This window comes from Leptosomus discolor, chromosome 3 (genome assembly GCF_034619465.1).
Source record: "Leptosomus discolor isolate bLepDis1 chromosome 3, bLepDis1.hap2, whole genome shotgun sequence".
Classification (NCBI taxonomy): Eukaryota; Metazoa; Chordata; class Aves; order Leptosomiformes; family Leptosomidae; genus Leptosomus; species Leptosomus discolor.
In genome coordinates this window covers 33,440,764-33,584,942 of record NC_141393.1, presented here as the reverse complement: position 1 = coordinate 33,584,942, position 144,179 = coordinate 33,440,764, and the positions used below count along the sequence as shown (strand labels likewise).

The following is a 144,179-nucleotide window of genomic DNA, read 5'->3' as shown; positions in this document are numbered from 1 at the left end:
AAAGAGAAAATATTTGTTTGTAGTAAAATTTACCATATAGATGCTGTTCTTCCTGCTGTCTTAAAAATCCTTTTTAAAAATTCCTTTCAAATGAATGGATGATGAAATCATGATAAAATAAGGAATTGTACAGTACTGTACAACGTCTAAGGTATAGTATAAATGAAGACTTCACAGGACAAACTCATACATTCTCTTGCAAAACTGTCAGGGTACACATACAGTTATTAAACTTAGAAATTTCTACTGAAAAATTGTCTACATGTGAACACCAAAGTTCAAAATAATGAAGTAATTGTCACATGACAGTGAAAACATTTTAAAATAAATTATTTAGCTAAATGAATATAGTTATATATTTAGCTGAGAGCAAAGATTTATACAATTTGCATAAAATAAGCCCTACTCAGAGAATCCAAACAGCTGCTTATTAACTGAATTCAACTCTTGTATATATAATCAGCAACAACAATGAAAAAAACTCTCTGTCTATGCTTTCTGTAATGCTGTGTTATCAGGAAAGACATTTTACGTGTGCTCTCCCCATACTCTGAATGGAAAATCATGTTCCAGCTTAGCCTAAAGACAGTTGCAGTAGCACATCATGCCTAAAGTAATATGCCACTTACACAGCAGATGGAGCCCAGTAACACAGACTAGTTTTGGAAAATGACCACAAAAGAAGTATATTAACATGAAAGGAGAACAACATAGCATAACAGCAGGCACTTTTATTCTTCACTGTATATTCTCAGCAAGCTCACTCCTTGTTGAAGAAAAAAGCCCATTGCGTGAATTGTTTCTTTTAGGTCCAGTTCAGTAGAGCAGACACGCCACTTAAAGATATTCAGTAGTATCACTGCAACAACCCTTAGAAAGGGAACATTGGTGATTAATGTTTTAGGAATAGCTTTTTCCATTCTAAGGCAAATAATTCATCTGCTCATTCATCTGCAGAGTGCTGTTCTTTTTACCTTCCTTGCAGGTTTCCCTGAAACAAAATGGAGATTTTTAAAAGCATTTTGTTGGTGGCCTACCTTCTTTTTTGCTGCAGTCAAGGGTAAAAGTCCCCTTGATTTTCAGTAGGAAGTGAAAATTTTAGTTATAATTTCTTCTTACCACAGGCTTCTATCTTTCTGGCATCCCCATAAAAATTTTAGTGTTTCTAAAAGTACTACTTTTTTACCCGTCGTTCAACAAATACTCAAACAAAATAGTCTGCATATCAGTTTTATTGCTGTTTCCAAGTACAGAAGTTATAACCTCAAACATAACAGAACAAATTATTAATTATAATTAGTTTAAAAATATCAGCAGCATTAACTAAGGTAACCACTTCTTTTTGAGTTTCAGTGAAACTGGATTTATAGAGCTGTAAAGAAAATGTCTATGCCATTTTGTAGGACACTTCAGAATGGTAACATCCATGCTGCACAGAAAATGGCTGATTTCCACTATAAACAAAAAAGGCATTAGCATTGCATAATAGCTCCAGGGCTGGTTTCAGCTGCATTATGTCACATAGGGATGAATGTGAGAATTGCAAGGTGATCTGGGGTGAAAAGCACAGTATGTTTTCTAAACTAGAAAGAGACAAAACCTATTGATGCATCCTGATAACACTTACTTTCAAAAGCATTTGGAAAATCAACATATCTCCTTAAAAGCCTTCATAAATCTTTTAACACCTTAGCACAAGAATACCTATGTCCTTAGTACAGAAGATTTTGTCTGGATTCAAATTACTACTCAAGGTACGTATTTTTCAGTCTAAATCTGCAGCATCCTTGGTGCTTGCCCCAGTGTGTAGACGAAAGTCGTCCTTTGACACTCAGTGCTCGCAATGTTTGTCAGTTCTGTGGCTTTGGCTTGAGGCTCTCCTATAGTCATGAGACAATCTGAGGGAGTAGCCAGAGGTTTGAAGTTAACAAAAAGTGACTGAGTTTATATCTAGGACTATGTTAAACAAGGTTAGGTCAGCTGGATTAAGTAAGCATGCTATTTATAGAGTATGCTGTTTTTAAAGTAAGTATTTTTCATAGGAAAACTTAGGTTAATGCCTCATTGTGTCACTCAATTTGTCCCTTAAAGAGAAGTGTTTGTGGAGGTCATTCAGAGTTACCATTTGACATAATTTTTTAACCTATTAATCTTGTCTTAGAAAAAGTATTTTGTAGATGGAGGAGGAAACTAAACGTGTACACTGATACTGAAAACTATACAGTGTTATTTAACCACCAGGAGAAAAAATATAGAAACACAAAATATTTGGCAAATTATTTGAACAATTACTTTTGAGAAACTATAGTTATGTACAGATGCTTACAGACAAAGGGTTAAAATTAATTAAATAATTTTCTGAGAAAATTTTATCAGTGAACAGTATATTGGGAAAAAGGCAGGGCCTGCATTTCTGGAATATTGTATTACTTTTAAGTGGCCTAGTAATAGAGTTTGCAAGAAAATGACATATTCCTTTATTGTCAAGCTACTATCAAAGATCTGTCTTCTTACAGGCAGATAATATCAACTGTGTGACAGATTGGGAGATTATCTGTGAAAGAGAACTTTAAATGATAGCTGCTCGATACTGAATGGAAGTCTCGAAAAGAAAGAACAAGAGGCATTATCTCAAGATCAGTGTAGCTGGATACCAGAAACAAGTACCAAAATACCAGTTCTGGGTGTTTTATACTTGGGTTTGTTTTGATGAATACCTAGAAAGTATTCATTGTGAATGTTTTGTATGCAGCATCGCCCACCATGCTCCTCAATTAACTGTCAGCGGTAAGTAGCCATTTCTGGAGCATGTAATTCTGAAAAGAATCACCAGATCTTCATGCTCCTGCAACAAAGACAATCACACAAACAGGAGAAAACCTAGGTGCAAGCTTTCAGACAAGTGTTATAGGCTGCTATACTGTGCGTTCAGTCATGCAACGAATGGGAGACTCAACTACAACCCTTTTCACTGTGCCACTTATAGTTTTATGAATGCATAGGATGGATGTTCATCTTGTGCTAGTTTATCAGCGGGACTTCTTAATTTTACCACACAGTTAATACAGCAAATGCGCCTATATAGGATATTTTCAATATTTTTTATTTAGTCTCTCTTTTTTTACATTTTTTCCCCGTTTATGTTCGAAATTTTTTCTACCTTGATCATTTGCATATTCATTACATGAATAAGTCAGTGTAGGAAGGAGGAATTTTTCTACGTTGTCTAAATTTTCTGAAATTACTCTATTTTTATCTTTTGTATTCTGAAACACTTCGCACTTTTTCAGTACTAAAGTACATACCAGCACATAAAGTTTCCCCTGCTTCATTTTCTTCTACTTCTTGGTTTTTTTTTCCTCAAATGGTGCAGTGTAAATCATATACAGATAATTTCTGGTATAATCAGAATCCTAAATGAATATCATCTACTTAACATTTTGCTAACACAATATATGACTAAATGTGTAAGTATCTAACACCAAAAAAACATGGCGTACATATAGCTATAAGTTAATGTGAAGAAAAATGAGTGGAGAAAAAAAATTGAGCCTTCCAATTTAATGTTAAACATATTTATTAGTTCTTTAGCATTTGGCATTACTGAGCTAAGAGAATTAGAGAAATAAAACTGACATTGGATGAAACTGTCTTTGAGATGTCTTCCCATGAACTTCCTATTAAAGTGGTAAATATCATACGCTACAATTTATTCTCTTGTATATGATTGCCATTGGTTAATCGACAATGTGTATTGCACATTAGCAAAAGCTAAGCTGTTCTGGTCTCACTATTACATTCACCTTCTAGCTCCTTGTAGTTGTATTGGTCACTAATTTTTTCCCAGCACGGCACCATTGCTTCATGCCAACTCTCTGATGTCCAATATGGAAGGCAGAGAACAAGATACACAGCCCAAGAGAAGGTAAGTTTACCCATGTGGTCTAACTTGTTTCGGTGTTTTCTCTAGCACAAAGACCAGAGCTACCCTTGTTGAAATATGTGTAAAGGAGAGTAAAGTACTGAATTAACTGTAAAATTTGCCATATTTTACATGACAGATTAGGAATAAAAGTCTAATTCTACAACAGAGTCTAAGCGTGTCTCAGATGTGGGCAGTATGTATAACTAAGATTTTTTTGTTCCTGAATAATCTGAGTTTGTTCTTAATTTTCAGTAACGTGATGAATATGTGCACCTATTAGTTCTTACAGCTTACTTGTAAACTACTGCTTTGAATGAGGACTATTCATATCTTATTCTTTACGCCAGCTACTTTCTACTTGTCTCACCTCCAGATGGGTCCCCAAATTCATCAGTGCTTCCTAGCATTGTTCTGTGAAGATTTACAGTAAAGATATTTTCAGGGAAGCATGTTTGTGTAAGCATATGCAACCCTCTCTAATTCTGTCAGCACTGTTGTGACCAGAAATGAATTTTTGTATATTTGTCTGCTTGACACAGACATGACTGGTAAAAAACACTTGCCAAGCCTTGAATGTGGTACGTACAATTCACTAATCTTATCTTTTATTTTTACGCATTAGTTATTCAACAGTAACAGCTGGTGGCACTAAAAAGAATTAACATTCCATAATACTAGGTACTGTGGCTGTTAGCAGCTGTCCAAATATCTTATCTTCAAAATAGGTGACGGATTAGTGCAACACATTCAACATAAGCTATATTCAGGACAATACTCTGAAGATGCATGTACATGGGCATTTTCTAGCATAAAATGAGAATGAATGAAAATCCTTGTGGAAAACCTAAATGCTTCTGCTGAAAGAAAGTACATGCACTGACAAGTGAAACAGCACACAGGTCTATGAGTAGATATTTCTTTACGTACCATTCTTCACCAATGAAGATTGTCAAATTTGATGACATAACTGGTAAAGTAAAAAGGGTGGGAAGTAATAAAAGACACAGCATCTTATTCATGAAGGAAAATCATGTACAATGAGTCGTAGTTTATTACAGAGCCTAATTACTTGTTTATTGCTTTTGAAATGTTGCTTGTTCTACACACATTGATTAAACAGTATAAAGAACAACCCCAACAAAATCCATGAACTCACTTACACTGAAGGTAAACCATTTTATGGTAATTAATTTGCAATTAAATATTCTGCATTGAGCCTGCAACAAGGGATGTGTAATGAAACTCTCATTTGTAATGATAAATCAATATTTGACCAAGTGTTTTTCAAAAATGTCATGCAAAATGCTACCATAAAATTTGCAATACTGCAACCAGATTGTGGAAAATGTTACAGGGAATCCAATGCAATGATCAAGCAGAACAACTAAACAAACCGACAGCGACTGTCAAAATGAAAAAAAAATTAAAATCGAGCTGTTTGGGCTACATTCGTAAAAAAAAGAGGCAACAAGGCCAACCTGACTCTAAAAATGGATTTATGGTATTTAAACCATACAGTTATGAGCAGTTAAGCATCTGACAGTTTGAAGCCCTATTAAAAATACACAGTATTTCAGAAATTGTATAGTACATTTACCTGAGAGGAAGGTTCAGAAGAAATATAAAATAGCAGCTAGAACCATAGAATGGTAAAACATCACCTTTTTCAATGACACAAAATATTATCAAAAAACAAGATTAGAAGGAATTTTTTTCAGAGGAGCTGACATCCAGATCAGACTGATAGGGTAGAGAAAGGAACATATGCATGGGAAAGCCAGGATTGAGATATTCAATACCAGGCAGAAGAGAAAAGAAACAAAGCAGATACTAAGCAGTAACATTCCTTACCATGGACCTATTTCTGCATCACCTGTGAAATTATTACCAGACAGCCTGTGGAAATAAGAAATTTGTCTTGGCCAAAGGATTATGGTGCCTGTGAGACTGTCAGGACACTGGGGCTTGAAACGTCAAGTATGGAATACCTTAGACCTAGCCATAGCTTCCTGAAAGTGATTAGTCTAAACCAATCAGCAGGACACCCATTGCGTCATAAGCATCTAAGGTAGGTAAAGGGTGGCGGCAATCTTCCACTGACTATAAAGCAAGCTAGACAATAGCCTACTGTACCTGGTTGAAGGCGGATGCAGTTAATTCACCCCAGATAGCTTATCCTTCCCATGGGAATGACAACATTTATGGGAATCAGTCATGAAAACAATTAAATCCTTATCCATGACTACCTTATGGCCAGTCTGAATGTACTAGAGGAGCTGAGACCACAATAAGAACACGCAATGGCAAATCACAATTCAAAGGAATTGCTCTTCATATGGTTAAAAGGATCCCAGAAGAGAAAGCAATACCAGCTGTGGCTAGGTACAACAAATTAGGTCCATCAATACCTTCTGTGCACTCCTAGAGCTTACTCAGCAAGGTCAGTATGAAGAATCCTGATGAAATGTATGCTATGTCTATGGCTTGGACAAAACAGCAAGCCAACTTTCGTTAAAAAAAATTATCCAGTTTGCCAATCTGAAGAGTGAATTACTTCTTTAATGAAACAATGGGAAGTAAAGCATTAAGAAATGTCCCAGAGAATGGGAATGATCCAGCAAAGCAGAACAGTTTTAAAATTTATATAATTTTCTTATTCTTGGAAGTAACCTTCCTTGGTGGGAAGAGAAGGCTTTTCATTCTGTAATCGTTTCCTACTGATGCATAACAAATGGTGTAAAAACAGAGTTCTGCAGAGGGTAGGTCCCACATAGAACCTTTTCAGTGTTCTCTACAGGTTGAGGGAAATTCTTAGGGGATGATGCTGGGAAGCTAGAGATATGTTTTGAGCTCACGTATGTTGTTAGTTTATCCAAATGTAGAAAAGGAATAAAGCCTTTGTTTCTTAAATTTGAGAGTTAGATAATATATTAACATTTCATTGAAACATGGAAAAAAACTGCTGGGAAGAACCCAGATCATCCAGTCTCTGCCTCTACCATGGGCCAAGGCAACCATAATTAATTTACCTTTCTGACGGTCAGACATTTTTAAAAGGCAATCTTCTCAATATAACAAGAGAAAAAGCTGTAAGTCTCCCAAGTCACCTGAAAATGCTAGTTTATATCTGCTGTAGTTGCCAAGCAACCATGACAATCTTCCAGTTACTAAAAATTGTCTGACTGGATTTGACCTTACTTTTATGCTACGGTTACCCCTACAGCCTTCCCCAAAATAACAAAATTCTGTCAATCTGCCAGAAACAAAATTCTGTCATTACACTGAAATTTTGCAGCCCATTAGTCCATAATATGAACTCCTGCCTTTAGGTGTCCCAAAGGGATGAATTGCTAAAGCAACTGATTTATTTCAGTTAGAAGCAAGGTTTTTGTTTTTCAGCGCATGTGCATTTCTTTCTTTCATTTTTTTAAAAACAAATATTCATATTTTTTCTAAGCATGTAGACCTGGGGACCTATTCTGCACTGCAGTGTTAGCCAAAATTTCAATTAAACTGGATAGGAATGCAGTGTATTTTTGAGAATGCAGTTTGTGGCCTTCGTGGCCTTACACAACAAAACGCGTGTCTGTAATTACTGTGTCAGTGCCAGTATACTGATCAATGCCAGTGCAGAACTGATAGTCAAGAAATTCCATGTCAATTAAATCGTATTAGGTTTTGATTTATCTAGAATTTATTGCTTATATTGCAAAAGAGGCATGAAAAAGAAACTGTTTTACAAAGGTAGGCAGGCATCATTCCTCCTTTGCAATCAGAAGAGAGAAAAAGGAGAGGTGTTAAAGATTCCTAAAGACAGCCTGAATTCCAGTGCCACTTCATGGTCCTAGCTCAATGACATATCAAATTCTTGAAGGAACCATCCAGAAAGAAACTGAATATTAACCAGCAAGCTACTAGGGTAATCTTTGTCTCACTTAACTTTACCTAGATGAAGTAGATGTGTCTGGTACAAGCTACATTCTCTACTGACAGTGGAGAGAGCTCCCAAGGAAGGTTCATCCCATTTGAATGGTGTATTTATATCTGTATTGACAACAGTTAGATGCAGTACAGATAAGTAACTTAAAGCAGATACCTAACTTTTAGACAGCTGAGGTTCAGCGAGATGAATTGCTCATCTATAGTTATGAATTATATGAATTATTTACAATATGTAATCAATGGAAAGTACTATGCAGATGGACTTTAAGGTCACATTGCAATTATGTGCAACAAAGGTAGAACTACTCTGGTCTCAGATTATCTAGTTTTGTGATTTATCCACTGAATACTACCTCTTCTGTAGGTAATTTGATATGTTACAGATATTTTTTCCTAGCACTTTAAAAAATATATTTATTAGATTAAGTGACTCACTGTTTCTTTCCATCTATGTTTCATTTATGTTCTGCAATCTCAACATCTTAGCCTGGAAAGCGATACAATTGTGTTATAACAATATGACTAGTACTTAACCCACTTAAAAAAAAAAAAATAGCTTGAGGGTTGCCAAGTAAAATTATAATATAACAGTACTAAGTATACGAAAGTTATGAGGACATCCCACAAAGAACACAGTGATTCAGGATCCCTCTCAGTAAAATTCCAATTTGCCTTCTATACCACTCAAAAAGAAACAACCCTTAAAGGAGATATGAGGATAATCTTCTTCTACATGAAAGCCTGCTTGGGCTTTATACAAGTAATATTTTCTATTGAATGTAATGTAACTCTTCATTGCTTTTTTCAAGCCAGCAAAGTAGATAACGTCAGTGACACATAATCTTAACTTTATTTGCTCACCCACCGTTAAAAAGGTAATGTGAAATAGTATCTTAAAAGTGATTTGTATATGTTTCCTAAAAAAAAAATCTTGCTGCATATGCCCTTTTTCTATAGCAAACAGAAGTACCTCCTGTTGAAGCTTCAGGGAATGAAGATTATTATAATAGTCTTACAGTCTGTACATATAAAATGCTGATTGATGTGACACCTTGTTAAGAAGATGTCTAATACATCAGCTATTACTCCTAAACCTTAAGCTGGGGCCACACCAGCCAATGATGTCTAAGGTAGTGCAAAACAAGGAGTTTCACAAATGCTTTGAGCCTGAACAGTTGCCCAAAAGAGGTGCTCACTGCTCTTCGTATTTGTTTTCATCCCTATGTTGTTTTAGTCCTTAATACCAGAATAACTGTTTGTGGAGCTGCATAGTGATTGTATGAAGCAACTGTAGGCTGCAATAACCATTCATTTTTCTACATCTTGTGCTGATTTAGTTTTAAACCAGGTCAGTTCCCTGATCCTAGTTTTTGAGTCATAGTCTTATAAATGTGGCAAAGCGCATACGGCTGGAGAAAGGAGATAAGATGGGATGGAGAGGCCCAAAAAGAGGAATGAAAAGTTGAGTCCACACCCCTTTTTGGCTATGCTGATTTACGCAGATTTAATGTTTGTGAAAAGATCATTTCAGGCACCTGAACAGTAGAACTCTAAAATGGTTAATATGGGCATGTTTAGTGCTGTTGGTTAATTTTCCTTCAAGCTAACTTATTTTTAAGTAGTTTTATAATAATCTGGTAAAATCAAGATGAATAGTCAGTGAGTAAACAATCTTATGCATATGTTTAAGATTAGCATGTTTAGAACAGACCTGCGGATGTTAACATAACAAATCACACAGATATTTTGTTGAAATGGCACCTGCTCTTTTTAATATCTGAGTGCTTCCAATGAAGATATCAGCAAAGCAAGCAATGATCTATCTAGTGAGACTGTGTGCTCAAAGATGAATGGTATCTGGAAGTAGGACAACAGTAGAATGTAAGCAGATATGCTAGAGGATATAATGTCAATGACTGGAAGCTATTCCGATAGCAAATGCTGCAGGTTTTATGAATGGTTGTCAGGAGCCAACCATATAAAATAAAACTTACATAAGCCCCATAGAAGCTTGGGAATAGACATGTAAAACATTTTATGCTCCCTCCTTTAGGATCATATGGCACATCTAGGTCTAGATCTGAATCTAGATGGGATTGATCTTGGTAGAGCAGTACAGAATCTCTCTGAATTAATTTCTAACCTTAGAAAAGCATATCTTTCAGAGATGAAAATTAATACATTCATGAATATAAATGCTGAAGAAGCCACCTTGACATGTCATTCCAGTAGCTAGTTATTCACATTTCTAAAAATGCAAACAAACATACTGTCTTCTATTTTCAGCCTCTGGATCCTTTCACACATTTTTGGGCTAGTCTGAGAACTCATTCTTACCATCTAGCTGTTTAGACATTACAGTCAAATCATCCCCTAAATTTCTTGGAGTTAGGGTGAAGAGATATTTCCTAGAACTTTTTCCTACTAGGAAAGTTTTCCTACTTTTTTTATCATAGTTATGGTAAAGGCCAGCTTTAGGCATTAGGAAAGTAGGTATGGCAGATACCTGATGCCACCAAAGTGCCTCCAGGATGGACACTTGTGGCTTTGGCTTACTTTGTGCACGAAGAAACAGGAGACAAACTACTTGAATAGTGAAACTTTCCAAACAACCCAAAGCTCCATTTTCCATCCAAAACCTCTATCCTAAACTCAATAGAAATCAGACTAAAAGCAAAAATTTCAATGGCCTTAGGTGCTAAAATATTTTCCTAAAAACATTATCACTAATAAAAGGCATTCCATCCAAGAATTATAAATAATTTTACTAGCAATCACACCCAATTTACAGCCATACAGGAGCTAAGTAGTCACTTCCCTAAAGTCAAAGTACTATTCAGAAACAGATCTGGAAATAGAAACAAACCTTCTCCTCAAATGTTCATCAGAGAATGCATCAAATGTATTCTATGATTTAGTATATCTATTTAAAACACAAGTGAAGTTTTTAAAAGTTGATCTGTCATTTAAATATTAAAATCATGATTTTGTATGCGTTCACACAAATGATGGCATCTAAAACCTAAGATGCCCCAGAGAAAAAGGCACAAAGATTTGAAATGAACAGTTTAACCATCATTTAAATGGCGAGGTGGTTTTTTTCCCTCTGCCATGTTTTTTTTTAATAAGTTTAAAACATACAAGAACTTTGAACTACTTTATTACTTGAACCTTATTTTATTTCTGTTTTCTTTATGTCTGAGGTTATTTGGTCAGGTGAGATTGCATTACCAGGCCCTTAGCATCAATAGACCAAAGAGATCTGACACTCGTGAATGCATAAATACGTACTTGCGGACATCCGCTGTCCTAATTTCATGCAGCTGAAATTGTGGGTTTGTTTAATAGCTGTTCACATGCACCATTAGTGCCCTCTACAGCATAACAACATAGTTGTGATATGCAGTATGGTAATAAAAGTACAGAAGAAAAGAGAAGGCACAACTCTGGACGTTAGGGAGCCAAAATGTGAGAAGAATATGTGGTATAGTAATACAGTAACCACAAGTGTTTATTTAATTTCCATCAATTTAAAATCAATAGTGTGGTGCAATAAGATTGCAATTTGATTTCAAATTAAGATCTTCACTCATGCATGCTGCTGCACTGACATCAGCTATAAAAATAACTATGGATTAGAAAGTTGACTCTGCATTATGACGGTTGTATGACATTCCTAGGAATGTGTGCTAAAGTGATTCAGCACCCAGTAATAGCCTTCCATTGGCCCAGTCACAGAATCACAGAATGTTAGGGGTTGGAAGGGACCTCAAACAATCATCTAGTCCAAGCCTCCTGCCAGAGCAGGACCACCTAGATCAGGTCACACAGCAATGCTTTGTCCAGGTGGGTTTTGAATGTCTCCAGAGAAGGAGACTCCACAACCTCTCTGGGCAGCCTGTTCCAGTGCTCTGTCACCCTCACAGTGAAAAAGTTTTTCCTTATGTTTATGTGGAATCTCCTATGCTCCAGCTTGCACTCGTTGCCCCACCCGCCTCCATCCTCCTGACACTTGCCCTTTACATATTTATAAACATTAATGAGGTCACTCCTCAGACTCCTCTTCTCCAAGCTAAAAAGACCCAGCTCGCTCAGCCTTTTATCATAAGGGAGATGTTCCACCTCCTCAACCACCTTTGTGGCTCTGCGCTGGACTCTTTCAAGCAGTTCCCTGTCCTTCCTGAATTGAGGGGCCCAGAACTGGACACAATATTCAAGAGGCAGTCTCACCAGGGCAGAGTAGAGCGGGAGGAGAACCTCTCTCCACTTACTGACCACACCCCTTCTAATACATCCCAGGATGTCATTGGCCTTCTTGACCATGAGGGCACATTGATGGGTCATGGTCATCCTGCTGTCCACCAGGAGCCCCAGGTCCCTTTCTCCTATGCTACTCTCTAGCAGCTCGGTCCTCAACCTATACTCATACATGGGGTTGTTCTTTCCTTGATGCAAGACTTGACACTTGCCCTTGTTGTATTTCATTAAATTTCTCTTTGTGACAGTGCTACTCTTACGCTTTGTTTTGTGCAGTCTGTCATCATCTCAGCTATTGATTTAATTTACTCTACTGGCTTTATCCTTCTTAACCACAGTAATCCCAAACCTGCTTACTCCCACATATCTTTCTCCATTCCTAATGAAGTTTTACTGAATGTGTGTGCTGAATATTTGTGCCACTTTATTTTTCATCAAAATCCTAAAACTGTTGCTCACACCTTTATAATATCAGCAGTAGAGAAGCACTCAATGAAAGACCCCTTAAATTCTAGACCTCTCTCCAAGACGCCAACGTTAAAAGGCAGCATATCTGCCTTTGTGCCAACTCACACTGCTTAGCTGCTGAGCTACTCATTGCTGGTGCCATATTTTTCTTCCTGGATCTTCCTGTGTCATGTCCTCTCCAGGAACTTGTCCCAGCCAAGGTTCAGAATAGGGGATTGCATAGATCTATGATGCCTGTCCCATGTAACTAGATTAGAGTTTGTAGGCTTTTATGTTTTAAAATTTTCTTCAAGTACCTGTGATGATAAATGTTTTGCATGTGCTTCTCACTGATAATAACTGAGGAGAAATCTCTGACACAGAACTGTTTTGTTTGGATAATAAAGTTGTAAGAGAAGTGAAATTTTCAGATTAGAGAAGGCTCTGCTGTATATAAGAGATTATACATGAATGATATTGGAAAGAAACAACTAGGACAGCGTTCCGCATTAGAAAGGGTAAATAAGGGGAATTCAAAATGAGGTAGTTTACTTATCAAAACTACTTGCATACTGCTGCATAATTTGTTATGAGGTCTTGGACATCAAAACAACCTTCTTAATATTATTACAATTTTAGCTACATCATAATATCAAAATGCAGAAATACTTTTGCACACTTTTTTCCCCGTTGTTTAAGTACGGAGTTAATAGGTGGTAATTTGGGAAGTAGTAATTTTAAAGTGGTTTCAGTTTCTGAGGTCATTTAGAAATAAACAGAGATGATTTTTGGTCTAGCTGATTGTACGATAAAGATCAGGAATAAAATTCACATACAGTCAGACACTTGACAAATTACCCAGAATAACCTAGGAGTTGAATAGCTTTATATATATATATATCGTAAAAAAAAATGTGTGTTTTTGTTGTCAGCTGATGGAAAACACCTAAGATCGGATGTAGAACAGTCAGCTCAGAGAGAGGAAGTAACAAGTGTGAAGATGGCAGCCTGAGATGTTGTTCCCTGACTTTAAATTTTCTAACGAAATTCAGGAAGATGCCATAAAGCAAGGGCTTTGAAGAGGCCAAAGGCTGCTCAGGCATCTTTAACACTTGAGATAAACAAGACTACTTTACGCCTCAAGAGAAAGCAACATTTCTAGAATAGTATTAGGATAATCAAAATAACATATTTGTCCTAAAAAGAGCTGGCACATTATTGCCGGGGGGGTGAAAATTTGTGAAACATGCTTGGATTCCCTGCAAAAAAAAAAAAAAAAAAAGAGGAAAAAAAAATCACAGAAATGACTGGCAGTAAATGTAGGAGAGTGAGTTGGATGTTCTGTTTGGGTAAGAGGTTTTGTTTATGCAGACCTTTTTCAGTATGTCACACATCGCTGAATCTTGACGGCCCTATCCAGGCTTAAAATTTTAACCCTCACTCAGAGGTCACCTCCCATGGGACAGTATCCTGCAGCTACCAGCCAGTTTGTAATGAGAATATCTTGTAGCAAATCCAACTGTTTGGAACATTTCAGTAGACTGGGAGTTTAAAGTGGACCTTCACTTTCTGCATTCATAGTTTTTGAATTTAATAGCTATTTTCATCATTGTTATAACCTGTGGTCAAGTGAAAATCTGTTAATCTTAATTTTCTGTCTCTCTTTAGAGCTGACTTTCTAAAAAGGCAGTGATTTGCAAAAAAAAAAAAAAAAACAAAACACTTTGAGACCACAAATAGAAGGCTCTGAGAAAATGGGGATCTTTATGCTTTCTAGCCAAGAGAGCTGCCTAGACCTCGGCCTCTTGGACTTTGGCCTAACACTAATCTATATATATTAAGCTAAGTATATTCTAAGGCTAGTGAGAAAATCAACCTTCTGTTCCCATATGCAATAAAACCAGGAAATCTCCAGACCACCTTAAAATCACTTGAAAAACGTTTGATTCCTAAAAATGTTTTTGTTTGCCAAAATTAAAATACGCCTGCTCCAGGGGCTCTCTCCTGCACACTACTTATCAGCCTTGATTTACAGCTCCTGTTTTGTGCATGGAGTCTAAATAGTCACTGGCATGCAAACGGGTAGCCAATACCTGTTTTGATGAGTAGCCGAATCAGAAGCTGCAGTGAGGAAAGATCTGGCCAAAACACAAGCATTTTCCTGGAAACGTTTCTGCTTATCTGAGGTTATACCTCTCACCAAACCGAGAGGATCTCAATGGATTATTTTGCTGATTTTTGTTGAACGTGAGTCAGCAGTGCACTCTTGTGGCGATGGGGCTGTGTACCAGGCACAGAGACGGACCACAGCCAACAGGCCCAGGGAAGTGGCTGCTCCCTGTTGCTTGCCTGGTACCCAGGACTTAGAAAGTAGCATTGCTAATGACTCAACAGCCGTTGGGCACGTAATGGTGAAGGGCTTTTCTAATTGACTGAGATTTGCCCATTTCTGATCAGATATGACATAATGGGACAGATGGTTAAAGAGAATATTCAAAATGTTTGGACAAAAGTATTTGCAAAAGTAGTCACCTCAAGGTTTGGGGAGTATGACCAGTACCATACTGCCATCAGTGACAGAGCAGGAATTAAGGAAGAGGAATAACTCTCTGATGACTTAAATATAAATAAACTAATTTTATGACTGGTCATATTTTTTTAATGCTCTGGTTCTCTAGTTCTGTATGTAAGACCATTTCAGTTTTGTCTTCTGTTACTAACAGTCTCTGAATTATTGTGGATACAATTCTTCACAGCTTTCAGCTGTCAAGTTTTTCTTTGCTTCAGCAAATACGTCTGCTTTGTCTATACTTTTGAGCCCCAACTTACTGTCATCTATATTTAATGAAAATGCCCAATCACATATTTATAAAGCAGAGAATGGGAACTCTGGGCTCCTGGTGTTACTTATATGCCTACAGCACTATAATTCACTGGCAAAGGTGCAGGTTCCCTATCTTTTATCTAGATGAGGGCTATGAGTACACTTATGTCCTGCAAATATCCTCCCACTTCATTTTTTTGCTATACTGTCTCATCCCTAAGGCACAATATCTAAATTTGCACCTAGCTATATCTGCTAGGAAAACATCATCTGACGGTGTGGCCCATTTTGCACAGTAAAATTCTGCTGTTCCTGATGGAAGGAAGAGTTGACTGTCTTATCTTAAATTAGACAGTAAGACCTTCCAACCAAGGATACTTTGTATATTACTAAGTGAAATAAGAATCTATTCCATGACTTCAATATGCCTAACTGAATTCGTATACAAATTATACCTACATGCTTAAGTTGGGGCTTGCTGAGATACCGGGAGGAAATGTATCTAGCTTTAATCCTCAATCAAAATAATCCAACAAAAAGCACTTCTTATAGCAACACCATGTAAGCATGCATTGGAGTGGGGCTAGAAATAATGGTACTAGATGAATCACTTCCTTCATCAAACTTTCCTATAGCACAGAGAAGGCCTTCCATTAAATGTCAGCCTTCACCGAGTCTGATGGAGAGCAGCAAGTGAACAGCCTGATTTCATGAAGTCTTTTAGAACATAGTAAATTTATGCTACCTTATTATCTTCTCTACCATATTTATCATGAAAAAATAATCAAGTTCTGTTTGATTTTTGACTCAAATAAATCTTGATCAAAAGCTGAACCAGCACTTTTAATGTCTCACACACTCCATGAATTATAGTGCTATGCTTTATTACTTTGGCCTTTTCTATATACAGCAATTTACCTGACTAATTACTTTTGCTTTCCTCTGTTTATAGCTTCACTGATTTCTCTGGTCATTATCCAAAGTAAGCATATAAAACCAGAATTTGCATAGGGAAAAATAAACAAAACTTTCAAAATGAAATGTAGCTCAGAAATTAAAATGTACAACTTCTACGGTAGTCTCAAGGCAATGCTTGAAGCCATGTGTCAGAAGGTCTCATGGACACTAACAATAAGCAATGAATTTTCATCTTGAAAAGTGAACTAAACCACTAGAAATTTATCTTCACTGCAGAATTAATTGTAAATATACTTTGAGTATTGCCACCATGTGCAAAACTGATTTCTATCTTAGGTGATGAGAATGAGCTTTGGGTCATCTTAAGTGCATAAGTGTAACCCTTTCTTTAAATGTAATCATGATCTGAGTTCAAACTGATGGATCTGAAACTATATGACAACTGAATACAACTCACTACCTCATAGTATGTTTGCTGCATAATATGAGTACGTTTTGTCATTCAAATGCCATAGCTCTTCTGTACTTTCCCACAATTGTGTATGAGGGCAGGAAAAAATCCATCAGGGTTATTTCCTGACTACACAAGTCATAGAATAGTTCAGCTTACACCGGTGCAACACCCCAGAGAATAAGACGCCCAGGAGACTTGCTGTCTTACACAGCTGAGTGCTGTGCAGGAGCCAATGATGGCTGACCTGATCAGGAAAACTTGATTGTAGATAAGCCATATTAACTATGCAGTAACGATATACATCAAGCAAATGTACAAACTTGTTCCTTTCTCAAAATATCTGAAGATATTAGAAAGATTAGCTGTGAGAAATTTACAATGAGATATAGAAAGCTATTGATCTCATATGCAAAACTGAACTGGCATTCATTGTGATGATCCCTTTGAAGAGCATATCCTTACCTAATGCACAGAAGAAAGAACGGTAAAATTAGAGGTTGTGGAGAGAAATGGCAGGATAGAGAAGATGGAAAATAATATCTAAAAAATTCCTTCCTATTTCATGAAGCACTGTGATGACCTTCTTTGATTGTTCTGTTTGTTCATTTGATTTTTCCCAAAACTTTTGTTTTCTGAGGCATATAAAAATACATGTAGCACCATCTAGTGGCCTCACAAAACTTTACTCAAATTTTGAGACCATCTTTAGCTACATATAATCACAGTGTTTTTAGGGACGTCTAATGATTACTTGGGTATAGAATTCCTGATTAGTCTTATCTCTCTTGCCAGATAGGAAGTGCAGATTTATTCAATAACTCTGTGTTTTACTATCTTCATATGCATACATTTAGCACAAGGTAGATTACTGGTTTTCCTACAAAACACTATTCTTGTTTAGGACTGATAGGATTGTCTTTCTGTATTCTGCAGAACAAGATGCACAAAAGCAAGAATGTATTTGTACTGTAGGTGAGGTTACAAGAAAATCTTCAAGCTATACGGTTAAGCTCTGCAATAGATCATTGTCACTGCAAAATTCCACTTTTTAACTGTCTTCATGAATGAAAATTGCTTCCTACTGTAGGTTTCATTAAGTCTGTGAGCCTTCTCAAAATGTTTAGAAAGCAAATGTGCTATTCATCACTATTTTATCACTTTTCTTGTCTATTTGTGGGATTTAAAAAAGGTCCTTAAAATAATGAAGTTATCTCTAATCCTAAACAGTTAGCAAGTCCCCAAAAGCCTTCAAATCAATGAAAAGTCTATAAGCAGAATTTTTTTAAAACTGTATGGTGATTATATAACATCTGGAAACTCTACTAAAGTAATAAAAAGCAACCTGTATAAAAAAGAAGCTTATGAATTCCTGTCTTTGGAAAAGCAGTTCATGCTGATAGACACAGTGTCAGTTTAAGATTAAAATTCCCTTCAATAACAAAAGGGTTGATTACTTATACCTGTGAGGAGTTAAGAAATGTTGCCTCGATGTTTCTGCTGCATGTATACATGGCTTTGTGCAGTGTCTGTCCCAGTCTCACTCTGCCTGTACTTTGGAGCAAGTTACCTTCAGGTTAGAAACGGTTAAACGCTCAGAAAAATCAATCAGTTCATGTGGTGTGCCACATTCACACTGCTGTACTGCTTCTGTCTGGCTTGGACATTGCTAATTTGGAGGTATCTTTACTTTGTCCTGTGCTATGGAGCTCATATATCCCAAATCTTCTTAACTGAGTGAAGTACAGTGTATGGATTCAGCAGTCACACTTGAAATAGCAAGTTTTTACAACCTTTGCTTTCCAAGAAAAAAAAAGCAATTTCTCTCTGCCTTTTCTCAGGTTTACAGTCTGTCCTAATTTGCAATTATGTCCAAATGTAATTACTGTACAATTATTTTTCTCTAGAATTCCTATGTACGAAGATACTATGAAACAGCACAGCTAGATCTTTTCTTAATGATTTATAAATCTTTCTAATTTTGATCTCTACTAAGAAAATTTTCTCATCACCAGATAGCAAAAAGAAAAATAATTGCATTCAAAAATCTTTTTAAAAAATTAGCCACCTGGTAGTGAGTCAATACCAGATGTTTATATCCTCCCCTTATTTAAAGCATCTCAAAGCAAAACCAGCTGCTGCTGGCTTTGTTGTTGCATCAGTTTCAACTTAGGAAAGGACATGGTAATGAGAGCTAATAAATGGCAATTCTCTGATTCAGAAACATCTAGAAATTCCCTGGATAGAAGATAAATTCCAGTGATCTGTGAACACCACAGATGGCCACGTAGCTGGCTTGAAAATAGGGTTCTTTATGCCAGCAACAAATATTCCTGACTTTACCAAACAGTCAGTTGCAAAGAAGGTTGAAACAAATCCAGAGGTGTCAAAATGTATAAAGTACAGGTCTCAGAAGTCTTTATGAAAGCTCCATTTTAGAAGGATATGAATATAAACTCTCCCCATGTGAAACAACAGAGGTGAAAATCAGACCACAGAATAATGACAATTAAGCATTTGAACTTTCCAAATGAAGTACTGGTATAATTCTTGCACTTATCCAGTCCTGTTAAAATTCTCCTGACTCCTCTGGAGAAAATTTCAAGGAATCCACTACTAGAGATTGTTTGCTAAGCTACTCGAGATGATGCTTTCAAATCCTGATAACAATTCATGATGGTTCCCTACATGAACTCTGCTCAAGCTTTTAGAAAACAGCTGTGAAAGCCTCATGTAGTTGGTGGTCAATGAATATACAGAAATACATCATTTTCTCAGTTGTTAGATTGTGAGTCTGGGGGGCTGGATGCATAAGGCTCAGATGAGTATTGGTATGCTGGCCACTGCAGTGCTTGGTTTCTTTTTGTCTGTCCTGCTGCTTAGTGCAATCCACAATGATCTTATGATGACTGAGAGAGAGATAACAGGGACTAGCCAGCATTAAAGGCCAACAATAGAAAAGCAGGCCATATTCTCCAAAGAGTTAGTTATTTCTCCAATTCCATATTCACAAGCATGAACCCTCTTTGTGCCTGTCATTGCCAAAATGACTTCTCTTTTCATCCTCAACAGAAATGGATGAAAAGGAAAGAAAAGAAAAGAAGGAAAACATTCTTCTGCCTTTTTCCCTCAAGTGTCAGTAGTTAAAATAGAATATAGTTAATCAGCATGAAAGTATCCCTCGAAACAGCCAGTACAATCTGAGCATTCAGAACAGGCAACTATTAGCACCTCATTTCAACTATCACTTATACTGACTCTACAGGCAAGGTGAGTAGGAGAAAGTCAACTTAGCAGACAGAGCAGGTCCTTAGTGAATGCAAACTGCTATTGAATACTGGACTTTGACAGCTAAGGGGCATGAAGACATCTAATACCACCACCTCTTAATGCTAAACAGCACAGACTTCTCCCACCAAGCAGAAACAGTGGAATTTACCAGCATGAGTTGGATCAAATCCAAGGAGAATGACTTTTCGATCAAAAACGTCAGTAAGACTAGAAAAAGTTACTTTGTCACCGTAGCTTTCATCTTCTAGTCGCTTTTCTTTACAAATACAATATTAATTGAATTCTCAGTGATATCAAGACTTTCTTTGGCAGGTAAATTTTTGCTTTTCCTATCACATTTCCTTTACAAAGCAACATTTCAGATGGTGCTGTTTGTGAAAAACGCATGTTGTCACCAATAAAAAGATTTACATTTATTAACTCGTAAAATATTACACTGTCCCATCTACTGAAAACAAGAAGTTACTGTAAACAGAAGAGTTAGCTGTCTTTATACAGGTATAAACTAATGTACAAATGAAAGCTCCTACATTTACTGGGCTATCTTGCATGTGCCAGTGTGATACTTCTTAGGCTAACACTAATATTCTAGCTTTGGACATTTAGCCTAGTGGAAGCGTTGATTCCAGTCCTAGCTCATCTTCCAGTCATTCAGTTGAGGTCTTGTAGTTAGATATTTCCACCTACCTAGAATTCAGGTTGCTTCTGTATGTCCTTGGACACAAAATAAAAGATGGCTGCTCTATGGTAAGTAGGAGCTTGGACATCTGGAGGGTGAGAACTTACTATAAGAGACAGCGTACTGTTAGCTTCCCTATGCATGAACAGTGTCAGCTTTATGAACCGTCAGTAAATGCAGTAGTGAGCTCTAGAAGAGAGCAGCAGAAAGCTAGACAGATGTAGGCCTCATATGGCTCATATAAACTGGGAAAGAGGAGATGCTGACTTCTCACAGCTGACACCGTGTTCAGCGAGGAGTTAACACCAGACAGCCCAACCTCCTTGGAGAGGCTGCACCTTGCCTATGTATGTATTTGCTCTTCACACTGCTTTACCAAGGGGTAGAAGCTTACTTTCTATATGAGACACCAGAGAAAAGGTGCCTGCGAGGCAGAGGCTCATGCTAGCGGAGAGAGAGATCTTTTCCCTTTGTTCTGATGTATGCCAAGCAGATGGCTTAAGCTGACCTCTTTGACTTTGAAAGGGAAGGGAACATTTGAACTTCATGCTTGTGTAGTTAGCATCAGTCTCACTCAGGAAGCTGTAATTACCTAAGGAGAGACAAAGCTGTCTCCTAGCTGTAAGCTGTGCTGCCGTTGTCCAGACATGAATTTTTCCAGGCCGAATTCTGAAAGGAAGACCCAAATACTGTACTGTAGACAGTGTAGTTTTTTTGCAAAGAAGAAAAAGAACAAGAAATGTCATTGATATTATGTTTTTACGGTATGTCTAATATAGGTTTGAGAATGGCCAAGCTATGTTAATTATTCAGAGGCAGTTCTAACAGTTTCTAGAATTAGGAAAAAAAAAAAAAGAAAAAAATTAAAAATCTGTATTTCACAGTTACTTCCTGGTTTTATCAGCAAGGGACGGTATTTGTAACAGTTACACAAAACATGTTTTCAGAAATCATCTTTTGTTTAATTGATATTCAGAACTATGTTCAATCATTTCAGTTTTAATGTATAGGCTACATAGGTAGCTGGATTATACTCACAAAAAGGTAACTTCCCTCTTGAAAACTTGAAATAAAGTTTCAAAATTGCTCACTAGAAAACTAGGACGTTGAAAGTCATACTTCCCTTTCCCACAAACACCAATTTTATAGGTATTATTATTATTAGCTATCACTAAGTATGTCACAATTCTTTTGTTTTTTGATGAGCTATACCAAATTCTTCATTAACTCAATACTTACCAGAAATACCAGGACAGCAGGTATAATGAAAATCCAACCCGTAAAAAGTAGCTAAACATGACTATCATAAATAGAGCAGGAAAGAGAAATTAGTTCTTAGCTCATGTTAAATGTTTGAATTAAAAAATGACAAAATATAATATGAATAAGCTAAATGATGCCTTGAGATAATGTTTCTGAGAAAGAATAGTCTTACAAAACATTTCTGATCTTCTCCAAGTGTATTTTCATCTAACGCAGAAATGTAAGAGCCTTTCACCAACTAATAGGAAAAAAGACTAGTTTCTTTGCAGCAGGCATATATTAATGTATCTTCACCTCCATTATCTAATAACGGGTCATTTAAATTATAAGGGCTGTGGCAGAGAATAAGATATAAACGGCACTACAAAAGCTGTTGCAACACTGCAAAAGAAAATCTTTCTAATTGCACTAATGATGAGAAATAAGCATTTTCTCAAGGCAAGGTTTTATTTCATTAGCATTTTTCTTTTTCTTGTTGAAATGAAATACGTAAGTCCCCATGTAAATTTTTTAAATAAAGTTATTTCTCATTAGCAAGTTCTCTCCGAGTCTATCATTCCCATACATACTTACAGTACAGGCTGAGTGTCGATCTTTAAGTTTGCAACTGCCCATTTGCCCATACTGAAAAGGAAGTTGAAGTTGCTACGAATAAGTGCCAGTTCAGTCCAGTTTTAACCAGTATAGCAAATGAAGTCTTGCTTTCTAAGTCAGCAAAGTTTAGTTGTTGTTATTCTTATCCAAAATAGCTCTCACTTGCTTCTCATCTGTTCATCTACATTGTACAAGTCACTTTTGAGTCAATATAAGGTTAACCAATTATTCTCTTACATTCCTGTCTATACAAACACTCCGTTTTCTCCTGTCTTAGTAATTAGATCTTAAATTCCTTCAAAGAGATTCACTTTTAACCTAGCTTTCAAAAAACAGCCAGGTGCTCTCTGTCATTTCCTTACAATTGTAATGCTTTACCCAATTCAATTGAATTTGATGTATCGTAGCATCACAGAACAATTTGTGTTGGAAGGGAATATTAAAGATTGCCTAGTCCAACCCCCCTGCCATGGGCAGGGACATCTTTTGCTGGATCAAGTTACTCAAAGAAACCCCAAGGGACACAAAAGTAAGTGATTTAAAAATGTAGCAATTGCTGGGTTTTTTAGTCAAGATTTTAATAGATTGCAAAGCTTTGCAATCTTCATGTCATTTCAGGAAAGTAATTTAAATTTTTTGAGAACTTTAACAGTCCTATGAAAATAGACTTAAACTATTTACTACCTTTCACCTCCTTCATGTGCATCCAGGTGAAATTTCTCTTCCATCTTCTCCAGCTCCTTCTGTCTGTACACTTTGCAACTTAAGAAGAGCCTTCACATCCTCTGGGAAAAAAACCCAGCCACCTCTTGCAGCAGAATGTGATAGACTGTATCTGTTATGTCCATTCTGCCCTAAGCGTAAAAGGCTCAACTAGGTAGCTAGATACCATCAAACACCAATGAAATATAAACATTAAATAAACAGATTATGAATTGATGGATTGTATTAGGAAACCCCATCGATGATGCCAAGAACATCTACTCTATTAACAGCTGGGAACTTGGTTCAATTTTTTTTTGGTGTGGCTGCAATTTAGGAACAAGTCTAGTTTTGGTGCTTAAGCATCAGCTGAACTTTCACACATATGTAGTGCTATTTCTGGGATTATCAACTTTACAATAATACTGAAAAATGGCTGTCTTAGATGGGGAATTATTGTGAGTGAAGTCCCTTTGCACATGCATGTAGCAGTGATACCTGAGACATACTGGAATAAAACCTACCAGGCTCATTTGAAGCCTTGTTTATACCAGTCAAAACGGGAAGGTACGAGGATCACTAACAACAACCAAATGACTGACCAGAATGACCAAATTCACTGCTGTTCAGGAGTTACTGTCCTAAATGTTGTATGGTTGTTGTGGTTTAACCCCAGTGACAGCTCAGCCCCATACTTTCAGCTCCCTCACTCTTTCCCAGTGGGATAAGGGAGAGAATTGGAAGGGTAAGAAAGACAAAACTTGTGCATTAAGATAAAGACAATTTAATATAGAAAGCAAAAGCTGGGTGTGCAAGTAAAGTAAAATAAGAATTAATTCACTACTTCCCATTGGCATGCAGGTATTTAGCCATTTCCAGGAAAGCAGGGCTTCATCACGTGTAGTGGTTACTTGGGAAGACAAACGCCAACACTCCGAATGTCCTCCACTTCCTCCTTCTTTCCCTCAGGTTTTATAGTTGAGCACGATGTTGTATGATATGGAATACCTTTTTGGTTAGTTGTAGTCAGCTATCCCAGCTGTGTCCCCTTCCCACTTCTTGTGTGCTTCCAGCCTACTTGCTGGTGGGGAAGCATAAGAAACAGAGAAGACCTTGATGTCCCGTGAGCAATAGCTAAAACATCCCTGCATTATCAACACTGGTTTTGTCCCAGACCAGAAGCACAGTTCCATACTATGAAGAAAATTAACTCTATCCTAGCCAAAACCAGTAGAATGGTACAGAAATCAATATAACGATTTTGTCACTGGCAGACTTAAGGTTTCACAGCAGTGATCAAAATTAATGAGGATAAAATAACAAACACCTTCTTGGACTTTCTGATCCAATGGAGCACAACTGCCTGAGAGAAGAGAGCGGAAGGGAAGAGTGGTCCTTCTCCAGCTCCATGCTGGGATGCTTACAGACCTCCTTTGTCTACCAGCAGGAGGATGAGGGAAAACCAAGGCCAGGGGGTGGGATAGGTTTTCTCATTATTGAGACTGAGGAGATAGTACAATCTCAGCACACCAGGTGGTGCCTGGGGGAGCTGCTCTGCTACCACTCTGATTTCTGTCTCTCTCTGTGGCTGCCTTAGGCAACTGCCTACTTGGTCTGGACCTACAGCTGCCCTCTGCCTTGGCAGATATGCTCCATACAAGTCATATGCCAGGTTTAGAAATTTAAGGCAACAGGTCATTAAGTCGGTTTTATGATCTGTCAATACCCACTGTAATTTGGCAGCTAGGATAGTTTTTAATAAAAATTCCTTTTGTTTTGGAACTTAGCATAACTGAAATGTGCACCTACCACAAGATGACTAATAGAATAAGTAGCTTAGAAAGTAGGCAGTAAATAAGCTCTGTAATTAGAAACACCATGTGTTCTGTAGGAAGAAAATGTGATTTTAATAATTAGTTCAGTCTTATTGAATAGATAAGATTTCACTCCACAGGCCAGATAATATCTTTGCAGAACAAGTGCAGTAGTAGATCAGTGACAGTAGAAGATGCTGCCAAATCATACCTAGAAAAGTTTCAGGACAGAGCAAAATTCTACTGTGTGCAATGGCTCCAATTCTCAAGAATAATCAGTGTGTTTATACACACAAGATAAGGTTAAACATCGACACATTTTTTTTCAGAGGTGGGCCAAATATGATGCATAAAACAAAGACAATACTTGCATAATAATATAATTTACTAAAAATAGCCACAGTAGCGTCAGCTTTGCTTTCACTATTTTAGGGTAGTATAACGGAGCTGCTGTTTCATTCAAGTAAATAGACAAGTTTTGATTTTTTTTTTTTTTAAGTGAAGATACTATAGCATCCTTTATTTTTTTTTTTCCAATATTTCATCCCCAGTGATTTCCAGCTCTACTGGATATATATAAACTTGCATGTCAGAATTTGACACTAACATCAGAGATTTGTTTTAGTACTCCTGGCCTCACAATCTTTATTTTGTTTCACATTGGTTCTCCCCCAAGCAGAGCTTGAAATGGATTAAAATTGAATAGTGTTACTTGTGACAAATCCCCTGCTAAACATGCAAAAGAGCAATACATTGGAGATGTCTGAGTATATTTCTAATAAAATTATGGCTAAAGTGGCTTCTGAAAATAACATTCACTGATTTAAAACTTTTGGACAGAATTCTATTAATGGACTTAATTTACCACCAATCCCTCTTGATGAATGCTAATAATACTACTTTGGAATAAACCTGAGGCTGGGGGATGTTGCATGAACTTTCAGAGTTCATTTTGCTAAGACACTGGGAAAGTTCAACTTGTCAAATTATAGGTGCCCAACAAAGATATTTAAATTATAAAGCTGTTGTGTCTAGGATTCTTTTAAAGACAGTAGAGAGCAAGACTTCTGTTCTAAATTATCTTTTGGAGGACTCTGAGGCTTTTTGCTACAGCTGCATTGTGGGACAGGCAGAGTACGGTCCCTTCGCTATCAAAACCATGGAGATATCTGGAGTGCAAGACTTCCAGCTTTTAAGTTCCCTCTCCATGGGTTCCAGACACGGCCCTGTCACACACTTTAACCTGAGCTAGACAATCCTCCTGTTGGTTTCACATAACCTCTCTTTCCTGTTCAGAGACAGTAACCTTATAAGCACCCTTAACAACCTGTTTTCCACCTTTTATTGTACATTTTTTTGCACTTGGCAGATTCATGAAATGGATGCAGGCCTTTGCAGCCAAAAAAGCTTCCCTGTCAGTTTCCCCATTGCTCTAGAGTGTGACGGCATTGGCTAGCCAAGATTGTGACTATTTGGACGACCGCTGTTGTCAGCGGCTGTCCCACATCACCACAGTATGCCCTGTTGCCTTAATGACCTTTTTTTCCAAAAGACCGAAAGGAAGTAATGATCTGTATGTTAATTTTGCAGGACTTGTACTGCTGTAGATGTAAGATATTAGACTACCAGTTAATTCATCCAGAGCCATTAAATCTCTTATAAGGCTGTAAAAACAGTCCCTAGTAAATTGTCATTGCTAAGTTTCTTGTGGCCATTTATAGTGTATTCTACACAGTATACAATGTGTAGGAGAAAGTTTTCCTCTATATATTTTGAACAATTATTATTTACATAGAAAATCTTTTCTATCCTATCCAAATCACCTTTTATTCTGTTGGCAAAGAAGGTTTTCTGTAGAGTAGAATTATTACTACATAAGAAATCTATACTCTCATGTTTCTGAAAGCTCTGATAAATTACCCAGCATTTTCATGGAGATATGGTACATGACTGATTTTTTCCTTTCTCATAAAGGTAAAAGGGCCAAACATGGCCATAAATAAGGGAAGCATGATTCATCTTTAAATTACCACACAGTTTTCTAATGTAAAACCAAAGAAAGTATAACATTTTTCAAAAGCATGAAAGCCCCAGTGTCCTTTTCAGAAGTTACTATTACAGTGGGGGCTATATCAACAAAAAGATACAGGTATCCAATGTGGCTGCTTAAATGCTTACTGCCAAACTTAACATACTAAATTGAGATGCAGAAATTTTCATGTCCTATTCCTGCCACAGGGCTTGCCTCAGTTAAACTAAACCTTGCCAAACATAAGTAACTGCAGCTATAACTCTCATCTAACATATCACAGCATTTACTGGTGAGATGTATAGTTCATCCGTGGTACTTGAAGCAGTTAGCATTTCTGAGAAACATCTCTCCAATAAGCATGAAAGAGAAGGGCCCTTTTACCCAGAGCTTAATGGTCAATGTATGTATTGGGATGTGGAAATTCCAGCTTCATTTTTTTTTTTTTTTTTCTCTTGCTTAGGGAGGCTTGATTCCACATTAACCTGAAAGCAGGAAAGTAACTTTTCTGCCAGGCTAGAAGAATCTAAAAGAACACAGTCTCCTTTGGTTGAAGACTGTCCATTTTGTACAAAACAGGTATCACTGACACCGGAACTGAAAGCCAGCTATGAAAGCACTACCACTCTACTGGAAGTCTGAAGTGACATGAGCTTCCTTGTAGCGCTTTCTCCACAGATAATGAAAAGGGACTTTAAATGCAAAATTTTCATGCTATCATAGAATATACATTAGAGTTTTTAACATTTTAAATAGAGAAAAATGCAAGATGACTAAGCTAAGAAAGAAAGAAATTTTAAAAAGATCCAGGCTTGATTCCAGACTACTCACCAGCTTGCCAAGTTGCAGCAAACTCTCTACAGTCCTTTCAGGTCTCTGAGGGCATTCCTCCTCTCTCAACTCTGCCCAGTCAGCTCCCTGCTCCTATCAGTAGCAGTAGGATCTCCTCTCGGCCTTCACTTCTCCAGATTGGACAAGCTCAGTTCCTGTTACCTCTCCATCATGTGCTCCAGCCCCCACCACCTTGGTACCATCTGCTGCACATGCTTTAGCACATCAGTATCTGTACTTGTTCTGAGGAGCCCCGAAATAGACACAGCACTTCTAGAATTGTCAAACAGAAGTGGAGGAACATTTCCCTAGACCTGCTGGCTATACTCAAACCTGATAGTAATACATCATTGACTAGTGTTCACCTTGTCACCCAAGACACCTAGGTTATTTTCTGCAAAGCTGCGTACTAGCTGGTTGGCCTTCAGCCTGTACTGTTGCATGGGCTTATTGTCTCCCCGCAGGATTTTCCCACTTGTAGCTGCTGAACTTCATGAGGTTTTCGACAGCTCATTTCTCCATTCCCTCAACAGCCCTCTGAACGGTCCTACCTGTCAGTATATCACAGCTGTCTATTGCTTTGGTGTTACCTGCAACGAAGAAATCATTTATTTATTTATCTAAGAAGAAGTCGTATCCATTCTGGATAAAAATAGAAAAAGTCAAAAGAGATCAAGAGACAGTCTGAGAACCTCTGTTAATTACACATTCCTTCTGTCTTCATGCTCTAGGGAATGGTTTGCAAGTTATATTCGCATCAATATCAGACCTTCATTTTGGGAGACGTTACATAGGTTTCTCACTCCTAGATTATAACAAAGCTACTGATGCACAAGAGGGCAGTATGTCACAGGAAAATCTAGCGTTGGAGTTACGAAGTACACTGCTGCTGTTTCTGGCATAAAAATGATTTGGAGCTGATATATCAGCTCAGTTATTTTAAATCCAGTCATTGAGCCAATTTAATGTGCCCAGGGAACTGAGTAAATTAAACATGTTTTCCTACATTTTTCCAGACTTTACATCTTTATTGACTATACAGGCTTTATATATACTATTTCATACTAATGCATACAGGGAATTCTGCCAAGAGTGACAATATTACAACATTGCTGCAAGCTGCAGCCAAAACGTGATAATGGCAACAATTGACTCGGCAGCAAGTGCTGGCTCTGATACTTCAAGGTCACCTTTCAGTAACAGCAGACAAACTTCCAAAAGCTGGTGTTTCACTACTCAAAGGAACCTGGAACTGAGTTTTAACTCCTGTGTAGTTTCAGGAGACGTAAGAAAGATCTGTGATGAATATTCTGATAGATTATTTTAATTTATCTGACCATGAAATAAATTTGCATTGTGCTTGGGATTCGATATGACAAATTAATTTAGGCCTTACCGCATTTTTAAGCCTCCTGACATCAAACCATGCAATTATCACCATGTAGTCTATGCAATGTCCTGTTTTACATACAGTGAACACCTCTGTGGTACGGTAATGACATTCTTAATACATCTACTTTTATATAGAGAGAGCTAGGACTCACAATGAATGTTTGTGCTGCAGATCTGGAGAGCAATATTTGAACACTGTCATAGTTCATTATTTTAAAGCCCCTTATAAATTCTTTTGCCACAGCATAAACCAGCAAGTTCCATACAACATTACGACCTGTCTGTAAGTCTCTTCTACTGAAGGCATTGACTGGGATATTACAGGTCAACATACAGGTGCATTAAAACAGCAGTGAGAGAAAGCCTGTGGCCTATCTTGCTAAAATGTCTGGCTCACACCAATATTGTTATTCAATGTACACTAAACTTACACCTGACTTAAAAACAAAAGAATACGTGGGCAAGGTAATCAAGTAGCCAATGCTTTATATTAGAAAATCTTTAAAGGAACCAACATTTCAGAAGTATAGAGCATTGACATTACAGAAGTGTAGAGCATTTGCTGGGCAAAATAAATCCTAAGAAATGTCACTAACTTACTTTTAAAGCACCTTCTTCCCCAAGCTTCTCCCTTCATTGCATGTGGAATTCTGAGAAAAATAATGCTTTTAGTGGAGTGCAAGCCATTCATTATTTTGTACTCTTCAGTTCAAATTTTCCCCCAGCAAGAGAATATTGACCCCAGACTTCCAGCAGAAAGGCAGGCAAGGAGGAGGCGGAAGGAAAAGCAAAGTCCAAACACGTTCTGCTGTATCTCAATCATTTGAGTCTATAACCCCCCTTTTAAAACCAGACTGGAGGCAACACAGCCACAAGACATCCTCAGTAACCTTGGTAAGCATACCTTGTGGAACGCTAATTTGAAAATATGTTTGAAAACATATTTGAAAATATGTTCTTCAGCAAGAACTCTCATTGACACTACAATCTTCCTTTCCATGCAATCCTTTCCAGAGGATAAATCCTCCACACTGGTAAAGTAATTTTGACAGATGCAGTCACTGAAATGAACGTTGTTCATTTGATATCATAGCATCTTGCAAAACAGAACGAATAAACCATCCAGCAGATAGACATGCTTAAAATGAGAATTAGCTTGCATTCTTGGGTACCATGAAGCTGAAAAGTTATTCTTTCAAATTTCCTACTTCGTTCTCAGGGGCTGGGAAATTTATAAACTGGGCTAAAAAAACCATTTAAGCTACATGAATGGAATCAGGCTCTAAATGCTTAGAAATGTAACTCAACCATCAGTTGAAACCCAAGCCAAGTAATGCTGAGGCATTTTAAATTAAATCTAATATTTTAATTTCTATGTGCTTCTAATTAATTAATTACATGCTGCTGATTTGCAAACATTTTCAAACTTGATTCTGTGAATTAATTTTTTTGGATACTCCTTTGCCCAAGAGGAAATTAGAACTCTTACTCTAGTCACAGTACCTACCATGTAATACATAGACTGTCAACTTCTTCATATCACACTTCCAGTGCAGAATCCTCTGGGTAGTCTGCACTTGAGGTACTCTGGGTAAATTGAATAACAGTTTTTCTGTGCTTCATTTCTTTGTCTTGAGAGAAACTGCTTTGAATTCTGTCTTTGGTTCATTTCTGGTGTGTGAGACCATAAATGTTTCTGACAAATCTGAAAACAAGATCACTTCTAAGTTTATAAGATCTGTTCTCAAGCTGAGAGAAAACCCAGTCAAAACCCACACCCAAGCTTTCCTTCCCTTTCATTAATTTGTGTTCAAATCATGATGCAAATTTAGCAGTATATATCTTAGCTCCACCTACCATAATTTGTCATAGAGGCAAAACTATGGCAGCCAGTCATGTGCTCATTGTGCAAAAATAATCAATACAATGTTTAGTCATCTAGATGTTAGTAGAAAATCCTTAATATAACTGTAATGTAAATGTCAGTCAGTTAGACGGCATGAAAATGTTATCCCACTCTGATTGAATAAAAGCTTGAGCACATACTTCTAAAGTATTGATTCTTATAATTGCCAGGGGAATTTTGTTCTTTTTGCATACATACGTTATAAAGCATCTATTGTTAGATAACTAAAACACCTCACTTTTAGTGAACTTTTAGATCTTTTCAAAAACACTTTGAAATATCTGTTCTGTTAATTGGGTAAGTAATATAGAAAATACATTTTTTCAATGTAAATTTTTATTGCAGTACTAAAAATCTTCTCACACTAAATATTTCAGAAACACTGACATACTCCTACTGCCCAGCTCCTAGGTTCTACTTACAGTCCTCCTCCTCACAATTATCTGTATTGATAGCCTCCAGGCATTAGGCCAACGGCAGTCTCAGAATCTTGAAAAGTGTGGGGGCAGTAGGATCTCTGAGGAATCTCGGCACCCAGATATTTGCTGAGCTCATCCCAGCAGGCAACCTGTGAGAAGTTTGACTTGGTGTCAGATGAAGTCAACACAGCTCTGTAGACCAGTTCTTGTTTTGGAGGTTCCTGATGGTGTTACACTGAAGCTACCTGTGCCTTTTGGATAAGGAACCAGTTTCCAAGCCAGTTACAGCTCAGACCCTGCACTCATACCTGTCGTAACAGGTTGTCTCCCTGTGTAGCCAAAGCAGCTCTTGAGTCTTGGATCTGACTTTACAGTCATGATTCCTCATTACCTGACCTGGTTCTTGGAAGAAAACTGTGAGACAGCCTCAAGCTTCATTTCTTTGGAGTTCATCAGACATGTCACTATGGCTGCTATGGTCTGAGTTTTCCGAGTCATCCTTTAATTTTGTGTTGGGCTCAGTCCAAAGATTTGATAGTGCACCTTGAAAGCATTTTAATGCATATACATTGCATGGACAGACACACAAAAATCTCATAATTTCATTTTCCAAAATCTCATCTTTTTACATATAACTTGATCTTTTCCTGCTTAAGAGTATTACTTTGAGGCAATTTTCTTTAGTTCATGACTTTACTAAATTTATCCTGTGTTCCAGGCATTTTCAACTTAATCAATTCCAAACACACCCCCCACACACCCCCCCCATCTTTTTTTCAAAAGCAGTCAATATTCTATTCATTGCAAGAAGTTAACCAGGAAAACAGTAAAATGAATCCAGACAGCACTGGTTAATATTGGTATGTCCAAAATTGGTATTTCGACGCATCTGCATGGATTGCCTTACCCTATGAACAGTGGAAAAACAATAGCTAGAGAGGTGTAGAGTACTTCCTGTTTCATTCCCCAAATGGAGTGGTTCCTGGTAAGCTTCACTAGACTTAGGGTGGGGGCAGGACTAGTAAGAAAGTTCTGTAAAGCTCACTTAGATACAGCCTTTGTTTGCAAAGCAATACAGTGTTTTTGGCTGTTTCCATTATATCATTGCTGGGGTCTGTGTATTCAGAATTGACAAACAAAAGAAGCTTCAACCACATGGTGCAGGCAGTTCACTAACACAGAGTTTCACAAAAAGCTGGCTTAGCCCGCACTGCTACCTCGACAAGCATTTCCTCAAGAGCCAGCAATCCATGAAAACCATGAGGTCCATGAATTTTTCGGTAAGGTGTCCACAGAGCAGTGGAAATCTCTTTGCTCTGGACATCATTCTTCAAAGCTATTTGGATATGGGAGACTAAAAGACTATTATTTTTCTTCCTCAACATGGGCAAACACATAGTGAAGTGTGGAAGTTGACTGGCTGAAAGATTAACTTCTGCTACCAATACAAGATAAGGCCATGCTAACTTCTGATTCTCCTTCTTAATGTTGGAAGGTTCTGCACTTTACTCCCTCATTCAGTCTGTACCTCATCTACAGGACTGGGCCTTTACTATGGAACTACCACATACTCTGAAATAGAAAACCAAAACATGTTAATGGAAAATCCAGTTAAAAAAAAAAGGCTTCAATCACTTTTTCCTGTGGAAAAGACTGAAAAGCAAGCAAAAAAAAAATTAAATTAAACTTACACTGATTGTTTATGCTTTACATTCATTTTTTTCAATGGAAAAAACCCCAAATATATATTATCAACCTTTTCCAGCCTTATATTTTTAAATAGGACAGTTGTTGTTATACAATCCAAAAAATATCTCTAAGATATATTAAAAAAAAACCCAAAACAATTCAATTAACAGTCAGATACAAGGTGTATCAGATTTTGTAACTGCTTCTGACACAGTATTGTTTCACTGATGCAAAATTTGCACTCTTAGAAGAGCAGCCTCCCCTTTGAAACTGATGGAGTTGGTAGGGATATCTCTTTGGATACTGTTTTTTTCCAGGTATTTCTATCTTTAAGGTGCTTGTGTGATTTTCTCGTGTTCCCCTGTCAATGATATTTCAAAACCCTGCCCCATTGCTCATTTTCTTTTTCTTTGATATGTTGTGGCTCTACTTATTTAATGCTGGGTTACAAAAAAATGGGCAATTCCTATAGTTTCTCCCACAACTTTGTCATCTTTTTTACTTATTCAGTTCATATCTTACTTTAAATCAAACTGAAAAATCTAGTGTGAGACTAAAGACAGTCAACTGTGAATGAAAAAAAATGAGGACACGTTATACTGAAGCTCATCCCGTTACTTTTTATCCTACCAACTCTGTAAACCATTCTAGCTTTTGTTCTCTGTGTTCATTGATACAAATACTTACTGTAGCCAATACAAAAAAGATTAGTGCAGTTTATTAGCATTAGTACTAATTTTCACAAATATACATTATTGTCTTTTACAAAGATCACCAAGTTACCAAGAAAGATTTTGCAATGAGTCAAAAATGAAAAATTCATATGTCAATATGCAACGAATTCCATTCAACCCCTAGAGTATATTCTGTTATCCACATTGCACTGCATAAGTGAGATGAATAATTGCTTTTCTGACTTTGTCTCCTAACAATGTGAGTAACATAGGACATACATGGGATAAAAAGCATTTTTTGGGTGTGTCCACAAAATATCCACGTAAAACTCAGCCTTATAGTTAGAAGGGTCCAGTAAATTATCTTGATGATCCTTGCTCTCCACACCTCCTTCTGAGTCCAGGAAAACGCCAGTGTAAAACCAGATTGGATTTGTTGCAAGAAATGCTCAGACACTGGAATGGGACTAAACAAAAACGCACATCTTTATTCATCATCCTATGTTCATAATCAGCTACAATTCCTGTGTCTAGTGTATAAGCACAGACAAATACTTTTGCCACCAAAACATATAATTGAGCAGAATAATTTTCTATTTAAAAAAAAACCAAAACCAAACAAAAAAACAAAACAACAAAAAAAGTCAGGTAACTGAAAGCTGATGAAATGAATGGAAATTGCAAATGTCCCATGATTTCAGGTGGAAATGTATGGAGTGAAGAAAGAATTGTGGCTAAGGAGGAAGACCATAACTCACATATGCTTGTTTTACCTTGTATTTATATACATATTTTATTTTTATTGTTGGCTTCATATTTTAGAAGATGTGGTAAAGTGCTTTCAGAAGAGGAAAAAGACAATTAAATCTTCTGAATATTCTATTGTAGAAAACAAAACAAAAAACTGGGCTGAGGATGGCTCATGAATTTCAAAAAGAGCTCATGAATTTGCAAATGTGCCTGCTTAGTGCAGATAGTAGCAACACCTCCTCAGACATCATGCTCTATAATGCACTTTGACATGGTTACTTGAGAGGCAGTAAATGAACTGCAGTCCTTGTCTGGAATGTTTGATCAAAAGGGAACAGTCACAATTGTGCCAGGCTTAATTCACAAAAAAAGGCATGGAGGAAATTAATGCAAGCGTATCCAGTCTTAAAAGGATTCCATGAACCCTTCTAGGGCAGCAGCCTTTGCATAGCAAATAATCCAGATGTGGAAACCAATTTAAGAAAATAGGAAGCATCTATCGTTCGCACCAGCTGGGCTGCGGTGTGCTGGCACAAGAAAATTTTCAATCTGAGCAGCTATTAGCAGGATGTCAAAGTAGATTTTATTTCAGAATCTTCAGGACCTATGACTGTATTTTATGATAAAAAGTACAGTTAGAAGTTGACTCTTTCTTCATACAGAAAATGATTAATAGCCCTATTCAGCTAGCCTTTGCTTTACTCATTGTATTTGGATTAAGCATTAAAATATAGAACAGTATCTCAGGAGTTTCTAAACTATTGTTCCAAAGAAGAACAGAAAAATCTCAGATGTGTCACCCAGCAGTTTCAGTGAGAGGCAAACTCTGCCTTTCCTATTGTGATATTGGACTTTTAAGGTCACCACTTCTTTTTTATTTCTGAGCTCTAGTTTCTTTTAAAAAACACATCTTTCTTTTTAAAACAGGTTATCCAGACTGTAAATCAAGCAATTAAATGTTTTCAGAATCTTGAGAGAAAACCAATGTACTTACATGTAAATGTAAATAAATTTAAAAAATTAGAATTTTTCTGAATATTCTTTTATTTAACTTTGGCCACTGTGAGAACTTCTGGAGTTACTTATAAAAGCAAAATGAACACAATGCATAACATTTTTAATACTTATTGTCACAGATCTATCTTAGTTGGTCTGCTAACTAATAACACAGTAACAATATAGACGTTAGCCTTTGTACAGGAATGCTTTGTAGGTCCTGCAGGCTGACCTACATGATACTCACATGAGTTGCAAATGCATATAGGTGTTTTACTGAATCCAGCTGTGCTGTCTGGGTCTGAAAACACCCATCTCCCTTACAATATACAATAGTAGTCTATTACTTTTGAAAAAAAAAAAATTAGTGCTGTTAATTCCTGTAATAACATTACTGGTTTCAAGATATTTGATACATCTCTTAAAATTCTGGTTGCTGGAGACCTGTGATTATGAAAGGCTTTCAGCTTTCCTTGAGAAACATGCTTTTCTTAATACCCGCAGTTAAAGAAATATGTGATCTGATTGTATGTTGACAGCTCAAAACCAGTCTGAAAAAAATAAGTCAAATATATTCTTTTTAACATCAATTTTAAGCTAAACTCTCAAATTATTGTCCTTAATTTAATTTCAAACACTTGGCATCATTAAGAAGCGTGGCAACCAGAATGCACTAATTTTAACTTATTAATAGTATAATTAAAAAAAACCCAGATAGTATTTGAAGTCCTTTTTTTAACAATACACTGTTAGTCTGTTAAATGGAGTGATAGTTAAGTTACCTGCCTTATGGGCTAGTACTTGGTTCATACTATCAGTCTTCAGCAGCTCAGTCATCTACTCTGTTCTGCCACGTGGGATGTTCAGTATCTTCTGGAAATCTAGACAACAAAATGAAAGATGAAAGAAGAATAACAGACAAAAAAAAAAAAAAAAGAAAAGAATAATACATCTCCTGAGGAAAACTAACTCCTTATCACTCATTGGGATGAAGCATTTCCTTGCAGACCTTTGGTATCCTACACTTTTAATAATGTACTTTTACTATCTGGCATTTAGTTGCATGTAAGGAAGCAATAAAGCAGCAATTTTATTTTTGTTTTCAACTCAGTGTTTAACTGTCAGTTCATACCTTGTATGTGATCCATCACCCAAACACTATTCTGAACAGCGAGCAATGAGTTTGGCTACAAGTTCTCTGTGGTGTTTATCCTTGTATTAAGTCCAAGTCCTTCACAAATAGTTAGTATTGATTTTCACAATACTTACTACGATGTGAAACATTATTTCCCACTTTAGAGGTAGAGTAAAAGCATTATTAGTTTTAGGTTCATGATTGTAACATTTATTGGAGCTGAATTTTTGAGCAGCCAAACATTTTTCTAACACCTACTGTTGTTGAAGCAGAGCTGTATCTGTACAAACTTGGAAAGTGCAACTCGGGGCATCAGAAAGGAACACATCAGATGAAACAGGGATAGAATTCCACTCCCTAAGGAAACATTTACCTGCCTGAGCCCTACAGCCATCTTCTCTCATTCTGCAGCTACTATACCTAAAAGGGAAAAAAGATGAAAGCAAGTTCCACAGAGCTGTTACCTCGGCAATATTATCATGCCTGGAATTAAGCCAGAGATCTGTCGAGAAAAAAGAAGCTGGTGACATGACTGCAAAATACTGAATCACAAACCTGAGAGACAGTTTCAAGCTGATAGTACATAAACAGACTGGCCTCAACTCTTATATGCCTGATCTTGCAAATTTAGTGTATACATATGTGTACAGCTACACACACGTACACATTATCTACACATTTATATCAAACTTGCATATCCATAAAAGCATCTCAAACTTAAAAATACAGACTAAAAGGTTTTAACATAATTACTGTTTGTTTATTGTATAAGCATCTTTTATATAGTTTAAGATAGGCAATGAAAAACATCATGTTCAATTAAAATTGCACAATTTGATCAGAGAGAATATGACTGTGGATTATGATCAGGCCTGTTGAAGATTACAGCCTTGGTGTTACAAAGTGCACACTGGGATCTCAAATGAAAAAAAAGTGGTCAGAATCTAGCTTGAACTTCCTGCCCAAATGCTACATATTTCACCATTAATATCCAGGACTATATTGAAGTTATTTAAGTAATTGAATGGAGAAATCCTAAAAGAAACAGAGAGAACAAGCAAGAAAAATTGTCATATTGTTTGTGCTTAATATTTGAACTATATCTTAAGGGGACGTGTCTTTCATTTCTTTCAGAATTTGCTTCTTGGTCTATAATATATAAATTGCAATTTCATACAGTATACAACTATAGAGTTTTCTTCTGCTTCCACACACTCAGCCAGTCAACTAAGAGGATGAAATGCAGTTAGTCAAGATATCTTAAGCCACATTCTCCCCTCATGTACATTAGTGCAAACACAGTCACTCCATCACTGAAGACCATATGGAAGTGGGTTTAATGATGAACATAGTTAATTAAAAACCGTGGGCTTAGTCCCATAAGTATGGAGGTGATTATGCCTTCAGATTTGAATTACCACCTTCTCCTAAAAAGCAGGATCTGCTATCTGAAAACAGCAGGTTATCACTGACAAGTAAAAATCCAGAATCCATGAACTCAATGTGTATTATTTGACAAAAATCACCCACCATCAGCTGCAGAGCTGTAACAGGGTAGAAATACAACCCTTTAAGCATATTTCCAAAAATAGCTTTAAAGTGTTATCCTGTTAAATTTAAACCCCATTGGTAGAAAGGACACTTCTTTTACTCCTGTTTCTCTTTGATACATTCTAACAGAAAGAGGGAAAATAGATTTCAGCAATTGTACCCACTGTTCCAATCACTTGCAAAACAGTAGGAGTTATTTTAATGGACATGATTTAAAGTAGGCCTTTACCAAGCATGACCCTCTATTTAAAACTGCAAAATATAATGAAATAATTCTTATATTAAAAGATAGCTAAGTAAAATACAGAAAATAAAAGCACCAAGTTAAAATATTTAAACTTAAGAATAATTATTTAATGCAATATTTAACTGTCAATTAATCATGCTTCACTCAAAGTGAAAAAAACCCACAATCACTAAATCCCTCATTTCTGAATACTTTCAGGTTTGTGAAATAAGGCTAACAGTAATTGGATAAATGTTTTGAATTTAATCTTTTGACATTCACTAACAACTCCCCTTACTTCCATTAAGTAAAAGTTATAGATATGATGTATTCGATCACTGGTTAAACCACAAGTACCATTGCAAGGCTAATCTGTTTTAAACAGAAATATAACTGGAGGTACATATTGGATTATCAACTAGACCTAAAGCTTCATAGAAAACACTGTAGGAAGTAAGTGTAAAAGATGTAGATTCATGGCTGTAGGACTGAATTAAATAATCAACAAACAATTAATCAGTAAAAATTGTATGTGTGATTTAAGAGGTCTGAAAGACATTAAAAAATAAAATAAAATCCTAGTATTGATTAGAATATAAATAAGTAATTTTAAATTACCATTTCTTACACTTCACAGAAACTATGTTATAAAAGACACAAATTGCTGTAAAACTTGTGTTTTCTTTCGCATGTTTACTATAAAAAGTGACTAAGGTATCAGATCTTCGGAACGAAATTATTTTCTTTGGCTAAGGAGAAGATATATGATAAGAAATAGCAATGGAAGATTTGCTAATCTGTCCTGTACATCAGTTCCTGAAGGCCTGTCAATTATAGAACCATAGAATGGTTTGGGCTGGAAGGGACCTTAAAGATCATCTCATTCCAAAGCCCCCACCATGGGCAGGGACACCTTCCACTAGACCAGGCTGCTCAAAGCCCCATCCAACCTGGCCTTGAACACGGCCAGGGACAGGGCAGCCACAGCTTCTCTGGGCAACCTGTTCCAGTGTCTCACCACCCTCACAGGAAAGAATTTCTTCCTAACAGCTAATCTAAATCTCCCCTCTTTCAGTTTGAAACCATTACCCCTCATCCTATCACCACCCTCCCTAATCAAGAATCCCTCCCCACCTTTCTTGTAGATCCCCTTTAAGTACTGGAAGGCCGCTGTAAGGTCTCCCTGGAGCCTTCTCTTCTCCGGGCTGAACAACCCCAACTCTCTCAGCCTGTCCTCATAGGGAGATGCTCCATCCCCCTGACCATCTTTGTGGCCCTCCTTTGGACCTGCTCAAGCAGGTCCATGCCTTTCTTGTGCTGGGATCCCCAGAGCTGGACGCAGCTCTGCAGGTGGGGTCTCACCAGAGCGGAGTAGAGGGGAAGAATCCCCTCCCTCGATCTGCTGGCCACACTTCTCTTGATTCAGCACAGGATTTGACTGGCTTCTGGGCTGCGAGCACACATTGCTGGCTCATATTCAGTTTTTCACCCACCAGCACCCCCAAGTCCTTCTCTGCAGGGCTGCTCTTGATCCACTCATTGCCCTGCCTGGATCTGTGCTTGGGGTTGCCCCAACCCCAGTGCAGGACCTTGCACTTGGCCTTGTTAAACTTCATGAAGTTGGCCTGGGCCCGCCTCTCCAGCCTGTCAAGGTTATCAAGATTTTCACCTTACCTAAGTTGGTTGAGATAATTTGGTCTCATATTGATACAATAAAATATGACTGGGCATGGGATAACACCTAGATCAGGTGCTGAGATATTCCTGAAAAAATTGGCATCAGAAAATCTCATGGACCAAAATGGCTATTCAGAAGTGTAACAAGCCAGTCAATCTTACTTTTTTCCCCTCATCTTTAATCTTTATGCTTTTCATTCCTCCTGATTTCCAGGGAGCCTTAGAATTTCTGTTCAGAGAGAGAGATGTACTCCAAGTAACCTCGATAGTTCTTTCTACTGTGCCATGTACTGAACTGACACTTTAAGGTAGTCCTCAAGGAAAAGTCATTTACAATCTAATTTAATTCATGATGTAATGGTACATTTGGAGAGCCAGTACAAGAATAATGATGATGTGAAATCCAGTTTGATTTAGTCTATTTAAGTGAACAGCTAATAGAAAAGAGATCAGAAGTCACAGAACCATTAATGATATGGATGAAAAGGATATTGAGGTTACCTGCCCCAAGAGAAGATAAATCATAGCTCCATCATTTCAGGTCTTCAGAGCTCTCAGTGATTCCCGTTCAACCGTATTTACACCATTAAGAAATACTTCCTATTGTCTAACTTATATCTGCTTTCCTGCAATTGTAATATCATTGCTTCTTAAGTTACCTATTATGAAACATGTTAAACCTCTTTAATCCTTTGTTCTTCACAGTGTCTTTTTATATATTTGAAATTCATCATCATGTATTCTCTGTTTTTCTTTGCCACACTAAATGACTTGAATGTGTTCACACTTTCCTCGTTGGTTACTCTTTGCAGATTATTTTTGTTGCCCTTCGGTTCCCATCTACTCTGCACTCATGTCAGACCTCTCTCTGTGGAAGTCAACATGAATGCAAGCAATATTAAAATTTGTTACTTGTCCACAGCAGAAGTAGTAAAAGGGTTTGGGACTTTGTGAACAATTTTCTTTTTTGTCTGGAAAAGCTAAGAGGAAAAAAAATAATCACAGGAAATTTACAGTTTGTTTTGTAATGAGAGATACAAGATGAAGAGGAAGGTGTTGCGAAAAGAAGGATGCCAAAGCTGTATTAAGCAAAAGAGATGGGAACAAGGATAAGGTAGAAGCACACTGGCATTGGTGGTTTGAATGTTGCATACATTTGGGTGTAAGAAACTGTCCCAGAAAAACTGAATTATTGCCAGAGAGAGGCAGTTAGTCAACTAAGATATCAGAAAAAGGAACAAGCAAAGCACGTAAAAAATTAGCCAAGAGAACTAATTTGAGAGAAAATGTTATCTACCTGAACAAGTCTGTTGCCTCATGCAGAAGACTGGTTTTGTTCGAATGCAACAGATACCCCAAATGGTTTTTATTTCAGATTTGTTGTCATGGTTAGGCTTTAGCTACAGTGCTTCCTAGCCATGTTTCCTTCTGCTGGTCAAATACCTGAGCCAATATTTTGAAACACAAAGCTCAGTTTTGCTTCATTAAAAACAAATTTTCATGGCAAACTCAAGAAAAAAAATCTGATGAAGACAAGGTGGATGTTTGGAAGAGTGGTAGATAGGTGTTATTTTGAAGAGCTGATATGCTTCCAATATCCTGAGCAAAATTCCCTGTTCAGTGTCCCAGGTCCTTCCACGTGGCTACTATGAAAAACGCAAAAGATGAACAGCTTCACTAGCAACTCTGTTCTTTTGGCTTACCAGACAACCTGCATGCATATGAAGGCTAGTTATCTTGCCTCTTCTGTACATTCACCAAGGTGCTACACTTCATATTTGCTGACATAGAAGAATAACGTTTCCCAACAGTACACCACCAGACAGTAATTGGCTTCTAATAATAGAACAAGCCACAGAGGTTTCCTGCTGCTTAGCTTTGCTTTAACAGGTGACAGCAGAAAGTTAGTCACCTGATAAATACTGTAAAAAGGATAAGAGTTTAAAAAAAAAAATAAAATGCAGGCCATAAGGGTACGGTTGTCTATAACATAGTGTTGGGGTTTCTTCAATCACAGTATGACAATGATGACGATGGATAAATACACTGCAACTAGCCCATGCAGCATTTTTTGGTTTGGTTACTTTGCTCCAATGTCTTTTCTGCAGCATACCAGAACTTAGATTTGTTTCTAAAAAGCCAGTAAAAGAACGTAAAAATTTATATGAAAACTCCAGCTCCAGTACACATGTTTCTTGGAATCAGAGCTGTAACTCAAATATCTCTAAACATCAGGCATGTATCAGCTAGTGCAGATATACTTCAAGGCATCAAAGTAATAAGGAAACAAATTTTTTTATTATTTTTTTTTTTAATCAACAAGGAAGTGGCCTCCATTGTCACTTGTACTTTTTTCCAGTTGTCTCTTTCCACCTGTAAGAGTATCCTCTGAGTCTCACTTTTGAGCTTTTCTGATGCAGATACCCATCTGAGGATATTTACATCTCTTCTAGACACCAATGCCAAAGCTATGCAGTATTTACTAGTCACATGCAGTAAAAGGACCAATATGGCCACGAGTGGTTCTCGCCTGGCATCACCAAGAGTTCTCTAATGAATTCTTCCAGCTTTAAAATGGTGCCAGAAGTCCTCAAAGAGGAGAACAACCAGAATACAAGAAAGATAAACTTTTTCATCTGCAGGAGATCGATCTTTCTCTCGTGACTAGTGTAGTGATCTAGTGTAGAAAAAATATCTGAATTTTCTTACACCTCATATAGAGTGGGACAGCACAGGACAGGAAAAAAACCCCAGACAACCTCTTTCTTCCCTTAAAGCAGGTTAGGGAGCTATAGCTGAGAATGAGGCCTGAGCTGAAGCCAGTTGCAGCCCAGAGTCATGATGTTCTGTTAAATGTTAGACACTGCTCCCTTGCAAAAGACAGCTGGAAAAACTGTGGTAGGTGCTACTGTTTTCATTAAAACACTCTTCTGTAGTCCACAACACTGAAAGCAACAATAATTAGCAATGAGGTAAAAACGACAGCATCTAATATTGCCACTTAAATAGATTCAAGTGACTAACATGCTTAGGTTTATATATAACAAGAAGGGCCAGCATAACCTCAGGACACAGTAAGCCAATATCCTGTCTTTTGCTCACAACTAGGTCTCAGCAATCACAGAATCAGCATCTGAACCTTTTTTTCCTATGCTAGCATTTGCTGGAAGTTAAACACTAACTCTCTTCACCAAAATGATAAAGAAATCTCTGAACCTCTCTGAGCTTCCAATGTCAAAACAGAAATTCTGAGCACACCAGCCCTAACATTTTGAAATCTTTAGAGGTCTAGGATACAATCACATTATACTGAGGCAGGAAAGTAGCTGAAGGGCTTCTGGTTAAATTCTTTTCTTTGTCTTTCACTCTGGATCTTGCATTATCTCAATAACAGCAAGCCTAGCAAAACATACTGTAAATGGATAGAAACGGTGCTAAATTTATCTTCGTCTAGATTTGACCAGGGCAGAGTATTTTGTCTTTTTTTTTTTTTTTTTTTTTTTTTTTTTTTTCCTTCTCCCTTCTTCCTTTTTACTTTTCCTTTCTCATATCTCCACTCTCGGTAGGGTGCTATAATTTCACCTGTTACCCTCCAAGTTACAGACCCAGATGAGAACAAATCACCATACCTGAGACAGTCCCTCTTTTTTTTCCCCTCATAGAGGAGGTGTCCAACTGTTACCATTCTCTGCTATCTTATGATGTATCTAACACAACATTGATACTATGATGCTTTCTAAAGTACAGTACAGACAATCCTCTTCAAGGTTGTCTTCCTTGGCCTGACATACATATTGAAGACACTCCAGAGATATTTTCAGGACTCAGGTAATGAAACCACTTCCAAATGCTTATAATTGCAGTTTCTCAATCACCACATTTTCATGGCGTGTAAGGGTTGGCTGACAACTGTCAAGTTAAACATCTCTGTGTACATTCTAATTTTTTTTTGTGAAATACTCAGATATCGTTGAGCTCAATAAATACTACACTCGCCTTTTTTCTGTTGCATTAATCAAGTTCTGCCCTTTATTTATGTTAACTTGGAATATGGTGTTTGGTTTTTTTTTTTTGGCATTTTTTTAACCTGTTTCACTCCCAAATACAGTCTTAAGATCTGTGGTTTTGAACTCAAGGCTATTTTGAGATTTGTTATACTGAACATTCTTCCAATAGACAATATGAACTCTTATTTTCTTCTTTACCACTTACTGTAAATGAGGTGCCGTGTTTACTAGAAGTGTGATACTGTCAAATCAAGTTCAGTAACCACTGATCCTTTGCATTATATTCCTATATTGTTTCTAGCAACTGCATTTTTCAAAAGAAGTTTAAAATTCAAAGTTTCAAAATTCAGGTTTTGCCTTTTGTTTTTTTTTTTAATGGCCCAGCATAATTAACACTTCTGTGTGTAACGTTGCCTAACATGTATCTACAGAAACTTACATAAACACCATTTTATATATATATATATATATATAAAAATATACACACACAGATATATATTCCTAAAGCTAGAGAAAATATCAGTGTGATGATTTGGACAATTAAAGAACACGCCTCACACAGCAGCTTGGACCGGCTTCTCAGTTGAAGGTCAGAGCTATCATGTCCTTAAACTGCATTCTGCACATCCTGATCAATCTGTCAGAACTCCTGTATGCGCCCTTCAGTGCTGAACAGAACTAGAATTTAACAGAGGGCAGGTAATCAATAGTAGTTATGTACTGTAGCAAGGTGAGAAGACACATTGTTTGTGAAGGATGTTTAGGGAAAAACAGTTAATTATCTCCTATATAGCCTCACCAGATACCTCAGTTTAAAGAACAATTAATACAACATTGTAGTTCAGAAACACATCTGAAAGAGGAAATTAAATTCTGGTGGAGAAACTGCTTTATTTTTCTAACTTTTTTTTTTTTTTTTTTAAATTAGTAGTGCATTAACCGTACTCTAGTATTTCATATACTGTGCTTAAAGAGTAAGCCAATTTATTCAAAAGCATTTAAGGGTTTCTGAGCTTTTTTCAATTACAATTTATATCACTATAACAGGCAAACAAAAATTATTTAACAGATGAGCACATTAATAGCACAGCCCACTGTTTGAGACTTAGAATTAACTAGCAAGAAAAGTCCCAAATTCCCAGTGTTTCTCGAAAAAAGAGCATCTCTTCATCTTTTACATTCTTGTAACGGAGAAAAAAGAAAATAGTCGTAGGATAATTTGCAGAATGCTATCAAAAGAACTGTAGAATATAACCCCTGTTATACAGAGCAGGTGGTAGAAGACAACCTAAAACAGCAGTGATAACATAAAAAAAATTGTATGTGAACAGAACCACTGTGAAATACGAGTTGATAGCTACAACAGTAGAGTTAGCTGGGAGGGTCATTAAAATTGGAAACTGCTTAAACTTTCCTTTTCTGCTACTAGTGACTTTCCTAGTAGTTTGCACATGAAATGTGGGACTCAAGAGAGAAACTGCTTTTTCAGAAATGTATAATGGATGGTACAACTCTTTAACACATTTTGGTGGTTTTTAAAAGGCCAAGATAATTATCATCGCCAGGACAGTGTAGCTGTTTATCAGTTTTAATTGCTTCAAGTGACAACTGTAATGCTCTAAGAACTATATGTATAAATTCACATATACATTGACTTAGGAATAATAAAAAAGGGTACTACTGCAATATTACTTTTGTTGGGGTTTTTTTCACTTGAATGATTGTTGAGGGCACTTCCCTCCTTCAGAGCAAATAGTCGTGCCTGAATTCATGACAGAAAAGCCTATAAAGAAAAACGCCATGAACTACGGGTTTTTTTTTTTTGCTTTTCTGTAAATTCAGCACAATTATATTAATAACAACATATTTCAACGATACTATTATCATGATCTCTATTATGCAGCTCCAGATATAATTGGTACTGTGCAAGAACAAGATTTATTTGATGACGAACTCTGCTCTTCCTCAAGTCACTGTTTCTCAGACTAACTGCCAACTACTTAGTTACTGATATTTACAACTAAAAGTGACTTCTAGAAGTCTCTTTCCCCTGATGAATTTTTTTTTTTTTTTTTAAAAAAAAAAAAAAAGAGCTACACTGATATGGTTGGAAAATTATAGAAGGGAAAAAAACGCATCCATTCAATCTCATCTCATCACTCAGTTCTCAGTAGGGGGAAAATATATTTTCTAACACCAGTTATGGTAGCATGTTCTTCACACCTAAGTTCAGGAAACACTGGAATCTGAACTAATGGTTCAGCTGATGATAGTTAAGGATTTATTGTCAAGTAGACAAATACCCTACTGTTTCAGAAATAGTCTTCTAAGAAGATTTTTATTTTTATTTTTTGACAGTTGTCTAGTTCAGGTGGCCTCATCTTTCATTTTAGTGATATACAAATAAAAAACTGGGATACAGGATGAAAAAATCTCCTCAGAAAGTGGAGGATTTTTACGTGAAAAATGAGTCACGTTGTGAAGTCATATTAGAAATCAGAAATACAATGTGTTGAGGCTATGTTTTAAGTGTTTCATATGTGCATGTAATAGAATTTCTGCATATTCATTTTGTGATCTGCAAATTGTTTTCCTTTCCATACAAAGTCATGAACAAGTACTAGCTGGGTGTGAATGAGACTTGTACAAGTTCACAGTCAATTCTAAACTCCAGGGATAGTGCTTGAGAGACAAATAGTTACATAAAAACCAGTTGTTATTTTTGTAGACAAGTGAATGGACACCCAGGGAGATAGGGATAAAACACTGTCTAAAACAAAACTAAACCCCAAAACAAAGGTTCCTTCATGCCAGTGTCATTGTAGCATTGTTTTGTTTCCAAATCAATAAAGAAGTAATTTATTGTAAATAGAAACTGACTCCAGTGCCTGCAGGGATTTATGATCATGACAAATTGATGCAATGCATGCATTGTATCGTCTAACTCCATTGTGGCCCAATGTTACGTTGACCAACAAATTGAATTTTCGATACCTCTGATTTTAGTTGACATTGGAATTCTAGTTTTAACAACCAACTACAGTTAAGAAAGTACATTTCTTCACCTCTCTTCCTTAGATGACCCAAGAAGCCTGGGAAGTCTGTTTTCTTCTCTTACAAAAAATAAACTGTGGTAATCCCTTATCTTTCAAATCTTAATCCTAGACCAAAAAGACCTGTTCTCTTATTCCTTCTTGCATTCATTGCCTACAATTGGTAATCCATTCTATGGCACTTACAGAAGTAATCTATTTCTCAGGTCCTGAATGTAACGTGTAATTCACATTTTGAGACATAGTAATATTAACTTTTCAATGTTTTTCGAAGGAGCTTTAAATGACTCGATTTATCATTTTGGTCAGGGGAGTCTTAATCTCTTTGGTCTGTCTAGACTGAAGGAAAACATGCCATGCCCACATCCCACCTTCTTTTTTCCCCAGTTACCTCAAAAGGTCTTCAAACTATGTGGGTCACTTCCATCCTACAGGGCCAGGTTTCGTTCTTTCAGAGCGGAGAAAAAGGAAAGCAAAAGAGGAGAAGGAAAGCTTCTTATTTAACACAAGGCATATAGCCAAGCTAATGTTCCACTCCAGAAACTGAAATCTCAGATCCAGCGGTAGCCAAGGGTATCCTTGACCACAAATCAATTTTAACTATCAGGCTAAGAACACCTATAGCAATAATAAATTTCACCAGGGAATCTGTACTGTATTTGTAATATACAACATTTAAGAGGCCAAATTAATAAATTGAAAGTTATTTTATATATCTTTGGATGTAACTTGCAACATTACATAAAGGACCATCGCAAAATTCCGCATGCTTTAGCAAAATAGCCCTTCAAGGCAGACCTAGTGTGAAATTCACTACTTATTTATGTCATAATTATTAACACATACACATAAAATTGGCAAAATATGCCTAATGCACAGAGAACAGCAGCAGCAGCAAATCTATTAAGCACATACTGTAATAAACAAAAATATTTCAGAGAATTTATCTTAAAATAAGTATGACTGCTGAACGTGAGTGCCTACAGCAGAAGTGTCAATGAGATTAGGATACTCCTTTTCGAAGAGAGTTTGAAAAGGATTAATTTTTTCTATACACAAGAGTTCATTTAGGACATTAAAAGCCACTGTGGCAGTATGATCTATGTTTTTTAGTCAAGAGATTTAAATTCTTTTCTGACTGTCCTCTAGGATCCTGTTGCCTACACAATAGAAAAGAAACAAGGCACATCATCATTATTGCTCATATTAATCAGCACAACAGAATTAACAAGAATTGTAAGGAACTGTATTTTCCTTTTACCTTTTGTAACTAGGTGAATTAACTCAGGAAGTGCCTTTTGACAGTCAAAGTGATTTCTCCTCACATTTTTCTTCTTTTTTCAGTTCAGCAAACTTCCTACACAGAACATTGTTCACGTCATTCTTCAAAACCTATCTGAGAGGGTCTTGAAAAATCGACACAAATACTGGGCTTACATGGACAAATGGAGTCTACTACAGCAAAAACAGCTAAATGCTTATTTTGATTACATTTATGGTACTAATATCTAGAAAGAATATACAGAACAAGTCAGGAAACCTGTTATCTGCACTTACAGAGAACAGAAACACTGTATTGAGGGGAAATTCAGAAAAAGGAGAAAAAGAATGATAACGCAAACTACTTTAATTGCAATAACTAAAATGACAAGCATTAAGTTATGGCTATGTGAATTCTGTCATATTGTGTCAAGCAATAAAACTCACTAGTCAAGCTATAAAACCTGGTCATGTAGATTCTCTTAGACTTCTTATTTGTGAAATAAACCATGCTTGCTTAAAACACAAAGGCTGGATACCTACAAAAGTAGTTTAAGCAAGTTTGCTTTATTTGCTAAGGCTGAAGCCAGTTAGTTGCCAGAATGTAACTGAGGAACTCATTCAACTCTGGTGTTTGAACTGCTTCTGATGACATGCCTATAACATTTTTCTAGGGATCAGCTGCAGCTGATAGGATGAAAGCTATTGGACTTGCACGTTCTTACTGGAAGATGTTCTGTTTCATTTGAATATACGATTACATTTTTACAACGAGTAGTTATCCCCTGGGTAGGTCTAGCAAATAAGTATTTTCATATATTAAAGTTATTTTTCTAACTTGCACCATTAAATAAATTTTTTATACTTAACCTTACATATGTTCTAGTCTTTGTGAAGAGACACGATGTACTTGCATGTTTTCTTTGTTTTAGACGTATCATAGGAAATCTTTGAAGGTTTTCCTGGTCAGCATGCTGGTTTCTATACATCCCATTCAGAAACAACTTAATGCACTGTGCTGAAGCAGAGTCACAAAAATTTCTAAGGAGTCTATGATTATACAAACAAGCCTACACCTTAGTTTATACAAAACAACCCTTAACTATCATCACCTCCTGGAAAGCCCCCGCTCTGTGCTCTCTAGGAATTCCAGTCAGCCCTTCTCTTCATTCCCTTGAACTTAAAAAAATAAAATATTTTGTTACTACTGTTCTCAAAGCCTTTCCATCTGTTTTTCACTGACTTACTTAGCAAGAAAAATCCTGAAGCTATTTCATATGGAGAGATTTCTAGATTCCCATGACACAAGTAGCTGCACTTCCCGTCGAACTTGGGGAATCACTGCCTGTCAAACGCTACTCCATGCTTTACAGTCATTGGAATGTCAGAAGTATGACAGATTTTAATGCAATTTCTAGTAAGATGGGAATTAATATTTACCGTACAAAGAATTTGATTGGAACTTGGTATCGCTACAGTGGTTTGACAAGTCATTGCAGTTCATAGCATGAGCTGTAAACCACTAATCCTACTATGATGCATTTCAGATAGAAACTATGACGTAAAATAACAAAACTGAGATAAAGGCTTTGTGTCACTTCAGTAGTAGCATTTTTACAAATCTCAGAACTGAAAAATTCCTGATTTGAAGGCAGCAGATACCGGAAGTTTTCACTTAACCCCACTACAGGACAAGGAATCTTAGCAGAACCAGTGAAATATTAAACTACCAACACTGCAAAGATCTTTTTGGATGGAAGGGATGGCCAAAGAACAGTTTCTTGTATTTTTTGACCATTTAGAATGAAAATGAGGACATTTGTTTACCTTTCATTTGGGTTAAACTAAGCCCTCTGACACTACATTAGCATTTGACTACGAATCAAAAAGATGCTTACAGCTTAGGGCATGAAATTAGAAAATGGTTGAGTTAAAGGCATAACCAGCATGTCTTAAAATTAAACCCTATGCTGTTCAATAGAGACAGATAACTATTTGATGTTAAAAACCAAAGTCTGCCTACTTTACTATTAGTAAATTCTCTGCGTGACCTTATGAAATTTAACTCTACATGACTGACTTGCTTATTTCTTGCCTGATAACCACAAATTACATCCTTTCCACAGACTATCACTTCTCCCCTGAAATGCTGAGTCCTGTTGCCCTTTGAGGATCAAGGTGGTCCAGTCTATCCTCTTTCTTTACTGTGACGTTTTGGTCTTTCTGGCCTCCTGTGTTCACTGCATGATTCCCCAACTGGGTGTCATCCACAGGTAGTAGTAAGTCTTGTTTCTGAGAGTACTTCTCATCCTATTCCATATTATTCTTTTGTAATACAGTCTCTTTCACCTCAGCTGACAATCCCAATGCTCTATTTCTAAATCCCAAAAGCAAGGACAGGAAAGACTTTGAAGAGCTTTTTAATGTCATTCAGATGAGCTAAGAAAACAGCTCAAGTTAGGCTGCCTGAAATACTGTTTGCAGTACGAATTCCTATAGCAAACATCATTGCAGAATACAAGTATTTCTGATGCTTTATTAGGATTTATATTTTTTTTCCCCTGAATTATTTCTTCCATGTTTTTAGGAGGGAGGGTTTGTGTGTTTCAAAAGGGCAGTTTAATGAAAGCTGATGCTGACAAGGCACTGTGTGGCTCTGACACAGAGATGCTTTTGTTCCTTACAATAAACCTGAGAATGTCAGAGAACTGTTTGAGCACAAGGCAGCAGACCTTCTTTCCTCACAGTTGCTGAAGTCTGTGACAAAAGGGATACATACACAGCATTCCCCCAAATACCTTAAACCAGGTTCTTTCATTGCATTGGTACAAGTGCATTAAGCCTGAAAGCTGACAGCTTGCAATGCTTGTAAAATCCAAGTAGAGAAGCAATGAGATTTCATTGCCACCTTTGCCCAGCTTTCCTCTAGTGCCTCTCGACATTTTGCAACAGCTTGGGCTTTGCAGGCAGTGTATACTGCAAACCATGAAAGATATTATATTGCTGGAGCAGGAAGGAAAAAAAAAGGATTTGTCAAAGCATACTTTTGTTTCTGATGCTTTTAATACAACAGGAAATTATACGTTTCCACCATAATCCTGACATTTTCTACTACAAATAGAGATCTGTGTTTTATGTTCTTAAATCTCCATTCTATTCCTGCCCATTAATTTACTGTAAACTACTTACTTCCATGCCTTAGTTTATACCTGTATGAAAGAAATTTATATTTGTCTTTGAAGTCTTGTTACAGAGGGGTGAAAAACACTAGATAAATACCTTATATTATTACAGCTTCAGCACAGACTTTGGAAGAAAAACCTTTAGCAAGACTAAGGAAGAAACACCTAGGTTAGTGATCTAACACTATGAATTTCTGACTATGAAATCTTGTCCTAAATCCTTTCAGACATGCTGAAACACCTTCACTACATCTTTGCCCTTGTGATGTGAAGTATCTTCATTTTACATGCAGTGCATGTCTACATCTACAAACTGACTCAATAAATAACGCAACAGGAGCTGTTCAAATACCAAAGGGCAAGGGCTAAAGATCATACTTCATGTTGGCCTTAAAAATCCTGAGAGTTTAGCTGCTGAGCCACCTCTTAGATGAGGGACTTGTGAGTAATAGGAGAAAAACAGGATAGTGAATATGTTATGGAAAGACAGTATAAAAATGGGAACTAGGAAAGACAGTTGGGGTAGTAAGGGAAGTCATTAACCTTGCACAATTACTGTGACAGAGGAACGGATTCTATGAAGCACACTCAGTCAATGAACATGAACACATAACCTCTTCCTTCCTACCTACTTTTCCTCTTTCAGTACCATTGCAGAGATCATTATATAGAGACTTCAGAAAAAAATTATTTTAATCTAACACTTAATAAGTTGAGGTAATTAGCAATAGCTAACAGTTGATAATGCTTTTTCCTCATGAACGGATGATAAGACTTATGAAACCTTGCCTGGCAGATAAATGGTACCTTTCTCAGCCATCTGTCTTACAAACGATCCTGTATGTACAGCTATTATTTCAGTCAGACATTGGCAGCTCTGCAATTGTTCATGGCCTCAGTGAAGAATAGTACCTGTCATGCAGTTTGAGTGCTCCAACTTTGAACAGACCTGTTTTCAGCTTGTCTGAAATGTGAACAACTGCACATGGGGAAGCAACAGAAAACAACAGGTAAGATAAAAACCAAGAGTACACATGTTTCTCTATACGTAGGTTTAACACCCGTCAGGACTGTCCTGAAGAAATGCTGCTAGGACTCACTGCTGAAATTGCAGATGGTTCTCTACCCACTTGTGAGAACACACCAATGGCAAGCCCCCCACCGCTGCTGTCCTCTCCCTTGGGAGCTGCATCATCACATGGTGCTTTTGGCAGTTACCTCATCACCTCTTCTGACTTGCTCACATGGTGACCCAGAAGTCTCCAACCCTTCCCTCATGTTGCCCACAGGCACCTCAGAACTTAGCTGCTGCTGATTTGCAGCACGATCAGTGCTTACTCTTCCTCATCCCTAAAGAGCAATATTGGGATGCTTCCGACTGAGCTAAACTCTGTTACATGCCTCAAACAAATGAATGTAACAATCTATTATTAAAGCTTAATGTCTTTTTATCAGCGCCAACCATACCTACAGCACTAAGGATCTCATAGCTGTCACAAATGTCTCCAGATGCTGTATTTATTAAAACTGATACACGTTTTGTAAAGAAGGATTCTCATTAAAATCTTAATACTTCCCACAAGTAAATGCACTTTTGTAGAAATCCTTATTTTCTGAACATGCTAATCCCAAGAAAGCTTTACTGTATCTCCTCTTTCTGAAATAGGAAAAAATCCCAACTCACAGATTTGGCTTCAAACCAACACGTTGATTAATGTTAATTGCATATGTTGATGATTTCCTTTTTGATACAGTGGGAAACACTATCAAAACCTTCTGGTTTATCACATTTCCTTTATTTTTTATCCAGAAGACAACTCTTTTTGTCCTCCCATCTTTAGCAGCAACAGAATTTCAACACAATACAGTCTTGAACTTTACTTCCTCTGCAAAAGTTATCACCGTGTAAGCTACCAGGGACCTGTGATATTGTTTAAAATAACAATTAGAACTTTGTTTGATGCCTATTCTCTACACTTCTAAAGCTATCCAACTTCCCTATCTAACAAACTTACTTTTATATCCTTTAATATTCTGAATACTCGGCCTTAAAACTGAAGATCTACAATACTACTATGGCCTCCATGTAACAGTATCTTTACACTCATTTTAATATTGCTCAGTCATTGTGAAAATAAAGAGTAAATTACTTTTTGTGCCTGTAATCCCTAGTCAAACCCTACCAGAGCTAGCCACCATCACATTACCTATTAAAAAAATGTTACCACAATTCAAATTGCATCACAAGGGGGTTGGACTAGATGATCTTTCAGGGTCCCTTCCAAACCCTAACATTCTGTGATTCTGCATGAGGTGACAGCAGACAAAAAGATAGTAACAACTCAAGTAATACAAAAAAGTATAATTGAAACATATATATAATACCATAGAGTGCTTCCAGATGATGCACAAAACAAGCTGAAATGATGCGCTATGAAGCAGATGCTGAGGTTTCATAATAATTGGAAAAAGTAGTGTTTATCTAAGTTCACATCATTACCCCACTAGTAGCTGACTACTTCCATAAGTGACTGATTTTGAAAAAAAATGAGGCATTTTTTCATCTGAGACATTGCAATTCTTAGCATGGATAGGTCTCATGATCTGCTCACTACTTGGAAGCAGTGCATATCTTTGCTGACATTGTGACTTGCATCTGAAGGTGATGGGTTTCTTAGATTCTCTCAGTCAACTATTGTGCCTTCAGGAGTGTGGCAGCAACGATGTTCTCCAACACACTCAACATACTAGCATAGCTTTTACTTACAAATCCTAATATCTTAAATCTGTAAACATTCATGCTCAAGCCTCTGCCATGACTCAAAGATAATAAACAACAGCCCATCATAAATTATACACAGCAGCAAATTAGGCTGATGATTTATGAAAATGGTAAGAAAAAATGCCAACATGGTGAAATTGATATAAAAAATGCTCAGAAAATGAACCAAATGTTTTCTTTTTCTGTTCTTACAGGATAAGTGTACAATAACGATGGGAAAGAACTGCCAAATTCTTATGTGTGAACTACAACAAAATGCTGATCTGATCAAGTTTGCTTCTTAACCACCAGAAATCTATTTCTTTTACTAAAACTTTCATACAGTTTAGGGATTAGGCACGTGTGGCATTCAACATCAGATGCAGGACGTACTTTAGTTACCAGGAAAATTTTGCTGGAATGTAATTTAACCAGTTGACAATATTTGTCAACAGGACATTTTTGAGATTAGGATTTTAGGGACCACATTTAAGCCTGAAAAAAAAAAGAGATGTCAGCAAAGTCAGTTCATATTAGATATGATTCTTCTGCAAGTAGCCCTCATTCAGATATACGGGACTCCTCTGTGTGTAGAAGAATTCTACCTTTACAGTTTTATTTTGGTAGTGCAATTAAAATTGCTTTTGCTTTGATAAAAATTTATCAATAAAATTAGATGTCCAAAAGAAAACAATCACAGTTTGAGATTTAGCATTTTATAGGAAATTAAAAGCAAATTAACACAGTTCTTTTTGACCTGTAGAGCCTTTAGGTAGAATGCTAACTAAAACCTCTGCTAACCGTTGTCTGGAATCTGCTTGGACACGAAATCCATCAACCTAGTCTCCACTATTTTTTTTTTTTTTTTACTTACAGTATTCTTTCTAGAGGAAGCTTTTACCACTACAGTGGAAATTATTTTTTATTCAGTTTTGTTGAGTGAAATATAATTCTGCTAGAGTGAAATATAAGTGTCATTTACTGATCATTTATATTTTGAATACATAACTCAAATAATCCAAGGACAGTTTTCTTTTGATCACAGTTAAAGTATTTAATGACAAAATCAGGGTTTCCAGTAATGACTCAAGAGAGCAGGTCCCACTTTTTTTTCCCCAGAATGGCACAAAATAATTTCTACATCTTTGAGAACTTTCAAGGAATTAGTTACAATAAATACCAGCAAGTATTACAATTCTGGCATATCATAGCAAAACCTACCTACCTTTAAGAACACTTTTTAGAGAGCACATTTTTGTTAATATTTCACATAATGCACAACTTTTGCTAAACACAAAAGTAGCCTTTTAAGACAGAGTTTGCAGTACAGTAGTCAAGTCTAACATTACATTATTTTTATTCTTTGCAGAACTTTAAAAAGATAAAGAAACTATCAATGTTGTTACAATTTACAAATACATTCTTTCATATGAAACATTAACCTGAATTATAGTATATGTTATGTACATGACTATCTAATAATACTAGGTTGTATACACTACAAGCTAAGTTCCAGAAGGAAATTGCAATGCTGTAAGATTTACCTTTGGATAGACATTTATACACCTCTGATTTTTCTAAAAACTACCAAATCTTGTAGTTTAATGAACAGCAAGAACAAAGTAAACACACACACAAACTGCTCTTCCTTCATTCAATAACACTAGGTTGCTCAGAATTCCCACAGTACATGGCTTTTCATGGCTGGATCAAAGTCCTGAGTTATGGTACAAAACACAATACACTTAACTGGAGGATATAAACAAAAATGCTGAAAAACTGTCAGTGGGACCAAAGTAGTCAGAACAGTTCAACCCACAAAAGGTCTGGAACTTAGCAGTGCAAATGTGACCTTGTCCTGTCCAGATGATATTCATGTAAACATCCGGGAACCAATGCCTTTTTATCTGAATTTAGACAACTAACTCTTCTCAGGTTTCTCTCATCTGGGGTTTAGGCATTTCTTCTAAATGATTGACAAGCTCAAAAGACCAGCTAGGTGGCAGCAGTTCAAAACCTACTCCTTCTTTCTAAAGAAGGACTTGTGAGGTTAGCAGCAGAATACAGTTGAAAAAGTACGAGTGTAAAAGACGATTGGTATGGGGTCAAAAATGTACTCCCTGACTAATTTCTAATGCAGCTATTTTTTAAAAATAGCCTAACGTTTTGTCTCTAGCAGAAGTTTAATTTCTAATGAGGGACCATTTTCCTGGTTAATTTGCAGAAATACCCATAGACATTACAATAGCGCTCAAGAAAGCAACTGGCACTTCAAGGGCAAGCATTTATTGTACGTAGCTCAACGGAATGTTCAGAACTCATGTCATTAATGAGCCTCTTCTGACTTATAACAGATGTGGCCAAATTCCTTTTCAGTTGATGGTGCTGGATGTAGTAACTGTTGGAGCTGATGCTAAATAGATCTAAATGATCTTACGGTACTACACAGATGATGAATTTACCCCTTTCTCTCAATTCCCAGTGTGAAATTAAATAAAAAGCTTCATACAAACCAGTTTAAATTACTGGGAAAAAAAACCCAACCAGATGTAAAGTTTGAATGCAATCAGTTAACTAGACAGTGTCCTTAGTTCAAATGAGAATGTTTTCCAAAAGCCAAGTATCGTTTTACAAAATGAGTACTTCCAAGAGATTCTCAGTTACATCAGCTTGCAGTAAATAAAATATTCTCAATTACTACAGAAGCTTTCGTCTCTCTTACAAGCACTGCTTTGAGGATCTTAGTCTGTTTAAAGGGTCATTAATAATGCAAAAATCTTGTTCTACATTAAAAATGAAAACTACAGTACATTCATATAGTGCCAGCTTTCTGTCTCTCTGTAAGATGAGGACAGGAATGAAGACCAGGCATCTCCAGAAGATGAAGGCTGAAACTTCTGCTAGGATTTCTGTTTCTAGCTTACTGGTTGGAAAGCAAGAAAAAAAGTGCAGCAGCTTTTTTTTTTTGTCTTTTTTTTTTCCTTCATTCTAGAAGTATATTAGAACACTTTAAAAAAAGGTTATGAAGACAGCTGTGAAGGAAGAGTAACCTACTTATTTTTGTAAGAGAATACAGTGCATATATTGCATATAGTGAATACAGAATGAAGTAGGGAGTCACCCTTCCAGCAATAATACATATTGAAAACTGAAACTCACAACTAGAAGTTTTGACTCTACCGTACACCAAGACAGGATTTTTGAAAGCCTCTATTTTAAAAATCAAGATGACCAGCTAACTCAAAAGTCATTCTAATCAGACAAATTTCTGAAGTGTTTCCAAAAAATCTTACTATAGAATTTATGAAAAATAGATGACCTGGAAACCAGTGCATTCTCATTTTCCCAGGCCTTTGCATTCTCATTCACATAGACCTTTAGCCACAGAATCACAGGTAAACCAAAAATGAAATGTTATTTTATACGAGACTGCTAAATTCTAGATTGTGTTTGAAGCACAGCTATGTGTATATAGATGTAAAAATACTTTTTTCTTCAATTTTGAAATCTCAAGCACACATTCTGTAGCTTTTGTTACACTATTCAAATAATTGATCCAGAAGGGAAAATAGAAATATTCAAAATGCAGCACTAGTAACAGATTACCCTAAGAAATTCAGATATGCACATCTGAATGCTGGTGATGGCACATGCAAAACTTCCTACACCGGGCAGAAGAAACACGTTTTTATGTTTCCCAGCACAAAGCAGTCTATTCTCCACTATAGTCACAACCTCAGGTGTTTAAGTCCAACATTCACATTCTGCTGATGCTACATAAAGTGAAGACAAGCATACCCCTTCTTTGCATTTTATTTCCACACATACATTCACAACCAGTTAAATAAATTTCTGTACCAAGGGGGAAGAATATTACTATTTTAATCCTGATCAGCTTGTCATTTGGTCCAGTTCCCCTGTTTGCTTTCACTCCTGTAACAACTGAAATACAAGTAGAAAATACTGCAGGACTGTGTAGCAATATTACAAAAGAGGAACAAAAGTAAGTCAAAAAAAGGTAGAAATGCAACACTTTTCCCTGCACAGAAACTGAAAGAATGCATCTCCACTGAACTGGAAGAAAAAAAGCGCACAGAAGTCTGGATCTCCTGTAAGAACAGCTGAACATAGCCTTTCCAGTTTCTCTTGGGAAGTTTTCAACTTTGGGCAGTATCTCAGCATTTGTGCTTCATGGCAAGCTGAAAAATAAAGAAAAAATGAATTAAAGAGAGAGCACATATAACAACAGTTATATCAAGCTAATGTGCCTAGTCTGTCTCAGAAGAGCTTGTAAACCGAAAAGATCCAAAAGGTGCCCGAAACCCATAACTTCTTTGCACACACATACGCAGACTCATTCCCTTTGCTGTGACAGATATGCAAAGTCTCCCTTTGCTATGCTGAGGAGGCAGGATTTATCTGCTTTCATAGCTGTGTTTCCCAACGTTCCCTTACTTTGCTATCTGTGAGGAGGGCTAGAGCAAGATGCTAGAAAAAAGACATGCTTAAAAGAACAGCCATTTAGACTTAATGCTTTGGATGGTTAAATACCATCAGAAATTCTAGACAAGTAATATAAAACACCTGTTCAGCAGCTCTGCCACTACGTAATGACGAAAAATTAAGGACTGATTGCCTTTCTACCTCTGCGATTACTGATTATTTCCATTTCAAGTAATTCAAAAATTGACTTAAAACTGGGAACAGGAGGAAGAAAAAAAGAGCTAAAGCGAGTTAAATCCTGTATAAAAAGTGTATACAAACTGACTCTGGCAAGCCAAGCAGAGAAGTTAGTTTTAGGCTCTGTATAATAAAAAAATTGGTATCTGCAGCTGATAGCATGCTATACAAAGCTGAGATGAGGGAACCCACTAGGAAGTTACCTAGAAACCAGAATTGGCAGGAGCAGTTAAAATTTCCTCATTTGCTACCAGCGAAATGCTGACCAATAAATTACTCCAATTAATTAACATAAGGCTTTGGTACTTAAGGACCTGGTCATAAATATGCCTTTTTAAAAACCTATTATTTGTAGAGATATAGTGGAAAGGCATTTCAGCATGAAAGAACTCCAACACTTTTCCTTCTCCCCTCAAACAACAAGAACCTTTTTCAGAAAGAACTGTCTTCAGCAAGCAACTAACAGTAAGTTTTTATTATTCAGAATCTGTACCTGAACTTTTGTGCAGACACCAACAAGGGGAAGGAAGTTTTAGATGCAAACAAAGAAAGTGAAGAAGGTGCCATAAGAAGGACCTGATTGATAACCTGAGCTAAATTCCAGCCTTTACACAACTAAATACAGGTATGTCCTTTCATTCCACAAACTGATAGCCAAATCAGAAGCTACTGTTTGCTATTGTTTCTGGTGCAAACCAAGTGGGGTTTTTGTTCCTTGTTTTTGTTTTTGTTTTTTTTTTTTTTCCCCCCCCTCAGGTGACTAAGGTGTTTCCTTAAGATACTACAAAGAGTACCCCTACACCATGCATCTTCCACTGTCTCCATTATGTTTTATATCTTAAAATAACCTGACATAGAGCTGAAGTAACGTCCAGACACACAAATTAAGCCGTAAGAGAAATCTGTATCCAGTTATGACACTACAGTGGTGAAAATAATTATGTGCTGACAATAATTCAAAGTACTTTTACTGCTTTACTGAAGGCAACTATAAAGCAACCAAAATGGTAACTCTGCTTTGCTGAGTGTTCAAAATACTAGTACATTAGAATGTGCATGTTTCTCTTCACTGTCACTGTTTTGCCTGAAAGTTACAATTTTGCCATTTAAGCCACACTCAGCTGGACCTCACTTTTCTGGTTTCACTGGAATAATAGGTTTTCTGTACAAACAACATCTAAGGTCTGAGTAGCAGCTGCCCCTCAAAGACTTAACCAGAGGAACAATTAACAATAAACAATACTGTACTTGTTCCTAAATGGTCCACCAAAACCCCAAGAAACTCTCTTGCAAACCAAAACTCACCAACATAAAATGACAGTCTTTCTAACCTAATACATTCTTGGGTGGCTGCCCTATGCATATTTGTGACATAATAGCAGAGGAATTGCAGGACTATCGCACCTCTAAGATAGAATTCAAGACTTGGGGCACCAATACAGGAAAATTTGCAACAAAAAAATGTAAACCCCATTTTACTAAGTCATCCTTGATAATTAAGATGACAGGTATTCATCTATGGTCCTCTAAGAACTAAACTCTTGTTTTGTTTTCTTCAAACACAAAGATGCTCTTTTCTTTTTAAAAAGACAAAACTCAAGTATTTATTACAAATCCTTAACTATCATCCATTGAAAGGCTGTCCCACTCCTGTTTCAGGCAGCTGGTAATTGGGACAGCACATGGCCCCTCACACTCCTCTGAGGAATATCTGTAATCTGTAGAACTGGACCAGCAGGGAGGTTTCATAAATCTCAGCCCAGCAACCAGTCCAAATGGAGATTATCCTTTTATATTCTGCATCACTTAGACATTTCCTGCAGAAATTGGTGTCACTTTCTGCCACAGAGACTCAAATGACTATGTACCAAATCCTGATTGAGATTTTCCCCCTATTTTTTATTTGATTAAAAAAGCAAAAAACCCCAACACCTTGTGTTGTGGATGTTTTTAGCTTCTTCACCATTCCTGCTATGCTTCCCCATAATTTTTGTTTTGAATTATTATATCAGGATTCTGTAAATATTTATTTCTAAATATGGTACAGCACAGGCTCTCAAGGATGGTATTTTTATTACAATATTGCATACTTTAATCCTGAGATTTTTTATAAACAAGATTTTCCTAATAGAACCTTTTTGAAAACATTTATTTCTGTTCACATAATGTCTTCATCTGTGGAAGTGCTGTTCTGCACATGTGGAAGATGAAAGGGCAACACGCACTAATGAAACCTATTCAAATCTTAATCAAGATTCACAGTGGCCCAGCTATCAAAGGCATTTTTCATTTTTGAATTCTCTACCAAGCAGCTCTCTATGCTTTACTCTAAAGCAGCAAACCTATTGGCCCCTACCCTAGAAGCAGTAATAGCTGCTGTATAAAGTTGGTTTTCTGAGTTGGCATAGTTCTCATCACTGGGCGAAGGGAAAGAAGGTGGTGTTACGTGGAAGAGTCCAAAAGCAGGCTTGTACCATACTCATGCCAGTAAGATGAACCATGCTAATCTAAATGGACCACAAAGTAAGAGGATTATCCCATTTAAAATTAAATTGTTTTGTGACATTTTAAAGACTACATAAGACAGAGGCTTGCATAGAGCTATAAGTTATCAATCCAGGATTTCTAGTGCTGATGCACTAGCCAGGCTTTGCTTGGTGTGACGCATGTCCTACGCAGCAAACCTACCAAATTTACATGCTAACACGGTTGCTCATGTGCAGAAAACTTTCTGTTGCCTATGTGTCAGCCATCAAACTGAATGCTGTGGGTGTCTAGAATTTCTGTCACCAAGATGGGAGCATGCAAATGCAGAAGCAGCAGGCATAGTACCATAATAGCTTCCACCAAGACGAGAATGTCCATACGTTCCTGAGACTGAACAATTCCTCAAAATCCTCATAAATAACATTTCCCGACAGAAAAAGATACTCTTCAGAAACACACAGTCACAGACCTATGACTGCTTATCAAAGTAGATGAACAACAATTTCATATTGCTGCACAAAGCATGGGGAATGGTTCCAAACAGTAGTGGAAAGATGGATTTGAAATATGCTTCAGGAAGGTGAAGACAGGTATTTTCAATTCAAGTGGCAATACATATATATCTGAGGATCTATGCACAGAAGTTATAAACCAGAAAATTGCCAAGTGAGGAAAAGTATAAAGGAAAACAGCAAGTTGCTTGTAAACAGTGATTGACTGCAATTCTTTGCAGAACTTCCTCCTCTTGCAATAAAAGAATGTGTGACTCGGACCTACTTAAGAGCCTTGTCCCACCAAAATCTTACCTTGTGTGCAGTTTCTGCAAACTGCTGAGCACTGTTTTTCAGCTCCTCTGTCTTTTCTTCTGCTCGACCTAGCCTTTCACCACGCTCATTCAAAGCCTGACTTGCCTTCTGTACTGCACTTGTCACGCTGTCTGCTGCCGAATGGAGTATGCTGTTTCCTGCAATATCAAAAGAAACTATTAGAAGAGCCAAATATACACATAATTGTATTAAATACAATTATTTCCATTTATAATGTTCTAGAGCTGATGCCTTATTTGCTAGTTTATCACCTAGCTGCACTTTGGATAATGGGCTAAGTTATTGGTTTCTTACTCAAACCACATTATTCGCAAAATATAGACTATTATATGTCTATATTTTATAATACAATATATATAATATTATAACATAAGGAAGCAGTGGACATAACTTAGCCATGTATTATTTTTAAACCTTATGCTTATATATAATTTGAGGAAATTATTCTACTAAACCAATGAAACCTTTCACAAGTACACACAGCTTCTTCGCAACACTCTCACGTTAATATAGATTAAATTTATTTGGAAGTTACACTATTTCCCCAGAGAATAAATGATTGACTCGACAGGACACGTCTGTACGAATTTACCATTTTTTTCCATATTATAGTTATTATAATATTTTGTTTACAAGTGCACCGAAAACACTATTACTACAGTTACTTTGTGCTGCTCTAATCTATCTAGCTTTGACCCACCTCCACGTGGAGAACTAGCCATGTTTCATGTGACAACATACTTTATTTAAGTCTTAGTATTTATAGTTCCAGGAAGGCTGAGTATCTTCTAAGCCTTCAGCTTTACCATCCAAATCAATGCATCAGTTTTTCTGTTGTTTTCCCCCCCCCCCCCCGGCACGCAATGTAGTAGTTTCTTCAGGTTTTTAACAAAACTGCATTTCTCCTCTACATTTATCCCTTTTAAATGCTCACTATTTTCAGTATTCCCTTCTATACTGCTTCTCAACAGCAGGGACTATCATCCTCCTGGAATGAACTGCTGATGAATATCCATAATATGAACCACAGTACAAACCAAAAATTCTTCAGAGAAAGTTACACTAAAGTTATTAGTATGAACTGGTACATATTAAAACACATGCAAGATGAAAAAAATTATTTTGTCCTATCTATTAACCTTTTCATCAAAAAGACTAGTAAAAATTCAGCTTTTTGCAACACAGTAGTCCCTTGGTGTCTTCCAAAAGCTTTAAAACTTAATCTACCTACAGGGAATGTGTTATCTACCAATTTCTTGTCTAGACATACACAAAGGCACTGCGAGAGCCAGAAAGCCAATACAGACAGAATATTAACCACTAGGCATGCTGTCACTGACAGTTTTCTAAACTGCCCCAAGTACTGTATCGCACAGAGCCTTTTTTCACAGCATTAAAACCAAAAATGGAACACTTTTAAATTAATTATGCTGGTAAAGGTATGAAACTATTTCAACACACAAAGCTGAACCGAGCACTACAGCAAATCTGCTGTTACAACAGTCTGCTGTTCTTACAGACACCCAAAGACAAGTGAAAATAAACACAAACTTACTGCTATTATGCTTAATCTGAAAAGCATGTCTCCTTCAAAAATATTGCCAGTTTAAAAAATAAAACCGAAACATTAACATGAAGGGTTATTTTGCTATTAGTTTCTTAAGGTAAAAAGAAGAACAAAAGACCTATTTGGACTCATTTTACAGATAATACTCTTTTCCTTAGAAACAGCAAACAACGAAGAGTGAAACTGAAGGTTGTCCCAAGTACCCTGTGGAACAACAGTACAAGCTGTACATGCAGGAACTTAAGATAAAAATCTTGTTTTAAAATTCTATTAAACTAAAATACAACTAGTATCAAACTCCAGAGGTAGGGGAGGAACCCAAGAACCTACACACTATGACTCACACATGATGAGTCAATATGAGAAATATCAAGCAAAGAGCACCCTGGCCTCCTATATACCAATATTATTATATTTTTCACATAAGTAATTAAAAATAATGGATGTATAGGATGTGGAACAGCTACAGGTTTGGGTTTTTTCTGTTGTTGCATGGAACAAAGTGGCTATATTTAGAAAAGGAAAATAACTGGTACTAAAGTTGAAGAGATTAATATATGAGAATACAGTGAGTTGGAACTTGCAGAGACAGAAACTAAACATCTTTTCAAGTAGTCTCCCTTCAGACACTGAGGAGTCTGACAATAAAACTGAACAACTTTAAATATTGTACACTTTCTTACTTCAAGATTTTTCAGTCAACTGTTATTTTGTCTGTAATTTGCTAGTTTCAAGCCAGTTGTTAGGACATTATTTTGGCTTCTGTTCAGGTAACTTTTCAAATAAACACAGGTACTAGGCAACATCACCCTGGAAATAGTTTCCCTTTTTTGGTGGTGTGATCTAAAGGCTTTAGCCTCCTGTATAAAGTTTTCTAGGATAAGAGTCTTAAAAGCTCTCAGCACTGGATTAACTCTGTTGTTGCTTTACAAGATTGCAAACATTCTGAATGCAAGGGAAGGAGGGTACACAGAGAGCTTCATAAAGCTAAGCATCTTCTGAAGTCTTAATGAGTGTTAGGGAGTAGAAGTTAACACAGATTGCTGACCTTCTGTCAATGTCAATAGGAAAGTACAGAATGAAAATACTCCGTATTTTCTATATTTCTGAAAATATCAGGATTTGTGGCCAAAGATTAATATCTATTTCTCTACACTGTTTTCCGCAGAGAAGAAAGAACTTTGAAGTCTGGCACAATGATAGTTGTTTTTCTTTCTAGCCAATACACTGTCATGTTCTCTCCAGGTAAGATCTGCTCTATTTTTCTACGGACAGTGACTTGCAGCAGCTGCTATTGTGAGACTGTTTTGGAGAACTACTTTTGGATAACCTTTTCCAATAGAGTATCAGTAAAATAAATTTTAAAAATCCACTCTAATCTATGAGCAACACAAACCCACGTGTCAGTAGTCTATTGAACTTCATCAGCGTATTTCTAGAGCATGTGTAGGTGGGCTTCTGGTATGACTGACTCTGCCTTGTCCTTATACCTGTATCGTTGCAAGAACAGTAACACTTGTCCTGGATGTATTGGAGAATCATTCTTGTGAACAAATCACCTACAATCTGCAAAAATTTTAAGCTGTTCTTCAGGAGATAACTACTATAATTCAAGATCTCCAGAGAAGTTTGTCCTATGACTGAACAACAAAATTGCCTGAACTGTACGCGCTTAGGTATAAACTTATGCCAATCACCTGCACTGAGCTACTGAAGAAAAACCTCAAAGAAATGTGACAGAGGACATCTCTTTCCTAGAGTCTGGAAATACTGTTTTCCACTTTTACTTAGTTGTTACCAAAGGTGTGACAACTGCTGTTAACCATCCTGTTTTGGTTTTTATTTTTTGGCTCTATGTAGAGTCTGAGGAATTTCAGGACTTCTCATCTACTAGGTGAGAGGCACAAGCTCCTCAATGGAAGACTTTCAACAGCTTTTCACATACATCTTTTCAGGAAAGACATTTTATATCACTTTCAAGATGAGAGAAACAGCATCAAAATATGGATATGGGTCAGCTGACATTCCAAGATGTTTTTAGTAGGAAAGCACCTGCATTATTCCCAAGATGTTCAACTCCAAGGGCCTGTGATCTCAGTTTTTGCATGGCTAGAGTCTTCTGTAGCTCTGCAGAACAGATCCCAGCAGTTAAGACTACAGACTTTTCTCTTTCAAATAAGCATGAAAGGAATTTAGAAAAGTTTACATATTTTGTCATTTTATTAAACAACTTTTTTTGAAGTCTCTGTTAAGGGCATGCACACAGCTTTTCACTATCTAAACAGTATTTGCAGACTCACTAAGTGGAGCAAGTATTGCCAGATAACATAGGGAAAAATATGTATTTATACTGAGTTTAATATGAAGTATTAGGTTAATATTAATTTCTAGTATTAGCAAAACATGTATGTTTAGGCCAACTTCAGTTTGAAACTAAACAAATCAAGCTTAATTCAGTGGGTTTCTGTGGTTTAATTTCACTACATATTAAAGCACAGAAACACACTGCTAATTTATTTTCAGTTACTCAAACAAGTGGCTTAATAAGGTCAGTTCTAACACGCCTTTTTCTTCTAGAATACTTTTTGTCTTATTACTTGAAGTTGTCTACCCAGAGGAAAGGAACAAGCAGATTTCCAAATCAACCAACAGCTACACAGCTTAGTGTCCAATTTGCTAAGCAAATGATACTTTTTTTTTTTTAATTTGGTGTATTGAAATATAAACTATTGGATTGAACTCCCCTCTTCCCTTAGAAAATTAAATTAGTGACCTGTACAATCATACACAGCTATTGGGGCCCACAGGTGCAGAAATAGCAGAAGGGCAGCAGCCCTTGGGTGAGTGCTTCAGACCAGTGATCACAGAAGTATTTACTTGCTTAGGACATAAAAACTGAGGAAATAACACTGTGCAGGAAGGACTGCAGCTCCTCTCAGCCTTATTTTTAAATCTTTCATTCTTATGATCACAAGCTATATCAGAAGGTCTTGCAGGCAATAAAATCCGGTGACATTGCTTCAGGTCTTTTATCACGCACAAGAGAAAAGTGCATCCATAACCCACCATACCCAGTACCTGCAAAATATAGAGATACTATCATCAATCAGCATGGGAATCAGTCTATTTGTTGAAGAAACTAATTAGTCTCCAGAGATACTATTATTTAGTTTGCATGATTTGTTTTAACAGACATTCATAAAAGGTTCATTGCATTCTCTAATAGCCATATCAAATGCATTTCACTTCAATGCAGGGATTTATCTGTACATTAGTGAGAAGACTTTACAGGGACTGATTTGTAAATACAAGCACTTACTTTTTAATTGTATATGCATTAACACAGCATTTAGCAACTACCTTTTTCTGAGAAGGAAAGAAATTCAACTAGCTACGGTAATCAAGAAGTTCCGTCTATCACATGAACAAATTTTTTATTTAAAGAAAACAGGTATTTACGGTTCCCATTGAACTGCAAAAAACCTGGACCTGTGTCACTCAATCAAGGTTAAAAGCATAATGACAAACTGTTCAAGTTCATTAACAAGACCTCCTCTATCACAACATAATTAGTCTATAAGCCTACACATACTATTTACACTCAGATATGCTGGTGCCACTAGAACTTCAACAGAAGTTTGGAAACATTGACTGTAAATACAAAGAATGGCTTTTTTCTCCTTCACTATTTTGTGTTTCGTTAACTTCCTGTGCACTCATCATTTAAGAACCAAAAGCACCGAACAATTAAAATATCAATACAAAAATAAAGGACTAAGAAGAGGAGAAAGGTGCTGAACAATTAAGAATGAACATATCCTTGTGAAGTGAGCATCACAGAGACGCTTTTTTTAGGTGGGAAGCGGTCTGAAGAGGGGAAAAGGCTGTGTAGTATAGCTTTATTTCTCTTTTCAAGTTACTTCAAAACACTTACTGAAGAAACAGTTTGAATTGATAAAAGCCAAATATAAAAAACACTAGGAAAGGAAGACATGAATATAAATTCTCAGTTTCCTGACCAAAAAAAAAGTGAAAGAAGACTTAATATTGTATTTCTAATTATAGCTAGGAACTAAGATTACCTTCCAGTTTATCTCATCACTTCCTAAAAATGGAGGTGACAAAAGCAAAATATACCTTCAAAAGAGAATTTTGAAAATAAATCACCTTTTTATTTTCCATCTAAAATTAATGGTGATCCTTTTGACTTATATAACAGACCAGCTTTAAATTCTTTGCTTCATTACAGCCGTTTTCTAACCCTTCATACCAATGATTATTATTAGAATCTATATAACACATATAAAATTTGATTAAACTATAAAGAAAGGTACAAAGAAAAAAAAACAGTTTGCTAATATTTTGATCTTGTGTTTGCACATTCCAAATCTCTTATTGGCAAGTTACCTAAGATTGGGAAAAATGGTCAAGATAAACAGTAATTTCAGGTCAAGTATTTCTGTGATTTTTAAAGATAATACTTCTATTTTTAATTTTATTTCTGAAGTTCATTTAAGTTAAATTTTTCCCTTAAAGAACCACAGTTAATTTCTAAAGTCTCTCCTAGCATTTCATCCTGTCATCCAGGCTGTTAATGTTAAATATCATGGGCCTTGGTGCCGACTTAAAAGGAATGCCAAGAATAACTGGCAACCATTTGGACTTTGAACTGCTAACCATTACTCTTGATGTCCACCCACCTTGTTGTCCACCCATCCAGTCTATACATTCTCAGCTTTGCTATGACGATGCTAGAGGAGACAGTGTTGAATGCCTTGCTGAAGACAAGGAAAAAGACATCTGCTGCCCTCCCTTCATCCACCGAGCCAGCCACTTCACAACAGAAGACTAGCTGGTCGATAACAATTTGTTTTTAACAAATCTCTGCTGCCAGCACTCCTTACCCTCTGTGCATCTAGAAAAGTTTTGCAGAGGGACTTGCTCAATATTCTTACAAAGGTAAAAAAAAGCTTTTCAAGTTAATTAGCAATTGAAGTTTTCAGCAGAGAACTATTACCTTGTGCAAAAAACCTGTTAAATAACAAAGCTTCTCTGTGCATGCAAATAGAATTCAAACTCATGAAAACCTCATTTATCTTCAGTCCTACCCATAACTTGGCTATTCATATTGGATATTGTCTTAGTTGTCAATGTTAAGCATTAATTTTCAAATTCCAGGCCTGATAAAATTTACTACAGTCATTTGTGTGTCTCAAAGTAGACAAAAAAAAAAGTAGTTTGGGGTTTTTTGTGGGGTTGGGGAGGAATATTTTTTTTTTAATTGTCAAATCTTTTTATCCACCTCTATCTTCGTTTTCATAAAAAGTTTCGAAAAACACCTACCCATAATTACTGCACAGCAAAGATCCACAATATTTCCTTAATACTAAACTAATTTGCTACTTCTTTAAAAAGTTTTAATAGACTGGAGAAAAAAAAAATTATCAAATCTATCAGCATGACAGCTCACTCCAGTTACAATGAGACTTTTTTTTTTTTTACCCAGTGTCCTTTTGCATCTTTATGTCAGTGAAAGGCTGCTATTTTAGCATTCTGTTTCTGGTAGGTTATCTCTCTCGCAGAGACAACATTTGTTATGCACAACCTGGAGGTAATGTGGCTCAAGCAGCAGGAAATAGAGGGGGGAAAAAAAAAAAAATCCTCTAGTGTGGGCTGCTGTGTGGGAGTTTGTACTTGTTCCAGCTAAACGTCTCCACCTGCAGTGCCGATCAACAGCTTGTGACTAACCAGACTCTGCAGTCTGCAGCCCATGAACACCCCTGACATAGGCTTCCCTAGTCCCCCCTAAAACTACTAGAGTACAAGCAGCTTCACTGCAAACCTTCTCTCAGTGTTCAAGGATGAGTGCTGGGGTTTCCCCACAGAAAAACTGAAGTGTTTCTGAACATAGCAGAAATTCAGTGATTTGTACAACACTACTTTGGACTCACAACAGCTAGAACAAAGACACAGAAAGTCTCAATCTTGAGTTACAGTTAGTAGTGTTTGCTAACAGTAACACGTCTTATGCCTGTATTATTATTTAATTTTACTTTCACTTTAATCAATCTAGCTACACTAGAACCTGTATTGAAGCCAGCTGTTTGATCTCCTTCAGACAGCAATGCTTTAAGCTGTTTAAGTGCTTTAAACCTTCCCTTTAGGCTGTGTATTCCCCCCCTCTTCCCAAAAGCACTGGAAATCGGTAATTTTGTTTGGCAAATAACGATAATGAATTAAGGAGATCACTGTTATCAAAGACAAAATACTAGGCTAAATAAATTTTAGTCTGATTGGTTTGAATGTTCATTATGTTCCAAGAAAATTCCTGAAGATGTTGTTCAACAAAATTTGATGGGCATTTAAGAAAATTACAAGAATCAGTAGATGCTTTCAAGAAAGTTTTAGAGCAAGGTAAATATACAGTGATACTTATCTAGTATATATTCCACATCTCCAACTATTTGTGGCTTCGGCGATTTCATCAAACCAAGAGTACCTTTGCATATATCATCTTGATTTAATTCTTTCCATAAACTTCTCTAAGAAAAGAACCAACCCCACTTTTAGCTGGCCAAATAATATTATTTCCAAACATATTAAATACATGCATCTGGATAATCTCTGCTGTTTAACTCCCCTCTTTCAACATATCCTACCCACAACCAGAAAGGAAATCATGTAACATGAAACATAAGACCATTAGCTGACCATTTTATTTCTAATAAGCACGGTGTATCCAAATTTCTCGACGAAGCTTGCAAAATCTTCAATTTAGAAAGAGTTGTATTGCAAAAAAACCCAACTCTTTTTATGGTTCTGCAAGGGACTATAAAAATCCCTTCCATGGTCAGCTGCCTGCCAGAGTCAGAAGAAAATGGAAGTATTATCTCCGATGCTAGCGTCCTTCTATTTTAAATAGTCACATTAAACAAATAGGGGTCATTAGAGTAAGACCTAAAGATTTTTCATTGATGAGATCTCTTGATAATGAGAATACCTCCTGATCTACTGAGATACTCTTCTATTCAGTACTCCATAGCAACGGTGTCAAGTAAATTATTCCTACTTTTGAACAGTTAAACTAATATAAATGCTTTTATAAGCAAAGATTATTTGTGTTGACTGAAAAGATAAATGTCCTTACATATACCAAAGTTATGTTGCACAGATGAGATGTGAAATAATATGTTTCCTAAAGCTTTACAAGTATTATTCTGTTGTGTGACTTAAGTAAAACCACATTCAAAGGTGGAGAAAAAGTCAAAAAAAATTTTCTCCACAGAAAACCTGACAAAGACCAAGAAAAGGTCACCTGCATATGAAGTGTTTCTTAAGATTGCCTACACTAGGCATGAAGAGACAGATCAGATGAAATTACTGATTCAAATTTCAAACAGTAAAATTAGAAAAATTCATTTAACACTGCTTCAATTTATTGTAGGAATTTGTTCTTACCTTTACTTTGCTCAAAATGTTAATCCTTGGTGGGGGGGGGGGGCAGGAATTATGCTGCTATTTTTACTACATTTTAAACAAATATCTTCTTACAGATAAATCCTGACAAATTAAAATCAGTATTAAATAGCATTTAATGGTGATAGTTAATATTAGTGCTCATATTAATGACAAGTAATTACAGTCAAGATCATTAACTCAGTATATCAAATACAGGCCAAATACACAGAAATACTCACTTCTGGGAAAAACTTCCTATCTAAATATCCAAAGTGGAAAAGACTTTGTAGTAACTTTGAAAGGAAGAAAGCCTAATTTGTTCTCTAGAAAGTGTAATTTTCTTGGGGATAATTATAAAACCAATAAAGTCTAAAAATCTTAAGTGAGCAGAGATATCTGCCCATTATGACAGTTATGAGTCAAACGGGCTTACTCTGGAAGAGTTCTGGAATTCTACACATCTCAAGCAATGACACTATTACAGCTGACCTGTCAAGGAGCAGAATGTGCAATTAAAACAAAGAACAGCAGCTATGCACCATGGCAAGCTTCTGTTTGAGAACGAGACGCCAAATTCAACCATTTATCTTAAATGCAGTTCCATTGGTGCCACAAGTGGAGCGCTGTGAAAGTTGTGAATACTTAAAAAGCTTGTGAGCTTTGCTGCTTTTGATCAGCTGAGTGGTAAAATCACTGGAAATGGGGGAACTTCCAGGTGGATTTTTTCTGATATTGATGTCATCCTATAAAGACAAAGTATGGGGTTTTTGGTTGAAACCTTTCAGCAATTTCTGCCAGTAGGTGAAAACCTGTATTTCCTAAATTTCTTCATGACCACAAGATGAAATATCCAATCAAATTCTATTCAAAATCAGAGTATTTTTCTGTAAGGAATATTCAGAAAGACGAAATAGATTTCGTACAGGATAAAGAGACAGGTAACTACTATAAAGAGTTATATTTAATATGAAAAAAAAAAATCTATTTTGAATGAAAGCCTGTGGTGGGTTGACCCTGGTTGGCAGGTAACCTGCCACCCAGCTGTTTGCTTACTCCCACCCCGTGGGATGAGGGAAGAGAATCAGAGGGCAAAAGTGAGAAAACTCAAAGGTTGAGATAAAAACAATTTACTAAGTGAAGGGGAAAAAAAGAAAAACCAATAAAAAACAAGTGATGCAAACCCAATCACTCACCATCAGCAGACCAATGTGCACCAGTCCCTGAGCAGTGGCTACCTTGGGACATCCCCCCCTACCCCCAGTCCCCCAGTTCTTATTGCTGAGCATGCTGTTACATGGCACGGAGTATCTTTTTGGTCAATTTGGGTCAGCTTTTCTGGTCGTGTCCTCTCCCAGCCTACTTGCTGGGGGCAGGCAGAATGAGAAACTAAGGCAGCCTTGACACTGCGTAAGCACTGCTCACCTAAAACACTGGTATGTTATCAACACAGTTTTGGTTACCAATCTAAAATACAGCACTATACTGGCTGCTATGAAGAAAATGGGCTCCATCACAGCCAAAAGCAACACAAAGGCTAATTCCTCTTTTCCTTGTCAAGGCAATCCAAAGGGTTTATGCATCTCCAGATGCAATTTTTTTTGTTCCGTTTTGTTTCTAAATGAATTCATCAAAGTACTGACATTTCTTTTAGGGTGAGTCGGAGAATTGTGTAGCAACATACCCTGAAGCTAACACATAGGATTTTTCTAAACAAAGGTACTGCTTACAGTCACTGTGTCAATATTATTGACTGATCTTCTGATTAAGTAGTGTTAATTATTACTGAGAAACATAATGCACTAATGTACTATGATGGAGGCATGGAACACAGTGTGTGAATGCGTGTGAATCACCAGATTCACACTTCTCAATCAGGTGACTAAAAATGCTGTGTTTGCTACAAACTCAATCTGTATATTTACAAAAAGACTATTTAAGTAGCATATTCAAAATCACCAGCTTCTGCTACCACATAGGCTGAAATAAAGTTGTAGCTCATGAGTAAGAAGGAAGACAACTGAGGGAGAATGGTCAAGGCTGGGATGGAGTCAGTCCAGAGGAAGAGTTTGAACGCATCAAATGAAAAACGCAGTGTCTAGCCTGAGACTGGCTGGTTGTGCAAAAGTAGCTGCCTTCAGGGAGAGTGTGGTCTGGTAAACTAGGAGCTACGTGTTTAAGGGCAATCTTTTACCAACATCCCAGTCACTCAGGACTTGTATGACTGTTTATGTCTGAATGTTTTCTCTGCTACTTGTGCACATTTCTCCCATCTGTTCTGAGCAGCTTCTGCCAATAATACAAATCAACTCGGAAGTAGCTTGTATTTTGATTATTTACTCCTTTAGAGAGCACTTCCCAAAAGCCACCTCCTCGTCCACTCTCCAATCTGTACTTAACCACTGAAAACAACTCTTCAGAAAGACAAAAGTGATCACAGGAAGCTCAAGTTCTTTACTTGGCATTTGTTCAGATGGGAATTCAATGGCCTAGAAAGGAATTTTTTTTCTTCCCCAAGGAAAAGGGGAAAGAGGAATTTACAAATTTCTCCAGTGGAAACTTTCCCCAAGGCTGTCAAGGCTCAGGTGACTCCCATGTATAGCCAGATTCAGCAATCAAAATGATAAATTTTGTTAGGAGAAAGAATTATGCCATAAAAAAAAAATTAACATTGTTCATTACTGCAACACATCACTGAAGACATGAAGGTAAATCTCTCCCTCCACTAAAATAGTCATGGAAACTGTTCACAACAAGGAACAGCTGTGTCCGGAATGACCTGCCAGAAACACCACAATAGTAGTATAGGACTAAGTGACCTCTAGGCTTCTAAGTCAGGAAGCTTAGGTATTTCAAAATAAAGTATTTAGACTGATGAATTTCCAACTGATGAAGGCACTTCACACTTCCATAAGCTGCCTCTCCTTACTGAGCATATTTGTTTTGTTAAAATCATTACCAGAGTTCCCAGGCTGCCATTAGCCCAAGGCCTTCCATCACTACTGTAACATAACAGCTGATCATAAAGGTCGACAGGATGATCATGTTCTTCCTCTCCTTCATCCCTCTCACATCCCTGCCATGTGACTGTTACACTTTCTTCCATGTCAACTGGTGCTGTGCTGACAGCCTCATTTAGGAGATCTCTTGAATAAAAGAGGAAACTGCTGCTAAAAAGAACCAACCAGATAAAAGGTTTCTGACCTCTCAAACAGCCAAGTAAAAGCTTTACTAAACAGCTTGAGTTACTAAAGTAGAAGATTACAGAAACGGTATTTCTGTGATTGTAATCCTACAAGATAATTCCTTCTTACAACTTAATGAATTCCCATATCACATGAATGGAATGTTCTCTAGATAATTTAAATATTGAAATTATCAGGCAGAAAGGATGACTAAGTGATCTGAAAGACAGAACATTCATAGAAAGTAATATCTTTACTGGATTTATTAATTTAATTATAACTTCGAAACACTTAAACCTGAACTTAAATCTGAACACCAACTTCTCAATTCATCTTTCAAGGACAATGCACTTCTCAACTTAAATTTGAGCCTTAAAACCTAGAATTCTCCTCGCTCAGCCTGGACAGGAAGACTTCCATGGACTTCCACTTTCTTTGAAAGTAAACAAAACACTTCTGTAGGTGTTTGCACCTGAATCTGGAAAGTTTATGACCTTCAAAGGAAGCATTAGTTACCCAAGTCTGGTAACTGTTGTGATATATGCGGTATATATTCTGCACTTAATTTAGCTTTTACTGATCATGCAACATTAAGAGTCATGGTACTCTCAAGTCATCAATGTTCCACCTCCGTAAAAATCTGATTCTGCCCAGGAAAGTAGCACAGGTTTCAGAGTAAGAAGCAATCTAAAGATAAGACTGATTAAGTAGCTTCCCCTGTTTTGATGCAGAGTAGGCAATTTCTTCTGATATAACTGCATCTTTTTAATGCCCATTAATGCCAACAGTGGCCAAGAACAGCTGTGAATAGAAAAATGCAGGCAAATATTGTTTATTATTTTGAAGCAGAGAGACTCTTAGATTAAAAATTCATGTAATTTGTTATTTTGTCCAAAGCACTTAAGACAGAAGAAAAAAAAGAACAAACGAAACAGTGGACTATATGCACTCTATAAACCTCTATAAACCTCTTAAAATATGATGTCATACTTTTCAGTCTTCCTGATTTGCAACATCTGAAATGAAGACTATAACATTGATGCTAGTAATTTAGAACACTTTATACTGTAACAACATGTTCTAATAGAACTCTAGTTTGTAATTTTATTGCTTTTGAATCTGTTATTTACATATGAATACAATTTCTTTTTATATATCTGTAATCTTGTACTTTTAAGGCCAAAAATAGCCAAGTTTAACGTATCTCAGTTCTTATGTGAGGGAACAGTGTATTTTATTCCTGCTACTAGTTAAGTAGATCTCTACCCTGGGAGTTAAACAGATGCTTCTAAGTTATTTCTAACAATAACAAGAAATACCTTGTGAATCACAACATTATACTTTTAAAAAGGTCCTACTGATTATAAAGGATGTAGGAGGCAAAATGATAATCCTAACTGTTCAGCTGCAAAACCTTCATCAGCAAACAACAAAACAAGATAAGCTTTATTGACAACCAAGATCAGTTTCTTCCCCTGCTCTTTAGCTATGTCAAGTCTTTAGATTGGCTAGGTACATTTTAAGTGCCATCAAAAAAAAAATTAAAAAAAAAAATCATTCTACTCAGTAACATCCCACTTTGTTTTAATCCTGGGTTTAACATATTTACTGGAAAGAACACTAAAAAAGAAAGCCACATACTCTTTCTGGATTGACTGACTGAACGAAGAATGCGTCTATATTTCAGATTCCTGCAATGACTGCAGCCTGCATAGCCATTCCAGATCTGGACTGCTAGCTATGCAGGGTCTTGCAAGTAATATCGTCACAGCTGCACAAAGCTCAGAAAAGGCTGCAAGGTCCACCTAAGGACCTGAGTAAATGCTCTGTTTTCAAGACTGCTATTAACTACACTACTGATAGCACTCTACTTACTATTAGAGTTACACTTGACTCGTCTGCATGACCTTTTTTATCATAGCTTTGTGGAAATGTTCTAAATGAGATACTGATGGAACGAAGTTTCTTTACTTCTGCACCACTACCAAGCATGAATCTTTGAAAAAAATCACAGTATCCAGCTGCTCAACAGCTAAATAACTTAGAGCTGAAGTGCACAATGAACGGAGTTTAGTGCTATAGTTAGTTCCTGAAGGGAGATAATGGAAGTCTGAAAGATACTGCTGACCTAAATTCGTCAGAAGTGGAAGGACATGCTACTAAAAAACTGTCCAGGTCAGAATAGCAATAACTTTCCTAACTGCAAGCTGAAGTCAACACTTGACAGAACTTTGCCTCCTGTACTTTCCTGTCTAAGACCATAACCAGCTTCGAAGTATGTCAGCACTAGCCCTTTAGAGGAGGGAAGGAGGGTTGAAGGAAACTGAAGAAAGAATATTGTTTATACAGGTGTGCAAACCAAAGACACATACTGGTAAGCAGAAACGGCAACCAGCCAAGGTACTCTGTATTTTTGTCAAATGTAAATAAAAGTAAAGAGGAAAAGAAATAATTTGATGTTGTATCTTGTCAGTGGTCTGGCAGTGAAGAGAAAATGGAAAATATTAATTACATAGATCCATCAACTATTTATTATTTTGATGTGAAAAGTTTCTAAGAGAACCAAAAGAGACGACAAATGTCTTCATAGAATTTGTTTGTAGCCTGATAGCAGTACAGCATCTATCACAGTTAGCCAGTGTAACTGGTCTTTCAGTAGCCCGGATCAGCTTCTAACCTTCAATAATGGGAAAGTTAAGTGATTCTAGGGATTGTAATTTCAGATTTGATTCCACCCCTGGGAATCAAAACAGTGGCATCGGTACCAAGCCTCTTCTCTCAAGATGTTCTACAGCTGCACAGATGTAATACAATGCATTAAAGTCTACAGTGCATGAAGGTAATGCAGATCCAAACTGTTTTGCATTTTATGAGTGAGTTTAAATACTGTGAAGGAAGACAGAAAATAAATAAATTATATACTTAGAAAATTACTATCATGCCACAGCAGGCATTTTGAAACAATCCTTTGTAAGTAATTCTGAATATCAAAAAACCCAAGACTTTGGTCTAAGACATCATCAAGACTACATACAGTATTCCATTTCTTAATGTTTAATACAAAACAGTAATGCTAATCCATGAAAAATAATCATAAAAATTTCAGGTCATTGCAACTAAATATTATGGGTTATTTTTCAAATGGCTTGAGTAGCCTGGAAGACGTTTTCCCGTTTATCTGCTACTTAGACTGATGGTCTACAACTTCATATTTTAAATTTACCTCTTGCAGGTTAGAAATCTGAACAGTTTAGAAACCTGTGTTAGGAGGAAGTTTTCATATACATGTTCATTTGGAGATCAGGTGAAAGACACTAGACACCCAGAAACTAGCTGCTTCTTCTAAGCCAAAGAAGAAAAGGGACTGACATTCTATTCAAATGTGGACACTGGATATGTATAATTAAGCTCAGATGGCAGGGCTGTCAAAATTACAGGGTGGAAAAATAGAATTAGACAGAATTAGAATGGGCTTTTTTATCCAACAGCATTGCCAGCAGACTTCTGTTTTAAACAGTTATGTACACAAAATTGAAATAGAGGAGAGAGATGAAAACACAGAGGGAACATTGTTCAGCAATAAAATACTTAATAGTGTTTCTTTGTTGCAGATTTAGTTTTGCTGGACACAAAATTAACTATGTATTAACATATAAAGAAGCAATTTTAGTTGTTCTATTCCTTTATTCCTCTAACCAGCCTCCTGAATCTGGAAGTTCTACTCCAGGTGACCTGGAAAAGATTATGTTTTATTACCACATGGAACAAAGGGAACACATCCCAACATCCCAGCTGCTGAATAACTTTTTTTTATCCTCCTTCCCCTCAATTTCCACAAAGTCTGGAGACAAGAGAACGTAGTTAACAGGTATCATTTGCCTAATTGTCACATAAATTTAGCATGGACTTTTCCAATGTTTAAATTATAGACAATAGAATGTTTTGGGTTGGAAGAGACCTTAAAGATCACCTTGTTCCAACCCCCCGCCATGGGCAGGGACACCTTCAGCTAGACCAGGTTGCTCAAAGCCCCATCCAGCCTGGCCTTGAACACTGCCAGGGAGGGGGCAGCCACAGCTTCTCTGGGCAACCTCTTCTATTGTCTCACCACCCTCACAGTGGAGAACTTCTTAATATCTAACCTAAACCGTCTCTCTTTCAGTTTAAAACTGTTACTATTCTGTCCTAACTGTGCTATCACTGCACTCCCTGATCAAGAGTCCCTCCCCACCTTTCCTGCAGGCCCCCTTTAAGTACTGGAAGGCCGTTAGAAGGTCTCCCCGGAGCCTCCTCTTCTCCAGGCTGAACAACCTCAACTCTCTCAGCCTGTCCTCACAGGGGAGGTGCTCCAGCCCCCTGATCATCTTTGTGGCCCTCCTCTGGACCCACTCAAGCAGGTCCATGTCTTTCTCATGCAGGGGTCCCAGAGCTGGACACAGCTCTGCAGGTGGGGTCTCACCAGAGCAGAGTAGAGGGGAAGAATCACCTCCTTCGACCTGCTGGTCACACTTCTGTTTATGCAGCCCAGGATGCAACTGGCTTTCTGGGCTGCGAGCACACATTGCTGGCTCATATTCAGTGTTTCATCCACCAGCACCCCCAAGTCCTTCTCTGCAGGGCTGCTCTTGATCCACTCATCGCCCAGCCTGTATCTGTGCTTGGGGTTGCTCCGACCCAGGTGCAGGACCTTGCACTTGGCCTTGTTAAACTTCATGAAGTTGGCCTGGGCCCACCTCTCCAGCCTGTCAAGGTCACTCTGGATGGCATGTCAACCACACCACACAACTTGGTGTCATCCGCAAACTTCCTGAGGGTGTGCTCAATCCCACTATCCATGTTACTGACAAAGATGTTGAACAGCACCGGTCCCAATACTGATCCCTGAGGAACACCACTTGCTAGTGGTCTCCACTTGGACATCAAACCGTGGACCACAAAACTTTGAGTGCAACGAACTGGCCAATTCCTTATCCACTGAGTGGTCCATCCATCAAATCCTTGTCTCTCCAATTCAGAAGCAATATTATTTTCCAATTCATTTTTTGGAAGCCCTGAACCTGGGAAGGTCAACCATATACAAAGGAAGTTTGAACTACAAGAACAGTCAGAGGGAAAACGATCCTGATTTTTTTCCATTGTAGCGGCATACTCTCAGTTCTGTGTTTTCAAATACCAGGTTTATAAGAAGAAAAAAAAAAAACCAAGCAAAAATAAAAAACCCCAAACACAAACAAATGAAAAATGACCAAAAATGCAGCTGATATACTACAGATATTACAAGTTAAAATGCATCTATCAAATTAACATTGTACCTGAACAATCCAAAGGAAAAGTTACATGTTTGTAAATAAGGCTACCCAAATAAGGTATTCCATGCATTATTATGTCAATATGGGAACTGCAAAAGATAAGGGAGATGCTAAAACCCTTCAGAAGAGAAATGACTTATGCTATCAAAGTAGAAAGAGACCCATTCTTGTGAAACCACACAGTGGGGATACATATACTGAACTGTTCCTATCTGTGAACAGCAGAAATACAGAAGACTGAAAATGTCAACACCAATGAATTCCTGCTAGTTACGAAGCACTGCACCGTACGAAGTTTAGAATGATTTTTGGAATGGAAATAATGCTGGACAGCAAGTATAAGGTAATCTACACTTCCTATTTACTTCACTCAGATGTATAGTACGTCACTGCCTTACGACTTCAAAAGGGACTGTTCATGAAAAACATGGCATATAGAATTTACACCCAGAAGATAATCTGGTAACCCACCTCAAGTGATTTTTGAGACAGATCAAGTCCTATCCTTTCTAACTGAAACAGGAAAGAATCAAAATTCAAAAAGATGACAAAAAGATACTCTGAAAAAAAAAAATCAATTCATTATGCACCAGATAGTTCTCAGCCATGAATTTCAGATGAGCTAGTTGCTGTTCAGTTTACAAACAAGATGAAGTCAAATGGTTGGAGTACTGTCATTTTAAGAAAAACTATTATTTAATGCTTCATTTGAGTTTTCTTGTCTCAAGCAACCAAAGAATTTATGCAAAATACGTTCTTGAGGACTTAAGAAGCTCACAAATATTAGAGAAATGGGTTTGGATTCACACAAAGTTGTGTCATATAGAGGTATTTTCAGTATTTTTTTTTTTCCAGTTATTACTATCTATGCACCACTTGCATTGACTTTCCAACTCTGGGAAGAGTGGCTTACATCAAGTTAGAGTGACCTAAAGAACATACATAAGAAACACTGGGTTGCAGAAACAGAAAAGGAGGATTTTAGTTTCTGAAACATCTGGGCACTCAGGTGGTGCGGTTTTCCCTTTCAAAGATTTCATTTGCCTGTCATTCAAGGCTGCTTTTTTTTTTTTTAAAAGAGTAAGAGAGGCAATTCTGTTTCCTGTTTCTAATAGTTCTGAAGTCATTATGAACATGAACAATAACCTTTCCATATCAGAGTACAGCTAGATCAAAAAAAAGTTTCACTATGGATGAAGAAACTCACTCTGGTCTCTTACAAAGGTGACCAGAAGACAACTTTCACTGATCAATTAGTAAACAGCATCAAAACAGAACTAGCATCCAGCTCATTTCAAGCAAGTACTGATGATTCCAAAACACTATAAAATACATGTACAAAATCAAACATACGTTTTATCTATACACAATTATATCTATATATGTATAAACATAGTGAGAATGCATAAGTCAGACTTGTACCTTCTATTGAACCTATTAAAAACACTAAACTATGAAGCTATGCAAGGTGAAACAGTAAAAGATAGCTCAGTAAAACAAATCAGAGTCAAACTGGCAGTGAATAGCTTTCCACTATTACTATAAATTAAAAATGAATTCCACCTCTGAGGTAAGAAGCACCTCACGCAGCCCTTGAGGTGGGCTTACAGGACTGCCAAACTCAATATGTAGTAACTCACGTGTGCTAAGACCAATCAATCAGTAAAGAAGAAAAATATTAACTTTTCTTCAGCCTACTTATCAGCCATTTCCTTTAGGGAAGCTCAGGAGATATCAGCTACTTGCTGTGAGTATTTAAAAGATGTTGCAAACTTCTTATCAATGTCATCATTACTTTATGAGTCCAGGCAGTTGCATTTAATCTGAAATACTCTACCTTTCTTTATAGCTGGAGGATGTGATCTCTAGCATTCACTGTAACGCAACATGGGACCCACACAAGCTTCTTTTCTCTAATGCACCAAAACCAACAGTGCAGTAACTTGCAAGCCACAATGAACAATACATTCAGTTTAAATGCAACTTCCTAGAAAAATATTTACCGAGGCACAGACATGCAGTGCAACAAAATACACACAAGTGTATGGCTCAAAAGTGCTGGAATGCACTACAGGTATGACAGCAGTTCCATAGAACTGCATAATAAACAAACTGTATTTTATTTATAGAGGAGAGGAGTAAAAACTGCCACAGTGGATAAGACTAGTGGTCTGTCTAGCTGTATGCATTACCATCTTCTCAAAGGGATGTAACATTGCCATAGGCAAAGTGGAGCAACTACACAATGAAGCCATCTCCTAGGACTCAATAATTACTAGTTTGCCTGATGAGCAGAAGAACAAAGAGAATAATAGATTACTCCCAACCTTTGCTTATGAAAAAATTGTAATTATATTAATATCTTTAGAGAGCTAATCTTTTAAATGTTTTTACATAGGCAGCATATTAAAGCAGGGACTTTCATAAACTAAGTGGTTTTTTTTTTTTAATTTTCTTTCTACCTTTGATCTTTTTATCTTGATCTGGTTTTAGTGCTAATAAATGTTCCATTAAAAAAGGATAAGATATCTATAATTTTTCAAGCCAATTACATTCACACATTTTGGTTTCTTCTAGGGTTCAGTATCACCATAGAGTTTTGATGTCCCCGCCTTCCTGCCTCTAAAATACAGTACTGAAGTTAAAAGCTTAGTCAAAACTGCAGAAATTAGAAATTAACAATCAAAATCTGAAGAATATATAGTGCAAAGATTAAGAGCCAAATTGACAGGTCACAGATAACTTTCAAAAAAAAAAAGTATCTTCTCCATTTCAAATGCAGTTCTTCTGTTGATGCTTCTAAATACTGGCATTGATGCCATTGAACAGGACATTATTGTATACTGCAGATTAGCTATAAATTAAGGAAATATCTAATTAGGATTAATTCCATATTACCAAAACCCTTTACCCTCTTCCAAACTGAGAAATTTATTTAAACTCTAATCTAATACATTTGTAAAAATCAATACTAACCTAAGTTAGTAATATTTTCAGTACTAACTAATATTTATACTTAATGGAAGTCTAACCAGAGACTTCCAGAATCAGTAATTATTACAAAAGCACAGAACTCCATTCTGGCTTTGTAAACACCAAAATCTGATAATTCGACACAAAAAAATTTCCCATTTCTATGACAAGCACTAATAATCTGCATCTTGAAGATAAAAGCTCACTTAGACCTTCATTCTTCAGAAAAGGCAAGAAAATATATTGCTTAATGCTTTCTATATTACCTCATCTCAGAGTCACACAGATCAAAAAGGAACCAACTTCCCTTCTCACTGTATGTACCCCTACAGATTTTACAATAACAGAATATACTTCCCCCCCCCCCCCCCCCCCAAGATTCCCATTTTAGAAAGTTAGTTTACAGCTCTGATTATATGCACTATTTCTATGGAACACAACTATTCTTACCCATTCTCATCTCAACTCATGGCTTCTATGCTTAAGATAACTAAAATCCATCTAGTTAAATAAAAAAATGGTAAAGCTGAATTAATCTTGACAGGAATGTGCAGGGCATAAAAGCAAACACCTGAAATGGTCTTTGGCAGCAGCAAATTTACTCCTAATATTTCATACTCTAGATTGACAGTGGCCTTTATTTTCTCTAAAGCAAACAACTGCGTATTTGGTATACATTGGCAAGAAACAGCTTAATCAAATGCAAAAAATTTTGTTGTTTCTGTATAGAAACATTGCTAAGATTCAGCTGATCCATAACTTCAAAACAGCAAAACACAGCCAAAGTAACATGGCTGTGTTTTGGGGTTTGGGTTTTTTTTTTCGTCACATTCATTTGCACCAGAAGTAATATACAAGTGAAAGTCTGCAAGAATAATATGTTCAATTACACACTTTTTTCAATGGCTACCAGGTAAGAATGAAAAACAACAACTACCAAGGATTTGACAAGAGGGAGAGGAGCAATTGTCTTTCTTCCCATCCTAATTCCTAACAGGAAGTTTTCATTCATCTCCTTTAGTCAGTCATTAATCTCGGAGAGTATGCTAAACACCGCTATAAGCTTACCAGGCCTCAAATGTGGTAAGCAAAGATGAGTCAATAGCTTATGAAAAAAGTACTCATTACCATTCTCACACTGGCAATATATTCTTGGAGGAGAAAAAGAATGAACGATTAATATCTCCTACTAGCTGTCCTAGAGAAAAGGTTACAGAGGCAAAGATATCGTTACTTTGGGCTTCTAAGAATATTTTAATTAATTCAGCAGAATGACTGTTAAAACCAAAGCATATAGGGTAGGGTGAAGCTTCAACCAACCAAACAAAAAAAATCGCAAGATCGTAATCTTCCTTCAGCCTGAGGTCTTGCTCCTTCCCAAGGATTATACACGTCTAGTACGTATCTAAATGTGGCAGCAACTGTTTATTCTTATACGCCCAGAATTAATCTTGAAGAGCTTCAATGGCTGTATCCCAGGATTCTATCCAGAAATGAGAGTAAAATTCATCTCTGTGTCAGCTTAATGCTATGTCAAGAATTAAGTTAACGAACACAACCTGTAGATGTCAAAATTTCTGCACACCACTCATCTCCAACTTTTTTTTTTTTACATTACCGATGTAAAAGCAATACAGTCTGATCAACTTAGCCACCGAATAACAAACAACGTAACACAAAGATATCCAAATTAGCAGTCTACCCCCAAATGCCTGCCTTTTCTTTCCTCTCCAAAATAACATCAGAATGCATGGAAGCTATGGAGAGGGCTCTTCTAAACAAAAGACAAACTTGAAATGTTTAGTACAAGATACTAGTGGGAGGAATCTTATTGCAGTCTTCCTAAATTTGAATTTGTTCTCAGAACGAATTAGCGCCCACACCTTTAATGAGTTCTCATTATCGCTGTAATTACTTATGTCATTAATCAAGTTCCAGAAAACACTCTAGCCTATTTAACTCTACAGACTATATACCTAAGTGATACACAAATGAAAATAAAGCAGAAAATGGTTCTGGAGAAGAAGAATCAGGTGCAGGGCTCTGGTCCATAGGGGGAAGTGTGTGCGTGTGTGCATGTGGAGGAGGTAAAAGGAGGAAAGCAACAAAGAGTCTGCAGTTCCACAGGGACACCAATATTTACTTACGGCTAAGCTCCTAAGTGCTTCCTGCAGAAAAAGGAGCAGCATGAATTTCACTTTCTTCACTGCTATGCTTTAGGAAGGAATAAGGCTCAATAAGATAAGAAAGCTTGTAAACAAGCCCTTCAAGTTCTTTCATCTTCAGTTCCACTTGGGAGGAAGTGTTCTTTGCTGTTTTTTTGGTTTTTGTTTTTGAAAATATGCATTAGCTATAACATATACATTATGTTGTGCATATCTATATCATTGCATACATAAGCATGTGGGTGTATGCATATATATATTCTAATAATTTATTTAAAAAATACTTGTAGGTATTAGAAGTTAAACTGACTAACCACCCAAAAAGAAAGAATATTTCTTTTCACATCCTCCAGAAAATTGAAAAAACTATCACTTAAAACATAAATGCTACCTTCACAAAGGGGATGAATTGACAAGCTTCAGTCAAAATCTGACAACACTATGGTTTAAGAATGATATGCATATACTGTTTTAACTACTTAGCAAAATACCCCAACAAAACAACAACGAACAAACCAAGCTGCAAATTCTGAACTGAATTTAATTAATTTCAAGCTATATCTTCAGGAATATGTTCTTTGGTTTGCTTGGCTACAGTTGGACCTTATTTGTTCCATGAGTTTGAGACTGACAACACATTTCACTGTGTTTTCCATAAAAGCCTCTGATACTGCAGGTTTCTGACTTGATGGGTTTTGATACACAGATGGCCCATCCCTAGGCTTCAAACAAGGACTAGTGGAACTGTAGGTATCTCCCCAGGGTCTGAGTCTGCCAGCTACCAACTCACAGAACAGCTTCTAAAGTCAATGAATGGTGCTGCTTCTGGTCACTTCATTACGCCATTTGCCTCAAAGTAACAGACCAACTAACATAACCCAGTGACTGAACTAATTTCACAGTATTGTGTGTTATGAAGGAGACCAGTCTTTAACAGGGAGATATTTCAAAGCTGCTATGACAGTTATTTATTTTTAATAGTGGAGGAAGCATGGCTGCACTACGTAAATACATTTAAATATACAGTAATGCAAAAGCTTTTGATGATGGAAAGACTAGTGAAAAGTATTCCCATATATACTACAACATTAGGAAAATGCTAAAGAACATAACAGAAAAAAAATTTTTCCACAACTGAAAAAAAAATTACTTTGAAAAGCTAATTTAATTTTTTTTTTCATAATTAATTACCTATATTTTCAAGAAATACAACATGGGGGACAGAATAATGCTTTTGGAACTGAGTTAGAATTTATCTGTATGCATGAACACAATGAAGCTTATAGTGTAGATACAGTATTTCTGTAGAAAACTTAGCATTGTATTAACAATACCAATCTGAACAGTAAAAGGAACAGCAGACGTTTAAACAGACTACGACACCTTACATATTACAAGACAATTTCCAATAATACGATTGCATTGCCTTTTATAATTACTGATAGTGGTTATTTGCTAACGAGGACTTTTAATTATTTTTTTTTTAAATTTTTGGTAGACTTCCCATTGCTCAGTGAGGCTGACACACAGAAAGTCACTGGAATTAAGGGTCAACTATTACTTGGTTTACAGTTTTTATAGCTTCTGTCAAATTTAAACTTATCCACAGGGAGTATGTAACCCACTGTGAGGAAAAGCTGACAGTGTGAAGAACAGCAGAAGTACTGTATCCATGAGGAGATTTATTAGTCCCTGGCCCTGTAGCACCATCCGTAGTCTTTACCATGTGTATATACACACACAGACCACATCTGTGCACAGTCAGAATGACAGGCAAGGAATACAGAAACAGTCACCATCTGGTATCAGAGGACAGCTGAATAAGTCCATTTTATCTACGAAGTTGTAACAGTGAGAATGGGGGTATGCTTCAGGGGACATAGCAGAGTCTAGTGTGTGTTAAAAAAGCAGAAGTAAAGCAGAAGTTTATGAACCGCAATGGCATTCCCCCCCGCCCCCCCCCCGCCCCCCAGTGTGATGACACTTCCTGAGGATAAAGGTTAATATTTGGGTGAGTTGAATCAGGAACCCAATTTTGAACAGATCAAGCAATTTATTCAGAGAATAAAATAATCTCAGGCTGAAATGTGTGGTGGTTTATTAATATTGACTCATTAGTAGGAAGGATGGAAGTGAGCATCATTAGCAAACAGATGACAAACAAAGGCTTGATATGAGAATTCTTCCATATGAAACGGAAAAATTGTAAAGGATATCTTCTCCCATCAGTGCAGAAACTGCTCCACCCTACCATACCAAAAAGAAAACAAAGGAAATCCTACCAACGTGGAAGGGGAAAAAAAAAATGAGAGGAAGTTTACAAGAAGTTTTGTGCCTTTTTGCTTAGTTTGAGAAGACACTGTAAGAAAAAGATGATTGACAGAACAGTTCTGACTTACGATGACAAAGTTAGCGGTAACCCCAGTGCCAGTAACTAAAATGTAAGCACCAAACTGGAGAATATTTCACCCTTCCTCAAGTTTATCGTTGGTGTTTTAGAGGAAAGGGATACAAGACAAAATAACAGCCAGAAAAAAGAACATATCAAGGTGGCTGCACAAAATAGTTTTGATAACAGCATACAGAAATGTAGTCTAAATTTATGAGAGAGGAAAATTACGAGAATTGAGTAAGGCTCTTCATACTTACAATTGATGTCTACTGGAGGGAAGAAACAACAACTAAACATAACCCCAAGTCAGCTTGCACTTCTCTTCTACAGTTTGAAGACTCATTGAGAAAGTGAAAAACAATTTTTTATTCCAGCTGTGAAGAACAGGATGTATAAGAGTTTTTAGAAGTGTTCTGTTTTAGAGCAGACAAAAAGGAGACTATTTTCAGAAATTTCAGTCTAAGGGAATAACTAAACCAGTTTATTCTCCTAAAGAATACTTTGTGAAATATATGAAATCCCCCCCGCCCCCCCCAAAAATTAGTTTTTGTTGCTCAAGAAGTGGATGGTAAGTACCAATTTCACATACTGACCAGATGTTTCTTACCTAACCACGTATTTGTTAGTCTAATCCTGGAAATTCACCTTGAGATATGTGACTTACGAACCTTAAAACTCTAAACTAACTGATTTCTGTCAAGATAAAGTAAATTCCAAAAAACCCATGGGAAGTTTAGTAATAACCACTTTTTCACAACTTGTGAGGAAATGGCAATGCAGAACAGGGTTTTAGCAGGAAATATTTCAGGTCACTTAGAAATGTTTCTAGATGAACAGAAGTAGAAAAACAAACTGAAATCAAGGTTGCTAAAGGAGGGAGGAGAACAACTTCTCACAAGGTGGGTAGGGGATGTTGCATCTAGAACTGAAGACTAGAGAAGCAAAGATAGCAGAAGACTGTGAAGTGGTGCTTGATGGAGAAATGCTGAAGCCTAGCAGTTTACTACTGTGAAGTTAGGATATTCAGACCAGTGATTTAAAGATGTCATTACGCTGCAAGCTCATTTGAACACAGAATAACTCACGTACAAATCATTTCATGTCGAAATGCACAAAGTACTTCAGCTTTGATTAACTTACCTCCCATAATTTTAGATTGGCAGTTGATAAATTCTGGCTTCTTGTCTGTAAGATATCGCTGACAAGTGTGATGTAGAACCTGAAAAAACGTGCATTTTTCTGAAGCTGTGCTTGCTACCCATTGATCGAAAGCATTTTCAAATAGTAAATCAAATTCCGGGGAATCCTAGAAAAAGAAACCAAACCAAAACACACACTACTATTATTCCAGTTTTATAAATGATTTTGGAAAGAGATATACAGTTATTATTTTTTAAAAGGCATTATGTTCAAAAAAGCAGAAAGGTCATGAAGCTCAAGACCATCCTGGGATTATTTTGCCTGTGCATATTTCTGGCAGGAAGATTCTTTCTTGCAGGTATTTGTAATGAGGAATATTCAGCTATGACAGAAATGCATGAAAACAAAAATACCTTAGGCCAAAAAATTAGAAGTTGGAATCCCAAGAAATCCTTGTTATATACAGATATATAGTCACTTATGTCTTCTACATTACACAAGGATTTACACCTCAGGAAAAAAAAAAAAAAATCTACTTTCACACGATATTATAGAAGATGTGGTTCTGCTCTCGATCCTCAACCAAACAAGGAAAAAAAACAGCAAGTCTTAGGTACTGTATTTAACGTATTATTATAAAGTGTTGCATTGGTCTCAGGACAACATGTACAAAAGAACACTCCCAGAACAAATGAAAGCCCAGCTTTAGACCATGCACCAACTGCCAAAATAAACGGATTTTATGCAAGAAGTATTGCTGTATCTTTAGCAGTATTTGCTAAATATTATTTTGTAATTTAATCTAGTAAATGCTTTTTTTGAATCAACACTAGGAATTTGAAAGGTACACGTCTAAGCCTAAGAACTTGATAGGACTTTCAATCTAGAGAGTATCTCAAGTGTCTTTCTTACATAGATGCATAGCAGATGCTGGGAAAGGGCCTAAACCTCGCGTCCCTTATCTATTTGTCATTGATCTGATTTTCATTGTCCCTCCACCCAGACAAAATATAATTCCACTCCCTGCATTTCACAGGGCAGCAGCCAAAGCGGGTGTTTTTTTTTTTTTTTGTACAAAAGACGTTACTGGGTAGTAAGAGAATTTGGTGCTCCATCGTTAAGATGCTTAGGTGGCTGATCAGAGCACAGCTTTGAACAAACCAAGGAGATTAGTCACAAACATATTTTGTGGTACCATGAACACAGTAAGTCACTCTGTGGTCACATAGTATGAGCCACATTCCTAACTTCTAATTCTGCTGTTTTACTACTGAAGATTTGTATTCATAAGCTTATTACATATTAGTACGACTTTGTCTTGAGACAGCTCAAGGCACGTGGTATATTCCAGATTAAAGGAATAATTCAAGAACTATTTAGTGGTTTATTTTATTTTTGGGTTTGTTTTTTTTTTTTGGTTTAAATCAGTATTCACGTGCCATTGGCAACTAAACCACACGACCACCCTTTGTAGAAAAAGATAAGAAATGCAGAAGGATCTGAGGAGAAGACTGTTCTAGAGAAACACAAGGTTCACAATAGTTCACAAACTTGAACCTCAGTAAACTCTCCTGTCCTTGCTTCTACTTAGTGCTCTATCTTACAACACAGTTGCATGCCAAAATGGACCCCAAGAGGCTTATAGCTGAAGAGATGGCAAACAAGGCTTTTATTTTTCTCTTTACAAATAAGAGAGAGAGAGTAGGAAAAAAAGTAGGGAAAGACAGGAAGAAACAACCCCATATGACTATGAGCTTTGGCCTCCTCCCATCTTTCTCATTAAAATCTATTTCACGTATTCCATTGAGTTACTTCTTTTTTGAGAATTTGCACTTAAACTTGTATCTTATCTTTCCAGATGCCTTCTGAATAGTGAAAGAATGCCCAATTCACAAATCAGTTATAAGATAGCTCAATTTTCATTTTCTAGAACTGTTTAAACTCACCCGATTAGGGTCTATACCATTGACCTGGCGAAGCTGCTCGAGCATCCACTGAGTTCTCCTCACAAAAGATGTAGAGCCTTCGAATTGCTTCACCTTCGTAATAGATGCTTGAGGTGGTTTCTTGTTTGTCACTGAACATATAAAAGAAAAAACACGTTACTGATATGTTACATGCTTAGTGTAACATTTCTACTTAATGTTTCAGGAACATGACATTTAGCTCACTGTATCAGTAGCTGGTTTGCTGGTGTATTTTCTACAATGTCCCACAAAGTAAATACATGTCACACTGATTCTGAAAGTGGAACATATTCCCCTTCCTCGATAACATACTGAAAAGCACATTTCTTTATTGCCAGAATGATGGTAAATGCCAAACAAGTATTATACTACTAAAAACTGAATATATTTTAGCCACTATCAGCTTAAGTTGCCAACACCCTATTAAAAAAACAGAACTGAAATGAAGGTCTTTCAATCTGCATTCTTACAATCACCTTACTGTTCTCTTTTCCCCATGCTAATTAGCTGAGGTTTCTCATACCCAGCCTCATTCATTTCTTTCTCTTGTCATTTTAGACAACACAAAAAAAAAAAAAAAACAAACCCCGACATCTCCATGTAAATATAAATCCATTCATGCATCTTTTTAAAAATAATTGTTCCTTTAGACTGACTCGCATGTTGGTTATTGACTGCAAAAAATGTAGGTTTCTCCAGACTTTTCACATGTCACAAATAGGTTACGCTTGTATAACACCACCACTATCTATGACATTCAACTCCCAGTTTCCAGTCAACAGACAAATATATGCACTTACTGCATCAAGAAACCAAACCCACCAAATCAGAGAAGAGTCTGTGAAAAATACAGTTATAAGAATTAAGGAGCTAAAGATCGCTTGACACCTCCACCCGCAAAAAAAGTATGTACCACAAAGACCATAAATAACAATGATCTTACTTGTTATAAACAAAATGTGTTAAAACCCTACAAAGTCAGTCATGCAAGACTGCTCTGCTTTTGAAAAAAAATTAAAAAACCAATATAATACACTCCAATTAGTGTATCCTTAACTCAGTATCAGGTTTTCAAAGAGTACTTAAACATTAAAGCTAACTTTTCAACAGCAGGAAAATTGGCCTTCTGTACTAGACTTTAACCAAATAAATGTTCTTTTCATTGGTTTAACTTTTAACCTCCACAAAAGTTTTATAAATAGTTTTAGGCACTTTCTACACTTGCAAACACATTTCCACTTTCTAGAAAGAAATAATTTTCAGAATCATTGTAGTGCACAATCTACTAAACCTTGTGTGTCATTTATTTTCTTCCTTGAACTCTTTATTTCCAAAAATCCTTTTATCCGTATGGTCCTCTCAAAGTATTATTGGAAAAGTCACTTTTAGGTGCTGGGAGTTAAAGAAGGATTTTAAAATAATCAAGGCTTGAATAGTAAGACTGCTTATTTTTGTGCCCCCTCTTTACCCAAATAATCAGGAAAACTAACAGGCTTCCCACTCTGAATATGCATGCTGCATGCACTTCTGCACTTAGGGGCGCAGTTATATACTAAGTAAACACTGATGTAATACCTTATCATTCTGTAAAGTTAAAGTTAACACTGTTGCTTAGGATGAAAATTTACCAATGCACAGATCACTGTCTTGATGTTAAATGTACTTTGAAATAGATTAGCAAATGCAGATTAATATGCAAAGTTATTTAAAATATCACAGATTTACAAATTTTCAGTTCAGTGAGTGCCTGTGTGTGTGTAAGTCCAAGTACCCTTATGAGAACTTAATGTGATAAAAAGAAAACTCATTTCCAAGGAAGTTTTAGTAGGTAAAAAAATTTTAAAAATCAGATAGTAACATTCCACACGACAGATAACTGTTTTTAAGAAGCTACTTTGGAATAGAAAGCATAGCTGAACTCAATATACTGACTATTGATAAGAATGCAATCAACATTGCCAGCAGTCTCTTCTTTAGCAGCTGAAGCAGTGAGAATCAAATTAGTGCAGTATGCAATTCAGAATCACATATCAAATAGTACAGAACAAAGATAAACAATGTAGTATCAGAAAGTAGCAGCAAAATTAGATCAGAACAACTACTGAAATGCAGAGACTAGCTATTACTAAGAAGCGAGGTTAGTATTAAAGATTCATTCATTGCTCAGTGACCTATGCGCCCAAGCGTAACAATATCAATAAAGCAGAGGTGACAGGTATCTTATCTATACTTACATAGTATATACAGGTTCAGATTTACTGCACTGATATTTACACATCACTGAGCGTGAAACAAATTTATAAGTTACACAAGCAGACCACAAACTTTGTCCCTACCTTCCCTAAATTCACCCTTTCTAATATCTATTCATGATTTTTTGCTAGCTACAGTGATGACTTTGGCAGACTCTATAGCATTCCACTACACCAAGTTTCACATATTTTCTGCAAAGCAGTGCTAACAGAAGGCTATCTAACAGTGGCTCAAGTTTTATGGTCTGTGGATTATTCTTTCCATGCAAAACAGGCAACAATCTACTGCTGAACGAGCCAGGTATTAAAAAGAACAAATTGTGCACACGTAAGCCACATACACAATTAAAACTAGTCGCATTGCAAAACAAAGTGTTCAAAACTTGGAAGTGCCAGACAGAACAATTATGTGATCAAACACTATTTTTCCCCCCTCAGAATCTCATGGATAATCAATTACGAGTTGTATAGCCTTAAACTTTAATACAGCAAGCTTCTCACTGCTCTGAAGGCTTCTAGATGACACACATTCTAGTGCTCTTGAAATACATAATGACTCCTGTTTTCAAGGTGAAAATACTGAATTTACAGATACGATAGTTAAACACTAAATGTCTAATCTCAACATCTCCATAAATTGTTTGGCAGATTTGACATATCCAAAATCTATTTCTCCAAACTTTTCTGTAGAGCACTTTCAATAGTCAATGTACAGCAGCTTTGTCTTCGGCTGGAGCTGTTAGTGCTCTGTGCTTTGGCAAAAGAAGACCACATTAAGCGCCTAAACTTCCACAACTCTTAAAAATGCCTATTAGTGGTCAACTATAAAAACATCTTGATTAGATGACTGTATCATCCACCACACAGCAACTCTGGGAGAGGCCAAGAGGGCTCTTCTACAGAAGAGCTTATAAGGATCTTGGTTATCTCAGTAGTCTTAGTTAGAAATTAAGCCTCAAGTTAGCTGATGTGATCCTATTGGGAAAATGGTAGTTCTCCCTTTAGGTCTCATACTCGTAATTATTGTGCACAGCCAAACAGATCTAGTTGTGTTTCACCTCTTCTGTCTTGGTATTGTAAGAAAAAGCTAGCATTTCTAGAACATTAAAAAAAAAAAACCAAAAAAAACCCCAACCAGCTACCCACAAACCCACCAAGCATACTTTAAAACCTTCATTTAAAGTCCATGACAGCTTGGCAGTAGTATGGCAGTCATTAAAACTCTGTGAAACCCTTTGGCAGCTATGAAAACCATCCTCACTAGCTGCTTATTATGTTGCTTTGCAAATGAGTGCACTTCTACACAAGCCACTGAGTGGGTGTTACCTCGCAAACATGTAAAAAGTCTTTTCTTAAATCTGAAAAAAATTGGAAGCAATTACAGGCTCCTTAGCCACATTCCCTCTCTGACAAGTCATTCACATGTGTTAGCTAAAATCTCCCACAATCATTATTCACATTAATAAAATAAAAGACAAAATTTAAGTTACGTTTCAATTTTAGGTGCGGTTTTTTGTTTGCTTTGACTTTTTTTTTCTTTTGTGATACAGAACTTAGCATTATGCCTTCAAAACATGAAGCTGTAGTAGTATGGACAAAGCACATTTATTTGGCGCCCATCAAAAGACAGTAGGCCCATATGGTATTTCTGCATGTAATCGCAAATAAATAAGATTTAATTTTTATTTATTTATTTATTTTTTAAAGGAACATACAATTATTGGCGAAGAAAGAATACGTGGTAAGTCAGCTAGAGCAATTTATCATGGAAGCTATTGTGAGGTTGGTTTTTGATTATTATTATTTTTTTAAACACTAGATTAACACACAACCAAAAGTCTACAAGCCAGAAACAGCATTACTACTTCTGGGATTGAAGACACTAACCATTTTGCATCTGAAATTAAAAAAAGTTACAGTATTACATTTTAAAGAGGTCGTTAAAGTTTGAGAGGCTCTCATTTAAGTGAAATACTCTGTTTCAACAGCAGATCAGAGAATATGAGGTAGAAATACATCAGAATTAGCTTTAGAGAATGCTGTGACAGAGTCAGGAAAGTCACTGTTCTCATCATTTGGAACACATGGAAACAAACATATTCGAATTCCAGACCTCAGCTAGAATCCAGTACCACGTGCATGTCTACCATCTTAAGCAGCGAATCAATAAAGCTCTTCACACAGAAAGCTAAAGGAGACTAAAGTCACAGTCCAACTTCATCTCATCTGCAGTCTAGAATATAGTTTCTTTATTTTTTCAGTCTTCTTAAGTATCTCTACTTGAATAGAAAAGATAAAATAATGAAAAATGGTTAAGCCCTTAAATACCTACCCCAAAATACCTGGCCTTGAGAAACAGTCTGACAGCTCTAAACCACTGCACTATGAACATTTATTTATTTTATCAGATTTGAAATGTATATTTATAAAGCAATGTCTGTCCTTGAAGTCTTGACTCTGGATATCTGTGCTTGTTTTGGCTCTTCTTTAAATTTGGATCTGTGTATTTAATAACTCAAACTCTAGGTAAATAGGAACGTTATGACAAATGGCTTGATTGACTCAAAATTTCTAGTCATATTGCAGTGAATTTCTGAAGTGCCGAATGACTGTTATAACTACTGAAGACAGAAATTAAAAAGTACAAAGTCCTGAGGCAGGCAGTGACTACTGCAACATTTCACATTATAACAGGTTTGGTTTTTTTTTTTTATCTGGGCACTGCACAGACTAATTAAGCAGCCTTAACTTTCATGGCTGTTGTGTCATTAGCTCTTGAGGAAAAAAAAGAAAATAGTGCAAATTAAGTAAGATCACTCAAAAAAATTAGTTTATAAAGTTATTTCATTTGTGAAAGAGACAGATTGAGAATCAATCCTTTGTGGGCCTGAAGTCCACTGAAGGCATTGGCTGTGTAGTCCAATCCAAAACTATTAATCAGTTTAATGTTAGATCAGCATAATCTATCTGTATGTCAAATCCTGTACAGTGGATACTCATCCCTCAACTCACAAGTTCATCAAACTGGCTGTTAATAATTAATGATGGAAAAATGTACTCAAGACTGACTAAAGCCTTTATAAAAAGATCTCTCTGATGAGGAAAAAGTTGACTCAATACCATCGCAGCCTGATGTGATTTCATGGTCACTGTATCTAGAATTTAATCCCTCCTACCTTCTTGTAGAAATGCCCTAAAGCAGCACTCTTCTTTTAGTAGTGAGACTGTCTAAAACCAGCCAGAAGTTTCCTAAACAGCTTTTGATTCAGTCAGAATAAAAAGAGCAGATTTAAAAGCAGCAGCACATTTTAATGAAAAATATTATTTAATATCCAATGCAGATTTTATTAGGAAATAGCTAAAATTATGTATAAGTATTAGCCATAGAAATACATATTTTTTCAAGCCAGTTCTTAAGGAAAAAAAGTAGGTTATGAACAGACTGCGACAAAGATAATTACTCCTCTATACTTTCCACTTCTCCAGTTACATATTGAAAAGTTGTCGTCTCCCTCCCGACTTCCATTTGTACAATTACATCTAATTCTCATCCTGCATGTCCATTCACTCCCAGCCACCGAGGAAACAATCATTTCCTAAACTTGCAAAAAGCTCACTGACTAAAACTGAGAGCCACGTACACAACCCTAGCAAGCTATGGCTACCAGTTAAGCTGATCACATAGTTTCTGACTGCTGAAAAAAACCAGCAACTTTTTGTTTCCATGTCCAATTGCTACTCAATTCTGCAACATGTTTTAGTTTTTGTACCAAGATGACAAAGCACAAGTAAATTGTGGAGACACCTCAGAAGTTTGAGGAAACCCAAAGACAGATTTCTTTCTTGCAAATGTTATAAAGTACAAAGCCGCAAAGAACAGACATCAACAAGATAGCTAGAAGGAGTGACCCTCATTTGCTATTCTTACCTACATCATCCCAAAGCAAAAGTCAAGAAAAGATTTATCTCTGCTCCTCTAAGATGAGGAGCTCTTCCTTCTGTCACAAGAACAACCTTACAATTGTTTTCCCCGACATTTCAACACCTTTACTCTCTCCATTTTCTTCTCAGAATGACAAAATGGGGACTAGGCAGAGGAAAGGATACTAAATAACACATCACTCAGCCCTTACGTTAGTAGAAGCCTGTATTATTACTGTCCTGCAATGCTCCAAGGTAGTTCAAACTGCTACTGTTCAGGCCACATGCTCCTATAAAGCAAAGTGTACTCCTGACAAGCAACTTCCAGAATTTCCCAAAGCAACTTTCCAATAATCAAATGAAGATGAGGACTAAGATGGAGCAAACAGGTACATTCCTACCTATTTAGGTATTAAAAAGTGAGGACTAGATACACTAAATTCTCTCATTATACTATATGGATTTCAGGAAAACTCTTTCCAGTTTGCTTCACATGACGTTTGTGAGCTTTGCTATCAACTCCAGCTTTGAGTCTGAACACCAAAACCTGTAGTATTTCGTGTTTTCTCAGAACATTTTCAACTAAACACTGATTTAATGCGGAGTCTAAATTCTAGAACTTTGAGCCTTCCCACTGTGGTTGTCCAACTGGTACCTCCTGCAGCCTTCATACCTGCCATGGTTCTTAGATCTCAGCTACCTATAATACAAATAGAAAGAGATGCTCTGAGAAGACAGTGCTAATAACCCAAACTTATGTTGCCACCTCCAGGATTAATTTTAGGTATGGAAAACAAAAAAAAACAAAAAAACCCCAAAAAAACAAAAAAACAACAAAAAAAGATATGTTTGCAGTAGAAGACAGCTAGCCTCACTGAAAATAAACAAAAGCAGCTAGAACTGGCGCAGGTTTAAATTCCCACTTGCTAGTCAAGGCTCGCCAGGAGTCAAAATGTCTGCTAAGTTGAGGCTTGACTTCTCAGAACTGCAATTCCTACTTTTGCCCATATTTCCTCTTTCCTTCCTTTGACAATGCTGCTTTCTCACAAACTGGGATCTAAGGTGCTGAAAGCAGGGGCAACCTGCACAGTTCCCACCTTCTCCACTTGTCAAATAGTACAAGGGGATGTCTGCGGCCCCAAATACACAGCAGTTTAACCAAAAATTATTTCCTTCTGTTTCTTTAGGCACAGCATAATGTTTTGACATCAGATTGGAACACACAAAGCAGCTTTCAGATACAACAGAGGCAAATTACTCATAAGTAAAACATACCGTTTTCCCCAGAGCCCTTCCCAACAGTTCAAATAACAAACAATTTACATCAGTGTAAGAGAGACATGGACCTGCTCAAGTGGGTCCACAGGAGGGCCACAAAGATGATCAAGGGGCTGGAGCATCTTCCCTATGAGGACAGGCTGAGAGAGTTGGGGTTGTTCAGCCTGGAGAAGGCTCTAGGGAGACCTTCTAGCTGCCTTCCAGTACTTAAAGGGGATCTACAGGAAAGGTGGGGAGGGACTCTTGATCAGGAAGGGTAGTGGTAGGACAGTTAGGATAGAATAGTAACAGTTTTAAACTGAAAGAGGGTATATTTAGGTTAAATATTAGCAAGAAATTTTTTACTGTGAAGGTGGCGAGACACTGGCACAGGTTGCCCAGAGAAGCTGTGGCTGCCCCCTCCCTGGTAGTGTTCAAGATCAGGCTGGATGGGGCTTTGGTCTAGCGGAAGGTGTCCCTGCCCATGGTAGGGGGGTTGGAACAAGGTGATCTTTAAGGTCCCTTCCAACCCAAACCATTCTATGATCTGTCTGCTTATATCAGCATCTACTGCATCACTATCTGTAACAAATCACCAGCCTCACTCGCAATGCTTCCAGATAAAAATGTACAGAATATGTATGTCTTAATTAAAGTTTATACATATATCGTTCAAAATACAGTTTTGTTTAAACTGTATTTTTTATTTCTACATAGGAGTTATCTTCACCTGCTGAATAGAAAAATAAAAGTAAAATACTAAAAAAAAAAAAGCAGTTACCCTGGAAATTGGCATTTTCTCAAGATGAAGTACTAGAGAAAACAATTTTTTTGTGCCTTCACATAAAAAAATAAATAAATAATAGCTTGGGGTTGCAATGAAAAAAACCTTTTTTTTTTTTCCCCATGTGTAAGACACAAAGTGCTACAAGCCTGAATTGAGAATCTGTATGTTTTCCAAACATACCACTGAGTGCATTAATAACAAACTGCTGCTTATAGGCAGGGTGCCTTGCCTTTCAGTTTTGCACCTAGTTTTCCATTATATTTCATTTTCACAGAACTACGTCAATACATGTCTTTAAAAATAGTTTTTTATGCCTATTCCAACACTTTAAGCCCTCATTATAACATATACATTACAGTCCTTACAGTTTCTTGACAGACTCACTTCTCATTCCTATCAAATTTTTAAAGCTAGAAAGACAGAAGTCAATTATAAATTAAATAGCTTGCTTAAATTATTCTTCATATACCACAGTGATATAGTTTAAGGTATTGACATCAAAGCAACTGCTTTTCATATTGCCACTGTTATATAGACAGATGCAGTTAACAGTGGAAAGAATGTCAGACTTCATTTATAGCCAGAGAGAAAGCTTCTGCTTAACTGCCAATATTTGGAAAGGAATCTCATTAAACACACATTCACTTCCAGAGTAACAACTGAACTTCCAGGTTTTGTTGGAACTGCCTTTTACTATTCCATGTTGCAAAGCAGCCAACTTTCAAACTTTTCCCGCCTCCTTTTTTGTGCATACAGTAAGCTGCATTTGAAGACTCTTGCGATATTGCTAGTCAAATATAGCAAATTTGAGTTCTGTATACGTTTTCAGTTAAAACCTAGTTGAGAGGATAGGATGGTGCTCTGACAGATCTACCAATGCACTGTCATTGCAGAGGAAGATAACAGGTATTCTAGCCAGGTCCCAGGGAAGAGGGATGACTTCCTCCCAACCCAGGGACCAAAGTTGTCATCAGGGACTGCTAAATCAGTGCCGAGCTCCTGCTGATCTCACCTACAGCATTTCACACTAGTAGTTAACCTTGTCCTGGGATGGTAGAGCCTCTCATTTTAACTGGATCCTACTTGCTGACAGAATTTCAGCCCACCATAGCATGTGCCCTTCTGCATTAGTCTGGATCTTCTACAGCTTCAATCATCTTTGCTCTCTTTTCCTTAAAAGAAAGGCATCCTCCTACACAGACTTTGCTGAATAAGATACTTTAAATAGCCTTGTAAGCATTTACGCATGCTTCAGAAAATACCACTTCAATCTAGTTTAGAAATCAAGGCTTGAGATACAGACCACAGGAATACCTGTGTGGGTGGCTTGAGATATTTCTTTTATCACATTCTGGTCACTTCAGCACCTGCAACCATGCAGAACCAGTTAAAGTCAATACCACAAAAGTACTTATAAACTTAAGTGGAATTTGGCATAATTGCCATACAAGTTAACAGATGTGCATACAAGTTAACAGATGTGCATCCACATGCAGAGAGCACACTAGGAATTGCCTCACCAGCCTGAAAACAGTGTTTGAACTTCACAGCAAGTGTCCTGAGGGGCAGGAAGAGGCTCTGGAAAATTAAAGTTTGAATTCGTTACTCAGTAACTCACACAAAAAGTATAGTATTAAGAAGTAGTTCTCCATTTCTAAGTTTGCTTAGGTAACTGGATAGGTTTCAGGTTCTGGAACAAATTGACCAATGACTTAAGACCCTACAGTCTAAAGGACCCTGTTGTAACAGGGTAGAGTGCTTACTGGAGCTTTTGAAGTGACTTATAAAACTGTCCTGTTTTCCTGATTTTGTATTGAATCAATGACCTAAAACACAGCAGACAGGACTACTACTAGGGAAAAAATACTTGGCACACAACAGATGCAAGAAAGGACTCTATTATATCTGTTCAATACAAAATCCCTAGCTTTTGCTATACAACGTCCTAAGTCAGGACAGCAGTAGGCAAATTATTCCATATTCCTATGACTCAAACTTTCAGATAGACAGAATTCTACAAAAACCTTTACATCTGCATTTGGCATGACAACATCCAAGTCTCAATATAAGCAACTAAAAAAAACACTGGTGGACTTTGACCATTTGAAATTATGAAGAAATTAACAAACACACACACAAACCAAACCAACAAAAACCCCAGAAACACATCTGTGGAGAAGCACAGGTGGTGACAAAAGGAGAGACTAAGCACGAAGAAAAACAAGTGGGCCAATGGCTGCAATCCCAAGTTATCATCATATGTTATTTTAACTGAAGCCAGTTATGTGAATCCCATCCATTCAACAACAAAAGCCAGTATCTCAGCCCATGAAGTACTCTACCCACAGTATATAACCCACACAACACATTTATTCAGCAGAAGACATATCCAGCCTTTCTTACATCTTACCACTGGAAGTGCAATAACTGCTATGAAGCAACGTTTTTACATGCTGACATTTTTTGCTCTCTGAATTATTTTCTGCAGACAACTAAAATGAAATACAGCAAACACCACATACATTTCAGGTAGCATTTAGCCTGAGATGTAAGAGTAAGAAAAAAAGTATTTCTATTCTGAATATCTTGAATTTAAGTTCATAAAAATAAGATTACCAGTACTACTATTATTAGATCTGGGAGAATGCTCATGTTGTGAGTGTCTTGCGCAATTACAAAGGCCATTTTACATGTCAGCAGGTCTACTACTGTCACAGGTTAGGGCTGGGCTGGCCACTAATGAATGACAGACACTCTCTATTAACCACTCCCCCCTCCCAGACGGGGAAGGGAGAGAGAAGAAGGGAGAGACACTTACGGGTTGGAAAAAAAACCCAAACAAAACCCACAAAACAGCTTTAATGAAACAGTAACAATAAAAACAAAAATATAATAATATAAATAAGAAAATAATGAAATATATATATACAAAACCAGTATGAAACTCCCCCAGTGACTATCATGCCACCACTGATACTGCAGGGCAGGCACTGGGAAAGTCCCAGGATGGACTCAGCAGCAGATGGGAACTGGATTTTGGAACTGGATTCAGGAATGCATGGATTTGGATCAAAAGCAGGAGACTGGACAGAGCCCTCCTTGGACACTGGCCATAGAAGAAGGCTGCTTGACCCTTGTGATCCCTCAGCTTTATATCGAATATGATGTATATCAGATGGAATACTCTGTTGGTCAAGTTTGGGTCACCTGTCCTGTCCGCTCCTCCATGCGGGTACAAACTTTTACTTACTTACAACCCTTTTACTTTAAAGTACTTCAACATGTGGCATGAAGTGAGCAGTGACCTTGGTTTCTATAAAGGCAGGTATAAGCAAGAGCCCTTCTGCATACCATTCCTTGGTAGTAACTATAAGCATCAGATGCTATCACTACTAGAAGCAAACACTGTCTGGAAAAAAACATGTTGTTAACTTCAGAAAAGTGCAGCCACTTAGAAGAGACTTGTCTGAAAAGTAAAATCACTGAACAAAGGTTTGGTTCTGGTCTAGCTCAAACCAGAACACCTATGTACCCTGTAGTAGTTCAGAGAGTAATTTTTTTATTTCATATATAGACACATATGAAGGAACAGACTTTTGAAATGCAGTCTTACCCCCCTCCCCAATTTTGTAGCTGTTCTAAAAAGTGTGAATGCAACAAGTTAACTTTAGAAACAAATTTACATATTAAACACTATTAAGGCAGTTTAGAGGTAAGAACAAAAACCTCCATGGGAGAGAATCCTGTGCAGCGTTTTATGGACAGTTCAGCAGACAGCACCCTTGTCACACTTCCAATGCCCATAGTGCTTCTGGAAATCAGTTCTCTGCCCATCTGCAACCAAGGGTTATCAATGCTTGCTCTTGCACACTGAGTTCAGTGGTTAAGTCCTCTTTCAATGGCATCAACCAAGTATTCTTAACACAATGCACAAATTAAACAGAGACTTTCTTAAACCTTCACAAATATTCCCTACAGCTTCAGTCATCTGAAGAGACACACTATGGTCTCTTGCCAAGATGTTCACTACTATTTCCATGTGCTGTTCAACAGCAGCATTTCAAGGACAGAAGTCACCTCCACTTATTTGTAGGCCAATTTGATTTACAAAGCACTTTGAGACCACGAGACAGAAGGTAATATGTAATATTGAAAATTTTGAAATCTTCAAGCATGTGAATAGTGATTTGAAAACCAAGTGAAATTGAGAGCCTAATGAGGCTCACTTAAAGAGTGCTAAAAAAAATAAATCAATTTTACAGAAATAAACATTGGTTGGGTGCTTACCTTCCATTCTTTTCCACTATGCATTACTCTCCTGCTCCATTTTAAATTTGTACAATGATGGCATTTCTCAAACTGCTCCTCTTAAGACCTGTTCTCTAGACCCTTCACCAGCTTTGTTCCCCTCTTCTTGACATGCTCCAGCACCTCAATATCCTTCTTGTAGCAAGCGGGCCCAAAATTGCACACAGTATTCGAGGTGCAGCCTCACCAGTGCCGAGTACAGGGACACAATCACCTCCCTACTCCTGCTGGCCACACTATTTCTGATACAGGCCAGGAGGCTGTTGGCCTTCTTGGCCACCTGGGCACACTGCTGGCTCATGTTCAGCCAGTGTCAATCAGCACCCCCAGGTTCTTTTCTGCCGGGCAGCTCTCCAGCCACTCACCCCAAGCCTGTAGCGCTGCATGGGGTTGTTGTGACCCAAGTGCAGGAGCCAGCACTTGACCTTGTTAAACCTCATACAGTTGACCTCAGCCCAATGTGGCAGACTACGTTCTTCTCTTTATTCATAATTCAATTAAATGAGATTTGGCTTCAGATTTAATCTCTCAGCTGTGAAGCTATGTATATCTAAACTGAATGTGCCTCTGGCTATTACTTAACAGAGGAAATATCAAATAGAAGAAAAACTTGGAAACAGGCTTACGATACAATTGATGACTCATGCTTAATGAGAAAAATAGATACCCTATAGATATAGAAATATCTCAAAAAATAAAGAATCTAGAAATAACTCATATTTTAAATAGAATATAGTATCTTAAAAACCTTTTAATGATTTACTATGCTAATATAGCATTAATTTTTAATTTGCACATTTTACTGCTTATAGTAGCTTTTCCTTTGTAAAAGTTTTTCCTCTGAAATTTACTCCAAAATATAATCTATACTGCCAGTGTTACAAAAGAAGTTTTCTTCACGAATTTATTTCAGAGCACAAAAAATGAGTGATTCAACCTTATTTCTTTGCACATTATAGATCCTGATAGCAAGACACCTTTCCAACTGCCCTTGTTCTTCTACTGTACTGTACACATTGTACTGTGCTACTATGAGGGACAACATCCTTTTCATTATATTTCATATAACCAAACAAAAAACAGCTGTTAATATTCCACACCAACAACCCCAAAAGAAACTCATTAACACCTTACAGACATGTTATTAATTATAACTGAAAAAACCTGTATCCAGTAATTGCAACGATCACTAGCACTGTCTTTACTAAATATTAAGATCATACTTTCCTTTACATTTTTATCAAACAGGATTGTTTAAAACCACGTAATGTAAGTTTCACAGTAATATTTCCACATTCTACATCCAACAGGATTCACTGCTCCTCAGCAGATGGACAGTTTGCCAGTTGGTCCGTTGGGATGTGTCTATGTTTGACCTACCCGAGGAGACACTTGTTTCCAAAGAAAAACAGAACACAGGAAATAGCCCACTGGCAAAAGTCCTAAGAACACCTCAACAGATAAAAGTCTCTTATATTTTTGTTATTTCACATACTACTGTCACTATGTTCCTCCCCTTTGTACTTTGTGCAGAAGAAAAAAACAAAACAAAACAAAAAACCCCCCAAAACCAAAAAGAAAACCCCAACCCCCCAAAAAACCCCAAACCACAAAACTAAAACACCTCAAACAAAATACCCTAACCAAGGCACAACTCACAATTATTTTCTCCTCTTTAGCTTGGCTTGTAATGAAACTATTTTTCAGGTTAAGACACTAGAGCTTTCTAAGTACTGTGATCCTACGAAAATGGGTACAGAGTAGAGAAGGAAAACTAACAGACCCAAAGGCCATAAAGCAATTTTTGACACATTAAGAGGCCAGACCTAAAGTCATAGCTGAAATGTGAAGTGAAGCCAAAAGAAAAGAGATTTCAGTTTGGAAACATTTTAAAGTTTCAGTTTAGGTCCTAGGTCAATACTGAAGTGGTATTTAACAAGTAAGCAGAGATTGCACTAATTTTGTCCATCATCTGTAAACACCACCAAAAAGCTATTACAGACATATATTCCAATTTCTCTTTATGAAGCACCAACCATCACCAAGTCACAAAGCCCCCAACAAAAAACCAAACAAACAAATCATTAAAACATATGAACCCCCAAAAGCAAAAATTTCATTGATACTGTAAACAAGTTAAATAGAAATCCAAAGAACTGACTAAAAAACAAAAGTCAGAACTTTCAAGTAGTTATTTTTATACTATACATTAGTGGAGACCATTCAATTTAAGGTACATAGAAGGCATTCAGTAGTATAGCACTCAAGTGCTATAGCATGCACTACATTCAACTGCCAAAGACAATTTTGATACTGTCTAGCAGATTTTACTGATAGGTCATTTCTTCTGAAAGACTAAAAACAAGTGACTCTCCCCCTCCTCCAATAAGACGTAACCACAAAAGTCCTTCTCCACCTTCACAGGGTAAGAAATTAGCCACTATTTTCAACACTTCCAATATACAAACTAAAATATAAGATCTTGGATTTTTTTAGAAGTTGAATGATGGAATTGGGAGATAATTAGTGGAGCGTATACCTTAAGAGCTGCAAAAGATGACATCAACATCCATGTTTTATGAACTGAGTTGGTCTTTTGAAGGGTTATTAAATCACCCCTACATAGGCCAATGGAGCTAATGACTAGGTTTTCTCAGCTAAGCTCTTTGGACAGGGAATGCATACTAATGCCTGGTTTGAAACAGATCTGCAGATTAGTGTTTGATTACTAATCTCATCTAAACTTGGTCTGCTGTGGTGTACTTCAAGGAAAAACAGAAAAAGATGAAACCTCTTCCTCAGAAAAGTATAAAGAGCACCAAAACTGCTACACATCTAGCCCATGCATCTGATTTGCAAAACAACAAAAACCACACAATCTAACCCAAAACACAATAAGCCCACCAAACCAGAAATAAAACCATATCTGTTAAAAGCAGTACTACTTGCCTTTTTAAAAAAAAAAAAAAAAATCTGAACAATAGGATTTTAACTGTCTGAGTAGATAACTGAATTATTTGGCTGGAAGTGTGTGTTTTGCATGACTGAATCGGATTGATTTCCGACCAGAAAACAGTCAGTGAAAGTATAAATGAATTTACACTACACAAAGGATAAGGTAAAGCAAACACACATAGAGAAGAGTATTTTCGCTACAGCAACATCCATAATGTTACCAGACACAGTACACTAATTCCAGTCTTTGAGAGAGGAAAACCCATTCTTTTATTTTGCAAATTGTGTATAAGTAACACATTTATACTTGCAGACAAATTAAAACCGGGTGGAAGGAAAAAAAAAAATTGTTCCTCAGATCCTGATCTCCTCTACCTTCAAAGGCTAAAACTAAAGATACTTTGAAGGAGATACACACAACACTGAAAGATATGTAACTAGGACACTCCATAATTCGAACTTGTGTCAGCAGGTGTGCCTCCTTAGCTTCAGTCATGCTGTGATTATTGGTACAAGAGCTGTGAGAGAGTAGAGCTACCAGCTGCCTTGGTGGGCAGTCATCCAGAGAACATTAGTACTACTGCAATCAAATTTTTAAAAAAGTTATCCCACAAGCAGTTACATATCATAAGAGGAAAAATACAATGCTACAATAGTGCAAAAAAAGCCCTAATCCACAATAGTATCTAGAGGACAAACAATCCCCTAAACCAGGAGAAATACAGTAGGATCACTTTAAACTGGGGGTGGGCACAGCTAAGAAAAATACGGGTATGAAGAAATTCTGCAAAAAAACCCCAACAATCTGCATTTCACAAAACGCCTCATTACACAAAAACAGTGTCTGAACATAAAGAGAACTGATACAAGCACCAAAATCTTGCAGATTTGCTCCTACCGTTGTCACTATTCATTGCACAATGCAATGAGAAGGATTTATTTTAAAATGGATGAACTGCTCATTATGTCTCCCTGTACTTAATTCTTCTGACTGATTTTTAGCTTCTCCACGGTAAGAAATGAGGTGCATACCAGCACATGATAAAGCAAATTTGGTACCTGGCAAGACTGTTAAGATGTGGAAAAATGCAATAAATTCCAGCAGGTTTTCTAAAAGCATACATTTGAAGTTACCATCTCTAAACACAACCACCTCTAAAGAGACACACAACCTGCAAACTGAAATCTGACAGTGCCACTTTCTCACCCCATGACGTTTTTTTTGTCCCATGAGCAATTTTTTCAGTCCTTTGCAGTGCACTGGAGGTAAGAGTGTGGATAATTACACCTTGTTCCATGTTTTACAAGACACTCTGTGGAAACACACTTGAAAACGTCTTAGACTTCTTCCAGACAGAAGAATCAAACAAGACCAGATGAAAATAATTATTCTGACTTCTTTAAAAAGGGAGTCCCTAAGTGAGACTACTCCTTGTGTCCACCTTCTAGCAAGAAGGCTCAGCACACTTGCTGCAGAAGTCATGAGAAAATGGGTAATTTGTGTTCACTTTCATACATTTGTTGCAACACTCAATCTAAAGCAAAACACATTGGGTCCACCCATTCTACGTGCTAAGGTACAGAAAACATGCCAAATAAAACCACATCCAACCAATACTCACAAAATGAATACGTAACAGCCATCATTGAAAAGTAAAGTAAGATTGAAATTTCAACTTTGATAAATAAGACTTTACTGTGGAATTTCCTCATGAGGGAGATTAATCTGGGAAGATAAAATCACAAGAAATTTCCTTCGCAGTATGATATTGTTACAATTTTGCAACACTTCACTGCTGAATTTTGGAAAAGATAATCAACAAACTTATGACGGAGCAGCAATACTTTTGGCGATACTTATCAGAGGCAAAGATAAAATCAGTTTAGTTTTATCTTGATAGAAGCTTCCGTCTCTCACTAAATGTCTTCCATTTACCAGCATCCTAGTTCTTATGTAATGTACTCGTCATTAAAAGCAAAGTTAAATCAGGACTAACAGACATCTCCAAACTCCATCTTCAGGGAAGGAAATACCCACTAATACCACTGACAGTTTAGGAAGCATCCAGCATATCATGTTCATGAAGAGATTTAACCTAAATCAAATATTTTATTTTTCCTCCAGAAAAGTTTTTTTTTCTTGTTCTAATTCCATTATGAAGCTTTAAAGAGGCTCCTGTTGTACAGGGTATTCAGATTCCCAAAACATTTGTGATTTGACAGACTGGAATTACTTTGCCTAAACACACTGGAGTTCCTGCACTGCTGCCTGCTGGTTTATACAATTTAGAATGACAAAACTGAAACAGATCTCTCACGGTCATCTAGTCAAACCCATGCTCAAAGCAGGGCAAACATGAAATTCAGTGAGGTTGCTTAACGGCAGAACATAGTAAAACTAAGTTCATACCTTCACTTTCCTATCGTGATCCTAATCTTTTTTTTTTTCTCTTCCCTTTTAACCTGTTGGTATTTGCCCAACTGTGACTTGTCATTTTTGCCTCCTAGTTTTCTCCTGTACACATTTAACAAGAATCTAGTTCTACCTTCTCTACAACCATGAAACATTTAGGGAGTAGAAGGCTGCAATGAAGATTTCCCCCTAGCCTCGTCTTCTCTTCTGATCTTTCCTAAACAAACTCAGTTTCCTCAGTTCCTCCTCCTGTCATATGCTACGGCTTCCTCAATACCTTACTTAGTTGACTTGTGCCAGACTCTTAAGTTTAACAATACGCACCTCACACCAGGAGGCTGAAAACAGATTTCCAGATGCAGTCCCATATGCCCAGCAGAGGAGAATAATCACTCCTGTTGCTCTGCAGGCTATGCTCCCGCTAATGGAGCTAAACATGCAGTTCATCTCACTGCTGCAAGGGTGGTCCACTGACCCCTGTCCAGCCTGTCTTTCCCATGAGGCTGCTCCCAACTCAACTGGCCAGCCCCCAGCCCAAGCAGTGGATTATTCCAGCCCAGGTGCAGGACTTTACATGTCTTGGTTGAACATCATGAAGCTCCTGTTGTCCCATTCCACCATCTAGAATCAGCTTATTAAAAAAAGCCCTATCTCCCTCCCTGTGTGTCAGTTACTCCCCTCCAATTTGGTATCATTTGCAAACCTGAAGGAAGCACAGCACATCCCATTGTCTTGGTCATAGCCAAGGACATGAACTAGGATCAGCTCCAGGATCAACCTCTGCACCATGCCACCAGCAGCTGGCCAGTCAGACTCCGAACCTGAGGAGGCACAGATCACACCTTCGAGCCCTGTGCCCTCCAAGCTCTTCCCTTCACCTTGCAGTCCACCTCTCCAATCCAAATTACCCTATCTGCCTGCAAGGATGAACAGGCAGATAATTGAAAGCTGTGCTACACTTCTACAAGACTATGTTCCCATAGGATAACTGAGTGATATTAGATCTACTTGAGGATTTTTAAATTCCATTACAAACATCAATAAATTGATTTACTGTTGTAAAGCAAAACAGTGAGCTATAGATCTTCTGTCTTTTGATACTAGTTTTATATAATACAAAATTTTTACCCTCATCAATATCTTACTTCAGCATTACTTAATTATTGAAGGCTCAGGGCCTAACGCTTAAAATCAGATCAATTATATAATGCCAAACATGGTGTCTAAGGGCCTAGCACTGAGCAGATTTGCAAATTTCAATTTAAATAATGTTTACATAAGCTTATACTGAAAGCTTGAACGGACTCTAAAAATACATAGAGATTACATACCTATTACTCAAACAATTCTATTATCCAAATTGCCCTCTTACTTGGTGTCAGCGTTTCCTCCTGATCAAATTCTATATTCTTAACATTCATGTCAGTCATTTTCAGTGTGCTAACTACTGCAAGGACTTTAAAGTGAGGGGATTGAGTAAAAGAAAAAAACAACAGTATTTCAACCAAACTACTCATTCCTACACTTATCCCCATCCAAATTTAAATTCATATCAAGAAACAGAAGAATCTCCAAACAGCAGGACTAACATCTGTAATTTCAAAATGTAACTAACCAATTCCTCTTTTTCTTGTATGAAATTCACTACTACCAGGTTACATGCATTTTTGTATTTGTATTAGCCTTTTTAAACAGATTTTTTTGGCTTGCTTATGACTTTTTGGAGTTTCTTTCTTATTCTCTGATTTATGTACCCCTAAACCTGAGAATCTGCATCCTGAAAGGAGAGCTCCTATGTCAAATCTGATATTGTATGTATAGTAGAACATTTGCTTGATTTTCCTGTTCTCTAGTAAACAGTTAATATATTCTAGTATTCTATGCCTCATTGCTTGTAAATTTGCTGTTAATAGCTTCTTCCCACTGCATAGTTTAAAGTCCAGAGTCACCATCAGTGTTAGCTTGTCTGCTGCCTAGTCTAGGAAGGCTATTCTGTAATTACCCTGTTAGAGTCAGTCATAAATACTCATTGATAAGACCAGTTAAACAGTGCATCAAAGAAAACACATCTGCTGTCCTTACTGTAAATTGCTTAGTTTAAAAGTATCAATGTGTTTCTCAAGGGCTTAAAACTACATTGAAATTTGTTATTTAAGATGTGAACAGAATGGCCTTGAACTTGAACTACAGTAGTGGCAGTACTAACTCCACAGCTTTTCCAGTTTCTTTAAGCCTTTATCCTGCATGAAATAAAACGCTTTCAAAGCTTGCTGAAAGTCTTAAACATTTTAAACCTTTATAGTAGTAGCTGGACAGACCAATAATTAGCCATGTTCTCCTCAAAAGACAATAGTTGGACTTTTAAAATAAAAAAGTCCAATATAAAATTATTTTATAAAAATCATAATAAAAATGCAGTTGCATTTCTTAGATTATTAATAGCTGTGGACAAACCAAAAAAGTGGAACTGTGTCCTGAGTGACTATTGTCATCGAACACTAGAAAACCTAGAGGAGTTTAAATATTCATCAGACTAGCCTGCAAAAAAGGATCATCAAAAAAATTAAGTACAAATATCCAGTATCAAATTGAGTAAGTCTATCAGTGAGTATATTGACACGTGTTTGATCTTTCCTTATCTTCGGTCTCCAAGTAGTCATTATTAGCCAGTATCAAAGAAACTGGAGCTACACAGATCCATCTCAGTATCACTGTTACAGACTAACCAGTCACGAACTAGCTGTTCCTTACAGACGAGCACTAACTAAGCTATTCAATTAAAACCCATTGTTTAATAAAATCCAAACCTATTAAATCATGTTTCTTTGCAAGTTATCAAATGCTTCATTGACTCTGAGAGGGAAAAAAAAATTATTGTGAGAATTATTTCTCAGCCGCCTTCTGTGAAGTCCTTAAAGGACTCAAAATGGCTAAAGCAAGATGCTGAGCAGTGAAAAGAATACTGTAAAAGTCTAAAGCATACTGGTATAAGACACTGAAAGACACTTTCATTTCGAATAAAACATTATTTACTTTACTGGGCTCAGCTCTACGCAGTTTCAGAAAGCGGGGCTGGGAAATTCAGGATTGCAGCCCATATACAACTGTTTCTCAATGCTTAACTGAATCTCAAATCTGTATTACATGCCACCTCTGTCTGCAGAGTTCAGATTTATAATGCTTCCCTTTCCTATCAGAACCCTGCAACAATAGCATGACAACCTTCTTAAGTCAAGATAAAAGGACACCATGACATGAACCCTTAATGGTTCTCTTCTATGCCATTTCACAGCCAGCTGTCCTCAGTCATCAAGATATAACTATACCGGAGCTCCACATCTTCGGATGATGTTTCAGGACGAAAACAGTGCAAAGCCACTGTCTCATACACATGGCCTGAGGCTAATATTTTTTGTTTGTATAAATTGAGGAAGATTTCAACCACGCAGTGTCAACTGTGTCCTGCTTCAATAAAAAAACAAACTGCTTTGATTTGCTCAGCTTGGAAGAACTCACTACAACTGCATCAAGACCTGTTTTATTATTGTGGCTTACAATTTGCAGTTGGTTCTCTAATGCTTGGAATCAATTTTTGTACAAAAAAGCTCTCAACAATGAATAACTTAACTGTTTTGTTTCCTTCAGATAAGCACACATTTTGAGGAGAGAGAGGTAATTCAAAGCAGGTCAAACATGTACACCTATAGCTGGCTTCTATCTCCTCCTCTACCCACCAAGGAAGTACAATGCACTTCCATACCTTTTCCTTCCAGAAAAATCAGACATAGGATTTATTAAATTCCTTTGAAACGAAAAAAGTTGGACAGCATTGTTGCTAAAGAATGTCTATTACAGAGGAAGAAAAAAAAAAATTTAAAAAAATCACTATTTTTTCCACAGAAGCAGTAAAAAAATTTTAAAATATTAATTTTCATAGATCAGTCCCTGCAACCACAAACCCTATTCAATAAACCTTTATTTTACATAACAAACCTTGTTAAGTAAATAAATTTAAATTTCAGAATAGGGTTATAAGGTAGAAACAGAACTGAAACGTAAAGTGTTTGAAACAAAAATGCAAGAAACTGTGTACTTAAAGATATTCTCTGAGCATTTAGGTTCAGTTTTCAGTTTCATATTAAACACAGTTTGCTTCACAGCATAAAGATTCACTTTCACAACTTCAAAGAATTTACAATGACTGCATATTGTCAACAGTTACCGTAATCCCTGAAGGTCTGACCCTGTCTCCCACTGAAACTAAGTTGGAAATCAGTTGGAAATTTCCAAGTCCAAGCCTTTGAAAAAAATGAAAATGGAAAAGAAAGAAGTAGTAATAAAGCCATTACATTATTCAAGCTGCTTCAGAATGAAATTTAAGAGAAAATGACACCATAGAAATCTCCTAGAAATACATATTCAATAGCTTAATTATATAAGTACACACTAATAGTAGCAGTTAGACATAGCACCTTAAGAGGGGATTGGGGGGGTGGGGGATGACTACTCCACCCTACAGGCCAATTCTGTTAATAAGAAACATAATTAAATGTTTCACAGATGTCCATTTCCATTACCTTTTCCATCGAGTAATTATTCCTAGTTAGTGACCTGCTGCAAACACTACTGTTTCAGTTTGCTCAGAACAGCATTCTGCTGCTAGGTAAGAAGCTTCAGTAAAACCAAAGTTATTTTTACTTCCTCCCTGAAATACATAAATAAAAAACCCAAGAAATAGGACCCCTTGCTTTAAGGGATTTAATCCCCCCTCCCATCTATTGAGAAAGTAAAAGAGTTAATATTAAAACTATGCACTAAAAGAAACATTGCAGCATTCCTGTTTGAGTTCTCCTCTACCTGTAATTTTTTCTGTCACTGGCTTTTCAAGAAGCAACAACTTTTCTTTCAAAACTCAGTCTCTGTTCATGAAATGATAAATGGGACATCAGAATATTTGGAAACCACTGGGATACAGTAATTAGCACCTATCATAAGTCCTGCCCATATACTGTAACAGCTGTTCATAACACTTGGTGGCAAAATCTCCCATGACACTGGCGAGACACAATCACTGAACCCTCTGTCCTCCCAAGCCTGAGAATACTGAAACAGTTTGCTTTTACATGAACTAGAATCTTAAATCTACATGATTACCTGTGAACCTAAAAAAGTTTTTGCCAGCTAGAGATTAGTGTACAGGCAAGCACGTTGCTGCATCAGCCGGTTAACAGTTCTTAAGCAGACACATCTGCATCCCAGTTTCATGTTTCTACAGACCTACTCTATTACAGCTGTAAAGAATATGCCATTTGGAACTAAAAGAAATTAGCACTACCCTAGAAAATTTATACTGCATAGGGACAGGTATTCAAGCACTTCATTCTTCGGCATGCTGTAAGTGCAGGGATGTGTCCCTATTAGCATGTCAGGACAGAAACTGATGGTAATGAGGCCTTCAAAAGGCTCTTCAGAAGTCAATTTAGCTTTGTCAGAGATTTACTGAATGCAGTATAATTGCAAAGACTGCCAACACAAGAAGTTGAATGTGATTCAGAATAGCTATAGAAACTACAACATCAGGGAAAGCAAAGGCATTTAGATTGAAAGGATGCAAGGACTAAAATTACAGGGGAAGGGAGCAGTGCAGCCCTATCCCATTTGAAGGGTTTTATCATAACATCTCATTCTCCCTAGTCAAACTCAACACCATAAAGCATAATGACAACAACAAGTACAGTACTGATGAACAGACTAGTAAAGAGGCATCCCAATAGTTTACAAATGCTCAAAGATTACTGGACAATATGATGGGAATAGTAAGGCCTCCCAGTTTTAATCGTATTTTAAAGAGACCTCTGATTCAGCTGTATTTTATGTGCTGACCCAGGCCAGACCATTCCCAGATTAACAGATATTGAATATGACCAGCAAGACTGTAAGAAAATAACTAGGAACAGATTACTTTAAAGCAAATAATTGAGCCACTTCAATTTCTCTTAAGAGCTGAAACGCATCATCAGCCAAGTGATGTTTCACAGCTACATCACCCACACACATTAGGCATTTGAGGAGTTATCTAAAAAAGGGGCAGAAACTTTTCCACGCTTCTGTGTTTGTCAAATTCTCCAGGCGTAAGAGCTACTAATTTCATTTTAAAGAGACCTTGCAGAAAGGTCATCCATCCTTCAAGCTATATAGCTTTCTTTCCTCCCCATGGACTACACACACATTAGCATCATACTTCCATATAAACCCAGGGAAAGGGATGCTATCTGATGCAATACTTTCGCTTAAGAAGGAAGCAGTTCTTTACTTAAATCTCACCATGAGATATAAGGATTAGAATGTGACAGGAAAAATAATAATGCTGTACCTTCTGCCCAACTCACCTGATACTGCCAATCAGAAACAACATTTCTCCTGAGAAAGATGAGTATATACAGCTACTTTTGCAATAAATATATTGTTAGTTAATTCCTTGCAATAAAGAAAAAAAAAAAAAGAAGATTTGAGACCATCTACAATGTTGATACTTACCAAGTCTTCAGTCAATAGCAAATAAAGAACAATAGTCTGAGGAAATACATCATACTTTTCACATAAATCCAGTAAGGATAAGTGCCTATAAGATTGGTGGTATCTTTACAATGGGATAGCCATTGTAAAGACAGCCAGCCATCTTTGAGAGGCTTGAGTGACTGAACTGGAACACTTCCTTTTGGTTGCGAGCTGCCATTCTGTGGCTGAGAACGCTGAGCAACTTGCTAACATCTCCTTTAAGCAACAGGCTGTTGTGCCCCTTTCCTTCCTCTGAATGCATAGCCTAGTATATATGACCAATTCAACAAGGGGAGTCTATGCAAACTACTGTTCCGTCTTTGGAAAAAAAAAAAGGCACATTTAAAGCAAGGATTAAGGTAACATTAATAGCTACAGCTTAGGAGAACGCTGCATAATACCTCAAGCCTTTCCAGTTTCACTTTGTTCCAGTTTTGATTATTTACACAAAATATTTTTTATTTTACTTTTAATAAAAGCATAATTTATTTATGAAGACCTCACTTGAGCTCACAAAGCTCAGATACAGGATTTGTATCAGTACCAAACAAGAGCTGCAGAGCAGAGACAGCACAGACTATGAAGTTTAGTACCTCTACAGCTTAAATCGGGTCCTGCTGCCAGCTACCTCTTCCCATTGCCTTGGCTTTCACTATGTCCCATGCTGTGGCTTTCATAGTCACAGAAAGAACCAGACTGTAAAGTGAGCAGGCTGAAAAAGAACACAGGAAAAGAAAAATCTTTTTCAGTTTAATCAGTTCCTGACCTGGGTCAGTATATGACCACACAAACTGCAGTGCCATCAGAGAGGGAGAGAATGACAACTCCCTGAACGGCCACCAAAACATTAAGAGTGCTATGCTAAAGGCACAAGGTAAAGAGACTTATGCTAAAGGACTTGCTTTGCAGACTCCTTTCAGACCTGTGGTTTTTGTTTTGTGGAGGTTTGGGTGTTTGTGTTTTTTGGTTTTTTTTTGGTTTTTTTGTTTTTTTGGTTTTTTTTTCTCTTCTTCCTTCGGTGGTTTGGGTGGGTTTTTTTTGGTTTTTTGGTTAGTTGTTTTTTGTTTTGTTTGTTTGCTTTTTTTCATTCTGACATCCCCCAGTACATTCTTGAGCTAATTCCTTCTCTTCCATGACCTGGACTGTGTCAGTTCCCCATTACACTGGGTAACAGCTGACTAAATACCAGTACAACCTCAATTTGCTTGGCAGTATTCTGTGACCAATGCTATAAGAGAGGTTAGACTAGACAGACTAAAGATTGGGTTCTTTCTATCTAAGTTCTGGTTTAAGCTATGGCCCTCCTGTAGATTTAATGTCTGGTTCAAACTATTTCAAGAAAGAAAAAGTAAAACCCACCAAAACTCTGCAGCTTGAGAAAGAAGCCATGAAATTGCCAAAATTAAACCACAGTAATTCACTTACATGAAGGAAATAGACCCTGTTTCAAACAAGTTTCTTGACCTGTGTTTCCTATCATACTTTTCAAGCTAGTATGTATGACTTGAACTATATCTTACAGCATTTAATTCATTTAAATATTTCACCCAATAACTTCATCTGAAATTGTGACAGATTAATATAGGAGACTAAAAATGGGGACTACTCATTTTAGCAAATAATCAAGTTTAGAGCTACCATCAAGCACATCTCCTAAAAGAACTAAATTCTTTTATTTTTATAAACGCAATTGCTGAGTAACCCTTACTGCCTTAGGATCCTATCTACTTTCCAGTTCATCCACCAATATAACAACAATGTGCTATCATTAAAATAAATAGTATATTATTTTTGCTTAGGTGTAATATCTAATCTGTCTTTTACTGCTAGATTAGCCAGAAACTGCTCTCCTGAACAAAAGTATTGACAATAAAACATTGAATACACCTTCCCACGGCAGCACTGCCAGTTAGGACTTGGTCATTAACTGTTACAAACAATGGCAAATAGATAGTTAAAGACTTATAACCATCAGAACAACAAGCACCACTGGATATATTACTAAACTCACCCAAATTGTCATAGCTAAAAGAAGTGCGCACAGTTCAGTATGTACCTATATCAATGCTGTGGCAAGTTCTCTGGGTCATTGCTAGGGATATTGCTGTTCAGACAGGAATGGGAAAACATGGTTTTATGAAGCTGCTTAAGATACCGTGTTTCACATATCACAGAATCGCAGAAATAGGATCCATGAGATGCATTTGATTACAAACTGGGGTAAGAACATAAAACGTTCTAATCTGGAAAATCAAATTAAAACACAATAATCCATCCTGATTTGCACTTGATCCCCAAATCTACACAATATATGAGTACAATAAGCTTTAAAAAAATCTATTCAGTATCTGTCATCTATTGCAGATCAATTATTTTAACATAATCCAACAAGGCTATTATTTCAAAATTTTGTTTATAAACCAAGTCAATTTCCAGAAAGCTGAAAATAAAACAAATCTAAGAAACAGATCTGCCCTATGTTCAGGTTTCCTCAGATACATTCTCTTCTCTTTCCATCTGGAAATCTTCTCTAAATATAAACCGAAGACTTCGAATACTTGCATGAGGTTTCCCACACAATCTGCTGCTCAGGTGAGTCTACGATACTGAACAACATAGCAGGATCCTGAGAAACACCTGTACAGTGTGTGCAATGATTGTGCATTTGCAATTCATGTAACACTTCAGAACTTGCACAGTGTGTGCTTTAATACGTATTTGTCTGGAAATCCCTTGTAGAAACACACGGAATCTGCCTAAGGTTCCTTGGAGTCCTCCTCAATACCACAAAAATCTCACTCAAGTACCCCTTCACTGAGAGGGATAAAGAGCTATCAGAGTTGCATATACTTCTCTCGATGGAGCACATAAACATGGATTCAAAAGCCCATGGCCTGGAATGACATCATCTAGTTCAAGTACCTGGAGTAGAAACAAACTGACACTTCTGAGTTACTTTTTCCTCCCCTGCTTGTAGCTGTTGGAGAAAAATCAACCATCTCAACATCTACTCAAAGTTCCTGTAATTCCTTAGCCTTCCACATAAGCCATGCAGAACAATTTTTGTGCTGAACACTTATCAGAATGGGTCCTATCTTGAGAGATTAGAAAATGCACGGTATTATAGGCAGTTTTGCAGTGGAGCAGCTCTTTCATTTCCCATGAATAAACAAGAGATCCTAATACCCAGTACTAAAGATATTTAGATCTTTTAACAGTTGATTTTTAAATCAGAATTTCATACTGTACCTAGAACCACTGTCCTCAGATTACTATCACCCTGAGGGCTTTTTTTTTTTTTTACCAATATAGAAACATAGAATCATTAGATTGGAATAGAACTGAGATCATCAAGTCCAACCATTGACCTAACACCACCATGCCCATCAAACCATGTCCCAAAGTGCCATATCTACACGTTTAACTCCTCCAGGGATGGTGACTCTACCACTTCCCTGGGCAGGCTGTTCCGATGTTTGACAACTATTTCAGTAAAGAAATTTTTCCTAATGTCCAACCTAAACCTCCCCTGGTGCAACGTGAGGCCATTTCCTCTTGTCATATTGCTTGTTACTTGGGAGAAGAGACCAACACCCACCTTGCTACAACCTCCTTTCAGGTAGTTGTAGAGAGTGATAAGGTCTCCCCTCAGCCTCCTCTTCTCCAGACTAAACATCCTCAGTACCCTAAGCCGCTCCTCACAAGACCTGTTCTCCAGACCCTTGTCTTGGTTTGAAAAGACAGGTGTCTGTGGAGGAAGGCAGGAGCCTCCCTTGAAACGGAAAGTGCAACCCCCTTCCCTCCAAATTATTATAATTTTGAAATTAACGGGCCTTCAGGCAAAGATATGGGGAATAGGAATAACAGTTCTTTACTAATATATATATATATATATATAACACAAGGCAGGGAAAAACAAACAACCCACTGGTTTACACTGACAGAGTCAGGAATACAACCTGACACCCTGTTAGGGTGGCAGTAGCAGTCCGATAAGATGCTGGCTGCAGTCCTCCTGAAGTGATGGATATAGCTCTGTGGAAGCAGCAATCAGGTAAAAAAGAGTCTGGTCTTCCTCCGAAGGTCCAGTGGTAGGTAGGTAGCTCTTGTCCTCTGGAACTCAGGTGGGGGGGAAAAAAGCTCCTCTGGGAATCCAGTGGAAGAAAGGCTGCTAGGGTGTTCGAAATCTCCGTTTTTATTTGGCATGGACTGCTTGGCTCCTTCCCCCCCCTCCCCGGGCGGAGCATCTCACAATGGGATGGGGAGTCCTGAGGCAGTTCCTTGATGGGCCATTAACAGGAGATAGTCCAGAGGGGGGAGGCAGGGAACACCGCCCCACCTGGTCTCAACAGCTCCTGAAGATGGTAATAGAATATTTTTTCCTTTTGGCACATTTTACACTGTAACCCAGGACAACCCTTCACTAGCTTTGTTGCCCTTTTCTTGATACGCTCCAGCACCTCAATATCCTTCTTGTAGCAAGCGGGCCCAAAATGGCACACAGTATTCGAGGTGCAGCCTCACCAGTGCCGAGTACAGGGGCACGATCACCTCCCTACTCCTGCTGGCCACACTGTTTCTGATACAGGCCAGGATGCTCTTGGCCTTCCTGGCCCCCTGAGCACACTGCCAGCTCATGTTCAGCTGGTGTCAACCAGCACCCCCAGGTCCTTTTCTGCCAGGCAGCCTGTCCAGACCCCTCTGCAGAGCCTTCCTACACTCGAGCAGATCAACACTTACCAGCCAATTTAGTATGCAGACTTTCTGAGGGAGCGCTCAATCCCCTCATCCAGATCACAAGATCGGTCCCAATACTGAGCCCTGGGGTACACCGCTTGTGACCAGCCGCCAGCTGGATTCAGCTCCGTTCACCACCACTCTCTGTGCTTGGCCATCCAGCCAGTTTTTAACCCAGCTTAGTGTGCAGCTGTCTAGGTCATGTGCTGCCAGCTTTCCTAGCAGAATGCTGTGGGAGACAGTGTCAAAGGCTTTACTGAAGTCCAGGTAGGTCACATCCACAGCCTTCCACTCATTGACTAGGCAGCTCACCTGGTCATAGAAAGAGATCATGTTGGTTAAACAGGACCTGCCCTTCATGAACCCATGCTGGCTGGGCCCGAGTCCCTGGTTGTCCTGCACCTGCCATGTGAGTGCCCTCAAGATGAATCACTCCATAATCTTCCCCAGCGCCAAGGTCAGGCTGATGGGCCTGTAGTTCCCTAGATCCTCCTTCCAGCCCTTCTTGTAGACAGGTGTCACACTGGCAAGTCTCCAGGCATCTAATCAGTTAGCTTTAACAGAACCACAGCCTTTTACTAATTCATTCTACCATCCTATGAACCTCAGGTCCAAGTTTAATTTTAGAAATTATACAGCAAATTCATAGTGGGTTCTTTGTATACTAATGATGTGGAACTTTAAAACTGAACATAGCATATTGCACAATACTACACAAATTGCAGTTGTAAACCACAGACTGCAGTAAGTTCTCTTGTTGTTATTTGACCTATTTGTATTTAACATTCTATAAAGAATATGTAATTAAAAGGATTTAACAATGTAAGAAGCAGCTGCATCTTGAAAGCTTACACAAATGTTACCAGCAGAGACCCTGTGGAATGTATAACACAGATGAGACACAGGGAAGAATTATTATCATGTGGATGGCCCTGTAGAGTTAAAAACTACAGCAATGCATGAGTAGGAAATTATTAAGTTTTATTGCTGCCTTATGATAAACAATACTAATGTGTAGACTGAGGTTACAGATTACGTAAGAGATCTTGCTGATGAATGACTTAACACTACAAGACCACAGATATAGTGTTGTTATCACAGATGTAGGATCTGAATAACAGGATTTAGGGCTTGGGGTTTGTTTTTTTTTTAAATGTTTATATGTAACCTACAACTGAAAGTAAACAGTTCTGAAACTATAGTAGAACAGGAATCAGAACAGCAGGACCTTAGAGGATAACCACCTTTCAGTCCTCAAAGGAAGATTTTCCAGACAGTATGTCAGAGTACACCAAGTAACCAGGTGTTTGAGTGCAGTAATTGTCCAGTATTCTTGGGACTAGGAATTACTGCTGGGAAAACAAACTTTTGTTCTCCTGGAGCATATCAAAACGTTTGTATAACTAAGAGGTCAAAGTTTCCTAGAACAATAAATACAAAGGTCTTATCTAAAAAACCCCTCCACCTAGTGTGTGACTGTCCCCGTTGGCACTCCTGTGGAACACTAAAACCAAGTTCAAACACAATCCAAACAGCAGGTAGGGCACAACATACACCTAACCAACCAAGGAGTAACTTTAATGACGTTCTGAACAAACGCAGTGACTGTATATCAGATATAAAGTAAAATAAGACTTAGTTGAACTGGATATGGTAGCATACACCTAATTTTATAGACTAGCTGTATTGTCAGTATAGTCTATTGCAGATAGAACTACAGCTCTCGTCTCTATCTTTACCCCTCTTGCCTGGGTTATGCTTCCTGACAATCTCACCAACTTCCTCGGACAGTGCATCTCAAACAACTAACTCACTGAACCTGGAAGAAAACAACATTAAATTCTTTAAAAGTTATCAATACCACTGCCAACTGTACATCAAGCATGTAACACAAGATAGGGGGAAGACCACAAATTCATTTTAGAACATTTTCTGCATTTCAGAGCAACAAAACAATCCCAAAGGTGCAAGGTGGAAAGGGATAACACACATCATATCACTCAGCATTTGCTTTTGAAGTACAGAATTTTTAGAGATGTCCACAGGAATCACCTTTTACTGCTGAAACTCCCAGATTCTAGACCCAACACACGTTTACATGTATTGATATACACCAGTTTAGTAAAACAATTTTCTTTTACCTGCCTCACTCTGCTTATTCAATTCATTATGGTCAACATCAAAGGGAATGTAAGCTAATTTCATTACTTCTATTATTTGTTCATTTCATACCATATTATAGTGGTGAAGAAAATCCTGCAGACCCTCATGGTATCTGAAATATTGAGAAATAGTATCCTGACGCCTTGCTTAATCGCATTTTAGATGTTCTGCAGCCATCATCATTTCCAATGAATGATTTTCTTTGTGGCACATTTTAATTTATGCCTACTACTCCCTTAATCCAGATTCAATTTCTATAAAATAACTACGAATACCATTAGCTAAAATACCAAATCTACGAAAATGTGCCCCAGAGGTTCTGAGTCTCACTCTCCTGTGGCTGATGACACTGCACTTCAAGATCTGGCTATACAGTGGATGTGAGCAGAGCAGTTGCACAGCTGCACCCTTCTCATGATGGAGGTTGCACACCATACTGTGCACAGCTTGCACAGTATGGCATCAGTTGTCCCCCAAGACTCCCTGTCACCTGTATCTCAAAGATCCTGCTTCCATTTGCTTTAAAAAACAAAACAAAACACTAGCCAACGTTTAAGGTAATAATGAAATAGCATTTCTGGTGGAAAGGTAATCCTGCAGTCAGCTACATTATGATTCAAGTGTTCTAACATACATTTTGTTATTCGCTATCCAGTAAGATAAAACTAATTTCTATACAAGTTGCAGCCACACCAGTGTCAAAGAATAAACTTGGTAAGTTAGACGAGAATTCTTAGTTTTATACTAGAAATATTAGAAGTGGGCAGTCTACCCTTTTCTTTACAGTATTAATTACCACTTATAGTCACTTCACAACTTGGTGGTAACTGCCTTTGTTTCAAGAATATTGATAATTGGATTATGAAACTACTGGTTCAGTAAAAATAACATCTTAAAATAAAGGATACGTCAGTCAAATTATTCCTATTCTAGGAAATTCTATGTGTACTCTGAGTCAGACTGCTTTGACAGATACAGCATATCAGTCAAGACACAGCTTGACAAAGTTGCATGTGCATATATTAAGCTCCCAGAATCTATTAGGTATCAACTCCAGCCAATTCTTGAGATATTTGTATTACTTCAAAATGAAATAAAATCCATCCTTTAAAAAACATTTCTATACTTAAAAAAAAAAATTTAAAATCAGCCCTCAAATTGATGCATTCCTGTACTATTTAAGAGAAATTGTCTGTTTAGCATTTTAAGGCCCAAAGATTTTGCATTTATTTTATTCTATTTTCTATATACATATAGATGTTTGACAAACTGTCATTAACATGTCACACTATCAGAGATAAAGCATTTTATGAAAAAGAAAAAATTAAGTCACCTTCTTACTTCATTTTTATCTGCACTCTTTTCCAAGAAATGCTGCAAGACAGCTTATAACAAATAGAGAAATTAGGTCTGAAGCTGATTTTAAAACATTAGGATGGATGAGTTGAAAGAGATCAATTCGTATTCCTCTCTCCTGTGTTGTCCACTGAAGCCTCAACACATGGACAATGTAATATACGTATAAAAAAATTAGTATATGATAGTATTTATGGAGACCCCTGTGTAAACACAGGGAAAAAGCTGTAAATTCTCTTTCTGTTAAGATTAATATGCAAAAGAGAATGAAGCATGAACAACAGTAAAGCCAGAAAGCTCTCCTCGAGGAAAGGAGTAATATGCTTTAACAGGTGAAAAGGAAGCCAGAACACAACTAGCTATCACAGACAGCTGAATCCCAAACACTTGAGAGAATGCAACACAGCTGTTTCCAACGATCCATCCCCACAAATGTGTCCTAATGACCACTGATTCACAGACAAAAATATAAATCTACAAGGCTGCTCTAACAGTCATTGTTTCTTTGCTATTCTGTGCACTACTTAATTTTCCAAATGGTTTTACAACTGAGGCTCTGTGGCCAAAACCCCCAAACATTTTTCAGGAACAGTTTTCTCCGCCCTTCTGCTCTGTGACCCCCTGTACAGATGTGACAAGCAAATTCTAGGACCACTTTAATCAAATACTAACAAATCAGCTGAATGATACCTTTTGATCTCCCAACAGACACTCACTAATAAAGCATGGAGTTCACAAAACCCAATAGAAACAGCAAACATCCAGTTGGGCTGGAGGCAAAGTGTGCAGTGAGAATAAGAAATAGTAATTCTACACTCCAAATGGTTCCTCCTGAGCAGGGAATGAAGCCAAGTGATAGGATATCAAATTTTCACAGAAATGGCCTAGCGGAAGCCTGGGTTTACAGCTGCAGCAGGACTCTAGAAACAAAGGGAAAGAGAAAAACAAAGCAAAGCAAAACAAAAATACGGTCCAACAGAGCAGATGAGGTATTGAGAATTAAAAGAGCTTGGCTATAAGATGGAAAAGTCAGAAAAGCAGTCTCTTTTAAAAAGAGCAAGGTAAAAAGGGATGGGATGATCACATGAGGTTAACAGACAATCAGCAACATGATCTATATGCATAAGGAATGGAAGAGGTTGGCATAAGCAATGGTTGACAAAGGAAGAATAGCACTACATTTTATTTGTTTAAGAAAAAAAGGTAGAGCTGGACAGCTGGAAATGGAGTTAAGTAGAAACAGCAGCAAGTTGACAATGGCTTGTTACTAGTGAATATTCGCATTCAGGAAGGAAGTGCGCAAAGTTAAAACAAGAATTACCTTGAAGTAAAGGTACTATGTTTAGTGACTGAAATTTCCCCAAGAAGGTGTTGTAGCCTAAGGGAATCACAGAGGCAGTCAGCTGACAGAAAAGAGTTTATATGGCAAGAAGCAATAGCAGTGGCTGCAGAAAGAATCCAACCAATTAACCATAAAGACAAATGAATATTTTAAAAGTAGACATAATAAACAGAAACCTTGCCAAAGTAAAACTTGCATAAATAAGAAGACTAAAAGAAGCTGTGCACAATAGCTTTAAAACAATTGTTTTAAAATACGAGCTACTTAAAGAAAAAAGGCATTTCAAACATTTTTTCCAGCCTTTCAAGGCATTTTAGATATGCAAAAAGGGGAAAGCCGTCATGAAACCAAGTTGATTGTCCTAAATTGTGTAGGGTTTGGTTGGTTGGTTGGTTGGTTTTTTTAAAAAAAAAAAAAAAGAAAAGAGCAATTGGAAGGAATGAATGTTTGAACAGGTGCACGGTAAGCAGAGAGGTGAGAACAGTATTTATGAAATCCATTAAGTGACCAAGATCAAGCTGAAAGTCTGAAACCACTGGTTATGGGTAAATGCTTACAATAGGAAAAGCAGAGCTGCAGAAAGTCACAAATACCAAATACAAGTAACTTTTATGAGATTTTTCTCCACTTCATTAAATTTTGTGTCCAAAGCAATAGTACACCTCTGATTACTCAAGTCTTTGAGACTGTGCTATCTACCTAAATGAACGGTAATACAATTCTTGACAGAATAGACTGCTGCTCTGAATAATTCTATCAGACTTCCTGAATGATACCACTGTCTCACTACACACTGGTTTTGAATACATTATTTAATGATTAAAGGTTGGACCAGACCTTCCAACCTGGGCTGTTCTGCCATTCTATAGTAGTGTAACATGAGGACTGAAATATGAATAAACAAACAAAAAGACGTTTTTGTCATATTTAAAAGGCAACTAGAGCCTATAATGAAATATATGTTATTTCTCATCACACGGATCACAAAACACCACTACCACTGGAAGTTAAAGTGCTTTAGTCCTCACAGTATGTCAGCATGGATTGAAAAGACCTGTTTTGCAAAATTGCAACATTGTGCTCTAATACATTACTGGAGTCAAAAGAAGTCTGTAGTTCTACCAGTGTAGTTGCACACAATGATTCCTTCCATTCTGCTCTTCCCCTCCTGACCCTTCCCTCTGGCCAAGAAAAAAAAAAAAGCTATTTGACATCCGCACAAAATGTTTTATTAGGCTACATCAGTTTCTAGCTAGAATACAAACAAACCTCACCTTTGGTTATAACAGATAGCTATTGCTTCATACAACCCACTGTGAACACAGGTCAATACTTCAAAAAGTTGACACATTCAACAGCAAGCTTGCTCACTTTTTTTTTTTTTTTGGGGGGGGGGGGGAGGTGACAGGGAGGTGACAGGACACAACAGAATTTTTTTTTTTTAAATTTAAATTCACAAAAAAATTGGAACTCAATTAGTAGGGATAAAATTGGCATTTGGGATTAATGAAACACAAATACTTCATCAGTTTGGAATCTTTCAAATGCCACAGTACAAACCATCCCTTTTTCCAATTCCTGACAAGTTTTAAAACATTTCTCCATGTCTTTTAAAATTTTATGTTCTCCATAGTGGAGGACCATTTTTGTTCTTTTGCTGCCCAATTACCTTCCATTACAGAATGAACACTGGGTAAACAATCAGCATTCCCTCAGACAGTACAGCTGAAGGATGGTTTGTGTGTATTTGGATGCTAAATTTACGTGGGCTAAACTTAAGAAAGCTATTCTTAAAAGAAACCATGATAACTGAATACAAAAAGAAAACAGAACACAAATTATTCCAGAACTTTTTAAAGTTCTCTACCTAGCGCTTGTTGTTTTCTTTTTAAGTAAATTTAACAAATGTCACACAAAAATCTTATCAGATAGTATTTTAGACAATTTTAGACAAATTTCCCAGACACCTGAACAGTCAAGATTTCTTTAGGAATCTGTTATTAATGCAGGTGAACAAACATAATGACTGGACGTTAAAAGATTTTGTTTATTTAAGCTTTCAATTTTCACCTCACTCAAAAACCACACTTTGTGTAAACGCTTTAAATGCTTTGTGTAAACACTTCTCTTGCTAGAAATAAGAGAATATTCCTTTAACAGTTCTGTTCTCTTCCAAGTCATTGATCCAGTCACAGAAAACTGCTCTTGCCATTAGGACTGTGTTCCACAAAGAGTGATGAGGCAGAGATTTAAGAAAACTAACACAGCAGGGGCTAGTATCATGTTATCCATGAAAAGCACTACTAGTTATTTCATCAAGCAAGAAGTTTATGTTGCAGCTGAGCCTGTCCTCTGAAGACATGGCTGAGGAGACAATATAGAAGGACAATGAGATGCTTAAAGCAAACTTCCAATAGCCATCTAGATTTAGGGGACAAAATGGACTAAGAAACTTCACTGCCTGATGTGTATGTTCCACAATATTACAAAGCTATTTCAGACCCAACCCCTAAAAAATTCACCCAAATGAAGTTTGCTTCAAAACATTAATGTCAGAGAATTTGAGCTGCAGCATGGTTTTAACTCTATCATTCCCTAAGGCTACCAAAAGTTACTGTGCTGCTGAACATAGCAAAGGAGCAGCTGACAGGGTGTGCCAGACTTTCTCTATGAAGTTGTTCCAGTTAAACAGTTACTAGAGATTGTTTTAACTTGGACAAACAGGCAGGCTCCTCCCTGATACAAGGCCAACAAAACTTTGCACAGTTTATATTCTCTCAGCCTCCCCACCCTTTATATGTTGTTTTTCCTTCTTGTTAGGATGTGCATAATCAGACTACAAAAAACAAGTTACATAAAAATCTTAATGTAAGTAGGCTGGAGGAAAAACACTGCCTGCTGTAAACACAGAATACTTGCGGTAGCACTTATACATGCATACATGAGACAACGAGCTTGGTTTTATTGCTACAGCCTGAAGTGTTGACATATTATAGCAGTGAGGGAGAAATGGAGAGAATTAGTTCAAAATTCCCTCCCTACTGTATTTTATAGGTGGCATGCTACTTGATCAGTACCTGAACTCCTGTGGCAGCATTTAGGATAAACTGGTGGATACAGGCAAATCACAGCAGAACATCAGGCATTAGTTCTGATCTGTTCTTTTTCTATTTAACTTGTTTTAAAAATATTATTTCTAGATTAAAGTCACAAACAGAAAATATTTAGAGATTGGGACTGCATTAGTCATCTTTTTCTTTGTCAAGGCAACAATAAAACCTGCCTAATGATAGAGAAGCTTGATGTAATATTCTAATCGGCTTAGCGATTCCTTTGTTTAGTACTACTTATGTGCTGCTCTGCACTGAAAATAATTTGATAGTACAGTCTTCAAAGGTCAGAAGTATGATGAAAACTTATAGGATTTTACTCCTACAGCTTGGAGTACTATAAAAGGATAAGATTTTAATCTGATGTTTATCTACTTAAAAGAGTCTGTAATACACCAACCACTGGTCAGGCAGAAAGAGAACTTCTGGTTTTCTTCACAAGCTGATACAAATACTAAGAGCAGAGCTACACAGCAATTAAGAGAAATGCTTTCTGAAGTGCAGTGGCAAGGGAATAATCCGGATGTTTTCTGCCCAGTATGATTCAAGTTCAACAATCCGTAACGCAGTGAGTCAGGGTATTACAAATACTGCTCTCCAACACTATGAAAACTAAGAAAACTGCTCAAAATTAATCCTACCTCAATGCAAAACATAACAGTTTCAACCATTATGGTACAATAAGAATGATTTCCACCAAAGCTAGCAATTACAGTATACTCACACAGGTATTACATACACAGTTGTTGCACTTCAACTTGAAGGAATAGTTGCCATGCAATGTTGTTTAGTATAGCCTTACTTCTAGCACTGTATTTTTACCACATATAAGATAGCCCCAAGCCCTGCTAAAAGCCTCACTTGGACAAAGAACGAACAAACTGCTTCCAAAGGCAGCACAGCATTCAAACATTTTAAACTGGCATTAAACTTGATGCAAACATCTGCCACGTTCTGGGCAAAACACTGCAATGAAATATGCTACACTCACTGAAGGAAGCTACTGCCAGCTCTGGAGGAATATAAACCTACCCAGCACAAGTAATTCCAACGCATGGATAGAGCACTACAGAGCCACCACCCTCTTCTGAACATTGAGGGGCGAAAGGGAGTCTGCAACCTAAGTGCTTCATGTAAGCCTTCACTGTAATTTTTGGATGCCTCTGTGGAAAAGGCTACAAATTCCAACTGAGAATCACCTCATCAAGCTTTATGATGAATGGGGCAACTTACAGCTTCCAGTGCACGACTTCCACCACACAGCTTTTCAACCAACTTGTTCTATGCATAAAAACTTCTTGCATCAATACGAGCTTCACATTTATGAATATTAAACCTATCCCTTTTAATTACTGCAAAGTTACATTTGGCTAAAACAGATCTAATGCCTCACTTCTCCCATCAAGTTTTCTATGGTTTTGTTTTGCTCATGCTTTTTTGTTTCTTATTTTTCCAAGATAATCTCATTTGGGATTCTGGAAATCTTTCCAAGGAGTCCACGTGTCCTTGAGGTGGATAGAAAAGCAATTCCAAAAGCTCAGTTCTGAATAAAACTGAAGCCAACATTAGTAACACAAGTTCCCTGGAGCAACACATCATTTTATAAAACTGAAAATGATGTACAAGAGTCAACTGTTAAGCTGTATCGATCTGCTACAATTCTACGCTGGGGGGGGTGGGAAGCACTAAACAGCAGACAACTGCACACCTTCAGCTTGAAATTCAGAAAATATTTTGTGCACGCAAATTTGATCATGTAGTGTGCTGGGAGAATGGACGGGAGCACACAGACATTCTTTCTTCGCTTTAAGAAAAGAAAAAACCCAATGCGCTAATCTTAGATTAGATGCTTTCAAATATGAAATTCTGTCGCTTTCCTATAACAAGATTCCTTCCTACACAAAACTCTTGTGAAAAAGGACTGGTTACATTAAGTTGAACAATTCAACAGAGTCAGGAGGGATCAGTGCATCAACATATATTAAGGGTATTGTTCTGAATACAATCAACAAAAGCAGCCTACCTGCCGAAGAAGTTAACTTCCCCTCTTCTATAGCTATAAATACAAAAGAGATCAATAATGAAGAACAGAAGGCGAATCTGGCTCCCACCCAAAAGCCACCAAACTTACTGCTATGACTTGATCACTGGTAAAGTTTTTCAAAGACCCTTAACAAAAGTTTAGATTTTTCAACTCCTTTTATAAAATGGAATTTGGGTTTATTATCATTAAGAGCAAGTGATATTTGGACTTCTAAAACTCCTTTTGGGAACCATGGATTAAAACATCAGAAATATCTAACAAAGAAAAAACATGTTCTGATAAGGAACAGAAAAGAAGCTTGCTTAAGAACTGTATTCAGTATCACAATCACTTATTATAAGTAGATGAAGGCAATTATATTTTGACAGTTTAATATGAGCATTGCACTCAAAACATCAACATCATGACAAACTTACTGAATCACAATGCAACAGGGAAGCTGTTTTTGAGACAGGCATTACCCTTGCCTGTGCTGCCAGTCTTCCAAGCCACAACACGAGATATGTCTGAGCACAGCCAGTTACAACCAACCAGTGTTACTGGAAACAACTGCTTCCACAGTTTTACAAGCCATGAGATGACTAGATGGAAGACTAGACGTAAATTTCATACCTATGTGTGGTAAGGAAGGAAGTGGAAGGAATAGAAGCTTGTTTGTTTTTTTGCCTGTTCTGGCTTATGGAAAAAAGGATTTGCATTTTCACCACAAAACATGGCACAAAACTTATGTTGTTGTTATTGTTTAAAACAAAATACAAAAACCACAGCTAACACCTGAATCCAGAGCAACACACGTGCACAGTTAGAGGCTCATGGTAGAGAAGACTAGATCTGAAATACCTCTTGGGACCTTATTCTTTATTTCTCTTAGAACAGAAAACATGAAGGTTGCAACAGGCCTTAGTTCACAAAAAGGCTAATGATATTATGTCTCTGCATGTGTACTCTTCTATCTCCATATTTTAAAAATAATTTAATAAAATTTAGATAACTTTAAAAGTTTTAACCAAAAGCTTTTGATGATTTTTTAGGTAACTATTTCAAAAGGAGAAGTAAAGGCAGAGTAAATGTCAGAATTTCTCCAAACTTCTATGATAGTTAATGAAGGTTAAAAGAAACACCAGTAAAGACAAGGCAGGGGTGCTGAAGAAACCTATTTGCTTCAATTCTACTGCTTTTAGAAAGGATTTTAACTCCACCAAACTGACTTCTGAACCAATGTTAGTAAGGGGAAAACTGTACCCATCCATGAAAGGCCATAATAAATCTTGCCTATTTGATAACGTAAGCAAGTTTTCCAACTGAGAATTTACGTTATGCAGAAATTGCCTTTATAGTAATCCTTACAGTCAGCAAGCATGGGGTTTTTTTTTGCATAGCATTTAATGAAATTTTTGGATTTGATATCATCACTGGAAATAACTTTGCTAAGCAACAGATATGAGCACCAGCCTAAAACACACTCAGTGGTAAAGAAAATACAGTAATTTGCCACGTACACAATCCCAAAAAGGCATTATCTTATCATATTTGGAAAAACAACTTCTTGGCACCATTGGCTTTGCAGGAAAAAAAAAAAAAAAAAAGGAATACAAATGCTTATGTTGGAAATGTAACCAAGTGATCCAAGTGATGTCGTTAGGTATCTGCTGATGCAAGTGCACTGCAAGAGCACAAACGAGGATATTCACAGAACTATTTAAGCTAATATGCCAAGCCTCTGTCTCTCTATACTTGGAAACAGAAATAAAAATAAACCCCAAAACCTACTGTGGTAACTGCAAATAGCTTTTTAAGCTATTTACTGCCTGTCTTTTGAAAAAGTCTAGGACATGGTCAATAAGGTTAAATTTTAAAGAAGGAAGAAAAACCCAAAACACTCCCCCTGCATGTATATCTTATTTTTGTATATTATTTCTTACGATTTCTTTACATTTCCTTTTGGCTTCTCTAGCACTATTTTGACAGATTGTACCTTTGCATAAAATCTATCCAAAAAAAAACCCAACCCTGAACTGACAATATGTTAATATTGAGACAGAGAAGAAAAACCACTATTAAAGTCGTAACCACAAGGGGAAGAAGTTCCACTCCCAGTTTTAAACAACTTTAGCTTTACAGTCAAGCTTTTCAGCAGAAGGACTAGGAAGAGCGGTGCAGCTAAGCTGAAGGTGTTATGACACACAGGAATTCAGGTTCAAAAGGAACCATCTGGTTCATTCAGTTCACTGCAACTGAATAGATTTTTAATCCCGAAAGGTCAATACCACATCCATATGTACAAATTGGAACACTTCCAATGCTCTGTAACAAATTAAAAACCTTTTTAAATATTAGAAGTTACTTGAAAAATGTAATGATAGGGTGGCAAAGGAAGTAACATGCAAAGAACTGTGTACAAGCAAGTAGGAGAGATCACCAATGTCCTATATTTCTGAAGTGACTTTAAGTATTTTATGCTTTATTCAGAATTCTAAATAAGGCTAAGAACTATTTTAAACAATTATGTTTCAATTATGTAAGACAATGGTGACAAAATTAAAACTTAGATCTGATCCAATAACTATCACTAGGTCTGCTAGTGTGGAGGAGGTGATAAATACCCACTTTCAGCTTGAATTTCTTGTCTTTTCTCTGCGTTAAATCATCTTCTACATTAAAAAAAAATAAAAACCCCAGTTTTCATCTTTGTTCTGCCTACAGCCACCCCACCTCTGTGTTTCCCATCTGTCTACTCATTTCTTGCTGTTCTTCAACTAAATAACTCCCAAAAGATCTCTCTCGGCTCTGCTTGCCAGTCTAACTTGGTCTGCCTCACCATTACAGGAGGCTAAAAGGCGGCAGGTAACCCAGCTCCTCAGTTTCCACCAGTCCAGCAAGCATTTTTGCTACAGTTTTCTTACCTTAACCTGTCTCCAGTTTCAGATGACAGGCTTTAGGTACACCTTTTTGGAGCATTAATGAGTATTTCCTTCTAACCAATTCAGTATTTAGCATTGTCAAGTAAAAAAAAAAATCCAATATACACTTCCAATACAAATGTTAAGGAAGAATCTCCCTTACTGTCCCATCTTGCTCTGTTCAATATTTGATTCTTTTAATGCTTCGCTATCCCATCTCTTTGAGGCCTACATGCATTCTCCCTGCTCAGCATCTCTACCCATGCTTACAAAAATGCAAATAAGACAACAATTATGATACCAAGTATCTGCAGTTCAACACAGAAAGGAAAACATTTAACTCTGATTATAACAATTTGTGCAATTTGTCAGTTACAAATCCAGCAGTAATTAAAAGTATCTATCTCAACAGCTGATGTTTCATTTTGTGTACCATATCTTGAATGAAACTACAACTAGGCAGGATATTTTATATTCCCAAATACTTTAAGCCCCTTCACAAGTCAGTTTCTATGTGTATTCTTTCAACTGACAAATGCAGTTTTCTAGACAGTAAATTATCAAATTCCTTTTGGCAAAGGCCAAACTGAATTAGTCCAAGGAAACTAAGAACACAAAGGTATTCCAGTCACTATGTTTACCGAATACGTAGCAAACCTGGGAAAAACAGGACAAGAATCAAAGTTTGATAAAGGTGTTCTCCAGACAGATGTTGCAATACTCAGCATCAAAGTGTGGGTCACTTCAAATGGAAACTAAAATCCAGAGCTAGCCACCATTGTGTCTCATTCATTGTACCAAATCACAGAAAAAAGGAAAGTCACCAAGTATATTCTGTTATCCCAAGATACCAATCATCTTAGACCATTCTGTGACGTGGCTAACTTTCCCTCCCCACATTAACTTACCCTTACTAAACGAAAACTTTTTCTTAATTTGTAACACAACTCCTTGCTGCAACTAAAGCCATTACTACTTCAAAGCCATCAGGAACAGCAAAACCACAGTTTATCCTTGTCACAATCTCCTTTAACCACAGTGGCAGAAACAGTTATTCCCCACCCCTTAGTTTTGTGCCATTGATTATTCTGACTAAATAACTAATTGTACTTGACCCTACTGAATTGTATCGTCTTTCTGATAAAGACTGTGTGGAACTCTAATATTGCCCTCAAACACAAACACAGCCAGGCAGTCCTCTCCCTAGTCACTTTGTTGCCTACTGAAATTACCAATCATACTGAACATTCTAGCACACCAACTATACAAAACTATAAAACTGGTCTCAAATCCATGCAAAACCCCACTAATAGTGAGCCATGCATGAGGGCTCTCCCAATAGAATTATGCAGCTTTACAGTGCCCACCATACAGTAATTTTATTTACATGCCGAATGCTTCTCCTTGTCATCAGTGAGAAACTCTGCTGAAGTTAGGACATCTGCTGTTTCTTCCTTACACATAACTTGTTACCCTGTTGCAGAAAGACATTAGATGCATCTAAGATAATTCAATCTCTTGAAATCCATGTTGGCTGCTATACATCGACATTGGGCTGGGGGAGCTGAAGGAGGGCTAGGTTCCCCAGAATTGCAATTAAAAAAAAAAATTAAAAATTTCATCTACTGAATAGTTAGCCTACAGAAAATTGTAAGCACAGATCGCACCTCTAACCTTTCCTCATGAACATGGCTATCAAACACCTAGGTACTCCAAAACTGACTGCAGGGCACAGGATTGTTCTTTAAAATAAGATGATTTAAATTTTTCAAGTGTCAGTCAAATTTTTTTCTAACTGCCAAAGGAAGAATTGAGCTTTGCTTCAAAAGTTTAGTGGTTTTGAACATTTATTTAAGAGATGGGAGACCTAGATTCAGTTCCTCTGCAACCTGAGAGGAATGAAACCTGAAATCCTTACATCCAAAGAGTATCCCAACCACAAGTCTAGGGAATAGCTCAGGTAAATGAGTTTTTAAGCCCTTCCTTGAAGCTCTGTACATGGGGAGAATGACAAGCAGAACGTTCAGCTGGAAATGAGAATTCTTCTGTTTTGTCTCACTGTCCTCAGTATGTGTGTACATATACTCTGCAGCTTATACTTTTAACACAAGCATTTGTACATATGCATACAAATACCATTTCATTCAATAATATTCAGAAATGTCACTGTGGCAGGTGTGTGATGTCTTATACCAGTAGCAGAGTCACTGGGTTTTACTTTCTACATTTTGAAAGTTTTAACACAGCTTTCAGTCCAAAAATAATTGCAGTCTTCTGAGATTCACAGAACACTTCTTCCTCTGACCGCTACTTGTACTTCCATTAAGATACACACAAAGGGAGCAACTGATACGCCTAAAAACCTAAGTGACAAAATCACCCCAGGATACCAAGGACATTCACACATGCTCAGTTGGCAGACATATTAAAAACAAAGGATTTCTGCCTTTCTAGACAGCTACCTGAAGGAAGGGCTGGAAACATAAAACTGCACTGAATACCTACCTCCAGGCAATTGAATTCCACTGTAAGTTTCAAAAAAAAAAAAAAGTATAAACTGCAGGCAAATCAGGATCACAAACTGCTTTTCAACTGCCTTGAGACATAATCTTAAATTAAGGTAAATTTCACTACAATAACCAGAAAGTATTCAAAGTATGAAAAAAAGCCAGCCAAACCTCTATGATACCATAGTTAACAAGTTACCCAATCAAGGGGTTTCATTTATACACTTAAAAACATATTAATATGACTTTTGCTTTTATTAGAAAGGGTAAAAATACAAAGCAAACTATCATGCAGCTACTACCTACCCTGTTCCTGAAATCCAGACTCTCACGAGTGCTGGTTTGACCTTGGAGAAACCCATTTCTGAACACATTAAAACAAACAGATGATTTCTCCCCGTTCACCATGACCTCTCACAAAATGTATCTTCATACACCCTTTTCTCCTTCAATCCAAATATTTCTATCTCCATCCCTTTTAAAGGCAGGCGATTGACACATAGCACCACTCTTCTGTTCAATGAACTGAAAATATTCTGGCTGAAAGTTGCATATCTACATACCCAGTGAGCTGGTAACATACAGAGGCAAACGGAAAGAGACGAGGAAAACATATTTGCTTCAAACAAAAAAAATCAGGGCATTAAAATGAAATATAATGTCAAGTTCATTCCTCCAAGAAAAATCTTAACCTCAAAAAGCAAAGACTGTTACCAAATATTCTATTTGTTCATACTCTGCAGCTATGCTGCAAGAACACCTAATTTTTTTTAAACAATGAAACCACCTGTTCCATTTTTTATATGGTATAAATATTAATAGCCTTGAGCATGTGGTTTCTCAAGATTAAAGATATAAGCATCATAATTCTCTGGCTACATTATTAAGATTCGAGTCACCCATCTCCTTATGGTTACGGATAACATCTAATTAGTTAATCAAAGATAAACCTAAACAGATAACCGGATGTCAAAATTATTAAAACTTACCTGACAGGCAGATGTATGTTAAATATTCACCCTGACCCCCAGTAGCTAAGAAAGGAATCTTTTTTTTCGTTCTTCTTTTCACTTGGACAGCTCCCAGCATCCTTTCATCATGTGGGGCAAAAATTTCTTTGCTGATAGCAGATTTGACATTCATTGTAGATCACAGATACAGCAGACTTCTGCTCTCTAAAAATAAAATCATAAATAAAAACAACATGAGAAATTTCTAACTTATGTGAAAGTCCAGTTAATTTACATGGGCATTAGCAGCTCTGACCTTCAAATAAAGTTTTTAATAATTCATAGAATTTAGAAGACAATTTCATGCACTCAGAGGCAGAATTTTCTAAGTATCTAAGAGTATTCAGTGACATTGTTCTCCACACTTCTTAAATTCTCTTAAACTAGCTTAGCTTATTTCAGGCAGAAGCTGTCCACACCAGCACTTCAGTATGATACAGAATCTTCTCCAAGAGACACCCTGTAACTTCATGCTGCCTAAAGCTTCATTAGTTCCCTCTCTGGTAACTCGAAGGAAACTCATCTGTCCCACACAGACAGGGAAAGCACTGCAAGGGCAGATGGAAGGAACACTGAGGTTGTGCTGGCAGACAAGTTGTGTTCGGAGAAGATACAGAAAGCTTCACCCTCAGTAAGACTGTTCCTTCAGGAGCACTGCTCTTGGTGACAGTACTTGATTAAACAGCTCCTGCACCTCTTGCACGTTTAGCACTTCATCCCTTCAACTCCTCTGTAATTACCAGCAGGTCAACTGCACAGGAAACTGCCAGGGAAACCATGGGTGTTAACGCAGACAAAACCACTCCTCCTCTTTTCTGCTCAGCAATTTTGACCTAGGTCAGTTCCTCAACGTGTTTCATAAGAAAATAGCACAGTTGCCTTTGGAGAGACATTTGGAGACAAAGAAAAAAAAAAAGCAAATGTAGAGAGCAGGGAGGGAGAAGGAGAAAAGCTGCTTATTCAGCTGTGTCCAGCAAAAGAAAGGTCAATCCGACCACAGTTTACAGAGAAGTCTAACTAAAGGAGAGCCCACTCAGTTACAGAGGGGACATTAACAGGCTCTTTAAGTAGACAGCACCACAGTTATAGCACCAATTAGTTCTGCACTGAAATCTGTTAGTAAGTACATAGGTCCCACTGACAGAGACTGGTGAATGCCCCTTTTAATTGTTCAAATATAATGACACTCCAATACACATACATTAAACTTCACATCTCCATATTAAGACGGTGAAGCCCACAGATCTTTTTTGACATCTTTAGCTTTCTTAGTATGAATAAGACAATCTTCAGGTCTCAACTACTGAAGCCAGAAGTTGTGCTGGTGGAATCATTTGACATTCGCCACAATTTAACTATTAGAAAAAATACATAAATTTCAGTCAAATTGGATTATGAAGCCAAGAGTCATGGATCCATTATTTTTCCTGTGCATATTACCAGCAAAGTAATTGCCTTAATTTCAGTCTCAACATTTTGTTGGCACTAATTTATGCTATTCCCTTTTCTTAAAAAAAACAAAACAAAACAAACCCCCAACAAACAAAACACAGAAGTGAGCTGTATTCCTGGAGGAGTGAGAATGCACAGCTTACTCCAAATCAAATTCACCACCTACCTATTCTGGGATGCAAACAGAATCCTTTGCCAAAATAATCTGTAATAGTATAGCCCAGTTAACCAATATAGAGGTATAAAAATTCTGGCAAGTTTTAGCATTAAGTCATTTTACACGCACCTTTACAGAAATCAATTGTGTTTAAAAAGTTACCCCAAAAGAAAAATCCAGATCAATTCCAAAGGAAGAAAGTACGCACAGGTCCTGAAAAGATGTGATTTTTTAACTCCTGCATGTAAGTTACCTATCCTTTACAAGCAAATACATCAACATGAAAACAGAATCAAAAGAATAAATTTACTTGCTAGTTATTTAGAAAAGGTTGTTTTCACATTCATTATACCACAATTTTCTCCTCTTCTGTGTTACAAAAATATTTGCAGTATATCTTTTACCAGCAAGTAAGCTGTTGGCACATTAAAACTAGTTTTTGGTTTATTGGGTTTTGTTTTGGTTTGGTTTTTAAAATTCAAGGCCATTGTCAATGACTGTGGGCTTAATCACACAGACCTCCTCCTGACTGAGAAAGAGACTGATAATCTTCACAAAAATAGCTTCAGCCTCAGGCCTTCACATGCTTAAAGAATTTTCAAGAAATAGCTTAGTGGGAAAACACACACAAATGCTGTCAGGTAAAAATACACTCAAGTTACATCCAACTGAAAAAGTCTTCTCCATCTTGCAACGATCTGATGCTGTTAATTCTGCAACTGAGTTGCTAAACAGATGTTCTCAGATGTTTTCTTGAGGCTCACACATACCAAAGTAAAGAGTCATTTCAAAGATATACTCAGCAATGTAAAGGCTTCCTGGATTAAGAGAGGCTGTATGTTTTCCTTACCTACAGTTGATTGTAGCAGAAAACGTTATTAATCTATAGCTGCAAAACTTTCATATAGTACCTCAAGATTTACTTTAAGGATATTACAAGCAATAGGTCTCATTATATATAGCTGCATTTGATAAGACTCCAATGAACAGGAGGCAAGCCAAACAAACAAGAGACACTATCCAAACCCTATTTCCCAAATAATTTTGCTTCCAGCATGAAACTAGAATGACTGCCACATACACAATAACCCAAAATAAATGCAAAACCTAGGAGATGTAATCAACATACCTCTCTATGTATGCACATATCTCTGTTTCTTAATGCAAGTGCTTTTATGCACAATCAACATACAATCAACTTTGAAGTCTAGCTCAACATGGGATCCCAAGACAGATTAAAGCTCCTCTTTCAGTAGAGACACAGAAGACAAGACATAAAACAATGAAATATTGTAGATCATTGCTGCATGCTGTTATTTGCTTTGTGATTGAAATGGTTTTATATGCATCCACCAGAAGTTGTACACAGACACAGCAGACACCAACTAAAATGTGCACTCACTGCCTAGGAGGTTCTGCCAAGATCCTTCTCTTCCCAAAGCTTGGTTTACCACAGCCTCAGATGCTAGAATTAAGCAGTTAATCTGATGCAGCATACTTGACACAACTGCTGAATCTAATGTGGCAACTGACACTAGCACAAAACACAAAAGCCTATTTATTTAAAAAAGAAAACAACTGCGCCTGTGTGTAAACAGACTTCTGAGACTGAGCTATCAGCATAGTCTGGATGAAGTTGGCTTTTGTAGGTCCAAAAAAATCAGCAGCTGGATTTAAAGCAGCAGCCTTCACCATATTACTGGTGGATCTATGCAAAAGACCTTTGCTTAAGTAAGTAAAACATTCCAGTGTTCCTCTTTTTCAAAAGTGGACATAAGGCAATGTTTTTGTTAGTTTTACTGAAAAAAACATATGGAAGCCTTGCTCAACAAACATGTATAAGTCTCAATATTTCCCCATTCTCCAACAAAAACACCTTTTCTCATAAAAAAAAACAGATGCTGGCTGTACATGCACAACTTCATGTAGTACATGCAGATTTCTTTACACAGTAATGTTTGTTCTTGGCACACATTCCAGGATGAATTAATCAGCAGTTTCCATTCATGGCCCATGTGGACTCATACACTGGAATGCAGTTTCCCCCATGCTCAAATACAAAATGCCTTGAATAAGAAACTTTCATTGGAGGATCTCTGCGCACTTCAAGACAGTGCATTACTGTTCATAACGTGTACCCCTCTGAGGCAAGGGGTATTTAAATGTTTCAGTAAGCCTAAGAGTCTTTAAAGGAGGGCCCACACTTCCTGCCTCACACGCTTTCTGTGTTTCACATATTTAACTCCACTCAAATTATTACAGTGATGTTTTTGGCCGAACAAAGAAAATTTCCATTTTCCTCCTGCAGTTTTTCACTCCAGCCATCACAGTGTTATGGAAGAGGATGTCAGCATTTACACTGTGCCCCCAGCGCCCAACAAATGCCCAAGAGAGAAGATTCCTGTGTGGATTTGAACTAGCACCTGCAATGCACTGTTCATTTGCATCTTCCCAAATCTGCAATTCTTCTCCATGATATTTCTACTACTAAAAACTCCTCCAAGGAACAGCTGACCATTCCTCTACCAGCATGAGTGGGACAGCAATTAAAGGCAATTTCTAAAAAAATTAATAAATTAATTAATTAAATAAACCAAAGATACTTAAGCTGATAACTTCACAGATCCCACACATTCAGTAACAAAAAACCTGGATCATTTTCTAGTCAGCCATAGCCTGAGGATGTTTTCAGGCAGCTGGCAAGCAAGCGGCTGACTTATCTCTACATCCAGATGTTTTATAGGACTGTGCAAGTAACTGCAAAAAAGGAGGTTTACAGTATCCTTGACGAGGTATTGGTATACAGAAGGAACTGGGGAAACTAATCCTCAGCATGAAGAATTTAAATAGTAGTAAATTAGCAAGGCGAAATGAAATGAGGAGGAATAGCAAATGTTTTCCAAAAAAAGAAAAAAAATGTTCAGTATGTTAAGTCTTGCTGGTTTCAAGGATCTTTAGTTTAATCACAAACAGGGATGGGCTCACAGGGCAGGCAAACCACTGAAATGCTGCCTGCAGTGTGAAATCATCTGAGCAACCAACTATTGTGGGACCGCACTGGTAGCTCTAGCAAACACTTAAATATGCTTATAATAAAGCCACCATCCTGACAGAGGACACCTACTTTAGGAAGTCACTGCAAGACATATTAAAAGCTGAGCTTTTGTATTGAGATAATCAGTATCTACTTGCTGAAGTGTTGAGAATACATGTTTGATCATTACCATTCATCAAAATTCTGTATTTGTTGTGGTCTCAAACAAATAGATAGCACAACTTTGGAGAAGCACAAAATCACTGCTAAACCAAGACAAATAATTTATAAATCCTTAAGAAACAAATATTAGAACATAAAATTTCTAAAGTTGGTTTGCAATAGATTAAGCTTAACTCTATCCTAAAGGAGTAATGCCAAGTTTAATTAGCTCTGCAAACAAGGATTAAACCAGTAGATCAACCTTGCTCTAAAACAGTTGAGGTAAAAATCTTTAAAAGGCTTGAACATGACAAGATCAGAATATCTTCTGTCATCCTTCTATTTGCAAATCTAACTTTGCTTGATAGATTTTTTTATTTAAATTAAGACAACAACAGCAGCCACTGTTCTATTACACCCCACTAACCCATGAGTTTTATAAGTATTTACTGGAAAGAAGATAATCACTCTCCAGAGTCATTTGTAGGCAGTTACACTTTTAATTCATTTTTTTCAAATAAGCTTTCAGTGATGACCGGTTCATTTCAATAAAATATTAATTCTAAAATATTAAAATTATGAAATAGTATTTGTGGTTATTTAAAATATAAATAAGAAATGTGGTTTTACTTACTTATACAACCACAAAGTAAACTACCTGTCCAATCAAGCTGAACTGGACATAAGCAGATTGCGGAGAGCAGTAGCTCTTAAATCTAAAACTTTAGTCTTTCTTGCAGTGAAGTGACTTTTTTCTTTTAAGTGGAGCCTACAAAGGCTTTATATCGTACCCTACCTAATCCAAGACCAACGTTTGGCAGAATGTACTGTAAATTACAAATAGAAGCCTTAACTTTGTTTTTAACCAAGCTACGGTTGGGTTACAGGGACTTGATAGTGTTCTAGCATTATTTGCTGCCCCTTAATGTAGTCTGGTTTCAATGATCTATGGATCTCTCAAAGTCCTAGAATAAGAAAAAGGAAGGGGAAAGAGTATATTGGGTACCATACTTTGTGGCCTAAGAGCATATGAAGTTTTTAGTCAAGAAAAAGCAAAACAAAGAACAGGGGCAAAGCGCACAGTAGTAACGTGTTAAAGTCAGAAGCAGTAAGTGCCTAAATATTGATGTCTGACATGTTTTTCCATCTGAGGAAGGCAGCCTGAGACCCTGAACAATTCCTACAACCTCTCATCTCAAAGGGAGGTGACTTGAATTCTGTGCAAGTTGTATGGGCCTATGGATTTACAGAGCTGAAATGCATCAACAGCTCTGAACAGAGTATTTATTTATAAAGAAGCAATAATAAAAAAAAAAAAGGATGCAGAAGAGAAAGGTACCTTTGAGTTTATACTGTCCAGTACCTCAACCAAGGAGATCATAGAATTTCACAGAATCATTCAGGTTGGAAAAGACCTTTGAGATCATCAAGTCCAACCATCAACCCTACTCTGCCAAGTACACCCCTAAACCCTATCTCGAAGCACCACATCTAAACAACCTTTAAACACATTAAGGGATGGTGACTTAACTACCTCCCTGCGCAGCCTATTCTAATGCCTGACAACCCTTTCAGTGAAAAATTTTTTCCTAATGTCTAGCCTAAACCTACCCTGGTGCAGCTTGAGTCTGTTCCCTCTAGTTCTATCATTAATTACCTGTAAGAAGAGATCAGCATCTACTTCTCTACAATGTCCTCTCAGGTAGCTGTAGAGAGCAGGTCTCCCCTCAGCCTCCTTTTCTTAAGGCTAAATAGCCCCAGTTCCCTCAGCCGCTCTTCATAACACTTATTCTCTAGGCCTTTCGCCATCTTTTTGCCCTTCTCTGCACCCTCTCCAGCACCTCAATGTCCTTCTTGTATTGAGGTGCCCAAAACTGAACACAGTACTCGAGGTGTGGCCTCAACAATGTGGAGTACAGGGGAATGATCACCTCCCTACTCCTGCTGGCCATGCTATTCCTAATACAAGCCAGGATGCCATTGGCCTTCTTGACCACCTGGGCACACTGCTGACTCATACTCAGATGCTTGTCAATCAGCACCCCCAGGTCCTTTTCTGCCCGACAGCTCTCCAGCCACTCACCCCCAAGCCTGTAGCGCTGCATGGGGTTGCTGTGGCCGAAGTGCAGGACCCGGCACTTCGCCTCGTTAAAGCTCATATAGTTGTCCTCAGCCCATTGATCCAGCCTGTCCTTATTGGGCCCAGCCATCCAGCCAGTGTTTTATCCAGTGGAGCATACAGTCATCCAAGCCATGAGTAGTCTGTTTCTTCACTAGAATATCATCCTAACATACCATATCACAATGCTTTTAAAAAAATGAACAAAAGTTCACCTATAAATTTTGTTTACCTCCCTCCATCATCCCAAAACACCTCAAACATCTACTTAAAATGAGAGTTTATCAGGGACATCACAGAAACCCCAAAAGTGGGGAAATGAGAACCAGTCCCACTTTCACACAGAAGACAGAGCAGCTGTTTTCATTCCTGCATTCTCCTCTAGTAAAGGCGTACTACCACTGAGAGAGCGAGAGACCTATATACAGCATCATGGTAACCAATCAAGCCAGACGGTAGCAAAAGCAGAAGATTCAATATCACTTCATACTTTTGAGACTCTGTGCCCCCAAACTCTCACCAAGAGGTACAGAAAATTAAGGAGGAGGTGGCACAAGCAGGCACCAAAGAGGCATACTGATGGATGAGTTACTGTATATTCCGGGCCAAACAATTTTTTCTTGTTCTGACAAGAAAACAGCTATTCCAGATCTAGTAGCTAATTTCCTAGTAAACGGAACACTGGTCTATAGCTAAACTTTGCTTACACGAGTATGTTAATTTTGAAGTAAACCTAATACTGCAAGCTGGAAAAATCCAACTCAAATACAAGACATACAACATTTCTGTACTGCAATTCTGTGTGTGAATGGCTGAAGACAGTTAGCAGACTACTTTTAAACA

At 37.2% G+C, this 144,179-nt stretch overlaps 1 protein-coding gene across 3 annotated transcripts; it reads right to left on the bottom strand.

The window, feature by feature from the left end:
* Nucleotides 1-58,773: 58,773 nt before the first annotated feature.
* Nucleotides 58,774-136,545, bottom strand: STXBP6 (syntaxin binding protein 6). Of its 3 annotated transcripts, XM_086463164.1 has the most exons (6): nt 136,392-136,545; nt 90,772-90,902; nt 88,826-88,991; nt 79,343-79,345; nt 62,619-62,752; nt 58,774-58,844 (listed from the first exon to the last, which is right to left on the bottom strand). In XM_086463164.1, exons 1-6 carry the CDS (start codon nt 136,543-136,545, stop codon nt 58,821-58,823), a joined length of 612 nt encoding a protein of 203 aa, XP_086319290.1. In that variant the 3' UTR covers nt 58,774-58,820. The 3 variants fall into 3 exon arrangements, with proteins under 3 accessions (XP_086319290.1, XP_086319289.1, XP_086319291.1); XM_086463163.1 differs by lacking the exon at nt 79,343-79,345 and having other exon boundaries at nt 62,619-62,776; XM_086463165.1 differs by lacking the exons at nt 79,343-79,345; nt 88,826-88,991; nt 90,772-90,902 and having other exon boundaries at nt 62,619-62,776.
* Nucleotides 136,546-144,179: the final 7,634 nt, after the last annotated feature.

Excerpts from the sequence above, each read along its gene's own strand:
- STXBP6 (XM_086463163.1), bottom strand. The coding sequence starts at position 136,545 with ATGAATGTCAAATCTGCTATCAGCAAAGAAATTTTTGCCCCACATGAT. Across the intron at positions 88,992-90,771 it reads ATGGTATAGACCCTAATCGG|GATTCCCCGGAATTTGATTT; the intron begins GTGAGTTTAAAC and ends TTCTTTTTCTAG. Across the intron at positions 58,845-62,618 it reads TTGCAGAAACTGCACACAAG|CTTGCCATGAAGCACAAATG; the intron begins GTAAGATTTTGG and ends TTTATTTTTCAG.